The sequence below is a fragment of the Erythrolamprus reginae genome, chromosome Z (genome assembly GCF_031021105.1).
Source record: "Erythrolamprus reginae isolate rEryReg1 chromosome Z, rEryReg1.hap1, whole genome shotgun sequence".
NCBI classification, from domain to species: Eukaryota; Metazoa; Chordata; class Lepidosauria; order Squamata; family Dipsadidae; genus Erythrolamprus; species Erythrolamprus reginae.
The window spans coordinates 90,273,774-90,378,123 of NC_091963.1; the positions used below are offsets into that span (position 1 = coordinate 90,273,774).

Below are 104,350 nucleotides of genomic sequence, written 5' to 3' on the forward strand. Positions count from 1 at the left end.
ACTGGGGAGTATACCCCACTGAAGTTACCTGCTCTGGAACTTGCTTCTAAATAAAATTTCTAAGTTTGTTTAAGTACTTATATATAATCACTCCAAGTTATGGGAAGTAAATGATATTCAAGAAACACTGTTCTAGATGTTTTCTAGGTTGCCTACTTGGGCATAAATCACAGCAGAAATTTTGTATAAGCATTACATTTGAAAATGTAAATAATTCAGTTTAAATGTTATTGGTGATTTGAAATTCAAAATCACATACCATTTTTAATTTACTTAAATGAAATCACTCATTTATTTTTCAATGCTTGCTTTTAATATGATCTGTATTCAACATTAACAAAAATATTTGTTTTTCCAATATTTAGCAATCAAAATATGTTTCTGCTACTGGGATAACAAATGATGTTTAATTTTAAATTATATCCAAAAAAGGAAAGATTTAATCAAAAAGAATAGAAAAATGAATTGCAATAATCATTTTTTTAACATAATACATAAATTTTGCCTCTTACATAGTACCTACTTTATCACTTGTTAGTCAAATATTAAACAAAACAATATTCAATATTCCTTATAAATTAGAACATTTCAGTGCTATTTTCTGCAAACATACAAAAATAATTATCAATCAACCTGACTAATTCCTCATTCCAGTGAAAGATTTGAATATCACTCATCATTATAGACATCTCCTGCAAATGGTAGATTCACTTGACTTCCTGTAACATTGGGAAGCCTTGACAGATCAGGGAGGCTCTGGATGCGTGACTTGAGTTCTTTCCGTACCTGGGACACACAAGTTAATTTGCTCTTGTATTCCTATAACACATAAAAAACGTAAGTCAATCAGTCAGTCAGCCATTTCATTTTGACTATTGAGAGACAAAAAATGACAACAGTCCCTTTTAATTAATGGCCTATACAACACAGAAATTGACTAGAATAAAACAAGCTGCGCAATTATACAACAATACAAGCAAAACTGTAGATTTAAATTTATGAATTTTGGACATAAAAATAATGTAATAGATTTTAGATCAAGCAATGAAATAATGTAGAATAACAGGATATAAATTAACCAATATAAACTTATCCACCAGCCCATTGACAAATGCAGCAAAAATTAAAACGAAACCCATGTCTTGAAATGTTGAAAGAGTATAATAGTGATAATTCCACATAGGCACAGAAGTAACAAAATCAGTTCTAAAGTTTTCATGCAAAAAACAGCATAAGAAAAATCTCCCTTTTCCTCTGGACCTCCCCACTCTTCATTGTCCACCAATCAATTGCATTCATTTTGTTTTGGAAACAATTTGAGCGACTCAAAGTTTTCCCAAGGTTTGACCTTGGGGTTTGGGACTACCCAGGTTCCATCAGCTCAGCTGCATTTCTCAATTTTCTCCAAACTTCCCTTGCATTCCAATATTTTCCCTCCCCCCTCAGTTTCTGTTGTCTGAGGGCAAGCAGGGGTGGGTGCATAGCAAGTCAGCCATGACACACTGAGCCTCCAGAAGAAAGATAATCCACAAGGAAACAAGCATACAGATAGTTACGTTATATTTTTCCCTTTTCCTCATATTATATCGAGGCCAGTTTGGACACTTAACATGGAATCTATGAATGAGTCTAGATGTCCAAACATCCTCTATCACTACCCATTCTGCCAGAGGGAGTCCCTTGGAGGAGCCCATATTTGGCAAAAAGGGACACACAGAGGGTTTGGGAGGCCTTCAGAGTGCTCCTGGGGGCTTGGAGGGCAAAAAGGGGACAGCAACAATGATGCTCTCTGTTATCTTGGTAAGGGCTGGTGCTGTAAATCATCTGGATTGAATGATGGAGTTAATGACTTCCTCTCAGAGTGCTGTTGTACTGTGCCATTTGTGAAAGGGCATTTGCCAATAAATTTTTCATAGCTAGTAGAGGATAAAGTTAAAATAATTGAAGTACTGGGCCCACTGAACCTGTTTAGGATATAATTTTGGGGGAGATTTCAAGCTTCTTGTCGTTTATTCACACTTCAAAAAAATTCTTACTGCTCTCCAAGAATTGTCTCCATATTAAGAGAACCCAGCAGACTGTGTAGGCTTCTTTCTCCCAAATAGCCCATTGCCTCTCAGTTTTGGACAGCAAGAGCAGTGATTTTCAACCTTTTTTGAGCCACGACAATTTTTTTTACATTTACAAAATCCTGGGGCACACCACCAACCAAAATGACACAAAATGACACCCTAAGACACTCTTCTCTCTTTTTCCATCCCTGTCTCCTCCTCCCCTTGTGTGTGTGTGTGTGTGTGTGTATATACACACTCTTGAACCATTTCCAAAAACAGGTGAGGGCTGGGGGTTTTTTCTCTCTTATTCTTTGGGTGCTTTTTATCACATGCTTTAAATCAAGAGTCACTTCTCTCGCTCTTTTGTTTCTCTCTTTTTCCTCTCATTCTCTGCCTCAATCATTTTCTCATTTCTCTTTTTTCCTCTCCTTTTTTCTCTCATTTCTCTCTCTCCCTTCCTCTCCTTCTCTCTCTCTTTCTTTCTTTCCTCTCTTTTTCGCTCTCTCTTGCTTTCTTGCTTTCTCACTTTTGCTTTCTCTCTCTCACTCACTTTCTTTCTCTCTTGCTTTCTTTCTCTCTCTCTTGCTTTCTCTCTCTCTTGCTTTCTCTCTCTCTCTCATTCTCTCTCTCTCAGCAAAAAGTTGCGAGACCAGAACCTGAGCTTCCTTCTTCGCGGCACACCTGACCATGTCTCGCGGCACACTAGTGTGCCACAGCACACTGGTTGAAAAACACTGAGCTAGAGGGACATATATACACATAGTTTCAACTCTCCCTTGGCATTCCTCTGGAGCAATGTCATTAGCATCTGCTTGTATCACAAACGGCTTATCTTGATAAGGATGTTTTAGGACTGGTACCACAGTGAAAGATGTTTTAGCATCCTGAACACAGCTTGGCACTGAAGTGACCAGTTCAAGAATTGGCTGGGCTTGGTTTAGCTTCGCCCTTCATTTTCAGTAGGTTGGTGATTGATAGGGAGAATAAATTGGTGGTAGAAGTTTGCAAACCTGAGAAAACTCTGCAATTAGGTCTTTGTTCAAGGAAGTTCCTACTCTAATATCATCCAAACTTTATTGGGATCCATCTCCATGACCTCTTTTGAAATCTGATACCCAAAATAGTCTAGGTTGGTCTTGTGAAAGACACACCTAGGCAACCTTGCATAAAGTTGAGCCTTCTGCATTTCCTTGGCTGTCATTGAGTATATCTTCAGCAATATAGCCCCAGCATAATCTCAATTGTACCATCTATAGGTAAATGGGGTTGAGATGTGTCCAATTCTTTCTTGCTAAAGATATTGGCTAAGTTGCAACATTCCTTTGCAATCAGTTGCTTCCCTCCAATGTATTAGGGGTTCCTACTTTTGCCTACTTGCAGAAGCATGGTGGACTCTTAGCACTTTCATTAATCCTTATTGATTGACTGCTTTTCTCCACATCCCTCACTTATTTTTGATCCAGTTCATTGAGGGGTTCCATTTTTCCTGCTAGCTCTGGGATAAGGGGCTAAAACAAATCTAATAGTCTCTACATGGGTCCTAGTCTTGAGCTTCACAGACTTGGTCACAGGTTTCTGGTACTCTGCCTGTAATTAATAATAATAATAATAATAATAATAATAATAATAATAATAATAATATATTAGATTTGTATGCCGCTACCACCTTCTCATAAAGGGAAGGTTGGAGACTGGGCGATAGTTGTTAAGAATGGCTGGGTCAAGGGAAGGCTTCTTGAGATGGGGGCGCACAAGTGCCTTCTTGTACGGAGCCAGAAAGGACCCCCTCCCCAAAGAAGCGTTGACAATCTTCTGGACCCAGCTCCATGTCACCTCCCTGCTGGCCGAAACTAACCAGGAGGGACACGGATCCAATAAACAGGTGGCGGAACTCACAGCTCCAATGGCCTTGTCCACTTCATTAGGTGTCACCAGATCAAACTCCTCCCAGACAGATGGACAAGGACAGGCCCCAGTCACCTCGACCGACTTGTTATCAGTCAACTCTGTTATCCAATTGGAGTTGAGGTCCGCCTGGATCTGAGTGATTTTATCAGTGAAAAATGAGTTAAAATCTTCGGCATTGCTCTGCAATGGCTCCCCAGTCCCCCCTGGTTAAGAAGGGAGCGAGTCACCCTAAACAGTGCGGCCGGGCGAGATTCCGCTGATGCAATCAAGGCGGCATGATACATGCATCTTGCTACCTTGAGCACCACTTTGTAAGTCTTAATATGAGCTCTTAAAAGTGTTCGATCAGACTCAGATTTACTCTTTCTCCATCGCTTCTCTAGACATCTCTTCTGACATTTCAACTCCTGGAGTTCCTCGGTGAACCAAGGAGCTCTCCGGGAGTCTAGTGCCACAGAGAGGTTGCAAAGGTGCAATCCGGCCAAGAGCCTCCGTCGCAGCCTTGTTCCAGGCCATGGCAAGAGACTCTGTCGAACTGTGGATGAGTGCATCTGGTATAATTGAACTATCCAATTGGGCAAACGCCATAGGTTGTGTTAATTTCCTCAATCACAGTCAACTTTTCTACCACATGGGGGTTAGCCAGGCATTTGGTGACCCCAAATCAAATAGGGCAGTAAGGATTCATTTTATTCCCGAAGAAGTCACCAAAATTTCCTAACTGTCATAGGGGTGATGGTTCTACTTACCATCAGAACATTTTCTCCTTGTAACTTTTGTAGAAGACGGCTCCTATACAAGAGTTTTCAGAGTTTCCCCATCCCAACTGGGGAAGGACAAGGAGAAAAATCCGCAACCTGCTGCCTTATTCAAGTCTTCTCCTTTGACTTCATGGGAGGTTTTTCCCACTTTGCTAGTCCAGAGGAGGGGAGCATTTGCCAGACATGGCATGAGGCATTTGGCGGCTTCGTGTCCCTCCTTTCCACAACAGAAGTAAATTCCTGGACTTCGTTGGGGCTTCACTCCCCTTGTTGGAGACGCACTCCTTTTCTACTCTGCGAGTACCTTGCTTCTTTAGCATCTAGCAGGGTCAACTCTCCTGCTCAGTGAGTTCATGGTATTCCATCAGGTCAATCTCTACTTCAGTAGCTCCCCGGTACCACACTCAAAGATAATGCAGCAATCCCCTGGGGCAGGCAAATATGGTATACTCCTTGATCAATCCTTCCTAAAATTGGTAGACCAGTATATGCTCAGGCCAATCTCTCAAATGGCTGGCCAGACTATGGAAATCTTGAATGAACTCTGTTGCTAGTCAAATCTCCAGATTGACATGATGGTGTGGACCTGGGCTGCATCATCTGGGTACATTGCTCTGTAGTAATCCTTGTGATGCAATCTGGGCAGGAAATGGGCTAGGTTGTTCGGATGCCCATTAAAACAAACCACTGGGTTTTTTTCCCTCTTCTAGGACATACCCCAGGGACAAACGAGTTGCTGCCATTGGTGCTGGTGCTCTTGTCACTGCTGGGCTCATCAGTGCTGTCTGCTGAAACTGGAACACCCCTGTGCCAGGGTTTCAATTACAGTCATATTGGCATTGCTGGCTGAAGAAAGAGGAGAGGGGACCAGTAGCTTCACATCTTCTGGCCCTGTTACCATGGCTGTGTCTCCCTGCATTCAGTTGCACAAATTCCCATTCCCCCAAACCTCTCCATGGATGATCTGTAGCCAGCCATTGGGAGCTTCCACTCAGCAGGGTCATTCCACTTGGCCAATCGTTTCACTTTCCACTTGCCTCCTCAGACTACTTTAATCCCCAGAGGGATGAGTGCTCTTTGGCTTCTGCTGCCTTGCCCACATATATCTTTGATTCCTGGAATGCCCTCTGCTCAGTTTCTCATGGCTGCAGATTTTTGTTCAAACTTCTCAGTCTTTAGTTTTGAGAGTGTGCTGTCTAGTTGCGTTCTTTCTCTGGCTTGAAGCAATGCTGGACCTTCTCAAGCCAGGACCACTCCTGACTTATTCTTGTCCTCTGAATCTTTATCTGCAGTCAACATCTTGGGGTTGTTGACCTGGTGGGATCACGGAGTCTACGGAGAGGGGCGGCATACAAATCCAATAAATAAATAAATAAATAAATAAATAAGCAAGGATCTAAGATCTAAGGTGGGATCTATTAAGAAAACTGGGTTAATGCCAACCAGCCCATCGGTAAAATGAAGCAAAAGAAACTCCTGGGATTATTTTTTTACTAATAGTATAATTGTATTGATAATTCTCGATAGGCACAGAAGTAGCAAAGACAATAGTAAAGTTTTCATGTGAAAACAAGCGCAGGAAAAATATCCCTTCCCCTGGATCTCCTCACTGTTCATTCTCCAACAATATATTGCATTGATTTTGTTTTATGAGCTCCTTGAAGTTTTCCTAGCATTTGACCTTGGGGTATTGAGCCTGTTCCAGGCTCCACTGGCTCTATTGCATTCCTAAACCCCCTCCTCACCCATTTCTGTTATCTGGTTACAAGCAGAGGTGCATAGCAAGATAGAATCATTACAGTGCTAAAATTCATGAGAAAATTGTGATTGATATTTTAGCTAGAGCTAAGATGGCTATGTAATGTATAAGAAAGAATAATATATAAGCAGTTATTAGTTTTATTAAAAATTAGAGTCCAATAATTATGAGTATTTATCTACATTGTTAAAATGATTCTGGCAGCCAATAATACAAATAAATCCAAAATTATTTCGAATTTATTTTTATTATTGGCTGCCTGAATTATTTTCATATTGATATGAATATCATTCATATTGATATGAAGTTGAGATTAAATGGCAGGTGCATTTGTAATATTGCTCCGATGAAAAACATCCAAGTTTGAGGGGAAAATGTGTATTGTGCAAATTATTGGACATAATTTAGCTACAATATTTGGCTGTAGAACCAGACTTGTCTGAGAATAACAATTTGTGATAGAAGGATTCACTGCAATGAGGGTGTTTGAAATGTCATTATAGAAAGGAAAGTACAGTATAGCATGTTTCAGTATTTCAATTATTCCTCCATCACAAATGCACAATCCCCACTTGAAATGGAATATTTCCTGTTGTTGGAAAAGGATTGAATCTTTAAATCAAAGTCAAACTCCTTTTAAATTTAGATGTTATTATGCAACTGGTCAAGTAAAGTAAACATGCAGAGTGGCACATAAGATGTTTCTGGATAGTGACAAATCTGACCGTAGTTCTAAATCAAGTTTTTAAGTCAATGGAACATTGCTTAGGATTGGCTAAAGGAATAGGAAATTATCAGTCATAATTAAAGGGGTCAAGCTGACTGGAAAATAAAAGAAGCCATTATGAAAAAAAGGTGAATCCAAATGGAAATTTCTGTTTTGAATAGATCTGTTATGGCATCAGAATTCCAGTCCCAATATATCCAATTTACCTTCTGATGAACGCCAGCATAAGAAAAAAATAATCCAGAAAAATGTATGTGTATTATGGCCTTCTGCTAAATTCAAAGGTCACCTAGAGATTTAAACCAATTTATGAGATGTTTTTTATGAGAACTGGTGACACCGAACTACTGATTGAGAATCAAGTTTGTCACTCTGCCTATTTAACTTATATGCAGAGCACATCACGAGAAAGGCACGACTAAATGAATAAAAAATTGGAATTAAGAAAACTAAGATCATGGCATCTAGCCCTTTCAATTCCTAGCAAATAGATGGGGAAGAAATGGAGGTAGTGACAGATTTTCTTTTCCTGGGCTCCAAGATCACCGGAGATGGGGAACACACCCAAGAAATTAAAACACGTTTGCACCTGGGGAGGAAAGCTATGGTAAACCTAAACAGCATACTAAAAAGCACCATCACCATGCCAACAAGTGTGTATAGCCAAGGCTATGGCGTTCCCTGTTGCAATGTTTGGCTGTGAAAGTTGGACCATAAGAAAGACTGAGTGCCAAAGAATTGAGGCCTTTGAACTATGGTACTGGAGGAGACTCCTGTAAATTCCTTGGACCACAAGGCAATGAAACCGGTCAGTCTTAGAGAAAATCAACTCTGACTGCTCTTTAGAAAGCCAGATCCTGGAGATGAGACTCAAATATTCCGGCCATCTAATCAGGATTCACTGGAAAAGAGCCTAATGCTGGGAACCGATTATCTAGGTCCTCAGCAGTCAGGATTCAGGCCCGGCTACAGCACGGAAACTGCTTTGGTCGCGCTGATGGATGATCTCTGGCGGGCCCGGGACAGGGGTTTATCCTCTGTCCTGGTGCTTCTTGACCTCAGCGGCTTTCGATACCATCGACCATGGTATCCTTCTGCACCGGCTGGAGGGGTTGGGAGTGGGAGGCACTGTCCTTCAGTGGTTCTCTTCCTACCTCTCTGGTCGGTCGCAGTCGGTGTTAGTGGGGGGTCAGAGGTCGACCTCTAGGTTACTCCCTTGTGGGGTGCCTCAGGGGTCGGTCCTCTCCCCCCTACTATTTAATATCTACATGAAACCGCTGGGTGAGATCATCCAAGGGCATGGGGTGAGGTATCATCAGTATGCAGATGATACCCAGCTTTACATCTCCACCCCGTGTCCAGTCGGCGAAGCAGTGGAAGTGATGTGCCGGTGCCTGGAGGCTGTTGGGGTCTGGATGGGTGTCAACAGACTCAAACTCAACCCGGATAAGACGGAGTGGCTGTGGGTTTTGCCTCCCAAGGACAATTCCATCTGTCCGTCCATCACCCTGGGGGGGGGAGTCACTAACCCCCTCAGAGAGGGTTCGCAACTTGGGCGTCCTCCTCGATCCACAGCTCACATTAGAGAAACATCTTTCAGCTGTGGCGAGGGGGGCGTTTGCCCAGGTTCGCCTGGTGCACCAGTTGCGGCCATATTTGGACCGGGAGTCACTGCTCACAGTCACTCATGCCCTCATCACCTCGAGGCTCGACTACTGTAATGCTCTCTACATGGGGCTACCTTTGAAAAATGTTCGGAAACTTCAGATCGTGCAGAATGCAGCTGCGAGAGCTATCATGGGCTTTCCTAAATTTGCCCATGTCACACCAACACTCCGCAGTCTGCATTGGTTGCCGATCAGTTTCCGGTCACAATTCAAAGTGTTGGTTATGACCTATAAAGCCCTTCATGGCACCGGACCAGAATATCTCCGGGACCGCCTTCTGCCGCACGAATCCCAGCGACCAGTTAGGTCCCACAGAGCTGGCCTTCTCCGGGTCCCGTCAACTAAACAATGTCGTTTGGCGGGACCCAGGGGAAGAGCCTTCTCTGTGGCGGCCCCGACCCTTTGGAATCAACTCCCCCCAGATATCAGAGTTGCCCCCACCCTCCTAGCCTTTCGTAAGCTCCTTAAAACCCACCTCTGTCGTCAGGCATGGGGGAATTGACATGTTCCTTCCCCCTAGGCTTATAAAATTTATGTATGGTATGCTAGTGTGTATGATTGGTTTTAACTTGTGGTGTTTTAAAATTAATTTAAATATTGGATTTGTTTACATTGTATGGCGATTGCTGTGAGCCGCCCCGAGTCTGCGGAGAGGGGCGGCATACAAATCTGATTAATAAATAAATAATAAATAAATAAACAATTGAGGGCAAAAAAAGAAAGAGACGATGGAAGTGGCTGGCTGGAGTCACTGAAGCAGTCAGCGTGAGATTAAATGGACTCTGGGGGATGGTAGAGGACAGGAAAGCCTGGAGGAGCATTGTCCATGGGGTCATGATGGGTCGGACACAACAACAAATCAATTTATCTCAGAAAACAGGGCAGGTTCCAGGTTCTACAAATATAGATTGCTATACTTTTCAATTTTGTTAGGAAAGGCTTAGCTTTTGAATTTGTCTAAATTCATAAAAGCCTACTTGGCATTCTCTACTACTTGAAGAACTTCAAATGTCTATTTTAGAAAGTGTGGGATTTCATTAAGAAGTGGTGAATGTGATGTGATGGTGCCTGGAGCCTGTGTGGGTCTGGATGGGAGTTAACAGACTCAGGCTTAACCCTGACAAGGCCAAGTGGCTGTGGACAATGCCTCCAAAGGACTACACCAACTGTCCATCTTTGTTCCTGGGGAGGAGAAACAATAGCCCCTCTGATATGGTGTGCAATCTGGGTGTCCTCCTAGATCCACAGTTGAGGCTCGAGCAACATCTCTTGGCAGTGACTGGGGGACCTTTACACAGGTTCATCTTGTGCACCAGTTGCGCCCCTATCTGGACGAGGAAGCCCTCCACACAATCACTCATGCCCTTATCACCTCTCGCCTCGATGACTGCAATATGCTCTACATGGGGCTACCCTTGAAAAGTGTTCAGAGACTTCAGCTGATGCAAAAGGCAGTCGCGCGAGCAATTATGGGAATACCAAGGTACACACATATAACACCGATGCTCTGAGACCTGCACTGGTTGCCAGTCGGTCTCTGAACGTAATTCAATATGTTGGTTATCACCTATGAAGCCCTACATGGCTTAGGATTAGACTACCTTCAGGACCGCCTTCTGCCACATACCTTCCAGCAATCAATAAAAACCCACAGGGTGGGCCTTCTTCGGGTCCCATCAGTCAAACAATGTCTGCTGGCCCTTCCCCGGGGGAGAGCATTCTCAGTGGTGACCCTGACCCTATGGAACCAACTGCCTCTGGAAATTTGTGTTCTCCCCCCCTTGCCAGCCTTCTGCAAAGCTATAAAGACCTGGCTGTTCTGGCAGGGCTGGGATTGTTAAAAGTGGAATGGTAGGTTGTGTGTGTGTGTTTTAATTGGGGTTATTAGTTGAATGTTTTTACTGTTTTAGAATCTGTTTTTACTATTTTAGAAATTATTTTTATATGTTGGAAGCCACCCAGAGTCCTTCAGGAATAGGGCAGCATATAAATATGTTAAATAAATAAATAAAACCAAACAAGTAAAATTTTAACAAACAAATTCCACATTCATCTATTTTCAAAGCAGGAGTTTCAGTTCCTATTTTCAAAACAGGAATGTCAAGAAAACTACTGTTTAACTGGCGGCTGAATTTACTTTTCCCACTTTCAATTCTGCCATATTTTAAACTGTAATGTTAAAACTACAGATTGTTTTGCAATCATAAGCAGATGTTTTTGACTGAAAATTGGATAAACACATTTTTAAAGAATAATAATTCATACTATTTTTCTTTAATGTCTTGCAATTTCTCTGTGAGTTTTATTTACTGATTCTTTTTTCTGTCTCTGTGCATGTTGTATCTTAAACAAACAGGGACAGAGATATCCATGAAAAAATAATTTAAAAAAGTTTTGAATATATTTCTATTTACATATAACTCTCTCCCATAGGAATCCTGTTAACAAATGAAAACCAAGAAAACAACTTTCCCATAACTTAATAGTGATTTTGTCATAGAATAGGAAGATAGGAAGGTGTGAAGGAACTTTGTATATTATTAACAAATCTAATTAGAAGGGAAAGCTTTCTACCAATGATTCTCAAGTCCACAGATATTTGGTAAAATACTTGGTTCCTCTTGCAAATCTAGAATTCATCTCCTTCTTTCAGCACAACCACCTCTGCAGGAATATTTTTGTTTCCATGATTATTTGCCCGTTACTTGATGGCAGAATTTCCAGGTAAACTGCCCCGAGTTCAAGCCAATTTATGGATTGTTGTGCTTCTGCTGCTGATCATGTTTCCTGAGCTACCATACCTGTGGTGTGAGCTTCCCAACCTGAGAGGCTGGCATCCATTGTGATAATCATCTGTTCCGAGATCTTGAACCAGGTGCCCTTGGTAATGGCCGAAGAGGGCCATCATGAAAGAAACATCACTGTCTGTGGAATCGGGATGACTAGTTCTCTGAAACGGTAATAGCAACCATTGTAGTTCTCTGGCATGTAGTCTCACCCATGGGGTGATGCCAATACATGAAATCATTTTGCCCAGTAGAGATGATAGTAGGGCTACAGGAGCTTTCTTTGATTTCCTTATCTGAGTAACTAATTGCCTGATGCTGTTTTGTCTATTCTGGGATAAGGAGACTGAACCTTGAACCAAATCAATTTGAGTCCCTAAATGGTGGATAGCTGACAATTTGAGTCCCTAAATGGTGGATAACTGACTTTTGGAAAAATTTATTGAGAACCCATGGCATTGTAGGATGTCCAGGTTTGTCTAGAGATCAAAGAGCACAGTCCCTAGAGGATGCATGCACTAAAATGTCATCCAGATAACATTGGATGTGGATGGGAAGGGCTGCTAGAGCACCTAACAATTTATTGAATACTCTAGGAGCCGAGGACAAGCTGAAGGACATGGCCTACTGAAAGTGTTGGTCCCTAAAGCAAAAATGGAGGATCTGCCTATGGCCTTTAATAATAGGGATATGTAAGTATGCTTTAGTTAGGTCTACGGAGACCATGAAGGGACACTAGGATGGATGAGAGAGTGCATTTTAAAGGGTCTGTATTTTGTAAATAGATTTAGTCTCTTTAAATCTAGGATAGCTCTTCAATCCCCCGAAGACTTTGGGACTACAAAAAGGATAGAATAAAAGCCTAGTCCTTTTTGAGACATGGGCACTATTTGAATCGCTCTGATGGAGAGGAGGTGGCTAATGGCTTCCTCCATCAGGGATTGGGAAGTTTGGTTCCAAAAAACCAGACAAGGAGTCAAAGAAATTTGGGGGTGTGAAGGGAAATTCCAAAGAAAGATCCCTTTGAACCATGGAGAGGACCCACGGATCATGGGTAGATTCTTGCCAGGCTGGAAAGAACCAAGCAAGTCTCCTTCCTATAGTTGATTACCATCTGGCTCTTTTAAAGGGCCTGGTTGAAGAGTTACCTTTCTAACCCCTACTAGGCCTACCTTTAGTGCCCCGGTCTGACTGAGTTCTTGGATGGGGGTTATAGTGACCTGATGATCTTTGAAAGGAGTAGCTCTGTTCAGGCTGATGAAAGGAATGCCAGTTCGCAGGGTTGTACCTGGTGGTGGCCTTCTTATTGGTAGGGCCCACGACTTTCCTTTTATTCACTGTTTCTGTGAGGAGAGGATCAAGGCGATCTCCGAACAAATTCTTACGTTTGAGGAGTCCCATTGCCAGTTGCCATTTCTGATGGACGCCCACCTGCCATGGTTTGAGCCAATGTAGTCTTCTATCTACTACTGAGGCTGCAATGGACTTAGATGAAAATCATGATGCTTGGAGAGTGGCATCCATCACGTACTGTGCTAAGGCAAAGATCTTGTTACGGTCTTGTTGGGCACGTAGATCGTCAGGTGGAATGTGCTGTTGAATTTGTCACAGTCAATTTTTTATGGCTCTAGTAAAAAAGCTGAGGATGTAGCGATATGATTCATTTTTAGCATTTGTTCCACTCTACGGTCTTCCACCTTCATGACTTTGTCTGCTTCGCTAGGCATGGCTGCTGCAGAATGAAGTGCCTTTATTGGTTCATCTACTTTGGGTATGGCTAACAATTCCTCTAAAGAAGGAGCTCCGAGTCTTCGGAGAGGAGCTGCATACAAATCTAATAAATAATAAATAATAAATAATAATAATAATAATAAAAAGCTACCTTATAGAAATGTTTGTCCTTGGGTGAAGGGATTGGCCCTGCTATTGGGGATATCCAGTGTTTCAGAAGAGCATCTAGAAACAGTTGAGGCATGGTGATCACATCTGTGTCTTGTTGAGTTACAATGAAGAGAGGATCTGCTTTCTTTTCCTTGGCTGGTGTTGTTGTGGGTTCCTGTGAATCTGGTCCTGTTGCAATGTGCTTTGTGAAGCAATGATTTGAACATGTGTGGCAGGAAGATGGTGGAAGACACTTGGGGTTCAGTAGATGCATATTCATCTTCTGAGGGGCCTTGAAAAGGGTCCCCTCTAGAGAGTCCCTCTCTTCTTTGTCCTCCTCATCTACGTCCTCTGATGAAGAGTCTTCAGTGGGTGGAGATGGTAAGGCGCGCCTCCTTGAGACTGTAGGAGGTGGAGGTCTGGATGGTTTTGAGTGAGAAGCAGATGAGGTTGATGGAAGATTGATTGATTGCATCCTAGCATCGACTGCATGATATAATGCTGCTGTTATCATGGCCTGGAAATCAGGATGAACACGGGGAAGAGGATGAGAAGGAGAGGATTCAGCCCTGGATTCATGTTCTTGATCTGAACCTGTCTTGGAAGATCCACCTCTCTCTGTTCAGCACATGAACCCCAAAGGTCAGGCCTATCTTAATTGGATTCATCTAAGACCATAGTGGATTCACCTGAAGCTGGCTGATCAATTGGATCTGCTCTGTTAGGGGATCTGGTTTGGCCTCTATTAGCATCCTATCTCTTTTTGAAGATTAATTACATATTTTCTGTAGAGCTTTGTCTCTCCTTTATTCAGCTCTAGTTGATTTGGGAGATATTTTAACCTTATCTAGAGCTCTATTGGCCTGAGATGAGGAAGCAGTGTCTATTTCATCCTCTGAGGGCCTGTTAATTTTGTGGGTGCGTGTCTCCCCCCCCCCCGTGGGATTCTGCCTAGGGTTCTTGGATGCCATGGGAATTTTCTTAGATCCCAATTAGGTGGAGCAAGACTCTTGTTAGCCAAGAAAAACTGGCTGCCCCAGCCTCCGGTCCATGAAACCTCTGCAGCCCTCTATTCCCCTAGTGACTCTCTAGGGAGAAGAGTAAGAGGGTACAGGAGGCTAGCCCCCTAGAGCTACTTGTAGCTCTGCTTTCTGTATAGAATAGTATTATCTTCTTCTTCTTCTTCTTCTTCTTCTTCTTCTTCTTCTTCTTATTATTATTATTATTATTATTATTATTATTCTTATTATTATTATTATTATTATTTTCTTTTAGTAAAAAAAAAATTCTTTAAGTTTTCTTTAAGCAAGCCCACAAAATGAGGCAGGCTTACCTAAGTAAGCGTGGCGTTGAGACTAGCTGCAACTTGCTTAGGGCAGAAGCAGGGCTGGCTCCAACAGAAAAGTTTGTGCCAAAAGATTTGGGACCCAAATCTCAAAATAACAAATGAGCCAATTGAATTACTTTAAATAGCCCTGTAGACTGGATTAGTGTTGAGGTAGTCCTGGTGTGTCCAAGGGTTGGCAAGTGTCCAAGGGTTGGCAAAAAAAAAAAAAGGCTCAGTTTGGATCAGAGACTTGCTAACACGGCAGGAGGCAAGGGCGAACGGCAAAAAAGCCGCCTGAAGAAATGCGCTTGCCAATTGATTTTAAAGCTGCAGAGTCCTTTCCACCCCAGCTCTAATTACTTCCGCTAGCCTTGCGGTCAAGAAGGCTGGAGGGATAGGAACCAAAAATGGGGAGGAGGGAGGGGAGGAAATGAACTTAAAACGTGATGTAGCATTTTTTCTTTGCCTGTTAGACGTCATCTTGAATTGAGACACTGTTGGAGCCACTACGTGCAAAAGTCAAGCTGGAAAAGAAAATAAAGTGTAGAAGGGAAAGGAGTTATTTAGAACTGGCCTATGCACAGGAGAACCAATGAAACATCCTGCCAATAACAGGGCCAAGCAAAATCTGGCAAAAGGGGGGATCCAGCAGTGCTTTAAAGACTTCTAGCTTGGTCCTGATTGGATAGGACAGCAAGTTTACCCACGTGACTATCATCTCCATTTGGGTAATATGCAGAAGTGCATCTTATACTCTGAAAAATACGGTAACTAAGGCAGTATATCAGCAAATAGCCTAAATCTACAAAGATGAAGTCAGGAAAGCTAAAACTCAGGTTGAACTAAGACTTTCAATAAATGCCAAAAGTAATTCAAAAAGTTTCTTTCAACATCTCAGAAACAAGAAAAAATGTCAAAGAAATGATTGGTCCATTAAAGAGAGAAGATGACAAGGTGACGAGTAGGAGGGAGAAAGTAGAACTGCTTAATTCCTTCTTTGCATCTTTCTTCATGCAAAGGGGAAAAAATAGTCTAACCTAGCAACAGCAGCACTGTAGGAGACAGCATAGTCAAAATAGCCTGGAAAATAGTTAAAAGAACACCTAGGACCAGTTGAATTATATCCCTAGGGTCAGAAGTGGCAAACATGATCGCAGAACCACTGAATAAAATCTTTCAAAATTCTTAAAATATGGGGGAAGTGCCAGAGGACTACAAATCATATTGCCTTCTTTGACAAAGATGATTACTAGAAGCCAGCATGGATTTGTCAAAACAAATCATGGCAGACAAACCATATTGCCTTCTTTGACAAAGTGGTTTAGTGAAATGTTGTAGAGAAGGGGTATCAAACTTGTAGCCCATGGACTGGATGTGTCATGTGCTGGCTCCACCCTTGCCCAGTTTAGTGAAGAGGGAAAAAGTCATGTGATGCCGTTTGACACCTGTTGCAGTTTAGATTTCAGTACCACCACCAGAACGATTTGCAATTAGCTGATGAACTAGTTAGAATGTCCTCAATGCAACTTGATGTAAATGAAGGGAAGCATGCAGTGGGGTACCTCAAGGTTCTTTCTTAGGCCACATACTCTTCAACAACTTCATAAGTGATCTAGATTAGGAGTTCCCAACCCTTGGGCTGTGGTCCACTACTGAACCTTGATCCTTTTGGAATTGGGTCATGGAATTGGTGAGTGAGCACATTTACATTTGCATGAGTGGTGGGTATGCATCTGCCACTCATGCAAATGGAGGTGTGTACATACGTATACGTACACTTGCCTGTTGTATGTATGGAACTATCCATTATCTTTCCTCCTGCCAGTCTGCAAAGCTGAAAAAATTGGGAAACTCTGATCTAGCTGAGGGCATAGAAAAGGAAGATCAAATTTGAAGACAACACTAAGTTGAGAGGGCATTTAATACTTTAGAAAATAGATTCAAGATTCAGAAGGATCCTGGTAGACTTGAATACGGGGCTGTATTCAACAAATTATTCAGTCTTTCATCCTTCCGAGGTGGGTAAAATGAAGATCCGGATTGTGGGGGCAATATGCTGGCTCTGTTGAAAAGTGCTATTGCTAACATGTTGTAAGCCGCCCTGAGTCTAAGGAGAAAGGTGGCATTTTAAAAAAGCCAGAGAATGAATGAATGAATGAATGAATGAATGAATGAATGAATGAATGAATAAATAAATAAATAAATAAATAAAGCAATTCGGTGATGAGAAAAATAAGATTCTGCATATAGGCAAGAATAATGAAATGCACACATAGATAGATAGTACTTGGCTCAACAGTAGAAACTGTGAGAAGGATCTAGATGTCCTAGTAGACCACAATTTAAATATGAGCCAGCAGGGGCCTGCAACTGCCAAAAAAAGCTAATAAAGTCTTAAGTTGCACCATCACAGAGGTATTACTTGAAGTGATAATACTGATTTACATTGCACTGATGAGTCCACACTTGGAATACTGTGTCCAGCTCTGGTTTACCATGATAGAAAAAACATGATAAGATCCTAAAACAGGGGCGTCAAACTGACTGCCCATGGACTGGATGTGTCACATGCAGGCCATGTTCAGCCTGGCACCGCAAAGGCAAAAAACATTATGAAATGTCACAATACTTTATGTGACATAATTGAGTTTGATACTCATGCCCTAGAACAATGATGGTGAACCTTTTTTTCCTCGGGTGCCCACACCCTTAATTCAATGCCTAGGGAGGGCAAAAACAGCTTCCTCTATCCCCCTGGAGATCCTCTGGAGGCCGGAAATGGCCTGTTTTCCAACTTCTGATGGGCTCAGTCAGGTCGTATTTTGCCCTCCCCAGGCTTCAAAGGCTTCCCTGGAGCTAGGGAAGGGTAAAAACGCCCTCCCTCATCCCCTCGGAGGCTCTCTGGAAGGCAAAAATGCCGGCCGGCATAAACATGCACGTTGGAGCTGAGCTAGGACAATGGCTGGCGTGTCAGCAGATATGGTCCTGCCCTTACTGTCCTGGAAAGAGTGAAATAAGGGCAACAAAGATGATAAGGGTCTGGGGGCTAAAGGGTCTGTAGATGATGAACAATTGAGGGAATTGAGTGTATGTAGTCTAATGAAGAGAAGGATTAAGGATGAGATGATAATGGTCTTCCAGTATTTGAGGTGCTGTCACAAAGAGGTCAACTTATTCTCCAAAGCATCTGAAGGAAGGACAAGTAACAGGTGGAAAATTAAAGAGATCCATCCTACAACTAAGAAGAAATTTTCTGACAATGAGAACATCTAATCAATGGAACAGTTTACCTCTGAAAGTTATGGATGCTCCATCACTGGAAGTTTTCAACAGACTGGATAGCCATCTGTGTGGAATGGAGCAGGAAATTGGACTAGAAAGACTCTAAGGTCACTTCCATCCCCATTATTCTATGTTCTAATAAGTTCTACATCAAGATATGTCAAGCTTAAGTATGTTTTAAAAAATCACGATAGCTATCCCCAAATGCAAAATCATAATTGTTTTAGACATTAAGTTTTACGGCAGAGTAAACACAACAAAAACTGCAAATAAAAACAAAAAGAATGTCTTTCAGAACATACTAAAGTATAGGTAGTCCTCACTGAACAAGTAATGTTTAATAACCATTCAAATTTGTAAGCACTGAAAAAGTAACTTTTATAATCATTTCTCATTTTTTGCAACCATAAATTTTTATGACTGTTGTAAATTAATTTGTTAAGTTAATTTGATTGCCATCTATGTGCTTTAAAGCCAGCTTCCAACAAGTAGTCAATGGAGAAATGGGCAGTAAAATTGCACATTATGGTTACAATACCTCATTTAATAAACATGGCAGATTTTAAGTCTATTGGGTCACATGATGTCTTGTCATGTCACTTTGCCAACTCAACTGTGGTTATTAAATAAGGACCATATGCAAGAAGAGAGTAGTAAATTTGAGCCTAAACAGAATCTAGTATTCTGATAATGTAATATCCAAAATGCTGTCTCCAGTTTCATTCGCTCCTTGAGAATCCTGCTCAGGCAGTCATGATTGTAAGAAGCATGCTATTTATTGTCAAATGATGAAGTGTTGTAATATTTACTGTTTTTAATTGTTTTAGATGAATTTTTGTTTCTCTAACATGTATTGGAATGTGCAAAGAAATCTCAACATTGACAAATGTTTAGAATATTCCTACACAACGCACACATGTCTACACACAGTTTAGAATAACAGTTACAATTAGTACAGTACTAGCATTTAACCTTATATACCACTTCATAATGCTTTTACAGCCCTCACTAAGCGATTTACATAATCAGCATATTGTTCCCAACAATCCGGGTCCTCGTTTCTTTGATTGAGCTGATAAATCAATAAATACAAGTTATAGTTAGATAACTGCAATCAGTTAAAAATAGGTTTTTAAGTTTATGAGCACTTTTTAATGTATTTGCATAAATATGGATTAAAATGTGATCTATTATACATGTTTGTTTATTGAGGAAAATTATTCAATTACTTATTTGTGATGCTAAATGTATGTGAAACTCTAGAACAGTGATGGTGAATCTTTGTTTCTTTGTGTGCTGAAAGAACACAAGCTATTGTGCACGCATGCCAATGCTCATAATTCAATGCCGCTGTGCTGCCCCGCCCTGAAACTCCCCATGCACAAACTCCAGTGCTCCGTTTTGAGCCCAGGTCTCCCTGAAGCATCCAGAAACTGGAAACGGTCCATTTCCAGACTTCCAGTAGGTCCATTTTTCACCTTCCTGGGCTCTAAAGCTTTCTTGGAGCCTAGGGAGGGTCAAAAAGCCCCCTCCCCGGCCCTATACTTCCCTGGCATCCAAAATGGGCGCGTGGGGAATTTTATTTATTTATTTATTAGATTTGTATGCCGCCCCTTTCTGTAGACTCGGGGCGGCTTACAGCAACAATAAAACAATGTACAACAAATCTAATACACTGTTCCCTCGATTTTTGCGGGTTCGAACTTCACAAGAAGTCTATACCACGGTTTTTCAAAAATATTAATTAAAAAATACTTCATGTTTTTTTCCCTTATACCACGGTTTTTCCCGCCCGATGACATCATATGTCATCGCCAAACTTTCGTCTGCCTTTAATAAATATATTTTTTAAAATAAAATTTAATAAATAAACATGGTGAGTAATAATCTAAATGGTTGCTAAGTGAATGGGAAATTGCAATTCAGGGGTTAAAGTGTTTAGGGAAGGATTGTGAAACTGTTCATAGCCAAAAATAGTGTATTTACTTCCACATCTCTACTTCGCGGAAATTCGACTTTCGCGGGTGGTCTCAGAACGCATCCCCCGCGAAAATCGAGGGAACATTGTAATTTAAAAAACAGTAAAAAGCCCATTATTAAAAGCAAACATACACACAAACATACCATGCATAAACTGTATAGGCCCGGGGGAGATGTCTCAATTCCCCCATGCCTGACGGCAGAGGTGGGTTTTAAGGAGTTTACGAAAGGTAAGGAGGGTGGGGGCAGTTCTAATCTCCGGGGGGAGTTGGTTCCAGAGGGTCGGGGCCACCACAGAGAAGGCTCTTCCCCTTGGTCCCGCCAAACAACATTGTTTAGTCAACGGGACCCGGAGAAGGCCAACTCTGTAGGACCTAACCGGTTGCTGGGATTCGTACGGCAGAAGGCGGTCCCGGAGATATTCTGGTCCGATGCCATGAAGGGCTTTATAAGTCATAACCAACACTTTGAATTGTGACCGGAAACTGAACGGCAACCAATGCAGACTGCAGAGTGTTGGTGTAACATGGGCATACCTAGGGAAGCCCATGATTGCTCTCGCAGCTACATTCTGCACGATCTGAAGCTTCCGAACATTTTTCAAAGGTAGTCCCATGTAGAGAGCATTACAGTAGTCGAACCTCGAGGTGATGAGGGCATGAGTGACTGTGAGCAGTGTGTCCCAGTCCAGATAGGGCCGCAACTGGTGCACCAGGTGAACCTGGGCAAACATCCCCCTCAGAACAGCTGAAAGATGGTTCTCTAATGTGAGCTGTGGATCGAGGAGGACGCCCAAGTTGCGGACCCTCTCTGAGGGGTTCAATAATTCTCCCCCGCCAGGGTTATGGACGGATAAATGGAATTCTCCCTGGGAGGCAGAACCCACAGCCACTCCGTCTTATCCGGGTTGAGTTTGAGTCTGTTGACACCCATCCAGACCTCAACAGCCTCCAAGCACTGGCACATCACTTCCACTGCTTCGTTGACTGGACATGGGGTGGAGATGTAAGGCTGGATATCATCAGCATACTGATGATACCTCACCCCATGCTCCTGGATGATCTCACCCAGCGGTTTCATGTAGATATTGAATAGCAGGGGGGAGAGGACTGACCCCTGAGGCACTCTACAAGGGAGAAACCTAGAAGTCAACCTCTAACTCCCCACTAACACCGACTGTGACCAACCAGAGAGGTAGGAGGAGAACCACTGAAGAAGAGTGCCTCCCACTCCCAACCCCTCCAGCCGGCGCAGAAGGATACCATGGTCGATGGTATTGAAAGTCGCTGAGAGGTCAAGAAGCACCAAGACAGAGGATAAATCCCTGTCCCGGGCCTGCCAGAGATCATCCATCAATGCGACCAAAGCAGTTTCCATGCTGAAGCCAGGCCTGAATCCTGACTGTTGAAGGCCTAGAAAATCGGCTTCTTCCAAGGACCGCTGGAGTTGGAGCGCCACCACCTTCTCAACAACCTTCCCCATAAAGGGAAAGTTGGAGACTGGCCGATAGTTGTTAAGAAGGGCTGGGTCCAGGGAAGGCTTTTTGAGGAGAGGGCGCACAAGTGCCTCCTTGCAGGGATCCGGAAAGGACCCCCTCCTCAAAGAAGCGTTGACAATCTTCTGGACCCAGCTCCGTGTCACCTCCCTGCTGGCCAAGACCAGCCAGGAGGGACACGGATCCAGTAAGCAGGTGGCGGAACTCACAACTCCAATGGCCTTGTCCACTTCATCAGGTGTCACCAGATCAAACTCTTCCCAGACAGGTGGACATGTACGGGCCCCAGTCACCTTGACTGACTTGTTGTCAGTCGACTCTGTTATCCAATTGGAGTCGAGGTCCACCTGGATCTGAGCGATTTTTTCAGTGAAAAACATGTTAAAATCCTCGGCACTACTCTGTAACGGCTCCCCAACTCCCCCCTGGTTAAGAAGGGAGCGGGTCACTCTAAACAGAGCGGCCGGGTGGGATTCCGCTGATGCAATCAAGGCGGCATGATACGCGCATCTTGCCGCCTTGAGTGCCACTTTGTAAGTCTTAATATAAGCTCTTACAAGTGTTCGATCAGATTCAGACTTACTCTTCCTCCATCGCTTCTCCAGACGTCTCTTCTGGTGTTTCAACTCCCAGAGCTCCTCGTTGAACCATAGAGCTCTACGGGGTCTAGTGCCACAGAGAGGTCACAACAGCGTAATCCAGTCAAGAGCCTCCGCTCCAGCCTTGTTCCAGGCCTCAGCAAGAGACTCCGCCGAACTGTGGACGAGTGCATCTGGAATAACCCCAAACGCCCTCTGAAAGCCCTCTGGGTCCATCAGGCGCCTGGGCCGGAACTGCCTAATTGGTTCCGCCTCCTTGTGGGAAAGGATTGGAGCCAGGAAGTCAAGCTGCAATAGAAAATGGTCTGACCATGACAAAGGCAACACTTCTAAGCCCCTTAGTCTCAGACCACTACTCAATAGCCCAGAGAGGAATACCATGTCAGGTGCGTGCCCCGCCTCATCAGTCGGACCCTGTACTACTTGACTCAGGTCCATGGCTGTCATGGTGGCCATGAACTCCTGCGCTAACCCAGAGGTTTTGCCGAGCAACGGCAGGTTAAAGCCCCCCCAAGACAATAAGTCTGGGGAATCCTACCGCCAGCCCGGCTACCTCCTCGAGCAGCACAGGCAGGGCTGTTGACACGCAGCTGGGAGGCAGGTACGTGAGCAACAAGCCCACCTGAACCCCTAAGTCCAACTTCACTAGGAGGGACTCACAGCCCGCAATCTCTGGAGCAATGAGTCTCTCACTGGCTATAGTAACCACTCCTCCCCCCTTCCCTGAGGTCGAGGCTGATGCCATATCTGAAACCTGGCTGGGCAAATTTCAGAGAGGAACTCCTCCCTCTGAGCCCAGCCAGGTTTCAGTCATACATGCTAGGTCAGCCTCCTCATCCAGGATTTGATCCTGGATGAGGAGAGCTTTATTTACCACCGACCTGGCATTGAGTAGCAGTAGCCTGAGCCCAGGGCCAGAGTTACACTCATCACCAGTACCCTTGGTTGAGCTCACAGAGCCGGAACGAGGGATCGTTATTAAGTAGCGATCTCTCATTCCACGGGAATGGCTAGCTCTGTGGCTCCCGCCATATCTGCCTCTCCCCAGCAGCACTGGAATATTCCGACCCTCTGCCACCCCAGAGATCGGTGCCTCCTCCCCTGCTGCCTCTCTCTCGTCAGGTGGGCCAAGTAAATCATTCATACCATTCCCATTTACCCCATCCATACCGTAATCCCACCCACCCCACCCATCCCACTCACTCCATTCATATTATTAAACCCACCCCAATTATCCATCAATTTAAGAAACCCCCCAATAATTTAATTAAAAAGAAAGTTAAAATAAAATTAAGATTATTAATACTAATATTAATACTAAAAATCTAAAAGTTAATTATTAAAAAGGTTAAGAGAATAAGAGATAGATTAAAATTCGTTAATCAACAAGTTAGAAGTATGTAGCACCAGTTCTCAAAGGTGAACTCAATAAACGTTCAGTGTTCAGTTTGGCACACTTCAAAAGGGAATGGCAAAGTCCTAGATATATAAATTCTGTCCTCCAAAGTCTCTGAGGCAGGCAGATCTCTCTCTATGCTTCAGCCACCGATCTCGGCCCCTGTCTCCACTTTGCCGCTCGGCTCTCGATGTTAGCCCCAGCCTCCTTCCCGCGTCTCTGTAGTTGTCGAGTGACATCTCCAATTCCCCAGTCCTTCAATAACACCGCACAGTCATACAACCACCACACAGTCTCCGCAAACCTCATCACAAGCCGGCAGCCTCCATGATGTTCTCCTCGGCTTCCTCCTCCACAGGGACTATTTCCTTCTCCCTCCGTAAGCCTCGCCATAGCTCGCTGGCCCCCACAACGCTCCTCCGGCTATCTCCTTCACCACCATGGCCGTCTCACTTCCTCCGGAATCCTGGAAGGGAGCTGTGGGCAAGGCCAGCTGAAAATCACCTTGCTGGCGCACACATGCATGCTGGAGCTGAGGTAGGGAAACAACTCATGTGCCCGCAGATATGGCTCCGCATACCACCTGTGGCACATGTGCATTAGGTTCACATCATGGCTCTAGAATTATCATTGGAAGGGAAAATTAGAGTCAAATATTTCAATCAAGAAAACAATCAAATCCTGTGGGACACTAGTTACCAAAAGCAATGGTTCACATACTTTTGCCATACACAAATATTCGATTTCCTTTAAAAAAAGGTTTTCACTCATTTGTTTAACTGGGTTCTCTTTATCAAGGTTTTTAAAAATAATTTTTAACTGTAATATTTTGTCCCCCCAACGCCATACATGCAAAGTGTTGTCCAGATCAATGTTTCCCAACCTTTTTTGAGCCGTTTGGATAAAAATATCTCTCTTCCTCCCTTTCGCTCTATTTTTCTCTCTCCCTCTTTCTCTCTCTCTCTCTCTCCCTTCCCTCCTCTTTCTTTCCCCTCTCTCTCCATCTCTCTTTGTTTCTCCCTTCCTTCCTCTCTTTTTTGCCCTCCTTCCCTCTCTCTGTCTTTCCCTCACCCTCCTTCCCCCCTCTTTCTCTCTCTCTTGCTTTCTCTCTCTTGCTGTCTTTCTCTCTTTCTCTCTTCCCCCCCTCTCTCCCTCTCTCTTTCTCTCTTGCTATCTCTTTCTCTCTCTCTTTCTCTCCCCCCTCTCTCTCCCTCTCTTGCTATCTCTTTCTCTCTTCCCCCCTCTCCCTCTCTCCCTCTCTTGCTATCTCTTTCTCTCCCCCCTCTCTCCCTCTCTCCTTCTCTCTCTCCCTCTCTTGCTATCTCTTTCTCTCTTTCTATCCCCCCCTCTCTTCCTCTCTCTACCTCTCTTACTATCTCTTTCTCTCTCTTTCTCTCCCCCCTCTCTCCCTCTCTTTCTCTTTCTCCCTCTCTTGCTATATCTTTCTCTCTCTTTCTCCCCACCTCTCTCTTTCTCTCTCTCCCTCTCTTGCTTTCTCTTTCTCTCCCCCCTCTCTCCCTCTCTCTTTCTCCCAGTAGCCGTGGGGCGACGGCAGGGTGATCAGCTGTGAAGCGGAGCTCCAGAACGGAGGCACAGACAGCGGTGGCTAGACGCCGTACATTTCTGGCGTTGCGCTGGGCATGGACGTGGGGCTTGAGCCTCCGTCCTGGTCCAGCCAGCAGGCAAGTGCCAGCCACGCAATTCCAGCATTTCCAGCTGCCGCCGTCGGTGCCTCTGTTCCTCTGTTCTGTAGCTCCGCCTCACAGCTGATCACCCTGACGTCGCCCCACGGCTACTGGGAGAAAGAGAGAGGGAGAGGAGGGGAGAGAAAGAGAAAGCAAGAGAGGGGGGAGAGAGGGGGACCGCCCTGCCACTGCCCCACGGCATGGCTCCTGCCCACTGCCGCCGCCATCACCCTCCCGCTGCGCGCCGCCCTCCCGCTGCCGCTGCCCTCCCACCAAGCCCCAAAGCTCACCTGCTGACAGGGAAGCTCCAGCCGGGCGGGGCGCCGCAGCTGCTGGAAAACTTGGAAGGCGCAAAGAAGCAAGCTCAGCTTCCGGTCTCACAACTTTTTTCTCTTCGCAAAAAGTTGCGAGACCAGAAGCTGAGCTTATTTCTTCGCGGCACACCTGACCATGTCTCGCGGCACACCAGTGTGCCGCGGCACACCGGTTGGGAAACACTGGTCCAGATTATACTTTTCATATACATAATCCATTTTACAACATGGTTTCCATTTCAGCCATAATATTCTCTTTACATATTTCTTTATCTTAACTTATTTTCTTCTTACTATATAAATTACTAATCACTCTAAATCTAATTTCTTACCATAACATCAATTAGTTGTCTTATTCCTTTATTACTACATATATTTCTCAAATTTCTTATTCCACTACATTTCAACTACATCTCTCTTTTTTTTTTTGAAAATAAATTTATTAAATATATACAATAAAAACCAAATACAGAAAGACAAAAGAGATATACATATTGTACATTTTAACATTTACACTCTACTTATGTAGTAATTGGGGAGTGGGAGAAGGGGGTTGTGAAGGGAGGGAAGTAGATATAGAAGGAAGGGGGACAGGGAAAAGAAGGAGGGGGGGATAGAGAAGCGAAAGCCAGCGTTAGAGCTGGGTCTTTCATGATTTGCGGCCTGTAGTTTGAGCTCGTAGTTGGTGTGTTTTACCCTAAGGCTTTATCGATATGTTTTGTATGTAGTTTTTAGTGCCAATATGTATAATTGATTTAGGGGTTTATTTTCTTTGTAAAGTTGGAGTTCGTGTCGATCGATGTTTACAGTTTGTTGTTTCAATTTGATGTTATGATTTGTGATGTAAATTGCTATTTTTTCAAGTTGTTTTTGTTGGATATTTTTCTTGATGAATAATTTTTAGATAATTCCTTTTTTTTAACCAGAGGTAACATTTATCCCAAGCTTTGTAGAAATCTGTCTCATCCTTGTTTTGCAGTTCCATTGTTAGTTTGGACATTTCTGCGCATTCCATTATTTTAATCAAGAGTGATAGGGTAGTTGGGTTTTTTTCTTGCTTCCAAAATTGTGCATATAAAATCCGTGCGGCTGTAATAATATGGATTATAATATATCTGTTTTCTTTACTAAAATTTTGTCTTGTGATTCCTAGTAGAAATAGTTCGGGTTTCGCATGGATAGTCTGAGAAGTAATTTGTTCTAGCATAGTTTTAATTTTTCCCCAATATTTTGGGGTGGTTTCACATGTCCACCAGATGTGGTAATATGTACCTGGTTTTTCCCTGCATTTCCAACATAATGGTGATAGATTTGGATACATTTTTGCAAGTCTAGCAGGTGGCAAGTGCCATCTGTAGAACATTTTATAATGGTTTTCCTTATATGAGGGTGCCATCGTTAGTTTATAGTTAGCAGTCCAAATTTTTTCCCATTCGTTTAAATAAATTGTGTACCCAAAGTTTTGTGACCACGCTATCATAGTTCCTTTAACTATTTCTTCAACAGTATCGTGTTGAAGGAGGATATTGTATATATTTGATATTTGCTTTTTTTGTGGACCAAAAATTATTTTATCGAGGGGGTTATTTTTTTTGGAAGTCTGATTTGTTCTTATCTTCATTATATTTTGATTTTATTTGTAGGTAGTGTAACCAATCTACTTTAATACCTTTTTCCATGAGTTTTTGCTTAGGGATTAGTTCATTATTTTCGTTTAGTAGTTGGTCGTATGTTATAATTTTATCAGGGGTTAATGCATTCGGGTGTATAATGGCTTCTGTTGGTGAAATCCATTTTGGGATGCAGAGGTAGTGGTTTTTTTTAATGAAGTGCCAGGTGTTAATTAAGGTTTTTCGGATGTAGTGTGATCTGAAATATGTTGGTATTTTATAGATTGCGATTATATGTATTTTTTTTTGTTCCTGATGTAATTTGTACTATTAATATCTGTCCGTTGTCGTCTGTGTAAATTAGTTTAGGGTTAAGTTTAGGTTTAATGTATAGTACTACTCCTTTTTTCTTGACTTCAGCAAGGGATGTGAAGATTTCTCCAAGCTTGGGATGGTTTAAGATTAATTGGTCTTGTTTTTTTACATGCGTTTCTTGGAGACAGATTATATCTGCTTTTTGTTGTTCAATTTTGTAGAATGTTTTTTTCTTTTTACTAGGAGAGTTGAGGCCGTTGATATTGATAGAGAATAGTCTTATTTCATTATTTGGTAAGGGTTTTTTGTGATGTAAGTTAGTTTGCTGGTTCTCTTCTTTTCTCCTTTCTCGCCTCCGCTTGAGATCTTGTTGTTGGGCCGTCTCTGCCATATTCTTCCATTAATTTAAGTCCAGTTTCCTTATCTGCGAGAATGTCTTCAGAGCTGATTTCATCCAGGCTAGATTTATCTTTTGATTCTTGCTCCCTAATACATTCCTCATCTACCTTTTTGATGACTTGATCGTAAAAGTCCCTTGCATCTTCTATCGAAGTTATTTTGTATTTTTTGTCAATTAAGGAGATAAGCATGCCCTCAGGTGTCAGCCATCTAAATGGTATCTTGTTTCTGTTGAGTTTATTAGCTAGGGTTTGACAGGGTTTCCGCTTTTCATGCACTCGTCTAGGAACTTGACGAAGGACTATGATCTCTTTTCCTTTATATGATGGAGGATTTTCCTTTGACATATTGTAGATTTCATCTCTTATAGTACGCTTAGTGAATCTAATATGTACTTCCCTGGGTAAGCGATTTCTTTTTGCGTAACTTGTAGATAATCTATAAATTTCATCCATTTGTTGATACATTTCCTGTGGGGTTTTATTTGTGATGGGTGCAAGAATTTCTGACATAATCTGAGGCAGGTTCTCTTCACTTGATTCGCTAATATTCTGGAACCTCAAGAAGAATGCTGATTTTTCAAGCTCAAGATTTAAAATGGCCTCTTCCAGATTTTTATTGATATATTCTGTTCTACTTTCTCCGTATTGTAACCTGGTTTCCATTCTATCATTTTGTTCCTCAATTTTTTGAATTTTTTTCATCATTCTGTGTGAGGGTTTCATGCATCATCGCTATCTTCTCATCAAGCTGTCCAACACGATCGTCAATTTTCTTGATCTCTTCCTTGATCTCTTCCTTCATTGCACCCATATTTTCCATCATTAATTCATACTTCCGATCCATTGATTTCTGCATATTAATCATTATCTCTTGTAGGGAAGCTAGGGTGATGGGTGCAGCTTGGTTTATTGTACAGCTGATGTTTTGTCAGTAGAAGAGTTTTCTAAGTTACGCTGGGTGGTCGTGGTTGAAGATTGAGGTGCTGCCTTCTTCCAAGCTTTAGTACTTGTATTTGTATTAGTAGATGACATTTTGAATATTTATGGGAAAGTCAGACAGGGTATAGTAAGAGATACAGAAATATGAGTTTAGCTTATACTCAAGATGTTCGATACTATTGATTTATATTAATCTTAATAGAATAACTTATAGTAAACTTATAGTAGGATAAGTTATAATAATATTATAATAGGCTCTATAATCCAATTTTTAAGACTCAAAAATGTCAATATACAGTTCTATATCAATATCTAATAAGTATTATTAATGTTCTAGATATGGGTATTCAAGAAGGTTAGAGTAAGTTAGAAGAATTGAATAAGTAATAGGTAATGAAAAATAACTTTCAATTAATATATAATAATTAATAGTTATAATAGTTAAATACAGTTGTTTGACAAATTGTAGTGTTTATATTGATAGATAGGTAAATAAGTATATAATAAGTAGATAGGTTAACACATCAGCATATATGTATATAGGTCAATAAATAAATTATTAGTTCAGATATAAATCTGTAAGTAAATCTAGCTCAGTAATCCAATTAATTCATAGATTCAATAGATCTCTAGTAGTGATGATAATATAACAGTATAAAGTATTATCAATGACAGTATAAAGATGTAATGGCAATATATCAATGTAGAATGTTTTCAAAAATCAAACAATCAAGGGGTTATTCTCAATATTGCAACAAATCACATATAGGGTATTCAAAAAAGAAAGATAACTGTAACTGGAAAAAGGAGAGTAACAGTAGACAGGAATATTCAGGAGTGGGAAGGAAATTAATAAGGAGCAGATAATATTGAGGGATGTTTTTCTTTCCTTTTCTTTTTCTCTCTTCTTGGGCTGATGCAACAGCGCTGAGTCACAGTTCACAGTTCAGTCTCTGAGAGTCTCTATGATTAAGAAAGTCTCTGACAATCTCTGACAGTCTGTCAGTAAGAGAACAGCGTTGTAGAGTTAATAGGGAATCAAAGTTCAAAGTTTGTAGATTTTTTGTTTGTTTTCTGACAACTGGAACAACAATGCAAAGTCAATATGCAACCAAAAGTGAGGTGAAGTAGTGGGGTTAGACAGAGGGGAGATGAAAGAGAGGGTAAAAAAAAAAGGAAAAAGATTAAGTATATAAAAAACTCCGATTTTTGTGGCTTGTCGCCGACTCAGTTCGTTCTAATCCACTTTAACCTGTCCAAAACTTCCTCTTACCATCAAGACATCCAAAACTTTCTCACCCCCAAATGTTGTGTATCACACGTTGTTTCCAATCTTTCACTGCAAAATCACAAACAGAGTCCAGCAGAAAAAGTTCAGTTGGTATAAGGTTTTAAATCACATCTGCTCGATCTGCCTAGTCTTGTTTGTTCTCTGCCGCCATCAGCCAATTAAGGATCGCAGTCGCCGCTTTTCTCAAAGGGTTTGGCACTCTTCCTTAACAATACAAAGGACACAACAGGGGGTCTTTCATCTACTATTATCCACAAACAACGATCGTTCAAAAGGAATCTCTTCACTTATTTCACTCCAAAGTTTCACCGCCGCCTTCTCACAGCTTCCTTAATGGAGTCGGAGCATCACAGCTTCAGGCCGATCTGCAGATCGGTTCTTCGTGCGCTGGCAAAAAGGGTTTCCCTGCTTCCCAGTGGGTCCGCCGACCTCCCTCAGGTACACAAGGAGTTCCTCTATTAAATCACCATCTCTCCAGGTCAGTGATCGCCGTTAAGCACCAAAAAAAACACACGAAAGGCCAGGACAACCCCCGGAGAAAGGAAGGCTGCCTGGTGACAGCTTGACGCCAAAAACCGGAGTCTCAAAAGGGAATGGCAAAGTCCTAAGTATATAAATTCTGTCCTCCAAAGACTCTGAGGCAGGCAGATCTCTCTCTATGCTTCAGCCACCGATCTCGGCCCGTCTCCACTTTGCCGCTCGGCTCTCGATGTCTGCCCCAGCCTCCTTCCCGCGTCTCTGTAGTTGTCAAGTGACATCTCCAATTCCCCAGTCCTTCAATAACACCGCACAGTCATACAACCACCACACAGTCTCCGCAAACCTCATCACAAGCCGGCAGCCTCCATGATGTTCTCCTCGGCTTCCTTCTCCACAGGGACTATTTCCTTCTCCCTCCGTAAGCCTCGCCATAGCTCGCTGGCCCCCACAACGCTCCTCCGGCTATCTCCTTCACCACCATGGCCGTCTCACTTCCTCCGGAATCCTGGAAGGGAGCTGTGGGCAAGGCCAGCTGAAAATCACCTTGCTGGCGCACACATGCATGCTGGAGCTGAGGTAGGGAAACAACTCATGTGCCCGCAGATATGGCTCCGCATACCACCTGTGGCACATGTGCATTAGGTTCACATCATGGCTCTAGAATTATCATTGGAAGGGAAAATTAGAGTCAAATATTTCAATCAAGAAAACAATCAAATCCTGTGGGACACTAGTTACCAAAAGCAATGGTTCACATACTTTTGCCATACACAAATATTCGATTTCCTTTAAAAAAAGGTTTTCACTCATTTGTTTAACTGGGTTCTCTTTATCAAGGTTTTTAAAAATAATTTTTAATTGTAATATTTTGTCCCCCCAACGCCATACATGCAAAGTGTTGTCCAGATCAGTGTTTCCCAACCTTTTTTGAGCCGCATCACATTTACAAAATCCTGGGGAACATTGAGCGGGGGCAGGGGGCGGGTGTTTGTGTGTAAAAAAAAGTTTGGACAAAAAATATCTCTCTTCCTCCCTTTCGCTCTATTTTTCTCTCTCCCTCTTTCTCTCTCTCTCCCTTCCCTCCTCTTTCTTTCCCCTCTCTCTCCATCTCTCTTTGTTTCTCCCTTCCTTCCTCTCTTTTTTGCCCTCCTTCCCTCTCTGTCTTTCCCTCACCCTCCTTCCCCCCTCTTTCTCTCTCTCTTGCTTTCTCTCTCTTGCTGTCTTTCTCTCTTTCTCTCTTCCCCCTCTCTCTCCCTCTCTTGCTATCTCTCTTTCTCTCTCTTGCTATCTCTCTTTCTCTCTCTCTTTTGCTTTCTCTTTCTCTCCCCCTCTCTCGCTATCTCTTTCTCTCTCTCTCTTTTGCTTTCTCTTTCTCTAACCCCTCTCCTTCTTTCTCTCCCCCCTCTCTCCCTCTCTTTCTCTCTCCCTCTCTTGCTATCTCTTTCTCTCCCCCCCTCTCCCTCTCTCTCTCCCTCTCTTGCTATCTCTTTCTCTCCCCCCTCTCTCCCTCTCTCTCTCCCTCTCTTGCTATCTCTTTCTCTCTCTTTCTATCCCCCCCTCTTCCTCTCTCTACCTCTCTTGCTATCTCTTTCTCTCTCTTTCTCTCCCCCTCTCTCCCTCTCTTTCTCTCTCTCCCTCTCTTGCTATATCTTTCTCTCTCTTTCTCCCCCCTCTCTTCCTCTCTCTCCCTCTCTTGCTTTCTCTTTCTCTCCCCCCTCTCTCCCTCTCTCTTTCTCCCAGTAGCCGTGAGGCGACGGCAGGGTGATCAGCTGTGAAGCGGAGCTCCAGAACGGAGGCACAGACAGCGGTGGCTAGACGCCGTACATTTCTGGCGTTGCGCTGGGCATGGACGTGGGGCTTGAGCCTCTGTCCTGGTCCAGCCAGCAGGCAAGTGCCAGCCACGCAATTCCAGCATTTCCAGCCGCCGCCGTCGGTGCCTCTGTTCCTCTGTTCCGTAGCTCCGCCTCACAGCTGATCACCCTGACGTCGCCCCACGGCTACTGGGAGAGAGAGGGAGAGGGGGGGAGAGAAAGAGAAAGCAAGAGGGGGAGAGAGAGAGGGACCACCCTGCCACCGCCCCACGGCATGGCTCCTGCCCACTGCCGCTGCCGCCGCCATCACCCTCCCGCTGCGCGCCGCCCTCCCGCTGCCGCTGCCCTCTCACCAAGCCCCAAAGCTCACCTGCTGACAGGGAAGCTCCAGCCGGGCGGGGCGCCGCAGCTGCTGGAAAACTTGGAAGGTGCAAAGAAGCAAGCTCAGCTTCCGGTCTCACAACTTTTTTCTCTTCGCAAAAAGTTGCGAGACCAGAAGCTGAGCTTATTTCTTCGCGGCACACCTGACCATGTCTCGCGGCACACCAGTGTGCCGCGGCACACCGGTTGGGAAACACTGGTCCCGATTATACTTTTCATATACATAATCCATTTTACAACATGGTTTCCATTTCAGCCATAATATTCTCTTTACATATTTCTTTATCTTAACTTATTTTCTTCTTACTATGTAAATTACTAATCACTCTAAATCTAATTTCTTACCATAACATCAATTAGTTGTCTTATTCCTTTATTACTACATATATTTCTCAAATTTCTTATTCCACTACATTTCAACTACATCTCTTAAGTTGTCTTTAAAAACTAAACGAAATTACCCTTTCACATTCTATCTGCTGTTCTATTTTACCAACAATGGCATCATATTAAAATCTTGCATAGAAACCCTTTAATTGACTATCGACAATATTTCAAATTTCCCATCCCGTTTTATTTGCTACAAAAAATATACCGCATTTTTCAGAGTATAAGACACACCAGAATATAAGACGCCCCTTAGTTTTTTGGGAGGAAAATAGGGAAAAGAACTTGCTTACCAGGCATTCACTGGCTAGTGTCCTTAGTCTGATCAGCTTCAGCACATTATGTTATCCCCTGGTTAAGCGCTTTAAAAAATTTATTCTGAGACAATAGCAATGAAAGAGCTTGCAAGCCAGTAAGAGCTGGGAACATCATTAGCACCTGGAAAGAAACAGTCAGAGCAAGTAGACCAACGGAAAAAAAAACCTGGAAAGCCTTAGGGCTTGGAAAACATTCTTCTTTGCAGATAGTAACAGTGAAAGAGCTTGCAAGCGGGTAAGAGCTGGAAACATTGTTAGCACCTGGTTAGGGCTGGAAAGAAACATTTGGAGCAGTAAAACAATGAAAACCCCCCTGCAAAGACAGGGTTTGGAAAACATTCTTCGCAGAGAGTAACAATGAAAGAGCTTGGGTACATTAATAGCACCTGGTTAGGGCTGGAAAGAAATATCTGGAACAAGTAAAGCAATGAATAAAACCCCTACAAAGACAGGGTTTGCAATACATTCTTGGCAGAGAGTAACAATGAAAGAGCTTGCAAGCCTGTAAAAGCTGGGGAAATTGTTAGCACCTGGTTCGGGCTGGAAAGAAATATTTGGAGCAAATAGAGAATGAAAAAAAATCAAAGACAGGGTTTGGAATACGTTCTTGGCAGAGATTAACAATGAAAGAGCTTGCAAGCTGGTAAGAGCTGGGAACATTGTTAGCACCTGGTTAGGGCTGGAAAGAAACTTACTCAAAGCAAGTTAGAGTAATGAAAAAAACCCTGCAAAGACTCAGGGCTTGGAAAACATTTGTCACAGAGAGAAACAATGCAAGGTAAGAGCTAGAAAGATCATTAACAGCTAGTTAGGGCTGAAAAAAAGCTACATTCAGAGTATAAGACACACCCTAATTATCAGCCTATTTTAGGGAGGAAAAAGATGTGACTTATACACTGAAAAATACAGTACATCCATATTCAAATCTAACATAAAAACCCTTGAGCGAAATGTGCAACACTTAAATATAATTATTTAAAACTTTAAAAACAAATTGAAAAAGATTTTTTAAAATAGAAGAATCTTCAGTTATTATTGATGGGCAGGATTGCTCTAATAAAGATGAACATTTTACTATGACTACTTTTCTTATTTGCAACATTACCTATAAACATAGACAAGACTCTTTTTAATGAACTAAACAAAACAACGCTGAAATTTATTTGGCAAAGGAAAAGACCAAGAATAAAATGAAAATTGTGCAGTAATGATTGTTTTTAATATTTATGGGTTTTAAATTTAGCTTTTTATTTAATATTGGATTTGTACTTTGTATATTGTATTATTGTTGTTGTGAGCCACCCCGCGTCTTCGGAGAGGGGCGACATACAAATCTAATAAATAAAAAAATAAAATAAATGTTACAAGATGCAATAATTTAGGGGGGGGGGAGCTTTGGTCTTCCTAATTGGGAATTATATTACCAAGCAGCAGCAATGACATGGATGAGAGAATGGATCTTATTGGACAATAAGACTTTTAGAGGGACATGATTTACAGGTGGGATGGCACGCACATATTTGGTAGGGAGAGAATAAAATACATAGCTACTTCCAGAGGCACGCATTTAGAAACTCACTATACTTAGTATGGGAAAAAATAAAATCTAAACATTATTTGAGTGTGCCACATTGGATATCTATTATTGAAGCTTTATCACATCCAAATCAAGTCAATTGGGATTATATCCCAAGGTATAAGGACAATTTTAACAAAGAATCGTGAATTAAAATCTGCACAAATTTGAAACAGGGAATACAAATGGTTTGGTTCATGAGACTGCAGTTACAATTGAAGTTTGAAACAAATAAAAAAGCAGAAGGCATCAACTTAGAAGTGACCAACTAAATAAAATATTACTAGGGAAAAATGAAAAATTAGTAAAGAAATTATATGATTACTTACTCACTGTCCATCTTGAATTTGAACAAGTGAAAGAAACAATGATAAAATGGATGAGACACAATGGGCACATGATAGAATTGAAAAAATGGCAGCAACTTTGGGAAAGGAACTATAAAATGACTATGGTTCCTGCTTATAAAGAGAATTTGTATAAAGTTCTTATAGGTGGCATGTATCATCAGAAAGAATAGAAAAAATGCTTAAAGATTAATCTATGGAATGTTGGAAAGGTAAGCAAATTCCAGGTTCTTTTTACCATATTGGTGGATTTGCACTAAAGCTAAAAAATATTGGATTATGATTAAAGTATGGTTAGAAGAAATGTTGGACCAAAAACTAGAGTTAAAGCCAGAAACATTTTTATTGGGAATATTGTCAGAGAAATTTTAAAAAGAAATGTATTTTATTATATATGTGGTGACTGCTACCTGAATAGCATATGCTATCATGGAACTGAAAGTGGTTCCGACAGGAGAAGTGCTAAAGAAGATACTAGATTACACAGGAATGAACAGATTGACAGTGAAGATTAGAGATAAAGAAGATTCTGAATATTAAAATATGGATGAATTTTTATGTGTGGTTAGATAAGAAATTTAATTAGAAAAAGAGATTGAGTAAAGATTAAAAAGAAAAAAGGGTGAATCAGAAATATTACCCAGGTGACGAGAATAGCAGGGAGGCAGCAATGATAAAGTTTATACATCCAAGATAAATTTTAATGTAAGATTGAAAATAATAACATAATAAAAGCTTTGGCAAGACTATAAGAATATAGAAAAAAACTGCCATCTGTTTCAATAAATGATTGACAGAAGTAGAGATATTTTGGTCAGGGAAGGGTAAAGGAAGGAGAGGAAGTAGAAAAGAGGAAAGAGAAGGGGAAAAGAAAGTCAAAGGAAATAGATGGAAGAGGAAGGGAAAGGGAAAGGAGGGCTGAGTGAAAAGAGAAGTCCAGACTGGCAGACACTGATAGAAATGATTTAGATGAAGTCAAAGGCAGGTATTTTGAGTGATTTTTTACTATGCTTTGTTTATGCTGATGTAATTATTTGATCTAGGTATTTGATGGATGGAGGTGGCAGAGTTTTTTTAAAAAAACTTTAAAAATCCTTTTAATTTGATTAACTCCCCAAAAGTAATATTAATACAATTTCCTTAAATCTACTAATGTGAATCCTATTTTTCTTCCTCCTTTCCATTAATCTTTCCCTCTCTAACAATTTCCATTAGATCTCGCAAAAAATTCATTTTTCCTTTTATCCCATTCCCTTAACTTTTTTCTTTGTGTCTCATATCCTGAGTCCTTTCTCTCTTTTGAACATATTTATACATTTTATGTATAATCTGCTTTCTTTTATGTACATATTTTCTCATATCTTTTACTTTTCCACATTGTTTGAGTTGTTCTCCCCAAATTTCCCTAGTCTCTTCCATTGTTTCCCTCTTTACCCTTTGTTTGTTTTTAGAGGGAAGTTCCCCTTTCTAGTCTTTTTGTATAACTGTAAATCCCAGTGAAATCATCAAACTGTTTTTTGCTTTCAGATTCTTCTCCTGTTATTTTCTTGTTCCTCATTTATATTTTTAACCACCTTCTCTCCTATATCCTGTATATTCCAACAAAATTTCTGACTCACTATCATGCATATTTTTAACATCTCAAATAATTCCTCATACAACCACAATTCCATGATAGCAATTTAATGTTTTAAAGCTTTTTATATTATATCACCTTTAATTAAAATTTAAAGTTCATATAATCTCAAATTCTAATGTCCAATTCAAATGTTAGTCCAATTCATTCCAAGTCAAAGGTTAGTTGTCTTTCAGTTATAAACAATCAAACCCAAGCAATATAGAAAAACAGATACTCCTTAAAAGTTCTCAGTTCCCAAATTATCTTTCAGTAATCAAGGTCAAGTTACACCGCTGTACTGTTCTGTCTTCCATCCAGTACTGCAATGTTCTCTTTCCTCCTCCAGATGGTTCTCTCCAATCCAAATACTTTCAAATAGGCTTGTCAAAATTATCAAGAATACTTTAAATCCGCATAAAAATATTTTTCTCCAGATTCTTTTTTTTTGTTTCTTTTTAAATTTCTCCAAATTCAAAAATTTTAAAATAGTAATCTTCCTGGGCTTTAGTATTTTAGTTTCCATTTTGTCCTTCCTCAATGGAAGTTTCCAATTGCTAATTAACTGCTAATTTCAGATCTGGGATACCTTTTAATATCCAAATTCTAAATTTTCTTTTATCTGTAAGTTGGCCACTCACTTGGTTCCAACACTCCATTCAGATACCGCTCCTGCACAAAAAACTAGTCCGGTTGCCCCAGCTTCTAAGCAGTCATTTTCAAATGGCTGCCAGCAGTCTGAAGAGCTGCTCTGACCTGGTGAGGAATTTGCCTGTTCCTCTTGGTCATCTGAGACACTTCTCTATCATCCCTTCAAGGTGGATCCGGCCCAAAGAGCCCCCTCGTTGGTCTGGATTTTTGCAACTCATCATAGCCCACTATTTTCCAGCCACTCTTGCTGTGACGCTTCCAGTTCCTCCTCTTTATCAAGTTTTAAGGGTTTGTGCGATGACAATTTAGGTCATATTTATGCAGGAATACTGAAAATTTAAGAGTTCATAATTTTGAACTATATTTTTTCAGTAAGAAGATATGTTTTCACACATCTTTTACTTTTTCATACAATTCTTTATATAATCTACCACTTCGATTCTATTAAACAAGGAATATAACATTTCTTTTTTATGTCAGTTATAGCAATTGGACTTTAAATGGCATGTTGAGATTACATTCTTACCTATTAGCATATGCAATTTCCATTTCTCATATATTCACTTATATACATATACAAACCTATTCTCCACCTATATCTCAACATAGTTCTGTTGTTATTCATGTTATTCAACTTAATACCGTAAACAGCTACATGTTTACTAAGTAATTTACTATTAATAACCTCAATAGACAATATGAAATTGATGAACTCAATTGCATACAAATTAATTTTAATGAATTTCATTTAACACATTCACTCTGATGAGAATAATTGATGTAGTTTATTTCAATTTAAGCAAAACTGATTTGTCAAACATACTGAACAGTTATTAAGAAAGTTTCTTTTTTAGAAAAAGAAGACAAAACAGAATTTTGATTCTGAATTTTATTTTTAGCAGGATGCATTACTAATGGAAGATGTCACCATAAGAAGATAATATCCATGATGCTCACCTGAAATAGAAGCTATATATATATTAAAGACATGCCACTATTAAAACTGTCAGACATTACCCACCCTCATGGAGAATAGAAGGATAATTCAGCGACTGGTAAGATCTCACAGGGTTGTTCTTCTTCGGGTCCCGTCAGCTAAACAGTGTTGGCTGGTGGGTCCAGAGGGGAGGGCCTTCTCTGTGGTTGTCCCAACTCTCTGGAATCAGCTACCTCCCGAGATCCGCACTATCCTCACCTTATGGCCTTCCGGAAAGCCGGAAAGACCTGGCCTGAGGCTGTTGACCTCAGGGGGATAACTAGCAAGGTTGGCCTATGAATATATGGATGGTTACAATTATTTTAAATTGCAGCCAGTCCCTAGAAAGTTGAGCGGCATATATGTATGTATGTATGTATGTATGTATGTATGTATGTATGTATGTAGATTGTTCTGAGTTCGGGTTCTGCCCTGTGTAATATTTTGAGTGTCTATGCGACGTTTCGGTGAAATCACATTCACCATCATCAGGCTGAAGTTATAAGCTTCGTGCTGCTGTAAATATAGAATTTCTATATTTACAGCAGCACGAAGCTTATAACTTCAGCCTGATGATGGTGAATGTCATTTCACTGAAACGTCGCATAGACACTGAAAATATTACACGGGGCAAAACCCGAACTCAGAACAATCTACATACATATACCCGTGAAAATCTATGAAAACAAACAAATATATGTATGTATGTATGTATGTATGTATGCAGGGCCGCCGATAGACGGGTACTACTGGTAGTGCTGTACCGGGCCCGGGCAAATTGGGGCCCGCAGTCAGCGGCTCCTTGCACATGCCCAGTCTGTACCCTCCCTCTTTTGCCGGCTGCCTGCCTTTACCCCACTCACCGGCTTCCATCGCTCCCACTGAAATCCCTGCCGCCGCCAGTGGCAACTTCGCCTAGCAGAACCGCTCTCCGAAGTTGACACATTTGGGGCAGGGCCCCCTAATTGGCTGGCACTTCCGTCGCTCCGACTTGCCAAGCTCCGCCTTCCTCCGCCTTGATAGACAACCCCGCCCCCTCTTCTCGGCTTTCTCCCGCCCCGCCCCCTCCCACCCCCTCCACCGCCGCCGCTTGGAGTACACGTGGGCGCTATTGCTGCTGGGCGCCTTTTTTGGGGCCATGTGCGCTACGCCTGGACGTTCGACCCACGGCCGGCCGGGAAGGGAGAACTTCTGGCAACAGGTGGGTTGAGGTAATGCCGTCAATCAGAGCTTCCCTTCGGTAAAAGAAAAGGAGACTCCCTGGGAAGGAGCAGAAATTGTGCGGGAAAGCCGCCTGGGACTCAGCCGCCTTTCAAAACAAAACAAAACAAACGCCGACGAGGACTTCGCCGAAAAGGACCGCGGCGCTTCGTGAGGCTCCTGAACGCTCCCACTGACTCCCCTACTGCGGCGGCTCTTTCGCTTGAGAGCTCCGCGCTGCGTCCCAGCCTTTTTTAAATCCCTCGCCGGCCCACTCAGGAGCATGCTCAGATGACACGCAATTGCCATTTAAAGGCGGTGAGACGGCTTTCCTTCCGCCTGAGGTCTCCACGACTCTTTCTCGCTTTAAAAGAAAAGGCAATAACAACAACAAAGTAACGGGAACAACCCCCGCGACCGCCCAGCAGGGAGCGCGTGCGCGCACACACATACACCCACCCACAGAGAGACAGAGAGAAAGAGAGGGACAGAGAGAAAGAAAGAGAGGGACAGAGAGAAAGAAAGAGGGACAGAGAGAAAGAAAGAGGGACAGAGAGAAAGAAAGAGAGGGACAGAGAGAAAGAAAGAGGGACAGAGAGAAAGAGAGGGACAGAGAGAAAGAAAGAGAGGGACAGAGAGAAAGAAAGAGAGGGACAGAGAGAAAGAAAGAGAGGGACAGAGAGAAAGAAAGAGAGGGACAGAGAGAAAGAAAGGGACAGAGAGAAAGAAAGAGGGACAGAGAGAAAGAAAGAGGGACAGAGAGAAAGAAAGAGAGGGACAGAGAGAAAGAAAGAGAGGGACAGAGAGAAAGAAAGGGACAGAGAGAAAGAAAGAGGGACAGAGAGAAAGAAAGAGGGACAGAGAGAAAGAGAGGGACAGAGAGAAAGAAAGGGACAGAGAAAAAGAAAGAGAGGGACAGAGAGAAAGAAAGAGAGGGACAGAGAGAAAGAAAGAGAGGGACAGAGAGAAAGAAAGAGAGGGACAGAGAGAAAGAAAGAGAGGGACAGAGAGAAAGAAAGAGAGGGACAGAGAGAAAGAAAGAGGGACAGAGAAAGAAAGAGAGGGACAGAGAGAAAGAGGGACAGAGAGAAAGAAAGAGAGGGACAGAGAGAAAGAAAGAGAAGAACAGAGAGAAAGAAAGAGGGACAGAGAAAGGGAGAGAGAGAAAGAGAGAGAAAGGTAGAGAGAAAGAGGGAGAGATAGAAAGAGAGTGAGTGAGAAAAAGAGAAGAGAGAGAGAAAGAAAGAGAGAGGGGGAGAGAAAGAAAGGGAAAGATAGAGGGAGAGAGAAAGGAAGAAGAGAGATAGAAAGGGAGAGAGAGAGAAAGGAGGAGACAGAGAGAGGGAGAAAGAGGGAGAGATACAAAGAGAGTGAGTGAGAGAAAGAGAGAAGAGAGAAAGAAAGAAAGAAAAAGAGAGGACAGAGAAAGAGAGAGAGAGAATTAGAAAGACAGAAGGACAGAGAGAAAGAGAGAGAGAGAGAAAGAGGAAGAATAAATATTAAATATTGTATTTGTTCCCATTTTGTTTTTTACTTTAAATAAGGTATGTGCAGTGTGCATAGGGATTTGTTCACACGTTTTTTTAATAGTCCGGCCCTCCAACAGTCTGAGGGACAGTGAACTGGCCCCCTGTGTAAAAAGTTTGGGGACCCCTGATCTACACTGTTCAAAAAAATAAAGGAAACACTTAAACAACACAATATAACTCCAAGTAAATCAAACTTCTGTGAAATCAAACTGTCAACTTAGGAAGCAACGCTGATTGACAACTTGGAGTTTATATTGTGTTGTTTAAGTGTTCCCTTCACTTTTTTTTGAGCAGTGTACTTTGAAATTAACTTCGATACCACGGGCTCGTTCAGACCTGCGTTCACCGATGGGCGTAAAAACTAGATCGAAAAGGATATTGAGATGTGAAGCAATATGAAATTGTATTTGGTTTTTTTTTAACAGCTCCTATTTTAATACCACTGATAACTACACAACCCCCTGGATAATTAGAATAGAATAACAGTGGGAAGGCACCTTGGAGGTCTTCTAGTCCAACCCCCTGCTTAGACAGGAATCCTACACTACTTCAGACAGATGATTTTTTTTAAAAAAGTAGTTATTATGTAAACATTAAAAAAATAAGATAGTACATAATCTATCATTTTACAATATACTTATTTGTTTGTTTAAATTTTGTATTTGCATTTTATAAGACAAGCAACAAAACAACACAACATAACAAACACCACCCCCGTCCCTTTTGAACTGTTATCCTCACAGTTCCTTCTTTATATAGTTATACGGCCTGTAACATCAGCGGTTATTATATGATTATTCTATAGTTCCATTAAAACTAAGGTCAAGTTGTTGCTATCATAATCTTATGAATAAAGTTAATTCTGGGTACATCGGGTTTTATTTACAGCTATTTTCAGATGATTATCTAACATCTTCTTAAAAACTTAAAAAAAGTAGTTTTAAAATGGCGCGGGGGGGGGGCAGACACTTAGGCTGTATGGGGCCCCAAAATTCCTGATGGCAGCCCTGTATGTATGTATGTCACATGTTTTTGGTTTTTTTTTTTGCTGAATTTGAAAATTAAGGGAGACTAGGATAGATCTATTTCGGCCTTATTTTGGCCTCATCAGCTAGCCATACCCTCACTGGGACTTGAACCTGCAACCTTTGCCTTGTAAGGCAGAGAATTAACCCCTAGGCTACAGTATCCAATCCCTTCAGCTCTGCACCAGGGAAGGGTTATATATTTTTGTGTTGAATCACCCTGGTGTATTGAAGGAACATCACAGCTTATTTATTTATTATTTAGATTTGTATGCTGCCCCTCTCCGCAGACTCGGGGCCACCATCATCAGGCTGAAGTTCTAAGCTTCGTGCTGCTGTAAATATAGTTTGTTTGCAACTGCCATTTGTTCCTTATAAATAGTGGTAGGGGTGGAGATTTGGTTTGAATGTAGCAAATAGATTGGGTGGCTGTGTTTTAATGATTTGATTGGTTGGTGGAATCACATTTAGTTGAAGGATTGACATGGGGATGATTTTTTGTTTAGGGCTGGTTTCCAAATTTCTGGTAGGCGGGACGTGTCATCACGTTTATTCATAGAGGGGGTGTTTTTCTATTTCTATGGCTTCCATGATTATTCTTTTATATATGTGTTCTGTTTTGGAGAGTAATTTAGTTTTTTCGAAGTCAATTTCATGTCCTGGTTTTTTAATGTGCTGGAAAAGGGAGGAAGTTTTTTCTTCTTTTTTGACTGCATTTTTATGTTCTGCAATGCGTGTGTGTATATATATACACACACACACACACACACACACACACACACATATATATATATATATATATATATATATATATATATTAGGCTTTTGTTATATGCTATTGACTAGGAAATTATCCACGTTTAAGGTACAAATATGAAAAACTATTGCTATAGATTCTGAATTTATAATTCTTAAATCAGGTTAAAACTTGTCAATTTTAATAAATAGCTCTATCAGAATCATCAGTGTACCAGATATCTGAGGGGAAAAATAAATAAATTGGTGGCATTCAATAAATGTTTTATTCAAACTTACAGCTACCAGAATATTTTCCATAGATAATAATTGTTCAATAACTATCATCTAAAGCTCTCCAGATAGTTGACTTCTGACAATTAATTTTATAACAGCTTTGAAGTTATGATAGTGCTTTAAAAACTGATCTATGATCAGTCTTTTCACTTATTACTTCATGATGATTCAGGTGTTTGGCAACTATCACTTGTTTATGACTGCTGCAGTGTCTTCAGGTATCGTATAATTGCCATTTGCAACCTGCTAGCTGCACGAAAGGTCACAAGTTGTGGTTCCATGATATCTTACCTTAACACATGATTACCAACACAAAGTCTTACCAACACATGGTTACATGAAATCTTATCTTGCCTTAACAACCAAGGTTGTTTGCTGACCATGGCAAAAGACCATGGCAAAAAAAGACTTAAAGATCAGGGGCAGTCTTGTGATTCCTCACTTTATAACATACAGATTATAAAACATGCAGATTAATGATGAATTTTCTGGTGCCTATTGTGCCTATAACTTTTTTCTAGGTAGAACCTGAAGTTAATAAATGTGACTTTTATAATTTTGTTTTTTTTAAATCTAACTTTATACACTTGAAGCTTAAAAATAATCATCTTGGACTTCTATAAAGCAAGCAGATAATCTAGCATTAAATTTCACCTCACAAACAGTTGGTGAAATGGTTTTTGTGGTTTTAAAAAATAGAAGAGCAACCAGAAATCGCCAAATGAAACATAAGAATAATACAATTATCAATGAAATTGTAGCAGTGAGAGAAGTTTTAAAACCCTTGTCTGTACTGAGTTTCCAACAGATTAAAAATACATCAATATTAGAAAGAAAGAGATCTGTTAATGTCAAACTTTATATTAAGTCCCCAAAAATATTTGATAATAAAATAAAACAAATGCTTCTCCCAACATTTCTCCCCTAGTAAATGTATATTACATTTTACTGTTTAATATTTCAGAAGAATTAAAGCCACCTATATGAGAAAGTTGTAGTATCTTTAAAAAGTATCATAAACATATCCAATGGTAAAAAGCAAACATAGTAAAAAATGTTAAGTAGGAAAGAAAAGTTGAGGAAAAGGACTACCACAACAAATGACGCACTTCCAATGTTTGTTCTTTCTCTGTCAGGAATTCTTTTTGGCTTCGCAAAAAATCTAACAACATCCGATTTAGTTGTTTTCTATCATCAATTTCAGCTGCCAACCTGCCATTGTAATCTGCCAGCAACATACATGCATCATCTACTATCTTGGAAAGTTGTTCTCCTGATTCTTTGTCTGCAAAATAAGCAAAAATGTATTTAAAATTCACATTATAAATTATCCAATTAAGTCTAATATTCTGACACTATAATTATAACATAACTTTCCTAACCTGTGATTCTATTAAGCAAAGTTGTATCTTCAATTTCAAGAGATATTGAGGCTATGTTCTGATGAATTGCTGCATCTCCAGAGGCTGCATTTTCTAATTCTTGTAATGCTCTTATAACATCCATTGTCTAGAGAAAATGTGTAAGTTTGAAAAATATCAGATATTACCATATTACAAAATAATAATAGAGCTGACAAAAATTGCAACAATATTATTTTTAATTCAGCTGAGAGAGGAACCAGCATATTCCTATTCAGGATACCAATCAACTGTGGCTTTTGCTGGGATATTTCATTACATTTTCATACTCCATCCCAGTTATTTTTTCCTGTCTGAGATTTTCCCCAATCCACTGCCTCCGTGGTTTCTGTATGTGTAGCGCTTTTTAAAAATACATAAAAGTTAACTTTTCAGTTAATTATATAATTTCCAAGGGTTTTTCCCCCTCAATCTTTCTGTATTTGTACTAAGTTTGGAAATCTATTACTGTTGCTCTAAATATAGTTTTGCCAACATAATTCTATAGAATATAGATCAATGTATCTTCTAGCACATATCCATGCCCACATTAAAATATCATAGTGAATCTCTGGAGTTAATTTATTATCTGAGTCTATGGTTTGGAGAAAAGAAGGGAAGCCTCTGTTCTAACTTGTTTTTTTCTTCATACGCAGTTTAAAAGATTCCGAATTCAACCAAAATTAAGGACAAATAATACAAATTGCAGGCCTACGCAGACTACGTAGTATTTTTTTAAGAGGACCCAATAAGCTCAGGTTCGGAATTGATTAAAGAAATAAAGAAATTTGCGGGATTCTCAGGGTTAAAAATCAATAAACAAAAAACCAAACTCATGACAAAAAACAATGCAAAAACAGGAAGATGAATTAGAAAAAGTTCTAAATTTGCAAATCACCAAAAAGATCAAATACTTAGGCTTAACTATCACAAACAAGATCTCATCCATCAAAAAAGATAGCTATGACAAACTAGCACAAGAAACAAAGATAAACTTTGAAAAATGGGGGGATCTGCAACTTTCTATTTTGGGTAGAATTGCCGTGATAAAAATGAGTATTCATCCCAAATTTATATATCTTTTTCAAATAGTTGCTATTAGTTCAGACCAAAAGTTTTTCAGAGAACTGAACAAAAATATAATAAAATTCATGGCACAACAAAAACCCAGAATTAAACTATCAAATCTACAAGATAGTAAGGATAGAGGTGGCCTGGGATTTCCGGAGTTAAAATTTTACTATAGTACTGCCTCTTAACGACTGGATAAACTTATCAAACAAAATAATACTGACTTTAGAGGGGCATGACCTGCAGATGGGCTTGAACGCCCATCTGTGGAAGGAAGAATAAAAAAGACAAACTATATATAATAAACATGTAATCAGGAAACCTCTATTAAAAACATGGTACGACATCAAAAGGATATATTATATTAGAATCCCTAGATCAGTGATGGCAAACCTTTTTTTCCTCGGGTGCCAAAAGAGCGTGCACGTGTACTATCACACATGCGCGAGTGCGCATACCCATAATTCAATGCCTGGGGAGAGCGAAAACAGCTTCCCTCACCCCGTGGAGGCCCTCTGGAGGCCAGAAATGGACTGTTTCCCAACTTCCGGTGGGCCCAGAAGGCTTGTGTTTTATGTATGTATGTTGAAAGGGACCTTGCAGGTCATCAAGTCCAATCCTTTGCTCAAGCAGGAAACCTACACCACCCCAACCAGATGGCAATCCAATTTTCTTTTGAATGTTTCAACTGATGGGGCATTCACAACCTCTGCTGGCAGGCTGTTCCACTGGTTGATCACTCTCACCATCAGAAAGTTCTTCCTTATTTCCAGGTTGAATCTCTCCTTGGCCAGTTTCCATCCGTTGCTCCTGGTCTGGTCCTCTGGTGCCCTGGAAAATAGTGTGACCCCCTCCTCCCTGTGGCAACCCCTCAAATATCTGTATACTGCTATCATGTCCCCTCTGACCCTCCTTTTTGCTAAACTATCCATGCCTAGTTCCAGCAACCTCTCTTTTTATGTCTTGGTTTCCAGTCCCTTTATCATTTTAGTTGCTCTTTTCTGTACTTTCCCTAGAGCAGTGATGGCGAACCTATGACACGCGTGTCAGCACTGACATGCGTAGCCATTTTCGGTGACACGCGGCTGCCGAGAAAAGGGGAGCTTTAGGGAGTGGCCAAGATGCAAATGTCCCCACTTTCCAATTTCCCACCGACTGCAAGCAGGTACAGCAGGACCGCCGATAGGCCGGTACTACCGGGACTGGCGTCAGGGGCCCGGCCAAACTGAAAATTGGGGGGGGCCCGCCCACCCCGGTTTTGGCCCGCCACCGTGTGCCGGCCCCCTGGCGCCCGCAGCAGTCATTGTGCCGCACCGTTTGCTGTAGCCTGCGCACGCCTGCGCCAGCGCACCCCAAAACACCGCCCGCCCCGTGCACCCCTTTCCAAGGGCGCACACGAACCAACCCCGCGCCTCTAGCCCCCTCGCGCCCCTGGCTACTCGCCGCTGCCCCCTGCCCGCCCACCCGCCCGCTTCGCCTCTCTTTCTCCTCCGCTGCAAGAGAGACGCGGCAGGCATTCTCACAGCGGGGGCCGGCGAAGGCGATTTTCAGTGTCGGGCACGCGGCCCAGCGCACGCTCTCCCCATTGCCCTGCCAGCCCGCCAGGAACATTCAAAGTAAGAAAAACCTTCGCTCTTACTTTGAATGTTCTGGGCGGGCTGGCAGGGTGATGGGGAAGAGCGCGTGCCGGCCCGCGCACCTGACACTGAAAATCACTTTCGCCAGCCTCCAGAGAACGAAAGAGAGTGAGAGCGACAGAGCAAGATAGAGAGAAAGTGAGAAAGAGAGAGGGGGGAGAGAAAGAGATAGGAAGAGAGAGAGAAAGAGTGAAAGAAAGAAAACGAGAGAAAGAGTGTGAGAGAGAAAGCAAGAGAGAGAGAAAGAAAACAAGAGAGGGAAAGTGAGAAAAAGAGAGGGAGAGCAAGAGGGTTTATTAATTTGTAATAAAAAAAATCATGCCAGGCTCGCAAAAAAGAGAGTCCAAAAAAAGAACTGTGTGGACGTCGCGCTGTTTGCTTCCTCCTTTGGCGGCTCGTAACTAGATTTTTACAACCCCCTGCCCCCCTTGATAAGCTTTTTCTTGAATCTGACCAGTTTGGGGGGTCGCCCCCCCCCCCAGGAAAGAGTTGCAGCAGGAAAGCAGCGCATATGAAAAGCGCGCTGCTTTCCCGGAAAGCCGGCTTTCCTGGCCGGCACAGTGCTTTCCCGGGCAGCTGGCTTGAACCTTGTGCCGGTCAGCAAAGCCGGCTGCCCGCCAGAGACGTGGAGAGAAAGAAGGAAAAGCGAGAGAGGGAAAGAGGAGAGGAAAGAAGGAGGGAGGGAAGGAAGGGAGAGAAAAGTGAACGAGAGGGAGAGAGAAAGGGAGGAAGAGAGGAAGGAAGGAAGAGATAAATATAAAGGGAGAGAGGGAGAAAGAGGGAGAGGGAGGGGAAGAGGGGAAGGAAGGAAAAGAGAGAGAAAGAGAAAAAAGTGGAAGGAAGAGAGAAGGAAAGAAAGGAAGGGAGAGAGAAGATAGGAAGGAAGAGAGAGAGTGAGAGAGAGCAAGAAAGAAAGAGTGAGAGAGGAAGGAAGAGAGTGAGAGAGAGTGAGTGTTTTTTTCTCAAGGTGACACACCACCCGAATTATGCTCGGTTTTTTGGCAAATTTTGACACGCCAAGCTCAAAAGGTTGCCCATCACTGCCCTAGAGTGTCAATGTACTTTTTGAAGTGGGGTGACCAAAATTGAATGCAGTACTCTAGGTATGGTCGGACTAGGGCATTTCTAGAGTGGTATTAGTACCTCCTTAGTCTTGGAGTGTATCTCCCTGTCGATGAAGTTTAAGATTGTGTTGGCTGTTTTAGCCGCCGCTGCACATTACTGGCTCATATTTAGTTGGTTATCCACCAAAACTCCAAGATCTCTCTCACAATCACTGCTGTTAAGTGTGGTTTCTCCCAATTTGTTTGTGTATGTTAGGTTTTTATTACCTAGTGTAAGATTTTGCTTTTTCCAACATTAAATTTCATTTTGTTAGTTTGAGCCCACAGTACTAATCTATCTAGATCTTTCTTTATTTTGAGCCTATCCTTTGGGGTATTGGCTATCCCCGCCAGCTTGGTGTCGTCTGGAAATTTGATTATTCCCCTTCTATTCCCTCATCTAGGTCATTGATGAATATGTTGAAGAGCACTGGGCCCAGGACTGAACCCTGAGGTACCCCGCTGCCTACTTCCTTCCATGTGGATTTAGAACCGTTGAGGACTACTTGTTGGGTGCGGTTGGTCAGCCAACTGTTAATCCATCTATCTGTGTTGTAGTCTATCCAACTTTTTTCCAATTTGTAGAGTAGTAGGTTGTGGTCTACTTTATCAAAAACTTTACTAAAGTCCAAGTGTATAAGGTCTGTTGCATTACACTGGTCTACTGATTTTGTTATGGTGTTGAAAAATGATATGAGATTGGTTTGACATAATTTATTTCTGATAAACCCATGTTGGCTGTTGATTATTATCTTGTTTGTTTCTAGGTGGTGGCAGAGCTGTTTTTAAATTATTTTTTCTAGTATTTTTCCAGGTATAGATGTCAGACTGATTGGTCTGTAGTTGCCTGGGTCTGTTTTTCCCCCTTTTTTGTAGAGGGGGACTACGTCGGCTCATTTCCAATCTTCCGGTAGTTCTCCTGCATTCCATGATTTTTGGAATATAAGAAGTAGTGGTTCTGCTATGATATCTGCCAGTTCGTTTGGGACTCTGGAGTGTAGTCCATCTAGTCCTGGTGATTTGTACTCATTGAGTTCTCTCAGGTAGTCTCTGACTATGATTTTAGTTATGTTGAGTTCTGTTCCAAAACTGTTTTTTACTGCTGTGATACTGGTTTGTTGGTTGGTGGTTTCTTTTGGTGTGAAGACTGATGCAAAATATGTATTGAGCAGCTCTGCTTTATCTCTCTTGTCTATTTCTTTGTCACCTTCTCTTTTTAGTGTAGCAACTTGATTTTTTTTTTGTTTATGTGTTGGAAGAAACTTTTTTTTATTATCATTGACTTTTGTTGCAAGTTTTTGTTCATATTGGGCCTTTGCTGTCCTTACTTTTTATTTGCAGATTCTTGCTGTTTGTTGAAACTCTGTCTTGGTTATGTGTCCCTCTTTCCATTTTTTGTATTTGACTTTTTTCTTTTAGAGTGTCTGTGAGGTCTTTGTTTAGTCATGCTGGTTTCTTGCTAATTTCCTGTTTTTCTTTTTCATAGGAATTGTGCTGTTTTGGGCTTTTATGGTTGTTTTTCAGGGCCTCCCAAGCTTTCTGTGTGGATTTACCTTTTAGGACTTCTATCCAGGGGATCTTTCCCAGGTTACCTCTAAGTTTGTTGAAGTCTGTTTTTTTGAAGTCCAAAATCTTAGTGATGTTAGGACCAGCCATTTATGTTTGCATTATATTGAATTGTAGGATGATGTGGTCACTCTCACCCAACGCCCCTTCTACTTCAACTCCTTCTATCATTTCTTCTCTGTTGGTGAGTATTAGATCTAATTTTGCTGTTCCTCTAGTTCCCACTTCCATTTTTTGGGCTACAAAGTTATCTGAAAGACTGGTTGGGAATCTATTAGATTTTTCACTTGGTGCTGAGTTGGTTTTCCAATTGATGTCTGGGTCACCCGTTATAATAGTGTTATGCTTTTTGCATATTTCCGTTAATTGGTTTGTAAAAAGATTGTCCATAGTTTCAATTTAGTTTGGTGGTCTGTAGCATACTCCTATTGTTGTGTCACATTTTCTTTCCTTTACCCATATGCTTTCTAGGGGATTTTCTTCTTTAGTTGGATGTAGCTCTGTGACAGTGTTGTGGTCTTTTATATAGAGTGCAACTCTACCTCCTTTTTTGTGTGACGTATTTTTCTTGAAAGGTTTGTATCCCTTTATCTGTGTGTTCCAATCATGTGTCATCCAGGTTTCTGTTATTCCAACTAAATCATGTTCACCCTGGTGCATTAGTATTTGCGGTTCATTCTGTTTGTTTCCCAGGCTTTGTACATTTGTGTTGTTTGTGCCTGATACTGGGAGGGCATTTTGTATCTTCTGGCTGGTGTCTGAGCTTGACTTGTTCCCCATCCTTATTTTGTTCATTGTTTGATCTCCTAGTTTGGTTACCCTCCCCTCTCGGTCTTAGTTTAAAGTCCTCCTGACAAGTTGGGCTATTCGGTTTCCTAGGAGATTCTTTCCAGCCCTAGTGAGGTGTAGCCTGTCCCTTGCTAAAAGCCCATCTTGGAGATATTGTAGCCCATGATCAAGGAAACCAAAGTTCTTTTGGCAACACCAACTCTTTAACCAATGATTTATTTCTGGGATTTTGTGTTCTCTTACTGGGTGTCATTCTCTTACTGGGTGTCATCCTCTTGTGAGTAGGATGGAAGAAAAAATAACCTGTGTACCTAGGTTTTTTACTGTGTTGCCTAATCGGTCGTAGTCTCTCGTTATTGCATTCAAGTCCTTCCCTGTGTCATTTGTGTTTGTATGTCTCAGTGCAGTAGGCTACAAGACCTTCGACATATGCTGAGTAGAGTTTAAGGAAGAGTGTGGATGTGTGATACAGCCAGTAACAACACACACTTAGTATACTAAACAAGTATTATTTACATATATACATATTTACAAGCACAAAGCAGAAATAATCAACAAATCGCACATATCTGCATGAAGCAAAATATAGTCCCCCACAAGGTAAGGGCAAAAAGGTAAATGAGCTATCTAAGCATCATTGACAGGAGAGAGTGCTGGCGCCCTCTTATGGCAAACCAGCCAAAGTCCTTACAGAGATATTGCAACTGTAAAAATACAAACTACAATTGGTAGTTTAACATACATGGCAACCACAAATACCGTTATGTATCATGTACTAACAATCTCCCCCCTTGGGGTTGACAATTGTTAAACACAGTTACTGCTTCAGGTTATACCTGGTACAACTATCAGTATGTAGTTTAGCCCCTTGCGCCTTGGTGAAATTGTCAGCAATATTTTCAGTACTTTCACAGTACTCTAATTTGATTAGGCCATCTTTAATACACTCCCTTACATTGTAATATCTTCAATCTGTGTGTTTTTAGCGTGTTTTCACAGCTTTTCTCTTTGCCGTGCTCAAAGCTGAATGGTTGTCCTCATATACCACAACTGGTTTATGGCATTCCACACTGAGATCCAACAGCAATTGCCAGTATACCACCAGATCCATACACAATTGTGACAAACTGGCAAACTCGGCCTCCAACATAGACAGACTGATATGCTGCTGTCTCATGGATTTCCACCCTACCAAGGCACCTCCAAATAAAATCGCTAAACCTGTAATAGACTTTCTGGTCACACTGTCCAAGGCAAAACTAGCATCAGCATAAGCCACCAGTTTCAAACTGTCATCAGGTTCTAAGTACAAACCATGATGCATAGTCCTTTTTAAATATTGTAAAATCTTCTCAACAGCCTTCCAGTGATATTCAGCTAGCTCCTTGTTATACCGCGCCAACTGATTTACGCTATAAGCTATATTAGGCCATGAGCAAACTCCCAAATAAGACAAGCTTCCAACCAGAAAACGATACAGTTCCCTATCAACAGCATTTCCTGCTGTATTGCTGCGCACAAAAAAACTCTCCATCGGAGTCTGGGAAATCTTACAGCTTTCCATGTTATACTTTTTCAAAAGACTGTTAATTTTCCCAGCTTGTGTTAGTCTAAAACCATTCTTGGTTTTCTCAATGCCAGTGCCTAAATAGTGGCTAATCTCAGCAAGATTCCTGATCCTGAATTTCTTTTCTAGATCCTGCACTATCTTCCTTACTGCTTCAATAGACCTGCAATGGTGCGTTCAGATATGTTCTTTCCACATCAACGTGGTGCACATAGCACTTGTGCTTTGCAGCCCATACTAACTCTGTCCTCAGAGTTGCCGCTCTCAAACTCGGAGCAAAAACTTCATCATAGTCACCCTCCATCTGGGGAAAACCCTGTGCTACTAATCTAGCTTTATATTTCAGAGCACCACTGGATTCAGTCTTGACTTTATAGACCCAACAAGATCCCACCAAATGCTCTCCAGGAGGCAACTGAACTTCTTCATAAACTTCCAACTCCTTCATGACAGCTAACTCTTTTCTCACAGCATCATGCCAATGCCTTTTCTCTTTATCCGGAAACATTTTAAGTTCTCCATAATACAATGGTTCCACAACTGCACAAGCTTGTACCTATCGGCTCTTTCCTAACCCTAGAACCTCTCCTTGGAACAACAACATCGCTAGTACTTGGCATTGGTTCATCCTTCACTTCACTCTTAATATCCACTACTGGAGCACTTTCACTTGTACCAGGAGTTTCCTCAGCCAATAACTCCTCACTACCTGACCCTTCAGACTCGCTTTCAGCACTGCAGGGCAGTCTCTGGCAGCTATCCTTCTCCACAAATAAAGGAGACTGAACAATAACTTCCTTATCTGTCCCTTCAGGATGTTTTAACCTATTCCATCCAGTCTGTTCTAGAAACTTGGCGCTTGCACTGTAACTGCACACACCAGTGTTCTTATCCCAGAACTTAAAAGATCTATAGCTATTGTGATAACCAACAAAATACAACAACCTTGCTCTATGCTGATCTTTCCTCCGAATTTGAGATTGAATATGCACCCATGCTTGTGCTCCAACATATGAAGATAGCTCAAGTCAGGCTTCTTACCATACCACCTAGTGGATGGGATCTCTCCAGTAGCTGAGTGAACAACATTCGCACACAGCAATGCCTCAGACCACACCTCTCCTGACAAACCAGAATCCCTAATTATGGTTCTCATCATGGCCTGTAGCGTTTGGCCTCTCCTCTCAACAAATGCATTATGCTGTGGTCTATAAGGCGCAGACAGCCTATGTTCTATACCACAATCCTTAAGCAAGTCAACAAATCTCTTGTTTGCAAACTCTATTCCATTATCAGAGACCACACTAACAACCTTCTTATTCATTTTTCTTTCCAAAAATTTCAGCCAGTTACTAAACAACCTAAAAGTATCTGCCTTCGTCTTCATTGCACACGCAAAGCCAAACCTGGAAAAATGATCCACAATGCTCAGAATAAACCATGAACCATCATAGCTAGTTGTTTTCAAAGGACTTATTACATCAATAAACACTAGTTCTAAGATAGCCTTAGTTTTAAAACCTTCATAATGATTTGCAGGGGTAAATATATTTGAGTACTTATAACAAAAGTATATTTCAGAATTTTTGTAAACTATCCTTTCAGTATAACTTCAAACTTAAAAAGACTGATTTGCCTACAGTATCAATCACATGAAGATCATGTTACATCAGTATCATATTTTTGTATTTGTTTCAGTATTTACATTAGTAATTAATTAAAAAAACATCAAACAGAAAATGAATTAAAAATAGTTATAAATCTTTTAAAAAATTTCATCATTGCAGCAATGATGTCCTATAGACATAAATTAAAATTGCAAGATGTTTTTTTTTCAGTATGTTATTTCAAACAAACATATTCTAAACCTGAGATTTTATTATTCCTTGCACAGTATTTGGAAATTGTTAAAAACATTATCTGAAGTTATGCCCTATGGAAAACTTAAGATATGACAGATTTTTAGGCCAAATCAATTTTTGGCTAGATGGTCATGGCTAATTTAGCAGTCCATTTTGCCTTTGACCTTTCTAAGCTGTACTTTCCCAAGGCATCTATTTATTTAATAACACACAGACGCACACACCCCAAGGGAAAAAGAGTACAAACTTTCTTGCCACTTGCCTAACTTCATTACAACAGCAGCTTCAGGTTCCTTAAAGTAGGCCATTAAAAAAAGCATAAAACAAACCGGATTTCCTTCAAAATAACTCCTGATTATTTATTTATTTATTTATTCGATTTTTACGCCGCCCTTCTCCTTAGACTCAGGGTGGCTTACAACATGTTAGCAATAGCACTTTTTAACAGAGCCAGATTATATGTTTCAGAAGACCACACAATAAACCAGACTAGGGGTAGGCGAAGTTGGCTCTTCTCTTGACATGTGGACTTCAATTCCCAGACTTTCTGAGCTAGCATGATTGGCTCAGGAATTCTGGGAGTTTATGTCCAAAAGTCATGGAACAGCCAACTTTGCCTACCTTTGAATCCTGAACCAGACCAAGAACTGCACAATTAAGACTGTAACCTTTGTAGCCTTTGATACGGTTCCACATAAAGAGCTGATAGATAAATTAGTGAAGATTGGACTTAATCCCTGGATAGTTCAATGGATTTGCAGCTGGCTGAAGCATAGACATCAGAGAGTTATTGTTAATGGCAAGTATTCTGAGCAGAGACAGGTTACAAGCGGTGTGCCACAAGGGTCTGTTCTGGGTCCTATTCTTTTTAATATGTTTGTGAGTGACATAGGGGAAGGTTTGGTAGGGAAGATTTGCCTATTTGCCAATGACTCTAAAGAGTACAATAGGGTTGATATTCCTGGGGGCGTCTGTAATATGGTAAATGATTTAGCTTTACTAGATAAATGGTCAAAGCAAACTGCAGTTTAATGTTTCCAAATGTAAAATAATGCACTTGGGGAAAAAGAATCCTCAATCTGAGTATTGTATTGGCAGTTCTGTGTTAGCAAAAACTTCAGAAGAAAAGGATTTAGTGGTAGTGATTTCCGACAGTCTCAAAATGGGTGAACAGTGCAGTCAGGCGGTAGGGAAAGCAAGTAGGATGCTTGGCTGCAAGCAGGAAGAGGGAGATTATGATCCCACTATATACAGTGCTGGTGAGACCACATTTGGAATACAGTGATCCCCCGCTCGTTGCGAGGGTTCCGTTCCAGGAGCCCCCGCAACGAGCGGGTTTTCGCGAAGTAGCGCTGCGGAAGTAAAAACACCATCTGCGCATGTGCAAATGGTGTTTTTACTCCCACAGCGCTAGCGAGGAGCCGAAGATTGGGGGCGGCGCGGCTGTTTGCCGCCGGCATGGGGGGCTTCCGAGCAGCCCCCCAAACCCGGGTTGGGGGTCCGGGGGGCGCTGTCTCTCGGCGCTTTCGAGCTGAGTCCGGGAGCGAATTCGCTCCCGGACTCAGCTCGAAAGCGCCGAGAGACAGCGTGGACAGGCCCGTTCCTTGGCGCTGTCTCTCGGCGCTTTCGAGCTGAGTCCGGGAGCGAATTCGCTCCCGGACTCAGCTCGAAAGCGCCGAGAGACAGCGTGGACAGGCCCGTTCCTTGGCGCTGTCTTTCGGCGCTTTCGAGCTGAGTCCGGGAGCGAATTCGCTCCCGGACTCAGCTCGAAAGCGCCGAGAGACAGCGTGGACAGGCCCGTTCCTTGGCGCCGAGAGACAGCGTGGACAGGCCCGTTCCTTGGCACTGTCTCTCGGCGCTTTCGAGCTGAGTCCGGGAGCGAATTCGCTCCCGGACTCAGCTCGAAAGCGCCGAGAGACAGCGTGGACAGGCCCGTTCCTTGGCGCTGTCTCTCGGCCCTTTCGAGCTGAGTCCGGGAGCGAATTCGCTCCCGGACTCAGCTCGAAAGCGCCGAGAGACAGCGTGGACAGGCCCGTTCCTTGGCGCTGTCTCTTGGCCCTTTCGAGCTGAGTCCGGGAGCGAATTCGCTCCCGGACTCAGCTCGAAAGCGCCGAGAGACAGCGTGGACAGGCCCGTTCCTTGGCGCTGTCTCTCGGCGCTTTCGAGCTGAGTCCGGGAGCGAATTCGCTCCCGGACTCAGCTCGAAAGCGCCGAGAGACAGCGTGGACAGGCCCGTTCCTTGGCGCTGTCTCTCGGCGCTTTCGAGCTGAGTCCGGGAGCGAATTCGCTCCCGGACTCAGCTCGAAAGCGCCGAGAGACAGCGTGGACAGGCCGTTCCTTGGCGCTGTCTCTCGGCGCTTTCGAGCTGAGTCCGGGAGCGAATTCGCTTCAGGACTCAGCTCGAAAGCGGCGAGAATGAACGGCGTGGGCGGGCGAAGGGCGGGCGGCAGCGAGGAGTTTGCGTGGGCGGTGGGGAAACTCCTCGCTGACGCCAGCAAGAGGGGGAAGACCCAGGAAAGCCACCCAGCAGCTGATCTCCCGGTTGCCATCTACGCATGCGTGCCCATAGAAAAAACGCACGCATGCGTAGATGGTATTTTGACTTCCGGGTTGAAAAATCGCGAAGTACCCTGTTTGCAATGGTTGGGGACGCAATAAACGGGGGATCACTGTACTGTGTTCAGTTCTGGAGACCTCACCTACAAAAAGATATTGACAAAATTGAACGGGTCCAAAGACGGGCTACAAGAATTGGTGGAAGGTCTTAAGCATAAAACGTATCAGGAAAGACTTAATGAACTCAATCTGTATAGTCTGGAGGACAGAAAGAAAAGGGGGGACATGATCGAAACATTTAAATATGTTAAAGGGTTAAATAAGGTCCAGGAGGGAAGTGTTTTTAATAGGAAAGTGAACACAAGAACAAGGGGACACAATCTGAAGTTAGAAACATAGAAACATAGAAGACTGACGGCAGAAAAAGACCTCATGGTCCATCTAGTCTGCCCTTATACTATTTCCTGTATTTTATCTTACAATGGATATATGTTTATCCCAGGCATGTTTAAATTCGGTTACTGTGGATTTACCAACCACGTCTGCTGGAAGTTTGTTCCAATGATCTACTACTCTTTCAGTAAAATAATATTTTCTCATGTTGCCTTTGATCTTTCCCCCAACTAACTTCAGATTGTGTCCCCTTGTTCTTGTGTTCACTTTCCTATTAAAAACACTTCCCTCCTGAACCCTATTTAACCCTTTAACATATTTAAATGTTTCGATCATGTCCCCCCTTTTCCTTCTGTCTTCCAGACTATACAGATTGAGTTCATTTAGTCTTGCCTGATACGTTTTATACTTAAGACCTTCCACCATTCTTGTAGCCCGTCTTTGGACCCGTTCAATTTTGTCAATTTTTTGTAGGTGAGGTCTCCAGAACTGAACGCAGTACTCCAAATGTGGTCTCACCAGCGCTCTGTATAAGGGGATCACAATCTCCCTCTTCCTGCTTGTTATACCTCTAGCTATGCAGCCAAGCATCCTACTTGCCTTTCCTACCGCCTGACCACACTGCTCACCCATTTTGAGACTGTCAGAAATCACTACCCCTAAATCCTTCTCTTCTGAAGTTTTTGCTAACACAGAACTGCCAATGCAATACTCAGATTGAGGATTCCTTTTCCCCAAGTGCATTATTTTACATTTGGAAACATTAAACTGCAGTTTCCATTGCTTTGACCATTTATCTAGTAAAGTTAAATCATTTACCATATTACATACCCCTCCAGGAATATCAACCCTATTGCACACTTTAGAGTCATCGGCAAATAGGCAAACCTTCCCTACCAGACCTTCCCCTATGTCACTCACAAACATATTAAAAAGAATAGGACCCAGAACAGACCCTTGTGGCACACCGCTTGTAACCTGTCTCTGCTCAGAATACTCGCCATTAACAATAACTCTCTGATGTCTATGCTTCAGCCAGCTTGAAATCCACTGAACTATCCAGGGATTAAGTCCAATCTTCACTAATTTATCCATCAGCTCTTTATGTGGAACCGTATCAAAGGCTTTGCTGAAGTCCAGATAGGCAATATCCACAGCACCACCTTGATCCAACACCTTTGTGACATAGTCAAAGAAATCAATGAGATTAGTCTGACATGATTTGCCTTCAGTAAAGCCATGCTGATTTGGGTCCAATAAGTTATTGTTTTTTAGGTGCTGATTTATCCTCTTTTTGAGTAGAGTCTCCATCATTTTAACTACAACTGATGTCAAGCTAACTGGCCTGTAGTTACCAGCTTCTTCTCAACTGCCCTTCTTGTGGATAGGCACAACACTGGCCATTCTCCAATCCTCAGGAACATCTCCTGTTAACAGGGATTGGTTAAACAAATCTGTCAGGGGGGTAGCAATGACAGATCTGAGTTCTTTAAGAACTCTGGGGTGGATGCCATCTGGACCCATTGCCTTATTTATCTTTAATCGTTCAAGTTCTTCTAAGACATCGGCTTCTAAGATCACTGGAGCTGAATCCGTACAGCTGGAAGCAATGCTATATCCCCCTATAGTATTATTTTGTAAGGTGTCTGATTTTGTAAGTTAGTTGGGGGAAAGATCAAAAGCAACATGAGAAAATATTATTTTACTGAAAGAGTAGTAGATCCTTGGAACAAACTTCCAGCAGACGTGGTAGATAAATCCACAGTAACAGAATTTAAACATGCCTGGGATAAACATATATCCATCCTAAGATAAAATACAGAAAATAGTATAAGGGCAGACTAGATGGACCATGAGGTCTTTTTCTGCCGTCAGACTTCTATGTTTCTATGTAACTAAAACTCCAAGATTTGAGAAGGAGAATCAATCCATTAGCATTGCATTTCTCTGAATGCACCATATACCTTTATCTTGCGTATTGTAAGTTGATTTCTGATGCATTTAACTCATTGAATGACTCGTTACTACTTTCAGCAATATTAACCTGCATTTCTTACATTATTTAAAATGAACAGGTTTAAAATTGATATAAACCCCATTGAGATGTCTACCGGCAAACACAAACCCCAAGGATTTGCTCTCACTCTCTCCCACACACACCCCAATCTGTTTTGAAAGATAAATATTATTTATAAAGGAAATATTACAAGCAATATCTTAATGCTGATTAAATCTAAATGAGACCAAATCAGGAGGACTGACCACAAAGCAGCTACCTGATAACTAAGGACAGGTCCTGCTCAAGTTTCATTTAAAATTGGAGGAGTGAAGAAAAGAAAAGCTTTTAAGTTAAATAGGTTTTCTCTGGTAATTGCATAGCTAAGCAATTTAGGTTCCAGAACACAGGCAATGAAATAAACAAACAAACAAACAAGAAGCCTCCCCCAGCCTCTTCCCCTCTCACTTGGCTGCTTCTGAAAAGGAAAACCAGTGGGAAATACCCATAGCAAAATGTTCACCTTAGCAACTACACACACAAACACAGGCAGAGGAGACGAGACAAAATTCAAACTCAGAGAAGGGATCCCTACAAGCCCAGTCACTTATTTCTTTATTTCCACCTCATTTTCTTCTGAATCTAAAGGAAAAAGTTCTCAGCCCAGAAATGACATTACAGAAGCTGGAGAGCTGCACTGTGAAGCAAGGAGAAAGAAAAAGAAAAAGAAAGAAACTTTAAAAAGAACTCAGGTCTTTAAAAATTCAGGGAGAAACTCTTTCCTCTTCCATTTGGCTGATTTTGAACTAAAGAAAGCTGGCAATTGAGCAGGGAAAGCCAGAATGGGAAATACTCATAGCAAAATGTTCACCTTAGCAATTACACACACAAACACACACAGAAGAGACGAGACAAATCCAAAGTCAGAGAAGGGACCCTTACAAGCCCCAGTCACTGCCTCCTCCATTCCCACCTGCTTTTCTTCTGAATCCATTGAAGTCCTTTGAAAAAGTTCCCAGCTCAGAAACAACACTCCCAGAGCTGGAGAGCCACACTGTGAAGCAAGGAGGAAGAGAAACTGCCTTGCTTTTTAAAGATAAACTTTTTCTCTTTAAAAACTCAGGTTTTTAAAGCAACAGACCTGAGTTTCTCCTTAGTAGGTGAAGAAGAACACTTCCAGGGCTGGAAACTCACTGTGAAGCAAGGAGGAAAAGAAACCGCCTTGCTTTTTAAAGAGAAACCCCTAGATTTTTAAAGAGAAACTTTATCTTTAAAAACTCAGGGAGAACCCCCTCTAAACTAGAAGGGATAGATCAAATTCCAGCCAGTGGATGTCAGCTGTGGGGATTTAAGAATTTGACTCCTCTTTTTATTGCCTTCCTTCCTTCCCAGTGAAGGCTGAAACTGAGCATGGTTTGCATGGACAGAGATTTAGTTTCCCTTTCTGCCTTTGCCCATTTCCAAGTTAAGGAATGCTGCTTTTTTGCTGCTTCCCACAAAACCTGTTCTTTCTCCTTTCACATCTTCCTTCCTTCCCTGCCTGCCTCCTTCTCATTCATAGCTGTGACTTTCCCATGTGGCATTCTTTATGCACCATTCTCTGTATCCCATTCTCTATGCACCAATCATGCAGATGGCAAATTCACAGCAAGTTCAGACATTCATTAGTACCCAGCAAAACAAGGATATGGGTAAAACACAAGAGACAAAGAGCTTACAGTTGCTGGAAAAAATATATATTGATCTCTTTAGAAAAAAAATCCTCAAAGTATCAATAGAATGTTTAGAAACAAGACATTTGTAGATATTATTTTTTATACATTGCTAGTACCTGGGGAGGATCACATGGAGAGCTTTGTGCTGAAGTGTTATCTTCTATCTTTATCTGTTCATATGTGCGTTTCCTTGGGTTTCCATCTAGAAATTAAAAAATAAAGATTTAAAAGTCACTTATGAACTTATACAAATCATAAAATAAAAGGCTAAATATGGAATTTACTTACACAAAGCTTGTCTAAGTTGTTCCAACACATCATTTTCATAAACAGACCTTTCTTCCCAAATAGATAGCACACGGCCCAGATGCTTTTTGCAACTATCATCAGTTTCACTATGATGGCAAAAGAATCACCAACAGAAATGGAAGAAAAACACGTAAACAGAAACTTATTTCAACAAATGTCCATGTACTGTACTTTATTTGTTTAAGTCACCATGTGTTCTAAGTTTCTATTATTATTAATTTATTGCAGGTGAATCTTAAGGATGGATGATTGGGAATGATTGGATGGAGAGTATGATTGGGATGAGTGTTATGAATGGAATGGTCAGTTTGCCTGGCGATGTAGAGGCGGGAAGAGTGAGGGAGCCCATCTCTGAGGTGGCAGAGGGCTGGAATATTCCGGCTTTGCTGGGGAGAGGTAGACATGGTGGGAAACATGGGGTAGGCCGCTCCTGGGGAAGAAAATCTCGCTGCTTCAAAGCGATCCCTTGTTCCGGCCCCTTGAGCTCAGCCCAGGGTAATGGCGATAAGCAAACTCAGGACCCTGGGCTCAAGCTGCTGCTTCTCAATGCAAGATTGGTTGTAAATAAAGCTCCCCTCATCCAGGATTTACTCCTGGATGCGGAGGCTGACCTGGCATGTGTGACTAAGACCTGGCTGGGCCCAGAGGGAGGAGTTCCTCTCTCTGAAATGTGCCCAGCTGGGTTTCAGGTATGGCACCAGTCATGATCCCAGGGAAGAGGGGGAGGAGTGGCTATGCTGGCTCACTGCTCCTGAGAATGTGGATTGTGAGTTGCTCTTTGTAAAGTTGGATCTAGGAGTTCAGGTGGGCTTGTTGCTCACGTACCTGCTTCCCAGCTGCGTATCAACAGCCCTGCCTGTGCTACTCAAGGATGTAGCCTGGCTGACGGTGGAGTTCCCTAAACTTATTGTCTTGGGGGATTTTAATCTGCCATCACTCAGCAAATCCTCTGGGTTGGCGCAGAGGTTCATGGCTACCATGGCCCTGACCCAAGTAATTTAGGGTCTAACTCACAAGGGGATCACACTCCCAACATGGTATTCTTCTCAAAGCAGTATTCATCTGAAGGATAAGTTTTTCACAGATAAAATTGCCCAGATCCAGATTCCAACTGGGAATGGTCGGCTGATGAGTCAGTCGAGGTGACAGGGGCCTGTCTTAGTTCTGTTGTGTGGGAGGACTTTGACCTGGTGAAACCTGATGAAGTGGACAAGGCCATGGGAACTGTGAGGTCTGCCACCTGTTTGTTGGACCTGTGTCCCTCCTGGATGGTTTCGGACAGCAGGGAGGTGACATGGAGGTGGGTTCAGATTACCAACGCTTCGTTGAGGGAGCAGTCCTTTCAGGCTCCCTACAAGGAGGCATTTGTGTGCCCCCTCCTCAAGAAGGGACCCTGGACCCAGCTGTATTAAATAACTATCATCCGGTCTCCAACCTTCGCTTAATGGGGAAGCTTGTTGAGAAGGTGGTGTCGCTTCAACTCCAACGGTCTTTGGATGAAGCTGATTATTTGGGCACTCAACAATCAGGTTTCAGGCCTAGCTACAGCATGGAAACTGCTTTGGTCGCACTGATGGATGATCCATGGTGGGCCTGGGATAGGAGTTTATCCTCTATCCTGGTGCTTCTTGACTTCTCAGCAGCTTTTGATACCATCAACGATGGTATTCTTCTGCGCCAGCCGGAGGGGTTGAGAATGGCAGGAACCATCTTACGGTGGTTCTCCTTCTATCTCTCCAATCAGCATGGGGTGAGTTACTGTTAGTATGCTGATGATACTCAGCTATACATCTCCACCCCGTGTCCACTCAGCGAAGCAGTGGAAGTGATGTACCGGTGTCTGGAGGCTGTTAGGGTCTGGATGGTTGTTAACAGACTCAGACTCAACCCTGACAAGTGGCTGTGGGTTTTACCTCCCAGAGACACTTCCATCTATTCATCCATTACTCGGGGAGGGGGGGGAGACTTCTGATCCCTCAGAGAAGATCCGCAACTTGGGCGTCCTCCTCAATCCACAGCTGAGTTTGGGCCCTCATCTTTTGGCTGTGGCGAGAGGGGCATTTGCCCAGATTCGCCTGGTGCACAAGTTGCGGCCCTGTTTGGACAGGGAGTCTCTACTCAGTCGCTCATGCCATTATCACCTCAAGGTTTGACTATTGCAATGCTCTCTACATGGAGCTACCTTTGAAGAGTGTTTGGAAACTACAAATCATGCAGAATGCAGCCGTGCAAGCAGTCATGGGCTCCCCTAGATATGCCCATGTTTCTCCAACATTCCACAGACTGCATTGGTTGCTGATTGGCTTCCAGACACAATTCGAAATGTTGGCAATGATCTATAAAGCCCTACATGGCATCGGGCCAGATTACTTGCGGGACCGCCTTCCACTGCATGAGTCCCAGCGACTGATTAGGTCCCACAGAGTTGGCCTTCCCCAGGTCCCATCAAGTAGACAATGTCTAATTAGGAAGAGCCTTCTCTGTGGGGACCCTGGTCCCCTGGAATCAGCTCCCCCCGGAGATTTGCACTGCCCGCAACCTCCTCACCTTTCGCAGTATTAAGACTCACTTATGCCACCAGGCTTGGGGTGATTAGATCTCAGCCCCCTGGCTGACAAATGTTTGTATGATTGTTGTTTGAATAGGTATGACTGATTTTTAACACAGCTGGGGTTTTAAATTGTTTAATTTTAATTTAATTGGCTTTAGCTATTGTAATTATTGTTTTTATATGTTGTAAGCCGCTCCAAGTCCTCGGAAAGGGGTGGCATATGAATCCAGTAAATAAATAAATAAATAACGAAGCAAGCAAGTAAACTAATAGATTATTTGTATTTTCAGTCAGGAAAAAAAGGTTTCTGCAAAATAGCTCCCATTTTTTAGTTCTTTTCAATTTTTGATGATAATTTTTGATAAGAAGTTCATCAGTTTGTTTAAAATGTCTGAATCTTGATGTTCATATTGTTACATTAAATAATGCTGCTTACAAACCTCTCGACCAATTAAAGCTATAGATTGCATAGATTTAGCCTTACAATAGTCATCCTTTACCTATGTCAATTACAAGTCCAATCCTGCCCGAGTATGTACTTTTTATCCTGCATGACAGAATGAACACATGTACACACAAACTTATGCATTCAGTTTAGTTCCATTTTCTAAATCAAAGTAACAGCAATCTATATGTCAAACTTTCATTATTCTATGATGATGATTTTTGACTAGAAAAAAAAGGTTCCTTAAATTAATATTCTAAAAAGAATGTACTATACCTGGATACGTGTTTAAAAGCTTCCACTATGACAGGTGCAAAATCTTTTGTGAACTCTGGCCCTTTTCTTTTGCTATTTTGAATAACATCATTAGCCAGATACAAAAAAGTTAGCTTCCTGTTTGGTTTGGCTAAAGAAAGGAAAGAAAGAAAAAATAATTGCAGCAATCTAAACTGGACTAAACAGTTTTTGTCCCAGAAAACTTAGGGTTTTGGGGGGACAAATTCATATTTGCATGTGAGATAATAAGATAGTAATATTAGAATTTTTAAGCAAATATTAAATTTAGATTCTACAATGTACAGATAGTCCTCAATTTACGATCACAATTTAATCCAAAATTTATGTTAAGGGATAAAAATTTTAAATGATTTTGCTCCATTTTATGACTTTTTTCACCACATTTGCTAACTGAATCAATGTAGTTCTTAAATTAGTAATGCAGTTGTTAGGGGAATCTGGTTTCTCCACTGACTTTCTTTTTCAGAAGATCACAAAAGAAGATCACATCAGTTCAGGATGCTGTAAACCATGTTAAACCATGTGAGTCAGTTGTCAAGCATTCAAATGTAAATCACGAGCATGGAGTTGCTGCAACGCTCATACGTGTTAGTCATAAGTCACTTTTTTCAGTGCTGTTTATAACTCTAAATGATAAATAAATGAACTATTATAAGTTGAGGTCTACCTATAATTTCAAATTCAATATGCTATCGATAATTATTGTGCAGTATTGTTATTTATATTCTCCCTCTGTGTTATATGTAAGATATACTATATTATGTTAGTCCTTTGGGTTTGAAGAATAATTCATATCTATTAATATGGGGGTGGCTATGCAGTCCCAGTGCAGTTCAGTACAATGGGAACATTGGTAGAGTAATTGTGGGTGTTATTCTGTGACATCATTCACAGCTTTCTATTAATTTTGATGGTGCCTGTCTTCAAAGCCAGTACAGATTTTAGAGCAGAGGGCTTGCCTATGGGTTCTGTCAGCTGCAATTTCTAGTTCCTTTGGCTGGATGTTACAGTGGTACAGGATTTCTTTCATGATGTTTTTGTAGCACTTGCATAGTTGACTTCAAGATCTCTTCTTGGACTCCACTACAAAGCAACCAGAAAGGCATACACTGATCATCCATTCTGATGTCATCTCACCTGGGCTCTGATAATCAGGGATTCAATGCAGGTGGACTCTGCATGAACCAAGATCTTGAGGTTGGACTTCATGATGAAATGACAGGCCATGTTCTTTACAATTATGAGATATCAACTCAGTTGCCATTTTCAATGTGTGTAGCAGGCTGAAATGCTCCCGGTTTACTCATGACTGTCTCTCTTCGGAGAGCCAGCTGTGAAGGCAGCGCAAGTCTCCGCCCACCCACCTGCCGCCATTTGGGTTCTTTTACCCTCTGCTCATGCACAGAGGGTATAAAAAACCCCAAATGGCAGTACATGGTGTGTAGCCCCAGTCCTATTCAATCTGTGTTTTGCTTGTACGCTGTTACGTGCTGTATAGCTAGTCCTTGACTTACAACCATGCATTTAGTAACTATTCAATTTTCCAACACAAAAAAACCTGACTTATGGCTGACTTTCATATTAATGACTATTATAATATCTCCATGGTAATAAGATCAAAATTTTGGCGCTTGACAACTGGCATACATTTATTACACTTGCACTGTCCTAGGTTATGTGAATATGAATACTATTTTAACCTTCCCAGCTGGCTTCCAAAAAGTAAAGTTAATGGGGAAAGCTAGATTCACTCACCAACTGCATGATTCATTTTACAACTGCAGTAATCTTAACAACTGTGGCAAAAAGACTGTAAAATGGGGTGTAATAACTATCTTGCTAAGCAATGGAAATTGTAGACTAAATTGTGGTCATAAATCAAGGACTATTTATGCATTGTCTGAAGGTTATTATCAATTAGGTACTAATTAGATAACTCTCTCTTTGACCTTTATTAATTTGTTTATTTACTTATTAAATTTATTTGTCACAATTTTATTTCAAACAACTCTGTGTGCTAACAGCATAAAAAACATTGAAATCATTGAATATAAAATCACGGAATAGACAAAATAAAATAAGATGGAAAAAGAGGAAGTAGTGGGCTGGAGATAAAATTAACTACTGGGGAAAATAAGGATAGTAAGTAAGTTATACAAACCATATTAATGTAAATCTTTGATATGAATTGTTGTAAGAGAACCCTAGGGGTTATATCGTATAGATGTTAGTATGTTGTTTAATGTTTTTTTTACTGTGTGTGCGTTTTCTTAAACAATTGGCAATCAATAAGCATAAAATCCCTTAATTTGGCTATGACTGCTTCAGTTTTGAAAAGTGTCAGGATTTTAAAATAAGCTATCTAGATTGAATAGGGACAAAAAAGCATAGTTGTAATATTAAACTGCTATACGATTGTCAGACAATATGGGATATGAAGATATTTAGCGAGAGAGGAACTGTTGAGAAAACTGTTCTGGAGTGTCTCTATTGCTTTCGATTACTTCAGTGAAAAGAATCAGCAGTGGAAGTGCAGGCGGTTCACATGGAGGGTGAGATGTTGGCTGCAATGTCTGGAGGTGCTGGGAGAAAGAAAAGGAATAGCTGGAGGTGGAGTGAATCTCATGCTCAGCATTTTGGATGGCAGAGGCAAAGGGTTGCATCAGGCAAGTATTCAGAAGATGAGGCGATATGACTGTAAGAGAAAATATGTAAACACAGAGGTCTAACAACTTCCCTTTATGGTTAATACATATATGTATTTGTGTGTGTGTGTGTTCTCAAAAAATGTATGTGTACACTTTTGAGAGCAGGCAACAGTATTTCATTTTTAATATGTACCAGTGTGCCCACAGTAAAAAAAATGACAGGGTGACTGGATGGAACTAAGCACTTACTGGCCGGATGCCCTTCCTGAGGCCAGATGGAGTTCACACTAGATTTTTGTTCTTTATATCTTAGAAGAAAAACATCTGCCACTACCTAGGATTGAACTTTCATCCTTCTGAGTGGGAGGTTAGGGGCTTCACCACTAGTCACCACACTGTTCATCAGTCAGTATATGAATAAGATACAGAGTCCTACACATAGTAGACTTACATCAGTTCATTTAGTGACCATCTGAAGATACAATGGCATTGAAAAGTTACTTATGACAATTTTTCACACTTATGACCATTGCCTCCCCATGGTCACATAATTTATATTTGGATGCCTGTCAAATGATTCACATTTATGGTGGTCTCAGTGTGTCAGTGTTATGTGATGACCTTTTGTGACCTTCTGACAAAGTCAATAGCGAAACCAGATTCACTTAATAACCATTTTACTAATTTAACAACTGTAGTGATTCGGTTAACAAAGGAGGCAAGAAAAGTCATAAAATGGGTCAAAATTTATTTAACAAATGTCTCACTTAGAACATAAATTTTGGGCTCAATTGTGGTCCTAAGTCAAGGACTACCTGCACATCAACTATCATGCTGACAGTAACAACTAAGTGCTTTATACGCTACAAATAAATTGGCATATAAATCAAATAAATAAATAACTAAATTTGGGGAAAGAGCTAATGCTACAAATGTGGGGAATGAACTAATGTTTTGAAGCTCTGTCCCAAAGTATCATCTCTTCACAGCTCCTTGAAAGCTCAATAGGGAAGTTTTGATTTGAATATCTGAAGACAAACTGCTACAGAAAGAGCATCATTATTAAGCTCAAAAATAAGATCCAGTGCAGTAAGTAAAGTAAAGTAGTAAACACTATTGGGACCTTTGAAATCCAAAAAGTAAAAAGTTATTGGATATACAATTTTGGCACTGAGGAATCAAAACCAGCTTTGCTTTTCCATACAATGGCTTGCTTAGTTAAAAAATATCTTCCCCTTCTCTTCAGCCCTGGGTGTTAATATTGTCTAATTATGAAACATTATTTTGTTATGGGAATAATCCACCTCCTTCTTGGGCACCTACAGTAGTGACCTTGATGGTTCCCAGGCTCTCATGATTCGTGTGCAAAACTTACAAATATCCAGGTTGTAAGTCAGTTCCATCTGGAAGAGCACAATCCCCTTTACAGTTTAAGACAGATGTCTTCAGATTCAGTAGCTCTTTAAATCCATAGCCATTCCATCTTGCTAATGTTAATCACCCAGATCCAGACAGGGCTCACTGCTCCTGAGATTGAGGGTTATGAGTTGCTCTTTTTGAAGTTGGATCTAGGGGTTCAGATGGGCTTGTTGCTCACGTACCTACTTCCCAGCTGCATGTCAACAGCCTTGCCTATGCTACCTGAGGACGAAGCCGGGTTTGCGGTAGAGTTCCCTAGACTTATTATCTTGGGGGACTTAAACCTACTGTCACTTGGCGAATCCCCTGGGTTAGTGCAAGAGTTCATAGCCACCATGGCAACCATGGATCTGACCCAAATAATACAGGGTCCAACTCACAAAATACCGACATGGTATTCCTCTCGAAGCAGTTGAGTAATGATCTGTAACTAAGGGGCTTAGATATCTTGCCTTTGTCATGGTCAGATCATTTTCTGCTACGGCTTGATTTTAAGGTTCCAATCCTCTCCCACAGGGAGGCAGAACCGATTAAGTGGTTCCGCCCCAGGTGCCTGATGGACCCGGGGGGCTTTCAGAGGGCGCTTGAGGTTTTACCTCATTCGCTTGTATACAGTTCGGCAGAGTCCCTTGCTGCAGCCTGGAATATGACAGCAGCAGGGGCTCTTGAACGGATTGCACCTTTGTGACCTCTCTGTGGCAGTAGACCCTGAAGATCTCCTTGGTTTACTGAAGAACTCCAGGGAATGAAATGCCAGAAGAGAGGTCTAGAGAAGGGTTGAAGGAGAAGCAAATCTGAATCTGACCAAACACTAATAAGCATTTACATTAAGACTTTCAAAGTGGCACTCAGGGTGACAAGATAAGCGTATCATGTAGCCTTGATTGCATCTGCAGAATCTCGCCCAGCCACCCTGTTTAGGGTGATTTGCTCCCTCCTTAACCGGTATGTGTGTGTGTGTGTGTGTGTGTTGAAAAACCCTTGCAGGCTAGTGCTGAGGATTTGAATAAGTTTTTCGCAGATAAAATCACTCAGATCCAGACAGACCTTGACTCCAAGTGGAATGTAGTGTCGTCTGACGAGTCAGTTGAGGTGACAGGGACCCGTCTTAGTTCTGTTGTATGGGAGGAGTTTGACCTGGTGAAACCTGATGAAGTGGACAAGGCCATGGGAGCTGTGAGTTCCACCATAGCTTTGTTGGACCTGTGTCCCTCCTGGGTGGTTTCGGTCAGCAGGGAGGTGACATGGAGCTGGGTCTAGGAGATTCGTTGAGGGAGCGGTCCTTTCAGGATCCCTACAAGGAGGCTCTCGTGTGCCTCCTCCTTAAGAAGCCTTCCCTGGATCCAGCTGTATTTAACAACTATCATCCTGTCTTCAATCTTCCCTTTATGGGGAAGGTTGTTGAGAAGGTAGTGTTGTTCCAGCTCCAATGGTCCTTGGATGAAGCTGACTATCTAGGCCCTCAATAGTCAGGTTTCAGGCCTGGCTACAGCACAGAAACTGCTTTGGTCGCACTGATGGATGATCTCTGGTGGGCCTAGGATAGGGGTTTATCCTCTATCCTGGTGTTCCTTGACCTCTCAGCAACTTTCAATACCATCGACCATAGTATCCTTCTGCACTGACTGGAGGGGTTGGGAGTGGCAGGCACCATTTTACGGTGGTTCTCCTCCTACCTCTCTGGTTGGTCGCAGTCAGTGTTAGCAGACGGTCAGGGATCGGTCTTCTCCCCCCTTCTGTTTAATATTTACATGACTCCGCTGGGTGAGATCATTCAAGGGCACAGGGTGAATTACCATCAATATGCTGATGATACCCAGCTACACATCTCCACCCCGTGTTCACTCAGTGAAGCAGTGGGAATAATGTGCTAGTGTCTAGATGCTGTTAGGCTCAGACTCAACCCTGACAAGATGGAATGGCTGTGAGTTCTGCCTCATAAGGACACTTACATCTGTCCATCCATTACTCTGGGGAGGGACTTTTGACCCCTCAGAGAGGGTCCACAACTTGGGTGTCCTCTTCAATCCACAGCTGACTTTGGAACATCATCTTTTGGCTGTGGTAAGGAGGGTGTTTTTCCAGATCCATCTGGTGCACCAGTTGCAGCCCTATCTGGACAGGGAGTGTTCACTCACAGTTGCTCATGCTTTTATCACCTCAAGATTTGACTACTGAAATGCTCTCTACATGGGGCTACATTTGAAGAGTGTTCAAAAACTGCAAATAATATAAAATGCAGCTGCACGAGCAGTCATAGGCCTTCCTAAGCATGCCCATGTTTCTCCAACACTCCAGACTGCATTGGCTGCCGATTGAAAGTGTTGGTTGCGACCTATAAAGCCCTACATAGCATTGGGCCAGAATACCTATGGGCCCACCTTCTGCCGCATGAATTCCAGCGACTGGTCAGTCCCAGAGAGTTGGCCTTCTCCAGGTCCCTTCAACTAGACCAGTGGTTCTCAACCTTTCTAATGCCGCGACCCCTTAATACAGTTCCTCATGTTGTGGTGACCCACAGTCATAAGTCTAGTGCCAATTCTTCCAACAGAGCATTAAGCTGATTGGCAGGAAGATCAGAGGGACACTCCAACTGTAAACGCCTGATTGTTCGGATTGTAAAAATACGTTCTAAGGTGCCAGAATAGAAGCTTTATTTCCTAACACCATGGTCTTAGGCGACCTCTGTGAAATGGTCATTCGACCCCCAAAGGGGTCCTGACCTCCAGGTTGAGAACCACTGAACTAGACAATGTCAGTTGGCGGTTCCTAGGGGAAGAACCTTCTCTGTGGGGGACCACTGGAATCAACTCCCCCGGGAGATTCGTATTGCCCCTACCCTCCTTGCCTTCCACAAGTCTTAAGATTCATTTATGCCACCAGATTTAGGGCTATTACATTCTTGCCTCCTGGATGATGAATGTGGTTAAAGAAAGTTGATTGACTGCTTTTTATGGCTTGGATTTTTTAGATTTTATATTTAATTATATTTTATATTTAATTAATATAAATGTTATACATTGTTTTATTATATTTTGTAAGCCGCCCTGAGTCCTCGGGGAGGGGAAGCATAAAAGTCCAATTAATAAATAATAAAATAAATAAATAAATATAATTGGGGATTTTAGATTAGTTTACTTACTTTTAATTAATTTGATTTAGCCTATACTATTGTTTCTTTTTATAAATAAATATATTGTAAGAAGCCCCGAGACCTCAGAGAGGGGCAACATATAAATCCAATAAGTAAGTAAGTAAGCAAGTAAGTAACCAACCAACCAACCAACCAACCAACCAACCAACCAACCAACCAACCAACCAACCAACCAACCAACCAACCAACCAACCAACCTGGCTGGGTCTAATTGAATTGATCTAATTAAAATTTAACATTACATTTTCTTTAGTAAAAATCTGCCTTCTATTGAGGACCTGTATACTGCACAAGTCAAAAAGAGAGCTGTGAAAATATTTACAGACACCTCACATCCTGGACACAAACTACTTCAATTCCTACTCTCAAAATAATGCTATAGAACTAGACACAAGAACAGTTTTTTTCCCTAACATCATCACTCTGCTAAATAAATAATTCCCTCAACCAGTGTTCCCTCAAATTTTTTTGGGGGGTGGGCGGAAAAGTATAGTGTCTGAGAGGCAGTCCCTTCGGGACTGGGCGGCACAGAAATAATAAATAAATAAATAAATAGATAAATTAACAAACAAACAAACAAATAAAAAACCCACCCTGTTTTGCCTCAGAGAATTTCAAAATAAAATACTGTACTGTGTGTCTATAACAGTGAGCTCATAATAGGGCAACTCTATCAATATCAAAATGCCACTTAAATAGTTGAGCTAGTTTCAAACTAGATTTTGATTTTCTTTCTCTCTTCCTTACTCCCATTCTTTTTCTTTCTCTCTTCCTTCCTCTCTTTTTTCTATCTGTTTCTCTCTCTTCCTCTCTCTCTCCCCTTCCCTCTCACTCTTTCCCTCTCGGCTTCTGGGCAGGTTTGGAAAACTCTGAGTTGATGATGATTTTTAAGTGAGCGATTGCTCACTGCTCAGCTTAGAGGGAACTATGCCCTCAACACTGTCAAACTATTTATTAAGTCTGCACTACTATTAATCTTCTCATCATTCCCATCATCCATCTCTCCCACAAATGACTTTATGACTTTGTTGTTTGTATCCTTACAATTTATATTCACTGGTCCCTAAGATGATTTGTTTATTTATACATGGACTATCATTAAGTGTCTTTTGATTCTTGATGAACCTATCTTTTCTTTTATATATATTGAGAGTATATGCACCAAGACAAATTCCTTGTGTGTCTAATCACTTGGCAAATAAAATTCTATTCTATTCTTTCATATTGGATTAGTTAAATACAGTGATCCCTCGAGTTTCGCGATCTCGAGCTTCGCTAAGCGCTATATCACGATTTTTCCACCCGATGACGTCACTCCCTTCCTTTCTCATCTTTCTTTCTCTCTCTCTTTCTCTATCTTGCTTCTTCCTCTCTCACACTCTCTTCCTCCCTCTCTCATCTCTTTCTTTCCTTCTCTCTCTTTCTCTATCTCTCCCCCTCTTGCTGGCGGGCGACGGGCGAGCGGGGGAAATCAGCGAGGAGCCGGGGTTTCCCCTTTGCGTGGGCGGCTGGGAAACCCCGATCTTCGTCTGCTCGCTGCTGCTGCGCTGAGCAGATCAGCTGCTGAGCGGCCGAAGGAACCTTCCCTGGGTCTTCCCCCTCTTGCTGGCGGGCGGGCGAGCGGCGGGCATCAGCGAGGAGCCGGGGTTTCCCCTTTGCGTGGGCGGCCGGGAAGACCCAGGGAAGGTTCCTTCGGCCGCCCAGCAGCTGATCTGCTCGGTAGCGCAGCAGCAGCGAGGAGCCGAATCGGGTTTCCCCTTTGCGTGGGCGGCGGGGAACGCAAACTCCACCATCTACGCATGCGCGGCCATAGAAAAAAGGGCGCGCATGCGCAGATGGTGTTTTTACTTCCGCAACCCTACATCCCGAAAAATCGATTATCGCGAGGGGTCTTGGAACGGAACCCTCGCGATAATAGAGGGATCACTGTATTATGTAATTGATCATCAATATTTAATGTTTCAGTGAAAATACAGTATTACTTTGGAATGCAATGCATTCAGATTTCCAATTTACGAGGAAAAAATCTTGTTAGAATTAAAAGTTCTGTTACCCCAAGTGAGTCTTTAATATTATCTAATGTCAGGTAATATAAACTATTTTTAAAATGGTCTTTAGCTATCAAAATCCTGCTGGATTAAAATGGAATATAGGTCAGTAAATAGATAAGATTTTTTAAAAGATTAGATGATTTTTGTTTGTTTCCCTAATAAAGTGAAATTTACCAATCATTAAATATGTGACAGGGTATGTTCACTTTCTGGCAATAAGATGCTAAATTTATATCTTCTGATCTCTGAGATCAATACTGATCTGGCTTGGTGCGCAAAACTAATTTACTTAATTTTAAGTGAGCTACCACTCTTCTTTCTGCATTTGCAACATGAGGATTTCTGCATTTGCAGCATGGGGATAGTATTATGATACTAGTTAATAAGTAAAGCAATAAAATGTTTAACACTCTGAACATTAAAGACATTGATTTTTTTCTCATTACTATTGCTGTATCACATTTTATTTTAAAAATCCATTATGTTTCAACTTGCTGTGTACAGTATGTACTGAATTTCATCAGATTTTTGTCAATGTTTTATTATATTAAGATATATTCAATGGAATGATATATAGCTGATTCTATTAAGACAACAAAAAATATCCACCAGCAAGCACGTGCCACCACTCTTATCTGAAAACATTCATCTATGATGTTCTAATTGTTATGGAGGTATCAGTTAACACTTTCAATTTTTTTCTGTCCTATCACATGGAAGAAACTTTAAGCCTAACAGTTGCACAAATTTTTTCAGCATATGTTTAACAGAATCAAATGTAAAATGATTGTAAAAATGAACGTTTTCCCCCCAAAAGTTGTACTTTTTCTCGCCGTAGTCTATGCAAGATAAACTTATTTCTCTTGAGTTTAATGGGTTGATAATAAAGTGGCCTCAGGTTCGAGGTGCATGCACTATTTCATATTCTAAATTTCTATGATTTGCAACAAAGCACTTCGCTGTTTTAATTTCAGCGCACATAGACAAGACCCTCCGTTACCATAGTAATACAGCAGGGATTAAGGAAGAAAATCCTACTATTAATTTCGAAAGATTTCCAGCATGAACAAAAAAAACATTTCCTCTGTTATCTCCTCTTCCTCGTGGCCTTGTAACACCCCGCCCCCTATCCCGGGGGGGGGGGGGGTGCCCAGATCCGCAAACGCGCCAACCTCTTGACAGTTTTTCCATTCTCTTCCCACGCCTTCTTTTATCTCTCCGCTTCATCACTAGGCCGCGGCGGACAGCCCTCTAGGATTCAATCGACCAAGCGAATATAATAGCAATATCCGCAGTGGGGAAACCCAGGCCCCCTCTGAGGGAAGGGGTGTAGGCTGAGCTCGGGTAGCCGACTCCCCTTGGATCACCCATTCGTCCCTCACCTTTGCGCAGTTCGCGCTCCCAAACGGTGACAATGAGCGGCGAATGTTTTCGATGATGGATAAGCCACAGGCTCAGTGTCTGCACACTTTGCTGAGAATTGCTTAGCTCCGACAATTTCCTCTCCAGCGCCGATTCTGAGAAAGCAGACATCGCCGCTCTATCCTCTTTCCAATTTCGGACCTTCTAAGGTGAATGAACGTTGCGATTAGAGGATTGCGTACGCTAACGTATCTCAAACAAAATGGCGGGCACTCTGCCTGTGGCACCGCAGAGGCACGCCTTTTGCGCAACATCACTAAGCGAGACATGTTCATTACAACAACAATCCCCCCCCCGTAGTCCGTTTTTAAAACCCCAATTCCCAAAAAGAGAATGTAATCTGTTAAGAGTGTTCTTAATATGCAACCGAATTGCACAAATAGTGCAGCTTTCCAACTGAATCACAACACACATTAAGCAGCAATATTACTTTTTGTCTTGGCTTTCCTTCTGTACACCATAAATTTTCCTGAATTCGGCATTAACCTTTTCTAATTTCATGGAGTCCCAGTCAGTGCAAATCGACTTAAATTATATAAACTGACCAAGTCTTTATTTGTGCATCCAATAGAGACTATTGTGCCACAGAGGCCTTTGTAATACTTGAAATATGGTTTTTGTAGTACTATTCCACTGGTTAACAGGTTGTCATCCAACAATTGTGGCAGTGGACGCAATCACCTAATTTTTTATATGAAAGATTCTCTAATTAGTTGCATACACATGAATATTTTATACATACACAGTATATACATACTACACACACACACACACACACATGTATTATTATTATTATTATTATTATTATTATTATTATTATTATTATTATTATTATTTATTGGATTTGTATGCCGCCCCTTTCCGCAGACTCGGGGCGGCTAACAACAGTAACAAAACAGTATAATCCAATACTAAAAATAGTTAAAACCCATTATATAAAAACCAATCATATATACAGACATACCATGCATAAAATTTTAAAGGCCTAGGGGGAAAGTGTATCTCAGTTCCCCCATGCCTGGCGGCAGAGGTGGGTTTTAAGCAGCTTACGAAAGGCAAGGAGGGTGGGGGCAATTCTAATCTCTGGGGGGAGTTGGTTCCAGAGGGCCGGGGCCACCACAGAGAAGGCGCTTCCCCTGGGTCTCGCCAAGCGACATTGTTTGGTTGACGGGACCCAGAGAAGACCCACTCTGTGGGACCTAACTGGTCACTGGGATTCATGCAGCAGAAGGCGGTCCCTGAGGTAATCTGGTCCGGTGCCATGAAGGGCTTTATAGATCATAACCAACACTTTGAATTGTGACCGGAAACTGATCGGCAACCAATGCAGACTGCGGAGTGTTGGTGTGACATGGGCAAATTTAGGAAAGCCCATGATAGCTCTCGCAGCTGCATTCTGCACGATCTGAAGTTTCCGAACACTTTTCAAAGGTAGCCTTTTCTGCGTATGTGTAAAAGCTGAATCCTGCACCAGGCGCACACGTGGGCCAGGCTCTCCTGGCCCGTTCTGGTAGTGCCGGGAATAGTGGCCCGCTGCTGGGGTGCTCCATTGCGGAGATCTTTTAGAAAAGAATGGACAACCATTTAATTGAGATGCAATAAGGTCTTCTGCCTTGAAGAAGGGGTTAGATTAGACTAGAGGTCTTCCTTCCAACCTTATGATTGTATGATTCCTTGAATATATTGTTATAGCAGTGTAGCACCTACTTGTATCATAGTGGCCATAAAACCTCTAGATGGCACACAAGCACCTTTTTAAAAAAACTGTAATTTTTACATTATACTGTGAAAAGTATAATGGCTAATATACTGTAAAAAGTATAATGGCCAATTTAAAACCTCTTTTAAAAGGTTTTTATTTATAAACACAGACATAAACAGTTGGACAAACAAAACACTAAAAAAAAGAAAATAGATTACCACTAGATGGCACACAAGCAATTTAAAAATACTGTAATTTTTACATTATACTGTAAAAAGTATAATGGCCAATATAAAGTGTCTAGACAGGTTAATATGAACCAGATTTACATCCTTATATCTTAATATGGTGCTCTTCCTCATTAAATCATGGAGTTACAAGAGAGCATTAAGACTACTGAGTCCATAAAGAACCCCCAACAGACAGACAAATTCATTATACTGTCAAACTGCTCTTTCTCTTATGAAGCTCACCCTGAGATTCAGTCAAAATTACCTTCCTGTAATCTAATTGATCATTGTATTCTGAAACAATACAGAGCCTTAAAGAAAGATAGGTGGTTAGGTTGTTGGACTAGGATGAGAAAGATCTTATAATCCATCTCAGCCACCAAATCTGTTCTAAGGGAATGGAATGGGGAATGGGGAACGGAATGGAATACTTTATTGGCCAAGTGTGATTAGACACATAAGGAATTTGTTTCCTGTGCATAAACGTTCAGTAATAATATCTATCTATCTATCTATCTATCTATCTATCTATCTATCTATCTATCTATCTATCTATCTATCTATCATCTATCTATCATCTATCTATCTATCTATCTATCTATCTATCTATCTATCTATCTATCTATCTATCTATCTATCTATTATTTGGATTTATATGCTGTCTCTCTCCGAAGACTCAGGGCAGCTTACAACATATATAAAACAATAGAAAGCACCTAACTCAACTAATATCCCCCCTGGAAATGCACAGCTGAGTATCATCAGCGTACTGATGGTAACTCACCCTGTGTCGGCGGATGATTTCACCCAATAGTTTCATGTAGATATTAAATAGTAGTGGGGAGAGGACGGACCCCTGAGGCACTCCACAAGGGAGAAGCCTAGGAGCCGACCTCTGACCCCCTACTAACACCGACTGCAACCGGCCAGATAGGTAGGAGGAGAAACACTGAAGAACAGTGTACCCCACTCCCAATTCCTCCAGTTGGTGCAGAAGGATACCATGGTCGATGGCATTGAAAGCCGCTGAAAGGTCAAGAAGCATCAGTCCTCAGCACCAATGTTCCCTCTAAGGTGCACACCTGCGCGGTGGTGCACCCAAAACCCAATCATGGCGCAGGGTTTTCAAAGGCCACACAGCAGGGCACTGTTTCTCCCTGCTGGACAGCTGATATGCCCCTCCCAAGATGTCGGGCATGTGGACGGTTGCTGCGCCGTTTGAATCACCATCCGCCTCAAGCAACTGCCTTAAAGGGAGGAGTTCCCCATGGATAAAGGCAACCACCCTCCCCTGGGCGTCACTCCTTCCCACGCAGGGATGGGGAAGAAAAAAACAATAGACAGTGCAATAGGTTGGATAAGACGAGGTGGAGCGGCTCCATCTGAGCGTACACGGAGCGACATTGGGGCGGGCCTTAGGTTTAAGCAGGGGTCTACAACATTGGCTTCTCCCTACCCCGTGCATGGCAGGGCGCAGAAGTTAATTGCTTTCCAACTGTACACAGTAGGTACACAGAAATTAGAGTAGACACCTGGAGGAAGGAAGGAAAAGTGAGGTGTAAGTGTAGGTGGGCGGGCGACCCTCCCCGGGTCTCCCTGGGGATCTCGCTGCATCTGAGCAAGCCGCTCACATACTGGAGGGAGGCGCGGGAAGAGGCAGGCTCTCTTCCGGACCTGGTAGGGGGTGCAGCTGCGGTGGCAGCGGCAGAGGCAGGCAAAGAGCCGTTTTCTTCAGGGAGGGGCCGGCCCCCTCCACCACCCTCGTCTCGGCACTGGTCAAGCGCCATCCAGCAGAAGGGAGGAGGAGGAAGAAAGGCAACCTCATAGAGGGGAGCCGAGGAGGAGTGATACGTGCTTTCATAAGCTTTCCCTGCTGGATGGTCAATTTTTCCATGCTGGATGGCAATTGACCACCCAGCAGGAAAAGCTTACGAAAGCACGGATCGCTCCTCTTTGACTCCCCTCTGTGAGGCTGCCTTTCTTCCTCCTCCTCCTCCTCCTTTGCCTGCCAGGCTCTGTTGCTGCCACCGCAGCTGCAGCCCCCACCGGAAGAGAGCCTGCCTCTTCCCACACCTCCCTCTGGGTTCTGCAGTCCTTGCTCCTGAATTACAATGAGAGAAAGAAAAAGGGAGAGGAAAGAGAGAAAAACAGAAATGAAGGTGAGAGAAATGAGAGCAAAAAGGGAGGAGAAACAAATGAGAGAGAGAAATGGGGGAGAGGGAGAAGTATGCAGAAATGAGAGAGACCTAGAGGGAAGGAATGAGAGAGAGGGAAAAGAGTGAAAAGAGAGAGGGAGAAGTGGAGAGAAAGAAAAGGGGAAAAGAGGGAGGGAAAGAGAAGTGGAGAGGAAGGAAGGAGGGAAGGAAGGAAAGATGGAGGGAACAAGAAAGGAAGGAAAGAAGGAAAAATGGGAACAAGGAAGGAAGGAGAAATGAAGAGAGGAAGGAAGGAAGGAGGAAGAATGAAATGAATGGAGGGACAATGGAAGGAAAGACTTTTGGGGGGGGGTGTAAATTATTTTTTATTTTTCTCTCAACATACATTCAAACAATACAGTGTAACATCTAATTTTCCATGAATAAAATGCAGTATTTTGTTAGTAACTAATATCAATCATCCAAAATGTTGCAAAAGTTTTTTTTAATTCATCCAGTTACATACATTTTATTTTAATTAAATTCCCTCCGTAATGTTCCTTCAAAAAGTACACCAATTATATTTGTAAGTTATTAACCATTATGCCAAAGTGCTTCTTTCTTTCTTTATACATTTTTCTATAAACCAAGAAAACCTTGTATAGCCAATCAGATGTTAACAAAAGAAAATTAAAAACAAAACATAAACATATACCAATTTCAGACTTCTTCCTCCCCTCTAAATAGTACATTTACCTAATCCCTGTTCTGTCTGGGTTCCCCCAGATGCCAACACCAACTAAAAAGAGTATCCAGACACGCTGATAAAAAGCAAAGTCATTTTATATCTTTGAAAACAAACACAGATAACAAAAACTGTTCTTACAAACTGGAATGCTATGAAGCTTCACAGAAGAGTCACGACGGCCAGACAATACAACAGGCTTCTTGCTGGCACACACATCACTGTAGATAATAAAACCCACGCCTCCCCCAAGTTTTCAGCCTTCGAGGCCACAAGCCAGAATCAGAGACGCCAAGGATCGAAGCAAGGTCACAGGACTCCCAAAAGATAACTCTCCACAATACAGGAAGGACGGGCCTGCCTTTTCAACCTTTCTGAGGAGAACCACACCCAAACCCAGCTGTTGCCTATTAGGGATGGAAATACCTGGCTAATTGTCCCCTTCGTTGTGCTGCCCTTTTCTGCCTCATATCTATGATGGCTTGTGCGTTTCCATCTAATGATTCCAGGCTACTCGCTGGGGAGAGCTCCCCCCGGGGGTCTCAGGCTGTTCTCCCTCCTCCTCGTCCTGACATTCCTCTTCCCCGTCTGCCTGGTCCTCCTCCTCCTCCTGTTCCTCGTCCTCCCCCTCTGAGCATGGAGCCGGCAGAGTTCCAGCCGTTCCCTGAGGAGCCTCAGACTGAATCACAACAATCCCTAATTTAAAAATTATTTCAGGCCATCTTACGTTTAGCTAATTTATACTTACCTACATTTCTTACTTAATTATTAATCTTAAATTTCAGTAAATTTGACAAAAGAAAAAGGGAGGGGAAATTCTAAATATTCTCTATTTTCAATCAATTAAAAATCAATAATATCATTAATCTCCCCAACAATTCTAAACTCAATTCCATGTATGCATTAATCCAAATCAGTATCACATACTACATATCTTATTATAATCAATACTTCTAACTTTATTAAAACAGTTCAGCAATTCTTAAATTCATATATCTAAATAGAAAAAATAATTAAAGTTAAAAAAAGAGCAAACAAAACAATACTCCAAGCTTAATCAACCCTTCTCAAACTTCAACTTCTTTAATCTAAACAGAACTTTGAACCAAACCCTTTTCTTTTTTCTTTTTTTGTATCACCTTTTTGATTTTTTTGATTTTTTTGATTTATTCGATTTTTTAATGCCGCCCTTCTCCTTAGACTCAGGGCGGCTTACAACCTGTTAGCAATAGCACTTTTTAACAGAGCCAGCATATTGCCCCCACAATCCGGGTCCTCATTTTACCCACCTTGGAAGGATGGAAGGCTGAGTCAACCTTGAGCTGGTGATAAGATTTGAACTGCTGACCTTCAGATCTACAGTCAGCTTCAGTGGCCTGTAGTACAGCACTCTACCCGGCTCTTTAATCTTTAATCCCCTTTTCCATTTTATTCTTTCTATTCTTGCTTGTTAGAAAAATAAAGGAGTTATTGGATCAAACTTTGGACACTTGACAACGTAGTTATGATGGTGGCAATGTCCCAGGGTTATGTGAACATCTTTTGGGATCTTCTGACAAGCAACTGAAGTGATTCACTTAACGACTGTGGCAAGAAAGGTGGTAAAGTGAGGCAGAACTCACTTAATAACCGTCTTACTCAGGAAATAGAAAAGTTGGCCTCTATTGGGGTCAGAACAGAAGTCGAGGATTATATGTCTGACCAGTATTATTATCTGTCGCTTTTAGAAGCAGATCAGCAGATCAGGAGTCCATTTTGAAGCGCCACAGAAAAAATCTAGGGGGGAAGGCAGGTTGTCCTCAATTTACAATGGTTCATTTACTGACCGTTCAAAGTCGCAACAGCGACTTATGCCCCTTTTCACACTTAGGACCTTTGCCGCAGCCTGATGATCGTGTGATCAAAACTTTGCTGCCGTTTCATATTTATGGCCGTTGCTATGTGTCCTGAGGTCACATGACCCCCTTTTGTTTCTAACCGATCCACACCCAGGCATGAAAATGTGCCGCTCAGACATTATACTTTTCCGCCCACACCGAAAAAAAATTAGAGAGAACATTGGACTAGCATGCCAGACTTACTTTACAATAGGTGAGGGTGGACCTGAAAACTACATTCTACATTGTTAATCCTCCTTGCCCCACAGTCTGTCCCCCCCAAGACTTTCTCCTGTCCTGGGGGAAAGTTTGATCTCTAGGGATAACTAGGGGAAAAAACTTAATGCCCCCAAAGGAATGGGAAGTTTTCTAACATGAGAATGGGACCGGCAGGTTGTTCCCATTCCTTTGGGGGCATCACGTTTGTTTATGTTTTTCTTAGTTATCCCTGGAGATCAATCTTTCCCCCAGGACATGATAATATTGGGGGAGGGGGGGATATTCAATGTAGAATGTAGTTTTCAGGTCCAATCTGCCGGTCCCATTCTCGCGTTTGAAAAATTCCCACTCCTTTGGGGGCGTTATGTTTTTTCCCCCTAGTTATCCCTGGAGATCAATCTTTTCCCCAGGACAGGAGAATGTCTTGGGGGGGGGGGATATTCAATGTAGAATGTAGTTTTTGGGTCCAATCTGTTGGTCCCATTCTCATATTTGAAAACTTCCCATTCCTTTGGGGGCGTTACGGTTTTTCCCCCTAGTTATTCCTGGAGATCAATCTTTGAGCATTTAATAAGCTATTTCTCGAAATGGATCCTGTTACTAATATTTGCTTTGATCTAAGGTCAAGGCTGGTTTGTGTTAAATAGACTTAAGAGTGCAAAGAGGTTAAATCTGAATGGCTCTTCTCTTGTTTCTAACCGATCCACACCGAGGCATGAAAATGTACCGCTCAGACATTATACTTTTCCGCCCACACCGAAAAAAAATTAGAGGGAACATTGGACTAGCATGCCAGACTTACTTTACAATAGGTGAGGGTGGACCTGAAAACTACATTCTACATTGTTAATCCTCCTCGCCCCACAGTCTCTACCCCCCATAAGATTTTTTCCTGTCCTGGGGGAAAGTTTGATCTCCAGGGATAACTAGGGGGGACGACGACCGTAATGCACCCCAAGGAATGGGAACAATGTGCCAGTCCCATTTTCGCCTTTGAAAAATAACACCTCAGAAATTTAGTTTATTAATAAAGAATTCCCAGTTTAAATTATCAAACGCTTTCTGAGCATCCAGAAACACGAATGCTACTGGCTTTCCTGAATTAACTTCATAGCACTCTAGTGCATTTAGGATCGTTCTTACATTATTTCTAATGTACCTATTTTTGAGAAACCCATTTTGATCTAATATATGTATTTATTGGCTATATTTTTAAATCTTCCTGCCATTATTGTTGCAAATATTTTGTAGTCAATGTTGAGTAGAGAAATTGGCCTAAAATTTTGTATCTGTTTTTTATTTGTTTTATCTTTTGCAATTAAAGTGATTATTGATTCCGCTCATGTTTGAGGGATTAATCTTTTCTCTAAAACTTCATTGAACCAGCGCTCTATACAGCGGAGATTGTGATCCAGCTGTATAGAGTGCTGGTGAGACCACATTTGGAATACTGTGTTCAGTTCTGGAGACCTCACCTACAAAACGATATTGATAAAATTGAAGGGGTCCAAAGATGGGCTACAAAAATGGTGGAAGGTCTTAAGCATAAAACTTATCAGGAAAGACTTAATGAAAGACTCAATCTGTATTGTCTAGAGGACAGAAGGAAACGGGGGGCACATGCGAAATGTTTTAATGTGTTAAAGGGTTAAATAAGGTTCGGGAGAGAAGTGTTTTTAATAGGAAAGTGAACACAAGAACAATGGGACACAATCTGAGGTTAGTTGGGGGAAAGATTAGAAGTAACGTGAGAAAATATTATTTTACTGAAAGAGTAGTAGATGCTTGGAACAAACTTCCTGCAGATGCGGTTGGTAAATCTACTGTAACTGAATTTAAACATGCCTGGATAAGCATATATCCATCCTAAGATAAAATACAGGAAATAGTATAAAGGCAGACTAGATGAACCATGAGGTCTTTTTCTGCCATCAATCTTCCATGTTTCTATGTTTTTAATATCAACAGCAATTTTTAAATAATAATCCCTCCAGTCGGCACAAAAGATATCATGGTTGATGGTATCGAAATCCGCCGAGAGATCAAGAAGCACCAGAATAGAGGGGGGATCTCTATCCTAGAGATCATCTATCAGTGCGACCAAAACAATTTCAGTGCTGAGCCTGAAACTGGACTGCTGAGGGCCAAGATTATCGGCTTCATCCAAGGACCATTGGATTTGGAGCGCCACCACCTTCTCAACAATCTTCCCTAAAAAAGGAAGGTTTGGAGATGGGACGATAGTTGTTTAAAATAGCTGGATCCAGGGAAGACTTCTTGAGGAGGGGATGCACCACCACCTTCTTTAGCAGAGGCAGGAAGGACCCCTCCATCAACAAAGCTTTGATAATTGCCTGGATCCAGCCTTGTGTCACCTCCCTACTGGTAGAAACCAGCCAGTAGGGACATGGGTCCAATAAGCAGGTGAAGGAGCTCACAGCTTCCATGAGCTTGTCCACTTCATCAGGTGTCACCAGGTCAAACTCATCCCAAAAGCTGGACTAAGATGGGTCTCTGTTAACTCAACTTGTCAGTCGAAGCTGCCCAGTCAGAGTCCAGATCCATCCTGATCTGAGTGAATTTATCAGCAAAAAACTTGTTAAAGTCCTCAGCACTGCCCTGCAAGGGTTCATCTACCCCCTCCCATATTGAGGAGGGAGCAAGTTACCCTAAACAGGGTGGCTGGGTGAGATTCTGCTGATACAGTCAAGGCAGAAAGATATGAAAGATATTGCTGTCTTGGTCATCAATAACTAAGTCTTAATTAGGGGTGGGCTACTGCCCGGACTGGGGGAACGCAGTGGGGTAGCAAAAATGGAGCTCCACCCCAGAGCACCCAATTTGCACTGAAAGATATTGAAAGGAAATGCAGGGCGTCCTGCATAAGCCAGTGTGGGAGTAAAAATTTTGGTAGCCCTTCACTGGTATTATAAGAATTGTGCTTGGTCAGATCCAGATTTACTGGCCCTCCAACACTCTTCTAGATGTCTCTTCTGGTGTTTCATCCCCCTGAGTTCCTCAGTGAACCAACGAGGTCTCCTGGATCTACTGCCACAGAGAGGCCACAAAGGCACAATCTGGTCCAGGGCCCCTGTTGTGGCCATGTTCCAGACCATTACGGACTCTGCCAAATTGTGTGTAAGTGAATCTAGTTTTTCCCCAAGTGCCCTCTGAAAGCCCTCTGGGTCCATTAGACATCTGGGGTGGAACCACTTAATCAACTCCACCTCCCTACGAGGGAGGATTGGAGCTGTAAAATCAACCCATAGCAGAAATATTAAAAGTAAAGCATTTCATAGCCAGAATTTGAAACAGATAGAACTTGCAATATTTGAGAAAAACTTTGGGGTTTAATCTACTATTCTGAGGCTTTATGGATGGCATTTTGTAGTGTTTTTTTGGCCTAAGGGTGAGAAAGGCAATAAAAATGCCACAAATGGATTTATTATTTTCATTTCTGGTTGTTACTCAGAAGATCTTCAAAACTAAAGCACAAAACCAACTTTTCAGTAACCTATAGTACGCATGCAAATGATTTTAAGAAGCACTGTCTTTGTGCCATCCAAATGAAGAGAGAGAAACATGGAACAGTTCTCTTCACTGAACAAATAAAAACAGGGGTGGGGTGGGTGGTGGGAAGCTTAGCCTGAGCCAAAGTGCAAAATTTATTCAACAGTTTCCAAGAATGCTTTCACGACAAAAAATAAAAGAGGTGGTGGTGGTGGCTTAGACATCTTTATGACGCTTTTAATGTTGAGCCAATTGAGATTCCTGGTAGGCTTATGTTTGAACTGATCTTAAAGCATCAAGGAACTGAAATCAGAATTAAAGAATGCTCAAAAATTGAAAAAGAAGTCATAGCAAGAAAAAGTCCTCCCTTCTAGAATATGGTCCCTTTTCATAATAATCAGTATAGAAGCTCAGACAAGGAAAAGCATAGAAGTTCTATAGCAACTTGATCCCAATCTGATTGACTGTCAAACCATTGCTTGCTTATATCAGACTTGTTGCAGATCCATTTAAATCTTATCCGTTTGTGCCAAACTACATACAGCAATGAGAAAAAATTATTTTTATTTATAGTAGAACATAGATTCATAGAGGTGGAATGAATCCCAAAGGTATTCCACGGATTAATTTTTCTCCTTTTCAAAATATTTCTCATAGGTTGGATCAATTAATAGGTAATACACAGACACATGCACACACAAGCGCAGACATCTATACATACACACAGTGAAGGGCTGCTCATCTTACCTCTACCGGTGCACCCTGCAAGGTTATTGTGGGTGCAAGGGCACCCATCGGGTGCGTCAGCGTGAGATTTGGCTTCTGCACATGCTGAGCAAATGAAATCTCATGTGAGGCTGCTCGTGAGAGCAAGATTTTGGCAATTTACGTTGATATTTTTGCTTCTGCACATCCCAGAAATTCCTACTGGGACGGAGTACCTGAACGCACCGTCTGCTGCCCAACACTGCATACACAAACACAACACAACATAACATAACACAACACACACACACACACACATATCCATAATAAACGTTATTTATATATTAATTAAAGACAAAGCAACCCTAACTGGACTGGTAAATGAAGTTCAAAGTTTGGCTAGGTAAAATCTACAACAGATAGCAACTGTGTGTTAAGTCTAAAGTAGAAGTCTCAAGCACTGGGAAATCTTAGAATGATTATAATGTCTGAAGCATCATTAGAACTCATCACAGGAATTTATAGGAGGAAGAAACAGTCACTTTTCAGTGTTGCACTTAAAAGATAAGAGTATTATAATTTTGGAAATATCTGAAACCTTAGGGCTCAATGATATATAAATCGTCTATTTAATGGTAGATGGTTATTATTATTATTTCAATAGAGAAAATTCACATATACAATCCTAAAATTACAGTATTGACCTTCAATGTATGTCTACAATTAGGCAATGACCTGTTCTTAAATATTGAGGAAAAGTGAAGATGGTGATAACAAACAATTATAAAAATAGAAAATAGAAAAGATTTCTCAAAACATGCTGTCACTGAAGGAATTATCAGCTGCTTAGTGCATTAATCTGTAATCTTTATCGCTCTCTGACTTGACAAGCTTCTTTACTGTCTCCATTTTAAAATAAAAAAGCTTTATCAAGACACATCTGGAATATAGAACTGCTAATGGATTTGCTATGAAAGAAATAATGAAATGTTTAGCCAACTTAAGTCGTGTTAAAAAATATCACACCACTGGCAGTTGAAATCTTTCTTCTCTTTGCACCACTGAAATTGGAACATTAAGCATTCATCTAGGCACTTGGTGTATATCCCATTATGTATAGTGGAATGTATCTCTTAAAACATGAAAATCAAGCTACTGGTTATGCTGGAAAAAGCCATCTGATAGCTTCTTGATTTTTTTTCTAAAGTATTGCCATATTCAATATTTATGGAAAGTCTGCAACTGGTGGGCTTTGGGTCAAACCTGCAAACATGAACCATGAAGTCATTAAGTTGTGGTGGCAGAGGCAGGAGGAGGCAGAGAGGAAAGCTCCATCGCTAGCAACAATAAGTAACCTCAAATTTAACATTGTAGGGTGTAGACCGATAAGAATCTCTTGAGGCTTACCGAACCATACTGGGACATGTACCAGGCCTTCCTTGTTTGAAAATCTGGCAATGAGCCAGAGACTGTGGAAAGCTGAGTGTTGGAGAGCATGGAAGATGGTGGCCATGCGACTGAGCGGTAAGAGCTAAGTGAGGGAAGCAGCAAACGGAGCCTGCGATAGGGGTGACTGGGACAGTTGTGATAGTGAAGGAGACCTTGGAGCGGTTATGATACTGAAGGAGACTTTGCAATGGGATCCCAGGGACTCTTTGACTCAGCTCTTAGCACTCAGCTGCTGGGGAGGTGAGCCATGAGCAAAATCATGTCACTCCTAGTGTCCAGCCATTGCTTTGGCTTCAATTGAAGTGACAATTGAAGCCAGGGCAATGGTTGGACACTAGGAGTGACATGGCTTTGCTCATGGCTCACTTCCACAACAGCCGAGTGCTAAGAGTCTTGAGAGTCTTCAGAGAAGGGCGGCATACAAGTCTAATAAATAATAATAATAATAATAATAATAATAATAATAATAATAATAGCAGCAGAGTTGAAGATGGCGGTTTAATCATGGAGAGCTGGGAGCGGCCTTGAAGATGCCAGCTGAACATTGAGCTCCCAGACACAGAGACATGGAGAAGAACAATGAGGGGGGCCCCATGTATAGGTGGGGGGCTGCAGACTCCCTAAGCACCCATGGGAAGAGTCCCTTATACTTATGCCTGGGACAAAAGATAAAGCCCCACTACTGGAGCATTGCTACCCCACTATGATCACTGCCCTTATTTTGGATTTTGATGCTGCAATGGCTACGGGTTTGAGCATAGACCTCAATAAGCCCACTGACTCAATCATTCCCTTCATGAAACTGTTTATTAGCATCCCACTGGGGTTTGCATTTCTTTCAGCCTGCACTTCTGCTCCAGCAACAGACTTCTTTGATTTTGTACTAAATCTAAGAGATACCACTCCTCAGACTGACACTGTACTGACAGGACTATCGCTAGGGGGAGCTTTAGGCTCAGGGAGAAATCTTTTTCCCTGTTACAAATGTACTTACAGCAAGGACGTTGGAGAAAATGAACAAATCCTGATATATTGTTGGTTCTTGGACATTAAGAAGGACAATCTTATTGTTTTTGTAGATGCCTTGTATATGAATTTCAAGCAGTTGTTTTTATATAGATGTTTTATTGTGCGGGTGTGGGGTGTGTGTGAACAATAGAAGGATGAGCAAGCCAGGGGCAAAGTTTGGAGCCTGCTCTGCTGAGTGTAGAGAAGCAGACAGGGGCCCAACTATAACCCCTGACTTGGTATCGAAGAGAGGTATGGCCTGCCGGAGAGGAGGGGGCAGTGGGGCTGGGGAAGTGATCTCTGGGGAACAGGAGGGCCAGAGTATTATGGTCATGACTGGGAGAGGCAGATATGGCAGGAACTGGAGGATAGGCACTCACAGAGAACTAGGACACGCTGTCTTAGGGTGATTCTTTGTTTTGTCTCCTTGGATTCACCCTGCATAGCTGGTGATAGGAGAGGTTAGGGCCCTGGCCTCAGGCTGCTGCTGTTGAATGCCAGATCTATTATAAACAAAGCCCCCCTGGTCCAAGATTTACTCATGGAGGAGAGGCCTGACTTGGCATGCATAACTGAGACCTGACCCTTTTGGAGACGTGACCAGATGGGTTTTGGGTACTGCTTTGAATGCTTTGATGAAGTTTTTCAGAAAACACTGTTCCTAGCTAAGAACAACTGTGAACCAGGGAAGGAGATATAAGGTACATGTATGTTTTGGGGAAGCTGTCAGAGCTGGGGATGTATGAGGAATGTTATCTATCTGGGGCAATAATGAATTAACCTTTGGCGTGGCACCCAGAGCCATTAAAGTAGAAGTGAAATGGGAATGCAGAATTGCTGAGAACAAATGAACATAGCTGGAAATGAGATGATTACTTGATACTTTGGATAAAAAAAGTTATGAATAAAAGTTGTTACAGGAGGCACTGCAATCTGTGTAATTAAGAGACAGAACAGGTACACCTGTTATTGCATGCACTGATGCATTCTGCACCGGGTGAAGTCTCCGAACACTCTTCAAGGATAGCCCCATGTAGAGCACATTGCAATAGTCAAGGTGAGAAGTCATGAGGGTGTGAGTCACTGTGTGGAGCACATCCTAATCAAGGTCGGGCCACAACTGGTAGACAAGACAAACTTGTGCAAAGGCCCTCCTAGCCACAGCTGAGAGATGTCGTTCTAGCCTCAGCTTTGTATCTAGCAGGACACCCAAGTTGCGAGCCTTATCTGAGGGGGGAATTTCTTCCCCTGCTAGTACCATGGTTTTAAAATTCAGTTTTGAGGAAAAGTCTTCATGATATTCATATTAGTTATTGGGTGGCATTGATAATGAGGTCCATCCACAACCTACCTGCTTGTCCATCTCAAATCTTGTCTCCTGTTGTGGTTGGCTCTGGCCTAGTTTCTGCCCCAGGGAATGGGGAGGTGGATGCAGGGGGAAATTCAACATGTCACAGGCCTGTGTTATTGCCCACAGAATCAGATCAGAGTTTAGTTTCCTCGGACGAAGAAGAAGGTAGGAGTGACTCGTCAGAGGAGGTCTTGGCACACAGCCAAGGCAGTTAATCTTCCTTATCTTCTATAGCTTCAGATGATGACATGTTGGACCCACGCAAGCGCAGAATTATGCGTAGAAGAGACCAAGTAAGGTTTGGGTGGGGCTCCAGTAATTAGGGCTGCTGCTATAAATAGCAGCAGCCGGTTTTGGATATTGTGGAAGAATATCTGTTGCAGTTTCGTCAGGAATCTTGTGTGCTGGACTTTGTTGTTTTTTCACACCTTTGAAACCAAAGCAGAGCAGCGTGTATGTGTGTCTCCCTTCGTTGGAAGAAGAAGGGGTGTGAAGTTACTCCACAGCTGCTGGCTAAGTACTTAATGACTGCTTAAGGGAAATTGTACAGACTGCCTGGTTGTTTTGGGAAGAGTGCTCTTTGCAATACAAAAAGAGTGCTTAGTTTATTTTGACTTTTGTGATAAAGAACATTGTTTTGAATTTTCAAACGTGTGTGTGTCTGAAATTTGTATCCTTGAATTTTCGGGAGGCTTTTATCAGAGAGCCCAGCAGAACATCTCCTATTTCCTTTCATGACTGACAATAATGTCTGAACATCCATGTAGATGTTTGGTGTGCCTTTTCAATCAATGCTTTTTATTTTATAATTTAAATTCTGGGAATTGGAATGAAATAAATACATGTGGAAAATCTGTGTGTTCCCTATTATATTTGTATGCCAGAGTGTGAAACTACAAAAGCACAGAAAATTATTTTTATTTACTGGCATTCCAGAATCTCCTACTTTAAAATGGAAACTTTGCCCAGTTATTTTTTTTATTTTATGACCTGTATTCCAGACTATAGAATACAAAATATATACAATATAAGGAAGAACTATGCATAGCCCTTTCTTCTGATGTCATCTGGTGTTTCCTGTTTAGGTTTTGTTTTAAGAAGATTAGTGTCAGCTGTTTTAGGTTTTGTTTTAAGGGGCGTGCATAAGCGCACCACTGTGCCTACCATCCCTGTCCTATTGTCTTCTTTTGTTACTTTTTATCATTACTTACCTAATGTTCTATTTGTACAAATTACCACTCTATGATTGTTTGACAAAATAAATAAATGAATAAAAATAAATAAATAAATGTTTGTTGTTTAAATTCTCTTATAAGAAGATAAGCGTCTGCTGCTCTTGTGGAAGAGACTGTTTACCCAATTCATATCTGTTTAGGGCATATGATGTAGATCATATGCCCTAAATGTAGACCATATTTAGGCAGGAATTGTGTGTACCTCTATGATAGGTTGTAACCCACAACCCTAGATTAACTAGCGTATGATTGAGAGTTCTTGTAATAGATATACTAACCTGCTCTTTAGCTTCTGTCCAGTGTCTGTTCTTGTGAAGAGGGCCATGCTTTACAAATCGTTTTTGATATACCCAGAGAGAATAAACATTTCTGTTCTCTTGTCCAAACGTCTCGTATGAATGTTTTCATCAAATTTCAGCGCACAATCAATATACATCGTACTATTGTCCCAGTTTATACTTCCTCTCTTTTTTTCTACCTCTTACTAAGATAGCCATCCTATTAGGAAGTATTCTATATCTATTCATTATCACTTGTCCTTTTTAAAATTTCAACTCTTATTGACTTTTTGGTAAATCTTTCATGCATCTCCCTTGGGATTTGGTAACTCCTTACATCACATTTATTTAATCTAAGTATTAACTGCCTTAGCACCTATCTCTTCCTGTTGGATCTCTAGAGAACCCATCCGTAATTCTTTAGAAAGAGAACTTTCTTTTTATTCTCTTCTACGTTTTGAACTCTTAGAAGATAATCTGTCTGTTCCATTAAAAAAAGTATTACTATTTCTTCCATATGTTTTATCTGCTTCTATCATTTTTGGATTTATCTCCTCTATTCTTCCCTCAGCTGCTTCTGGTTTCTCTTCTATTTTCTGAATATTTTGTTCACCTTTTATTATCATTTGCTGGGTTTTTCTAATCTCACATCTGTATTCAGCATAAATTCCATCATCTCCCTATGAATCCTTGTCCTATCTTCTTGAATACATTGAAAAATCAATATTATTTCTTTATAAACCATATTTGTTTCCCTGTTGAAATATTTTGTGATAATTCAATGGGCTAATACTCAATATTGCACCAAGATTCCAATATCCCAATTACCCCAAAGCACCAATGTTAATTAAACTTGCATTCCCAGAACTGTTCCTCAAAATCCCCTACATTTATAATACTCAATATTTTTAAATTTGCATCCTCTAAATTTTCCAAATTTTAGAGTCTTATTTATTTTTTCTTCTCTCTCTTTTCCCAATCACCTCACAGTGTTCTATCAAATAGTCTTAATAATCTCTTTTTTGGCAATTGTCTGAAGAAAAGCTGTTGAATAATTATGCACACATTGATATAAGTGTTGATCACCTTAGGTCACACCCTCCCTCGTTACACAAATATATATCAGCTGATATGCGTATATCCACTAAGCATTCAGGTTTATACAGCTTGGAGGTGGAAAATATGCATAAAAATGATGATATGGGCAAAATATTCACTTGCCTAATAATTGTGCACACAGTGTATATAAGTTCCTAAATAAGATTTAAAAGTTTCAGGATCCATTGCACAGAGATTGGTTAGACTAGATTTTATGTGTAGTTATTGCTGCCAATGTTCTTTATTCTTGATGTGAAGGCAAGAAAAAGCTAACCTCTTTGAGAAGACTATTATCAATCAATCAATTAATTATCTATTTTATTCACTCCCTCCCTCCCTCCCTCCCTCCCTCCCTCACTGATTTATTTATAAGCCACTTAACTCCTTCTGGACTCTGGCCAGAGAACAACAATATAAAACAATATGAAAACCATTTAAAAACCCTTAATAATAAAACAGTGATATCCAGTCAGCTGGGTTTGATGGTATATTTCACTGGCCTCAGGCCTGCCAGCAAAGCCATGTTTTCATGGCCTTTCAGAAGGCCAAGTGTGTAGGGATTGTGCGAATCTCTGGGGGAAGTTGGTTCCATAGTGCCAGAGCTGCCACAGAGAAGGCCCTCCCACACGGTCCCACCTGCCAGCACTGTCTAGCCAATGGGGCCCTGAGAAAACCAACTCTGGGCCCTAATCAGCCACTGGGAGGTATGTGGAAGAAGGTGATCCCATACATAATTTGGCTCTAAGTCATGTGTGCTTTAAAGGTGATAACCCACACCTTGAATTGTATCCATAGACCGATTGGGAGACAATGCAGCTCGCAGAGTGTTTATGTGCTGAGGATGCACACCCACAACAGCTTGTGCGGCTGCATTTTGGACCAGTTGTAATCAAACACTTTTCAAAGATAGCCCCATGAAAAGCACATTGCAATAGTCGAGGCTTGAGGTGATAAGGGTATGTTTAACTGTGAGCAGAGACTCCTGATCTAAATAGTGCTGCAACTGGTGCACTAGGCGAACCTGTGCAAAAGCCACCCTAGCCACAGCTGAGAGATGATGATCCAGTCTCAGCTGTGGCTCTTGGAGGACATCCAGATTTCGGACCCACTCTGAGGGAGTTAATATTTCTCCCTGTAGAGCTAAGGGTGGACAGATAGGACAGTCCTTTGGAGGCAATGCTCATAGCCATTCAGTTTTGTTGGGATTGAGCTTGAGACAGTTAACACCCTTTCAGACCCTCACAACCTACAGGCATTGGCACATCATGTCCAGTGCTTCACTGAATTGACATGAAGTGTTATGCTGGGCTTCACATTACAAGCCCCAATTAAATCCGAAGTGTTAATTCAAACACACACACTGTTGTAAAGTACACAAAGAATCAGTTTATCAAAAGAAAAATATTGTACACACGCACTTTAATCAGCCAAAGTGCTCTCCCACAAACCACAAGCCTGGAATGCTGTGAAAAGCAAAAACAAAAGCAGAGCAGATAAAGGCAGCTGTGAAGACATCACAGCCACCCCCATTCAAGAGTCCTCAAGCTGTACTTAACTGTGAAATATTCAAAAAGTCTTGGTAAATTCTGAAGCAGTCCAAAATCAAACAGCACTAGTTTCTCACCAAATGGATAATCTCCCACACATGCTATCAGCGACGCTGGCAATTTATCAGCAGCCCCATTAGCCTAATTGCCCCAACCACAGGTGTTCTCCCTTATTTTCTATAATACGTGCACAGTTGTTCCTTCTCGTCATAAACCTACACCTGCGAGCATCTATGAATCCCTCTTCCTCTGAATCTAATGATGATTCACTAATGGGGTCATTAGCTAATGGGCTGCCTGTAACTACTTCATCATCTGATCCTGCTTCACTCCCAGAATCTGCCCTTGACACAGAATCCTCACTGTCCGAAGCTGTTGGCAGCAAAACCGGTCTCTGAAAATGTGAGGATTCTCCCAAACCAACACCCACAGTCCTCAGAGCAGGAACTGGCCCAGAGCCAACCACAACAAGGTGGAGATGTATAGTTGGGTATCATCAACATACTGGTGATACCTCCCCCCATGTCGTCAAATGATCTCACCCAATAGTTTCATGTAGATGTTAAATAGGAGGAGAGAGAGAACTGATCCCTGCATATCCCACAAAGGAGGGGCTTAGGGGTTGATCACTGTCCTTCCACCAACACTGTCTACAACCAATCAGAGAGATAGGAGGAGAACCACTGTAATATGGTACCTCCCATCCCCAACCCCTCCAATCATTGCAATGGTCAATGGTATCAAAAGCCACTGAGAGGTCAAAAAGCACCAGGATGGAGGAGTGACCCCCGTCATGGGCTCACCAGAGATAATTCATCAGCAGGACCAAAACGGTTTCAGTGCTGTAGCTGGGCCTGAAACCTAATAAGAGTCTAGAAAACTGGCTTCATCCAACGACCATAGGATCTTCTCAACAACCTTACCCATGAAAGGTAGGCTGGAGACTGGATGATAGTTTTTTTTAAATCAGCATAATCCAGGGAAGGCTTCTTGAGGAGGGGCCTTACCACAGCCACCTTTAGTGGCTGTGGGAAGGTCAAGGGGTTGATCAATGCCTGCAACCAGCCTTGTGTCACCTCTCTAACTCGCTGAAACCAGCCAGGAAGGGCAAGTGTCCAGTAAACAGATAGAGGAGCTCATCGCTCCCATGACCTCAGGTTTACTGGATCAAACTCATCCCACACAACAGGACTAAGACTTGTCCCTCTCATCTTGGTTGACATTGCCCAGTCAGAGTCCAGACCTGTCCGAATCTGGCAACTTTGTCCAGAAGAAACTGGACAAATTCCTCAGCTATACTCTGTAATCCCCTCCCTCCATGTTAAGAAGGGAGCAGGCCACCCTAAAATGGGCACCTAGGTGTGATTCCATAGATGCAATAAGTGCGGAAAAAATGCAAACGTTTTGCTGCCCATATCCCTACTAGATAAGTCCTAATGTAGGTTCTTAACAGTGTCCGGTCAGATTCAGATTTACTGGCCCTCCAGCACTGCTCCAGACATCTCTTCTGGCGCTTCATTTCTTGGAGCTCCTCAGTAAATCAGAGAGCTCTCCTGGATCCCCGGCCTCAGAGAGGTCACAAAGGTGCAAGCTGATCCAGAGCCCCAATGAGGCCCTATTCCAGGCCATCACCAGGACTCTGCCAGACTGTGTTCAAGAGAGTCAGGCATTTCATCAAGCACACTCTGGAATCCTTCTAGGTCATCAGGCATCTGGGGCAGAACAATTTAATTGCCTCTGCCTCCATGCAGTCGGAACTTGGTGTCCTAAAGTCAAGTTGTAACAGCAAATGATCTGACCATGACAAGGGAGAGATGCCTATATCCCTTAAATCAGATCATGATTCTACTGTCTTGAGAGAAACACCAAGTCAAGTGTGTCCCACTTCTCATGAGTCAGACCATGTATTACCTGGGTCAGTTCCACGGTTGTCATGGAAGCCATGAACTCCTGCACTACCCCTGAGGAGCCACCCAGCAACAGTAAATTGAAGTTCCCCAGGACCATAAGCCTGGGGAACACCCCCGCCAACCCAACTAGCACCTTGAGCAGCACAGGCAGGGCTGTTGCAATGTAGCTGGGAGTCAGGTACGTCAGCAGCAAGCCCACCTGAATCCCTAGGTCCAACCTCAAGAGGAGAGACTCAAACCCAACAATCAAGGGCGAGGGCTCAGAATCTTCCGGACTATGATCACCACTCCTCCACCCCTTCCCGGGTGTTATGGCTGATGTAGCACCTGAAACCTGTCTGGGAACATCTCTGAGAGGGGATATCCCCCCTCAAGGCCTAACTAGGTTTAAGTTACACATGCCAAGTCTGCCCCACTCATCCAAGGGTAAATCCCAGATCAGGGGGGATTTGTTCACAACTGACCTGGCATTCAGCAGTAGCAGCCTTAGGCCAGGGCCCTGACTTTCCTGTACGGGGTGAACTCAATGAACCAAGGTCCAAGGGGCTGAAACAGGGAATCGCTGTAAGATAGTCCTAGTTCTGTGTGAGCGGCCCACCTCTGGGTCCCGCCATATATGCCTCTCCCAGTCATAACTGTAATTCTCTGGCTCTCCCATCCTCTAGAGCAGCGTTTCCCAACCAGTGTGCCGCGAGACATGGTCAGGTGTGCCGCGAAACTCCTAGGGAAGCACCAGCTGGGCGGGGCGCTGCCGGTGCTGGTGCCTCCGACCTGGAGCTCCCACTCGCAGTTGCCCCCTGCCCCAGCTACTGCCCGATGCTGCTGTTGCCGGCGCTCTTCTACTGGGCCCCAAAGAAGGAAGGCGGGAAAAAAGGAGAGCTTCATTCTTTGCACCGGCAGCAACAGGAGGAGGGCACCATTAGCAGCGGCACCAGGTAGTAGCCGGGGGATGGCGGTGGCAAGAGCTCCAGGGCGGAGGCACCAGCAGCGCCCCGCCCAGCTGGAGCTTCCCTGGCGGGGGCAGCAACCAATGTCCTTTGGGGACCGGAGGGAGGGCACTGGCGGTGGGAGCAGGAGGGTGCCGGGCCGCGCACGCCTGCGCCAGCGCACCCCAAAATGCCCCCCGCGCACCCTTTTCCAATGGTGCACCCGAAGCCGTGGCCGCCCCCCGCACCTCTAGCCCCCTCGCACCCCTGGCTACTCGCTGCTGCCTTCGCCGAAAGCGCTTTTGTCCTGGGCTCTCAGAGAGGGGGCTGCAGGAGAGGCGGCGAAGGCGATCTCTCTCGTTCTTCGGAGGGTGGGGAAAGTGATTTTCAATGTTGGGCACGCGGGTCGGCGTGTGCTCTCCCCCTCCCCCTGCCACATTCAAAGTAAGCCGGCGAAGGTTTTTCTTACTTTGAATGTTCCGGGCGGGCTGGCAGGGGGATGGGGAGAGAGCGCGCGCGGGCCCGTGCGCCCAACATTGAAAATCAGTTTCGCCAGCCTCCGGAGAAAGAGAGAGTGAGAGCGACAGAGCAAGATAGAAAGTGAGAAAGAGAGAGAGAGACAAAGAGGGGGTACAGAAAGAGATAGCAAGAGAGAATGAGAGAGTGTGAGAGAGAAAACAAGAGAAAGTGAGAGAGAGAAAAGGGGGAGAGAAAGAGATAGCAAGAGAGAATGAGAGAAAGAAAACAAGAAAGAGAGAGAAAGCAAGAGAGAGAGAAAGAAAACAAGAGAGAAAGAGTGTGATAGAGAAAGCAAGAGAGAGAAAGAAAACAAGAGAGGGAAAGTGAGAAAAAGAGAGCGAGCAAGAGGGGGAGAGATAGAGAAAGAGGGGGAGGAATAAAGAGAGAGAAAGAAAGAGAGATGAGAGAGGAAGGAAGAGTGAGAGAGAGGAAGAAAGCAAGAAAGAAAGAGAAAGAAAGATGAGTGAGGAAGGAAGAGTGAGAGAGAGGAAAAAGCAAGAGAGAGATCGCAAAAGAGAGAGAGGAGGGAGAGAGAGAGCAAAAAAGAGAGGAAGAAAGAAAGAGGGATGGAGAGAGAGAAAGAAGGGAAGGAAGAGAATGAGGGAGGGAGAAATAGAGCGAAAGGGAGGGAGAGATTTTTTTTGTCCAAACTTTTCTTGAGGCCCCCCCCCCCCCCCGTTCAATGTTCCACAGGATTTTGAAAATATGAATAATGTGCCGCGGCTCAAAAAAGGTTGGGAAACACTGCTCTAGAGAGCCCACTTCCCACACCCCCAGCCCGCATCATCTCTGGCAAGGCCTGTCCAACATTCATATCAAGCCAGGGGCTATGGGTGGGCTCCCACCTGCTTCCATTGCCAGCCAAAGCACCCGTTCTTGCATTGCTGGGATTTCCCTGAGGCTCCCCTCGCTGGGATTCCCTTCATTTTTGCCAGTGCTGCTTTGAATCCCAGCGACAAACTCCCCCCTTCCAAACTGCATGGGGGAAATGAGTACAGTGGGAGGGGGGACAAAAATGGGAGGCAAAGACTCATGGAGCTCAAGAGAGGAGAAAGGTGTGGTGAACGGGGGGGACAAAAATGGGAGACAGGGACTCACGGAGCTCGAGAGGCTCTTTTCGCCTTGCTTCGTTGGGACTGCCACCTCTTGCCACCTCTCGCTGTCTCCCCCCCACTCCATTTACCTCAGCTTCATCTGCCTACTGCTTTTTTTTTTTTTTAAGCCTTAATGTTTTGGATTTTCCTAATGGGCTTGCACACATAATTCGCTTTTCCATTGATTCCTATGGGAAACATTGTTTCGTCTTACAAACTTTTCACCTTATGAATCTCATCCCGGAACCAATTAAGTTCGTAAGATGAGGTATTACTGTACTCTATTTGTTCATGTCATTCCAAGAGAATACCGCAATGCTTTAAGGGGTCTTATTTTGCTATAAAACTAGGAGTTTGAGTAGAATCAAGCATGTATTAAACTGCCATGACATAGTCAAGGGGAATAGCTCTCTTACCTAAACTTGATTTTGAAAAGCTAAGCAAGATGGGACCTAGTCAGTACTTAAAATTCCAAGATGATAAGTTAGTGTGAGAAGTATAAAAATGTAAGATGGGACATGGAAAAATAGTTCAGTATTATTTCAATGAAAATGACATAACTGCTCACAAATAAGATGTGAGAAATCAAAATATAATCCTTGCAAAGAGAAATATCATGCAACATTACAAGGTTTTGTTTTATAAAACAGTCACATATTTCCTTGCCATTAAAAGCTAATAGTGGATTGTTGTGATGCAACAAAACATTTCAAAAATAATTAAAATATTTTATGCATGAAAATTGCATTTATTATTTTATACAACATTTGTATAAATTAGTGTAATAAATTAACATAATTTCATGTCATATCAATTTAAAACCATTTTAAGGGAGCCACATCCAAAGTATAGTAAATACGCTATGGAAATAATTTTTATACTGTGTACAGATTTCATTGTTTAATGCTTATCTTCATAAACTGGGTAAGTCAGAATTTTCCTATATAACTAAACAAGGAATCTCAATTTTGAATTCTCTGAATTCTAGTACAGTAGTACCTCTAGATACGAGTTTAATTCGTTCCAGAGGGGAGCTTGTATGTCGAACAACTCGTATCTGGAACAAATGGCTTTAGACTTTGTTTTTCCCCTCCAAGATAACCAAAAGCAAGGATTCTTGTGCCACCTAGCTCGGCTCGTATCCCGAATTTGAGCTCGGGTCTGGAACAGAAATTTCTCTCCCCTCATGGCTCGTATCTTGGAATACTCGCATGTGGAGCAGCTCGTATCTAGAGGTACAACTGTATAACAAAATTTAACTACACTGGGTATGTAAGCATACAAATAAATGGAATAGAGTAACTCAGAATCTTTAGCTTTCCACATTGCTCAGTAAAAGTTTTATAAATTCCTATTTTCCCCTCTCTTGACTAATATAAAAAACCTTCCTTTTTACAACCCTGTAATCCCTGAATTCGGGGTAGAATTGGGAAGACTGAATGGAATGAGAATTCAATGGATGGATTTCCTTCCTAATGCCACCTGGATTTTTTTTTCTTTGTACCCTACAATTGAATCCTCAACCTTCTGAGTGGCAGGTGGGAGCTTCACCAATAGGCCACCATGCAACGCCTATAATTACTAATATCAATTACTAATAAAGTTAATAATTTTCTTTTTAATATCAACTAATATGACTCACTTAACTCAATGACAGTTCTTGTAAGGATCACAGCGTTTGTATTTCTCATGTCCTTTTTCAATAATTACAGGACAGCTTCAATTACATCCTTAACGTGGCATTTGAATTGTTGGCAAATAATTGGCCAAGGGTGGTACTCATTGTGCAGATTGTGAGAGAGGGAGAAGATTAGTAACCCTTTAATATTGAACTAGAAAACATAGTTAAAAATAAGAAATTTCAAAATCACATTGTACCCTTCTGAATAAAAGTTTAATAAAAAGGGACTGATTTAAGAGTTAATTGAAGTTAATAAAGATTACCATAACATATTTTAATTGCTATAATTTTAAATTTTTTTGACAGGCCAGAGTTCTGCATCAATAAAAAAATTATGGACAACTCTGGGCCAAATAGAGCCTTCAACGTGGATTTTTTTGCATTTCACTATTTTCCCAATATCATAGCTTTAATGCAGCTATGTATAACCATTAACATTAGATTTTTCAGATAAGAGAGATTGAACCATAATTGAAAAAAGGAGAGATTTATTCGTATTCAGGCTCAATACACAGAAAGGTTCATCTTTTTTTAAGGGCCAAAAATATTTACTACTTCTAAATAAAACATAAATTTCTTGGTTTATATTTATTGAATATTGTAAAATCATTTTTGTTAATGCAAGTTTTAATATTCTTTTTTTAAAAAAATCCAGAAAATCTCATTAAAACTTTTAACCATTAACACAAGTTCCTGGAAATAGGTTGATTGAACTTTTGAACTCAGGCTCCAGGAGTGCATGAAAATAAATCTGAGTTCAATAGAGAAAACTATTGCCTCTAGGCCCAATCCAGCTGCCGGATCAAATCCCAGTAAGGGTGTGGCTAGCTGATGAGGCCAGAACAAGGCCGAAATGGTGCCATCCTAGTCTCCCTTAATTTTAAAAATTTCAGCAAAAAACATGTGATACATATAGAATATAGTTGTTGGCTATGAATAAATTAACTGCCTTGAAATGGCCCTGGGTTGGGCCTAGAGGCAAAAAGGAGCTGTGACGTTCCTTCAATATACCAGGGTGATCCGACATAAAAAACATATAGCCCCTCCCTGGTACAGAGCTGAAGGGATCAGGTCTGGTGGTTCAACTGTTAATTCTCTGCCTTACAAGGCAGAAGCTGACGGATCAAATCCCAGTAAGGGTGTGGCTAGCTGATGAGGCCAGAACAAGGCCGAAATGGTGCCATTCTAGTCTCCCTTAATTTTAAAAATTTCAGCAAAAAACATGTGATATATATAATGTAAATTGTGTACATTTTCCTTTTGTATATTATGAATTATTCATATATATATATATATATGTGTGTGTGTGTGTGTGTGTGTGTGTTTCTATCTATATCTTCTATATCTGTGATAGTGAATCTAACACACTCGTGCCACAGGTGACATGTAAAGCTCTCTGCAGGTAGGTGAGCCATTGCCCCAGTTCAGCTTCACCATGCATGCGCTTCCTGCCAGCCAGTTGGTTTTTAGGTCTCTGCTGTGCATGTGCATGTGCCCATGCGGGAGAGATACATGCATATACAGGGGTGCATACGGATGTACATGCAGGGGGCACACATGTATGTGGGGGCAGAGAGACTGCTGGGAAGTTGCACATGAATGTGCAGGGTCATGCAAACATGTGGGATGGGGCATACATTAATTGCATATGGGTATACATGTGCACTCTTTTGGCATGCAGCAATGAAAAGGTTAGCCATCGCTGTTCTATATCTATATATGAATGTTTGTTCGTTTATTTATTTATTTGAGTTGAAAGGGACCTTGTTTGTTTATTCAGATTTGTATGCCGCCCCTCTCCGCAGACTCGGGGCAGCTCACAGCAATAGCAATACAATGTAAGACAAATCCAATATTTAAATTAATTTTAAAAAACACCACAAATTAAAACCAATCATACACACTAGCGTACCATGCATAAATTTTATAAGCCTAGGGGGAGGAAACATGTCAATTCCCCCTTACGAAAGGCTAGGAGGGTGGGGGCAACTCTGATATCTGGGGGGAGTTGGTTCCAAAGGGTCGGGGCCGCCACAGAGAAGGCTCTTCTCCTGGGTCCCGCCAAACAACATTGTTTAGTTGACGGGACCCGGAGAAGGCCAACTCTGTGGGACCTAACTGGTCGCTGGGATTCGTGTGGCAGAAGGCGGTCCCGGAGATATTCTGGTCCAGTGCCATGAAGGGCTTTATAGGTCATAACCAGCACTTTGCATTGTGACTGGAAACTGATCGGCAACCAATGCAGACTGCGGAGTGTTGGTGTGACATGGGCATATTTAGGAAAGCCCATGATAGCTCTCACAGCTGCATTCTGCACGATCTGAAGTTTCCGAACACTTTTCAAAGGTAGCCCCATGTAGAGAGCATTACAGTAGTCGAGGCTCGAGGTGATGAGGGCATGAGTGACTGTGAGCAGTGACTCCCGGTCCAAATAGGGCCGCAACTGGTGCACCAGGCGAACCTGGGCAAACGCCCCCCTCGCCACAGCTGAAAGGATGTTTCTCTAATGTGAGCTGTGGATCGAGGAGGAAGCCCAAGTTGCGAACCCTCTCTGAGGGGGTTAGTGACTCTCCCCCCAGGGTGATGGATGGACAGATGGAATTGTCCTTGGGAGGCAAAAACCCACAGCCACTCCGTCTTATCCGGGTTGAGCTTGAGTCTGTTGACACCCATCCAGACCCCAACAGCCTCCAGGCACCGGCACATCACTTCCACTGCTTCGCCGACTGGACATTAAGTCCAGGTCATTAAGTCCAACCCACTGCTGTAAGTTCGTATATGTTTATATATGTATGCAGATGTGTGTGTATGCGTATGCGTTTGAAAATGATTAATTAAAGGAATTTGGTTACTTAAAAATCCTCAAAGCAATAACAAATAGAAGATATGCTTTATCACAGTCATAGCAATTTATAATATGGAATTTCCTTTAGTATTTCAGTAGACAGCTAATAGTTATATTGACAATATGACTATTATCCTTCAACATAGGTGAAGAGAAAATAGAGATAATTTGGACCAATTTACATTAAAAATCTAGATATATTTCCTCTTTTTAAAAATAACAGTTAATTAATTTTAATCTCTCTGATAAAAAAAATATACTGCTCAAAAAATAAAGGGAACACTTAAATAATACATCCTAGATCTGAATAAATGCAATATTCTCATTGAATACTTTGTTCTGTACAAAGTTGAATGTGCACATCATGTGAAATTGATTGTCAATCAGTGTTGCTTCCTAAGTGGACAGTTTGATTTCACAGAAATTTGGTTTACTTGGAGTTATATTGTTATTTAAGTGTTCCCTTTATTTTTTTGAGCAGTGTAGTTCAAACATATACCGTATATACTCGAGTATAAGCCGAGTTTTCCAGTCCAAAAAATGGGCTGAAAAACACAACCTCGGCTTATACTCGGGTCATTGACAAAGTCACCACAAGAGGGCGCCATTGCTTGAGCCAGAGCGAGGAGGCACCAGCTTTTCCCCCCTCTCACTTGCCGTAGGAGCTGTGGGAGGGGCTGGTTCTTCCTCTTCCTGGCTCAAGCAAAGGAGGCAGCCATGTGCTCCAACCGAGAGGGGAAAAAAGCAATGGAAAGCCGGTGAGGTCGTGTGTGTGTGTGTGTGTGTGTGTGTATGCCCCCTCTCCCCCCACCGTGAAAAAAGCCAGCTACC

General features: G+C 42.1%; 1 protein-coding gene across 1 annotated transcript; it reads right to left on the minus strand.

The window, feature by feature from the left end:
- Positions 1-290: 290 nt before the first annotated feature.
- On the minus strand, positions 291-75,671 carry RPRD1A (regulation of nuclear pre-mRNA domain containing 1A). The gene is made up of 7 exons (XM_070728909.1): positions 75,416-75,671; positions 64,741-64,870; positions 61,448-61,554; positions 61,276-61,361; positions 44,887-45,013; positions 44,614-44,789; positions 291-819 (listed from the first exon to the last, which is right to left on the minus strand). The coding sequence occupies exons 1-7, from the start codon at positions 75,564-75,566 to the stop codon at positions 670-672; spliced, it is 927 nt and encodes a 308-aa protein (XP_070585010.1). The 5' UTR covers positions 75,567-75,671; the 3' UTR covers positions 291-669.
- Between the last annotated feature and the right edge of the window lie 28,679 nt (positions 75,672-104,350).

Coding starts and splice junctions, on each gene's coding strand:
- RPRD1A (XM_070728909.1), bottom strand. CDS start 75,566: ATGTCTGCTTTCTCAGAATCGGCGCTGGAGAGGAAATTGTCGGAGCTA. Junction 61,362..61,447: donor ACAACTTAGACAAGCTTTGT/GTAAGTAAATTC, acceptor TTTAATTTCTAG/ATGGAAACCCAAGGAAACGC. Junction 820..44,613: donor AGAAAGAACAAACATTGGAA/GTGCGTCATTTG, acceptor TATGTGTTATAG/GAATACAAGAGCAAATTAAC.